The sequence below is a fragment of the Hemiscyllium ocellatum genome, chromosome 45, assembly GCF_020745735.1.
Source record: "Hemiscyllium ocellatum isolate sHemOce1 chromosome 45, sHemOce1.pat.X.cur, whole genome shotgun sequence".
NCBI classification, from domain to species: Eukaryota; Metazoa; Chordata; class Chondrichthyes; order Orectolobiformes; family Hemiscylliidae; genus Hemiscyllium; species Hemiscyllium ocellatum.
Window position 1 is genome coordinate 4,520,897 of NC_083445.1, and position 121,896 is coordinate 4,642,792.

Below are 121,896 nucleotides of genomic sequence, written 5' to 3' on the forward strand. Positions count from 1 at the left end.
CATTTGTCAGTGGCTGGATCTTCAACTCTTTGGTCCCAATGCTGAGCTCTTCCCTTGATGAAGCCTCTCCCTCTTCCTGTAAGATGTGAACTTTGCTGAAAATGTGTTGCTGGAAAAGCGCAGCAGGTCAGGCAGCATCCAAGGAGCAGGAAATTCAACGTTTCGGGCATAAGCCCTTCATCAGGAATGAGGAAAGTGTGTCCAGCAGGCTAAGATAAAAGGTAGGGAGGAGGGACTTGGGGGAGGGGCGATGGAGATGTGATAGGTGGAAGGAGGTCAAGGTGAGGGTGATAGGCTGGAGTGGGGTGGGGGCGGAGAGGTCAGGAAGAAGATTGCAGGTTAGGAGGGCGGTGCTGAGTTCGAGGGATTCGACTGAGACAAGGTGGGGGGAGGGGAAATGAGGAAACTGGAGAAATCTGAGTTCATCCCTTGTGGCTGGAAGGTTCCCAGGCGGAAGATGAGGCGCTCTTCCTCCAACCGTCGTGTTGTTAGTCAAGTTTGCTTTGCTGACATGAGCTGCAAACACTTTCGGATGTTATGCAATGCTAAAGAGGCTACCTAAGTCCAAGTTGTTGTTGTTTCCTCAAACAACTGACCATCCACTGGTTTTCATGTAAGATGTGCCCAAACTATGCAATTAGTTGTTGTCAACAAAGTGAATCTCCATGACTGTACATTTGGATGGAAATGAATTGATGGATTAATATTCCCCATTTTACCAAACTCCTTTTATAAAGATTATTTCACAGGAATGGAGGTGCTCCTGGTGAGGTCAGCATTGATCGCCCACCCCCAATTTCATTGGAACCCATGTCCCTTAAAGGCTGGTTTACTTCACATCACCATATCCTCCTTAATGTGCCCCTAGAGCTCTCTGTACAACAGGAGAAAGGAAAAGAACAAGGACTGCCATTATCTTGCACCTTTCAGGATCCCCAGGTATCTTCCCAAGTACTTTCTAACAACTAAAATGTCTCTGACGTGCAGTCATTATTACAATGTGCTGTCATTACACACACAGCAAGACTTCATAAACAATAACACGAAACCGATCAGATAATTTGTTTTGGTAACCAAGGGATTCATATTGGCCAGTGTTGTATAAAAGGTAATGACTCTGCAAGAGTAATTTTTGAAGTTACATCAGCTCCATCCAACGTAATGACATGACACAGTTGTTGGGTAGAGAGACAGTGAGACTAACCTGAGCTGCTGATGGGGATAGGTGTGACATACCAGGCTCCTAAGAGGCGTACTTATACCTAACGATTTAATGTTGACTGTCCCTTTTGATATAATTCAATAAACTACACCCTGTTATGTAAGACTAGCTCCTTGTTAAAATGCTATCCTGTACCAACGTCACTGTCAGCAATGACCCCATTCATAGAGTCAGAGTCATACAACATGGAAACAGACCCTTCAGCCCAACCAGTCCGTGCCGACCATAATCCCAAACTAAACTAATTCCCACCTGCCTGCACCTGGCCCATATCCCTCCAAACCTTTCCTATTCATCTACTTATCCCAAATATCTTTTAAACTTTCCAACTGCACCCTCGTTCACTACATCCTCTAGAAGTTCACTCCACACACGAACCACTCTCTGTGTAAAATATTTACCCCTCATCTCTTTTTAAAATCTTTCTCCTCTCACCTTAAAAATATGCCCCTTACCTTAAACCCCATCAACCTAAAGGAAAGGCACCTCCATTCACCTTATCTATGCCCCCCATGATTTTATAAACCTCTATAAGGTCTCCCCTAAACCTCCAATGCTCCAGTGAAGAAGTCTCAGCCAATCCAGCCTCTCCTTATAAGTCAAACCCTCCATCCCCGGTAGCTCCAAAGAATCTTATTTACACCTAATGATATAATATTAACTGTACCTTGTTATGTAAGACAAGCTCCTTGTTAAGATGCTCTCAAATGGTATCCTGTACCTGGTATATCTCTTTGGAAGCCTCTCCGGCTTTAATAATATCCTTCTTATAACAGGGCGACCAGATTTGGGCACAGTATTCCAGAGGAGCCCTCACCAAGACCCTGGACAATCTCAACATGACCTTCTAATTCCTACACTCAAAGGAAGTACAGGAGTATGGGAAGTGGCTAAGTGTGGTAAGTGTGCTAACTACCTTCTTAACCACCCTGTCTACAAGTGACATAAACTTTAACGAATTATTCCCCAAACCCTTAGGTCTCTGTTCTGCAACACTACCCAAAGCCCTACTTTTAACTGAGCAAAAACAAGGACTGCAAACGCTGGAAACCAGATTCTGGATTAGAGTGGTGCTGGAAAAGCACAGCAGGTCAGGCAGCATCCGAGGAGCAGGAGAATCGACGTTTCAGGCAAAAGCTGTCATCAGGAAAACAGGCAGAGGCAGAGATCTTTTAACTGTATAAGTTCTGCCTTGGTTTGTTTTACTGAACTGCAAAAATCCAAATTAAACTCCGTCGGCCACTCCTCAGCCCCTTGATCCAACTGATTAAGATCTCTTTATACCTTCTTCCCTGTCCACTATACCATTATCTATATGACTCTATAATTCATCGGACAGTCACAAGGATGTAAAGCAGATGGCGCACTGTAAATAAAATCAGTTGCTACATTTGTTCACCGAGTGGAGGGAGATCCCAATATACTGGCACCACATGCTGTGATCCTGTGATAACTTCATGGGCATCAAGACTCGCATACAGACTGTATAAAATAACACAGCAAGCGTCCCCCAAAACACTAACCTTTCCTTTCTGTTACTGCCTGTTTCTTCATGTTTCCTCCAATGTTAGATTCCTCATCTCTTGTTGATATCATCACTCACCCAGACTGAACCGTAGCTAGAACACATCTGCTTGTACAGAAGTGAAACGGCAGCAGAAGCTGGGGACCTCCCCTCGAGACTAAAGTTATCGGCTCAGAGTGAAAGATATTATTATTTACTCAAGACATTCCAAAGTCATCCCTGTCTTTTTCTCCCCAGGTGACCATAGCTGGTACCTTGTGGTATTTGCCCCTTGAACTGTAAGAGGCACTGGGTAAGGGTTGTTTCAGATGCAGCCATAAAATCAGAGAATTCCTGCAGTGCAGAAAGAGGCCATTCGGCCTGTCAAGTCTGCACCGACCCTCTGAAGAGCATCTCATCCAGGCCCACATTTCCCGTGGCGAGCCCATCTAGCTTGCCAAGCTCCATGGACAAATTGGCATTGCCAATCCTATTAACCTGCACATCTTTGGACCAAATAAACACCGTGGAAGGAGAAAGCTTATCTCTCTGACTAGGCGCGGATGGGAAATATTCATCACCGCGTGACTGTGTACAACTGAGGGGAGAACATGAAACTGCCGCAGCCCAGAGACCGCATTACTGTCACCGGCAACTTCCTCACCATGATGCCGACTGGCTTCAGGAGGTAGTTCAGATAAAGGCCTCAGGGAACAGGCCAGACCAGAGTCCAGCTGTTGAGTACGGGAGTTGGGTTTACATGTTACGGCTGCACAGGACATTGGTTAGGCCACTGTTGGAATATTGCGTGCAATTCTGGTCTCCTTCCTATCAGAAAGATGTTGCGAAACTTGAAAGGGTTCAGAAAAGATTTACAAGGATGTTGCCAGGGTTGGAGGGTTTGAGCTATAGGGAGAGGCTGAACTGGCTGAGGCTGTTTTCCCTGGAGCGTCGGAGGCTGAGGGGTGACCTTACAAAGGTTTATAAAATCATGAGGGGCATGGATAGGATAAATAGACAAAGTCTTTTCCCTGGGGTAGGGATGCCCAGAACTAGAGAGCATAGGTTTAGGGTGAGAGGGGAAAGATATAAAAGAGACCTAAGGGGCAACCTTTTCACGCAGAGGGTGGTACGGGTATGGAATGAGCTGCCAGAGGAAGTGGTGGAGGCTGGTACAATTGCAACATTTAAAAGGGTATATGAATAGGAAGGGTTTGGAGGGATATGGGCCGGGTGCTGGCAGGTGGGACTAGATTGGGTTGGGATATCTGGTCAGCATGGACGGGTTGGACCGAAGGGTCTGTTTCCATGCTGTACATCTCTATGACTCTATGAAAGAACTGCGGATGCAGTAAATCAGAGGCAAAAACAGAAATTGCTGGAAAAGCTCAGCAGCTCTGGCAGCGTCTGTGAAGAGAAATCAGAGTCAATGTTTAGGGTCGAGTGACCCTTCCTCAGAATTGGATGATGTTTGGACCAATCCTTCTTCATCTTTGCTTCGTCTTGGTGATGAGTGCTAGAGGATTCACCACCATAGATTAGCTACAGATCAGCCACTCCTTAGATAGCAAGAAGATTCACTGTATAATAGCAATAAGTACAACCACATTTACTTGGGGTAATAACTGTGACCTTGGGGAGTTGGTATGGATCGATCTTTTATCTTTTATTCATTCACAGAATGAGGGCATCGTTGGCTGGGTCAGCAGTTATCGCCTGTCCCTAGTTGCCCCTTGAAGAGGTGGTGGTGAGCTGCCTTCTTGAATCACTGCAGTCCGTGTGCTGTAGATTGGCCCACACTGTCCTTAGGGAGGGACTTCTGCTCTCCCTGAAACCTCTACTAGAGCCCCATCTCTGCCCACAGACTGAGGGTGACGTCTGTAGAGCGAGTGGAGCCAAGAGCACCCCTTCCCCACTATCACCTCCACACATCTGCACAGTTTAGAATCTGGTCAAAGTGTAGAGGCTGGAGAGATTGGGGGAGAGACACCAGTGGCCTGTCAGACTGAGGAATCCGACCAGATCTTCCTGCTCATTGGTTGCCCTTAGGTTTTTGATGGGTCTTAGGATGTAGGAGGGGGATGCAGGGAGCTCCAGCTGCTGACCAATTGGGGGACTGGCAGCCCTACAGCTCAGCAGCGCCACGGAGGAAGCTGTGGTCGCTGCTGGTACAGCGGTGGGCAGACTCCTGGGATATGGAGGTCCATCCACATGCTGATGGGGCCGCGGGTGGGGGTGTCAACGAGGCTTGGCCAAGTGGAGGTGGGGGTTGTGAACTCTCAGGGTCCATCCCTCCTGCCCCATGTCCAGGCCCCCTCAATCATTCACAGACTCATTCAGATCAAGGGACTCTCTGTCCGAGACGCCACCCCATCCAAACTTCCACTGAGTCAGATAGGAAGAGGATGGTTACGCTGGGACCTTTTCCCCTGGAATACGGGAGATTGAGGGGGTGATCCTATTGAGGATTAGAAAATCATGAGGTGGGTAAGGTGTCTTTTCCCCAGAGTGAGGGGTTTGAAGACTGGAGGACATATGTTAAAGGTGAGGAGAAAGATTTAAAAAGTACATGAGGGGTAACGTTTTACACAGAGAGTGGTTCGTGTGTGGAATGAACTTCCTGAGGAAGTGATGGGTGTGGGGACAGTTTAAAAGACATTCATGAATAAGAAATATTTGGAGTGATATGGGTCAAACGCAGGCGGGTGGGACTAGTTTAGTTTGGGATTATGTTCAGCATGGGCTGTTGGACTGAAGGGTCTGTCTCTGACTCGATGGCTCGATGAGCTGACAGACTGCCAACTCTGTCTGATCACTCAGGCGGCCTGTAGTTGGAATCATTGCAGTCCGTGTGGGATGGACTCACTAGGACACTTGGCAGGGCACTGGATCTCTCAGACCAGAATGTAGGCAGAGAGAAAAGGCAGCTGTGTTCTGCGATGCCACGCCTCCCCCACCCCCATCTTACATCCAGACCCCACACCTCCGGCACAGGAAGATTTTACCCCCAGTCACAAGCTCAACGGTCCCTACATGATTTTGGTCATGACTCTGAATGTTACACACGCCTTGACCTGATGACACCAATCCACATCTCCTTCCAACTACCCCTTGACAATATGAACTTGGTCTCTCACTCAGCCACTTCTTACTTTGGTTTGATTCACTTCCTCCAAATGAACTGTGCTGTGACAGGAACTTGTATTTGTCATGAACCAGACCAAACCCCTTCAAAACATGTCAAGGAAGTAGCCGAGACCCCAACCATTTCTTATTTTGAACAGACGTCCCTGGTGTTGCGTTCCAGATGCAATTCGATTGGTTGAATTACCAGGCTTGAAACAAAGCACATGTTATTCATGTATTATGATTAAAATACAGACAAAATAAAAAAGAATTGTCTTTACTGTAACTCTATCAAAATACTTAATAAAATAATAAACTACACATTAACCGTTCCAATATAATAGCATCCACAGTGGCTCAGTGGTTAGCACTGCTGCCTCACAGCACCAGGGACCAGGTTCAATTCCCACCTCAGGTGACTGTCTGTGGGGAGTTTGCACATTCTCCCCGTGTCTGTGCAGGTTTCCTCTGGGTGCTCCGGTTTCTTTCCACAGTCCAAAGATGTGTAGGTTATGTGAATTGGCCATTCTAAATTGCCCGTAGTGTGGGTGGATTATTCAGGGGTAAATGTAGGAAAATGGTGCTGGGTGGGTTGCTCTTCAGAGGGTCGGTGTGGACTTGTTGGGCTGTAGGGCCTGTTTCCATACTTTAGGGAGTCTAATCTAAACACGCCCTTGGCAAAGAAAGATAGTCTCACCTATAATTCCAGCAACAGGAAGAAAACCCAGCTTTTAGCTATAACAGAGAACGAGAGAGAGAGAGAGGACTAACTCAATTCATTATCTACAAAACTCTGCAGTTTGTAAATGATATGCATTGATTATGACTCAGTGTGAGTTGAATTATCCATATTGGGTGGATTTGGGTAAATTCTCAGTGTGAGTTGTAAAGTTTCACAATGTGGGCAAATGTTCCATGAACAGATTGTGTGAAGAGGGGAAATTCGAATTCCTTTGATCATATAATTGAACAAATCAGCAACCCACTTTATATTTCTCGCTAGTTTTTATGAGCCAAATAATCTATCCCTGCAGACAGTTTTGTCTGAAATATTCTTTTGTAGTCTGTATTGGACTATGGCACTTTACTGTTGACATGACAGAGGCTGAAGATTAAATGTGTTTAAGATTTTTTTTAGGGTGGTAATAAATCATTTTTATGTACTTGGAGAAAGGATCCATTAAAGAATAGACAGAAAATTTGAGATAATACAATCATTGATTGGTGATAAACTGTGGGAGGAGAAGAGTTACTGGATAACCATCATTGAAGGCACTGTTGGTGATTCACAGAGATAAACAAATGCTTTTCTCTCCTAGAGTTGGAATTTATATCAAATCGTTCCTGCTTTCACCAGTGAAACATGGGAATTATCCTGAAACTCTTTGGTTGATATATCAGTTTAGCTTTGATCACTACTCTGGTAAGCGTAAGTTTATTCCACACTCTCAGGCTTTTCCTTGAGCTTGTTATTAATCTTCAGGAAGCAACAAGGAATTCAGCAGGATCATTTCCTTCCAACTGTGAGAGAAGCCAGTAACGTGAGGAGGTGGAATAGATTAGATTGGATTAGTTATAATGAGGAAACAGGCCATTCGGCCCAACAAGTCTATACAAACCCTCTGAGGAGTAACGCACCCAGCCCCACTCCCCTACCCGAATGTTGCACCAAACACTATTTAGCATGGCCAATTGGGGGACAATGGGCAATTTAGCATGGCCAATCCACCCTAATCTGCACATCCTCAGATTGTGGGAGGAAACCGGAGCACCCACAGGGAAGGCTGCGCAAACTCCACATAGACAGTCACCCAAGGTTGGAATCGAACCCAGGTCCCTGTCCCTGTAAGGCAGCAGTACTGACCACTGAGCCACCTGATTCATTACCCACTCTATACAACTCCCAACACCAGTGGCCCTCAGTCACCCAGTGCTGGTGTTACATAAATGAAAGCCGTTGTTGCTGGATTGGATCTTGCTATCCCCACAATCCTAAGGTGACAATCCTACTGATTACCCACAGAGGGTCTACAGTGTGATAACGGATCCTTGAGCACATATTGCCCATGCTGCCCAGTTTTCACAGTTAATCTAGTCGGGTTTGTCTGTGTTTGGTCCACATCCCTCCATTCCAATCCCATCCATGTACCTGTCCGAGTGTCTCTTAAAATGATGAAATTGTACCCACCTCCACCATTCCCTCTGGCAGCCTGTCCCAGACATTCACTGCCCTCTGTGTGAACAAATTGCCCCCCTGGACCCTTTCGTATCTCTCCCCTCTCACCATAAACCTATGCCCTCTGGTTTTAGAACCCCTCTACCATGGGGAAATGCTGTTGACTGCCTACCTTATCTATGCCTCTCCTGACTTTATACACCTCTAACAGGACAGCCCTCAGTCTCCTAAAATCCAAGGAACAAAAGTCCCGGCCTATCCAGCCTCTCCTTCTAACTCAGACCTTTCAGTTCAGTTAGCATCCTGGTAAATCTTGTCTGCGCTCTTTCTAGTTTGAGAACATCCTTTCTATAGACCACAAAGCAGACTCAACCCTGGCTTCTTGCATGACCATTTAGAGTTATAGAGTCATAGAGATATACAGCATGGAAACAGACCCTTCGGTCCAACCCGTCCATGCTGACCAGATATCCCAATCCAATCTAGTCCCACTTGCCAATCTCGTCCCTCCAAACCCTTCCTATTCATATACCCGTCCAAATGCCTCTTAAATGTTGCAATTGTACCAGCCTGTCTAAGTATTGTGTGCCCATCTCACACCCTTCCCAAAGTTTGGCATCTTCAGCGTTTTTGAGCGTTCAATCCACCAGGTGGGCCCAGATCTCCTTCTCCAGCTCCGAGCAAAGGTCACTGCACCCAAAACGTTCAGCTTTGATTTCTCTCCACAAACGCTGCCAGGCTTACTGAGTTTTTTCAGCAAATTCTGTTGTTGTTTCTGATAAGGAATGACTATTTCCCAGAACTGTTCAGCTCATTTTCACGAAGATGCTCAACGGTTTCAGCCAGAATAATAAAGTCAAATGTCATGCCAGATTTAACATGAGGCGTCTTGAATAGACGTAAATATAGATGGTTTGAAATGTAATTAAATTGATTTACTCGGGGTAAGTAAACCACTGAAAAATCTTGGTCACATAATTCTGAGGCCAAAGAATAGAACAAATGATGTAAACTTGACTCATGGCTGTGATTTATTTTAAAATCTAAACAGTAATAATAACAAGGCTGGGAGACTCATTACAGAACACCATCATATGACCAGCATGGTTTTTACTCTCTGTGACCTTGGACATCCTGATTGACAATGAGGCGAGAAAATAGTGTAAAATATTTTAAAACCTTCAACTTTCATCTCAATACCTCCAATCCCTATATCCCATCTTAACTCTGTAACCTCCTCCAACCCCAAATCCCATCTTAACTCCGTCCCCCCTCCAACCCCTACACCCCCTCCCTATCTCTGTAACCCCCTCTAGCCCCTACACCCACTCCCTATCTCTGTAACCTCCTCCATCCCCTACACCCCCTCCCTATCTCTGTAACCTCCTCCATCCCCTACACCCCCTCCCTATCTCTGTAACCTCCTCCATCCCCTACACCCCCTCCCTATCTCTGTAACCTCCTCCATCCCCTACACTTCCTCCCTATCTTTGTAACCCTCTCCAGCCCCTACACTCCCTCCCTATCTCTGTAAACTTCTCCAGCCCCTACTCCCCCTCCCTATCTCTGTAAACTTCTCCAGCCCCTACACCCCCTCCCTATCTCTGTAAACTTCTCCAGCCCCTACACCCCCTCTCTATCTCTGTAACCTCCTCTGAATCCTACATTCCCACCCTATCTCTGTTACCCCCTCAATCCTTACACATCTTCCCTATCTCTGTAACCCCCTCCAACCCCTATACCCTTCCCTATCGCTGTAACCTCATTCCCTACAGGCACTCCTTATTTGTGTAACTGACTCCAGCCCATACACATCCTCCCCATCTCTGTAACCTTGTCCAAAACTATACACACTCCGTATTTCTGTCACCTCATCCAGTTACACACCCTTCTCTATCTCTGCAAACTCCTCCAATCCCTACACCCCCTCCCTATCTCAGTAACCTCCTCCAGCCCCTACACATACTCCCTATCTCTGTAACCTCATCCCCCTACACCCCCTCCCTATCTCAGTAACCTCCTCCAGCTCCTACATACACTCCCTATCTCTGTCACCTCCTCCAGCCCCTACACCCCCTCCCTATCTCTGTAACCTCCTCCAGCCCCTACACACACTCCCTACCTCAGTAACCTCCTCCAACTACTACACACACTCCCTATCTCCTCCCTATATCTGTACCTTTCTCCAGCTCCTATATCCTTCCCTATCTCTGTGAAGTACCTCAAGAGGGTTTCAACACAATCAGGATGATATACAAATGCACGTTATTGTTGCAGCTTTGGTCCACCGTGTTGGCTGTAAGTCCCATGTTACGGCTTCCTTTGGTGCCTGTCTGTCCAGGATCATCATGAGGTGGCTCACAACTTAAGAGATGGGCAATAACTACTTATTTTACTGGTGACACCCACACCCTGAAAGTGATTTACAGCCAATGAAATATCTTTGCCACACTTTCCCTGTTGAGATGTGGGGAATGTGAAACTAATTTCCACACAACAGAAAGCTCACTGTGAAATCTCTGCCCAGATACTCCACAGATAAAACCCTACTTGCTGCTGCTATTGTAATAGCCTCTGGTTTTCCTGGCTGGTAGCTCAGGATACTGCACTGTCAATAGTTTTAAAACACTTCAACTCACAACCTTCTGACCCAGTAGCTCAATGTTAGCACTGCTGCCTCACAGTGTCCGCGACCTGGATTCGATTCTGCCCTCAGGCGACAGTCTGTGTGGAATTTGTACATGCTCCTCATCTGCGTTGTTTCTCTCTGGGTTCTCCAGTTCCCACCCACAATCCAAAGGTGTGCAGGTTAGGGTGGATTGGCCACGTTAAACTGCCCCATTGTGCCCAGGGATGTGCAGGCTGGGTGGGTTAGCCATGGGAAACACAGAGTCACAGGGACAGAGTTAGGGAGTGGGTCTGGTTGGAATGCTCTTCAGAAGGTTGGTGCGAACTCGATGGGCCAAATGGCCTCCTTTCACACTGTAGGGATTCTATGATTCAGTGTAAGTGAGGTGGTGATGTGAACAAAATTGGTGATCAGTCAGGAGTGTAGAAGTTGCGGAGGGAGCTGTATTAGCAAGCTAAAGGTTCACCCATTTATATGCCATGCACTGTTTCACTATTTTAGTTCAGGTTTTAGTCCATTTATCTGACACTTGCTAAAGTACGGGAGGAAAACAAAACAAATGTTTGAAACATTCATTTGAAAATTCCTAAAATGTTATATTTCTGTGTACACGAGTACAGTTCCACACACCATTATATGAATTGGAATTGTTATAGATCTAATCTACACCTCAATTCACTGATGGTAGCCTTGAGGTTTAATGAATATGCAGATGAACTTTGGAGGTATGCTGTGATCTAACTGTGACTCTGCTACATAGAACAGATGCAAAGGGCAGCGGTGTCTGGTGCTAGATCATTATGTTTACCATCAAAAACTTACAATTGGAAGAAAGTTCAGATAAACTCAGCTCGGTGCTCAAGATATTCCTTCCAACGTTTGGAGGGGCCGGTCTTGGACTGGGGTGTACAAAGTTAAAAATCACACAACACCAGGTTATAGTCCAACAGGTTTAATTGGAAGCACTAGCTTTCGGAGCGACGCTCCTTCATCAGCTGGTTGTGACCACCACCAGTTGCTTCCAATTAAACCTGATAGACTATAAGCTGAGGTAAAACCACTCACCCATTGTACTCTATGCTACTCTCTCCCCACCCCCACCCTCCTCTAGCTTATCTCTCCATGCTTCAGGCTCTCTGCCTTTATTCCTGATGAAGGGCTTTTGCCTGAAACGTCGATATCGCTGCTCGTTGGATGCTGCCTGAACTGCTGTGCTCTTCCAGCACCACTGACCCAGAGACAATAAGCTGAGTTTATCTGAACCCACACTAAAGCATTCACTGCCATTTTGTTGTTGTTGGAATAACCAATGGCTGTAAGAACATTCCAACAGGTAAGTTACGCAGCAATTAAACTCTGAATGTCCCTGGGTGCTATATAGGTAATTCTCCAGCTTGATGGACGTGACCACTGACCTTGAAGGGGTGCAATTGGGTTCGTTACTTCGTATCAGAACTGTTCTTCAGAATCCATGAGCAATGCTGTACAACTGACTTTGACCAAAACCCCCTCATAAGTATGACTGCTGCTGTTAAATCTTCACTTACAGACCTCTGCTTGAAGGAGAACAACTACACATTCCTTGTACTAAGGCACCCAATGACCAGAGTCTGTATTTTAGATATATTACAGTAAAAGGGAGCGAGCGTTGGTAATATTTTGGATTTAAAACCATCTTTCTATATATTCCAATGTTAACCTTCGTGCAGGCACTCAAAGCCACAGTCATAACCTTTGACCTCTTTCCCAGCTCTGTTGACAGGTTTGAGCTGTCTGATTTAGTTGCAATGATAAGAATGCAGAGAAACACTTCCAGTAAGCAGTTACAGATTGAAATGCTAAAGGCCTTTACTCATGAGCGAGATAAACCGTGGGCCAGGCTTTGTGCAATGAGGCCACATTCATCATTCTGATGCAGTGCTCATTCCAGACTCTCCGCTGAAGAGGTCTGAGTGCGGCTAACAGCCACAGATTGGCACAAACACAGCACACAGGCTGCTAGGACATTGCTCAGCCCACACTGCAGCATCAGATCTCAGTGGGCTGGGGATGTGAGTGTTGTGATCAGTATTGCCAGCTCTGGAGAGGGTGCAGGGGGCTAAATATTAGGGGTCATACTTCATGAGCCCCCATCCGCTCTGCTACTGGGTTGATGATGTGCTGGTCTGGCCATCAGAGTGTACCTCTCCTTCTTCTCCAGCTCCCTCAAGTTCCTCTTGTCTGTCTGCCTAGGTGTAGTGGGTAAGACGCCTCCTGTTTATCTCTCAGCCTCCCAGCCTACAAGCCTCCTTCCTTATGAAGGGCTTAGGCCCGAGATGTCGATTCTCCTGCCCCTCAGATGCTGCCTGACCTGCTGTGTTTTTCCAGCAACACACTCTCGACTCTGATCACCAGCCTCTGCAGACCTCACTTTCTACTAACTGCCCTTAAAGATGCCCCTGCAGTGCTGAGGGAGGCCTGTACTATCAGTTGGACTAGATATTAAACCAATTCCTGTCTGCCCTTTCATTTGATTATAAAATACACCTCAGTACCAACTCAAAGAAGACTGAATATTGAAAATTAAGTATCTGGCTATTTATTTTATTGTCATCTGTGGGTTCTTGCTGTCTGTATTTTTGTTGTCATGCTCTCTGCATCATGGCCTGGTAACTGGTAACTGCTCTGCTCAGGACTATAAGCAACTATAGAGAGTGATGAACATAGCCCAGTCCATCACACAAGCCAAACTTCCAACCATTGACTCCATCTACACCTCCCCCTGCCTTGGGAAGGCAACTGACATAATCAAAAACACCTCCGACTCAGGTTATAATCTCTTCCAACCTCTTCCATCAGGTAGAAGATACAAAAACTTAAACACACGTACCAACAGATTCAAGAACAGCTTCTTCCCTGCCGTTGTTAGACCTCCGAACAGATCTCTCAGATTTCAAATTTAATGTTAATCTCGCTCTTTGTGAAACTTCTCTGCAGCAGTAACACTGTATCTCTCGCTCTGTCCTATGGCATTTATATCACACACAAAACAAAACTTTTCACTGTACCTAGGTACATATGACAATGATAAATCAAATCAAATCAAATCACAGAACTGTTTCATTGTTTGGAAAGTCCTTCCTGAAATTCTAAGGGTTCTTTCTTGTCCACAGTTAGTTGAATTGTGGGAATTGTGTGTGGTGAACCTTGTGTTTCTCTTTTAGTGAAAGTATGGCTATGGAGGTTAAGCTATCCCAGAATTCATAGGGTTGGTGAAAGCCTACCATCCACTGACATGCAATGCTTTCTCAGCAAGAAATGTTTTAGTTGCTGTTGATAATATTGGAGGACCCCTTTGCCTGTTGAGGGAGAAACAGCAGCATCGATTCACCAGAATGCTGATGGGGAAGGATAGATTGCATAAACCTTGCTTGGATTTCAGAAGATTGAGGGGTGATCTATGTGCGTTTAAGGCATATGTTTAAGGTGAGGGGGGAAAGGTTTAGAAGGGACCTAAGGGGCAATGATTTCATACAGAGGGGTGGTACGTGTATGGAATGAGCTGCTGAGGAAGTGGTGGAGGCCGGTACAATTACAACACTTAAAAGGCATCTGGATGGGTATAAACAGGAAGAGTACAGGCCAAATGCTGGCAAATGGGACTAGATTAATTTAGGATAACTGGGTGGCACGAACCGAAGGGTCTGCTTCCGTGCTGTACAGCTCAATGGCTCTATGACTCTATCCCGGTTGAGTTGTTTCAAATGCAAACTGATAAGAGCAGATTAGGAGAGGTTATTCCCATTGCTGGGAAGTCAAGAACCAAACGCTGCAATGCTAGAATGAGAGAGAGGCCTGTACACCAGAAACACACTTCCACTGAACTGCAGTCTGAAACTCTCTACCACAAAAGGCAGTGAGTGCAGTTATTGGGACTTCGAAGGCTGTGATTGAAGGAGTTTTGCCAAGTGATGAATCAAGGTATGTGTAGCTAAACAAAACAAAGGGAGTTAATATCCGGTTAAAATCTGGAGTTGGGGCTAGTCTTGATAATGGCAGCCTGAAAACTATCACTGAATATCGTTAAAAACCCACCTGGTTCACTAATGTCCTTTAGGGGAGGAAACTGCCATCCTTACCTGGTCTGGCCTATATGTGACTCCAGACCCACAGCAATGTGGTTGATTCTTTAAAAAAGTCAGGACTTACTCGATAGGAAGAGCAGATGAGGGGTTAATTGGTCTCATCCTGCTCCTACTCATGACTGGTCACAATGCGATGCTCAGAAACCTTGATGGAAACTTTGTTCCCAGTGGTTAGTCAGTCAGTGGGGACAGGCTGCCCAGTCTCCTGCTGGAGAGAGTATTGGTGGCAGAGGTCTGGGTGAGGTCAATCACAAACCTGGCTTGCACTCAGAAAGAAGGAGAATTTTCCCATGCGTGGAGGTGTCATCAGGCCTGGGGAGTGGGGGTGGGGGAGAAGGAGGACATTAGCAGGACAGGAATGCTAACATAAGAATCAAAACAGCCTCCCACCTCTTTCAGTTACCAACAAGTCACAGCTGAGGGCACTACATGTGTTGCAAGACCATTCACCCTTTTAAAAATAGAACGGACACCAAGAGGTCAGAACAGTGTAGGTATCTCTTCCAAGTTCAAGTACAGTTCAGGAATAGATGGCAAATTGGATACTGATATTTGAGATTATGTATTTCCGACATGAGTGTAGGGCAAGTTAAGCAACCTCTGTGTTTTCAGCTCAAAGCCCTGAACCTGGGAGGACATGGTGAACCGAGACCCTGCTGGAAATTGAATCAAGGTGTGCAAGGATTTCTCGGAACCAGTAAGTACGGAATGACTGACTCCACAACAGAAAAGATCTGGGGTGGCCATATCGAAGGGATTTGGCAGAGACCAAATGAAGGGGCGCTCCCTTTTGTTGCAAACTGGACAGAGCAGCTTCAAGAGCCAGGTTTAATTGTAGCGTTGGCTGAATGGATCAGGTGAGTACCTGAAGGGGAGCATTTAACAGGGATCTGCAAATAGAACAGGGGATTAAGACTGATTCGAAAGCTTTTTTTTAAAAACATTTGGTATAGACTGGATGGGCTCCTACACACTGTAACGGTCTGTGTTATGATGCTATGTGACAATGTGGTCACTGAGACTGAAGGCCCAGCCAGTGACGTCCATATCCCACAAGTGGATAGAACAAAAACTAGCAGCAACTCAGATAGAGGCAGTAAGTTTCCCAAACTGCTGCAGTCCTTGGGATTCTCCTTATGTTAAGTAGGCTGTATGAAATTAGTATGTAAAGTATCTGCGATGCACTGTTGATGAGGTCACAGGATGACTGTGGATAGGAGGAGGCCATTCAATGCTGTGTGTTCGTACTGACTGTTTCAATGAGCAATATGTCCCAGGTCCCATTCTCCCACCTTTTACCCAGAATCTGTTCCCAATGACGATCAGATTTAGTTTGAAATTAATGACAGGATGCAGCTCATGAGATAGCGGATCGCTCGTGCCATTCCGACTGATGCTGATCACAGGATTCCGAGCCAATCCATACACTGCTGTTTGCAGGTTGCTCATTTAACAGGAATTGACTCTGTGTATGGTTAAAAATAACCCGGGAGACAAACGGCCCACCATAAGTGCCCAGGACTCTCAACCGGTTTGACCCAAGCGAAGAATCTCAGGAATTTGACAGAACGCATTTCAAGATGATTTGAGTACATTACAAAACGACTTACTGAAAATCCCCATTCGAATGCAGCGTTGCATTAAACATTGTCAGTCAAGCCTCGGGACACATCCCCAAAGCATTTAGCCGCAGCTTGAACAGGATTAGTTAACTCTTCACAGCCAGTCGGGAAGGAACACAGACGAGGAGGCCATTCAGCCCCTCAAGCCTGCTGCACCGTTCGATTTGATCACGGGTACGAGTGGTAACCCTACACTCTATGGAATGCAGTCGTTCAAGAAGGCAGCTCAACAAAGGCTTCTCAAGGGCAGCTCGGGGTGGGCAATAGGTATGTAGGGGCACCTGGGGGGTGCAGGTTCACAGGTCACTGAAGGTGGCAGCGCAGGTAGATAAGGGAGTAAACAAGGTCTGAGGCCTGCTTGCCTTCATTGGAAGGGACATTGAGTATAAGGGTAGGCAAGTTATACTGCAGCTTAGTTAGGCCACACTTGGAATACTGCATATGGTTCTGGTCACCACACTACCAGAAGGATGTGGAGGCTTTGGAGCGGATACAGAAAAGGTTTACCAGGATGTTGCCTTTTGTGGGGGATTTTAGCGATGAAGGAAGGTTGGATAGACTGGGTTTGTTTTCACTGGAACGCAGGAGGCTGAGGAGTGACCTGATCGAAGTTTATAAGATTGTGAATGGCATGGACAGAGTGGGACGTATGAGGCTTTTTCCCAGGGTGGAAGGGTCAATTACTAAGGGACGTAGGCTCAAGGTGTGGGGTGATGTTTAAAAGAGACGTGCGAGGCAGGTTTTTCACACAAAGGGTGGTGAGTGCCTGGAACACACTGCCAGAGGAGGTGGGGAAGCAGACACAACAGCAGCATTCATGAGGCACCTGGACGGATACATAAATAGGAAGGGAATGGAGGGATACGGATCCTGTAAGTGAAGACAGTTTTAGTATGGAAGGGCAAAATGTGTCGGCACAGGCTTGGAGGGCCGAAGGGCCTGTTCCCGTGCTGTATTGTTCTTTGTTCATACCAGCAAAGTCCATGAATTTAGAAAAAAGATCTACTTTTGCTTTATAACTCTAATGTTATTCATATAAAAATGTATGATTTCTAATTGTATCAGTGCAGCAATGACCTGATTAATCACAGCCAACTTTTCTGGTTTGAATTTAATCTGTTCACTCAAGACTGATAGCTCAATACCTGCTGCATCCTCTTACTAATCACTGTCCAACCAATCACGACCCTCTTTTCAATATTATTGTTCCCTTACAAAAGTTGTTTTCTTGCAGTTTAATCCTGATGAATACAAGATAAAAATTTATTTTTATTTCAGAGATGTTAGGTTCCATGTGAAAGTCAGAAGTCACATGACACCAGGTTATAGTCCAACAGGTTTATTTGAAATCACAAGCTTTCGGAGCGCTGTTCCTTCATCAGGACACGTTAGAACTGGAGAGTTCTGAGGAAGAGTCACTGGACCTGAAACATTAACTCTGATTTCTCACCACTAGTGAAAACAGTTTCTCCAAATTCACTCTGTCAACGGGGAGCATGGGCAGCACGGTGGCTCAGTGGTTAGCACTGCTACCTCACAGCTCCAGGGTCCTGGGTTTGATTCCAGCGTCAGGTAACTCTCTGTGTGGAATTTACACATTGTCCAAGTCTCTGTGTAGGTTTCCTCTGGGTGCTCCAGTTTCCTCCCACAGTCCAAAGATGTGCAGGTTAGGGTGAATTGACCTTGCTAAGTTGTCCATAGTGTTCAGGGATGTGTAGGTTAGGTGTAGTCAGGGGTAAATGTAGTGAATAGGTTTGGGTAGGTTATCTTTGGAGAGTCAGTGTGGACTTGTTGGGCTGAAGGACCTGTTTCTACACTGTAGGGATCCTAAGAAATCCTTTTGCCTGCATAAAGTACTTCAGTCAGATCACTTCCTAACCTTTTATGAAAGCAATCCAAGGCTATATCTCATGTTGTCCCATTGGTTTGGAGCACTGACATTGTAAACAGCTTGTCTAATGCAAACCATGCAGATCAGGGCCTGGAGCTAATCCCTATTTCCTGTTCTCAGTCCTTGATGTAAATCCAGCCTCTGGTAACCTTGCTTCTGAACTATGGGAGGGTTGAGAGGAATGGTCAGGGAACATCAGGAGCCTTTTACATTGCTATGTTCAGGAATGGCCGTGTATTCCTACATTCAGGAGTATTCCTTAGGTGCTATAAACCGGCCAGCTTTGTAAAGTACATACAAGCCATTGCATTGGTTAGATGCAGTGGGATGAAATGGCCTTTTATTTGTTGCTTTATTCACTCATTGGTCAACAATAATAGGACGAGCCAAACAGGGGACAGCTAGGGCGCTTCTAGAAGCATGGCACTTATTCACAGGCTCCATCGACAAGCACATAGACCCAGGCCCAATAAAACGGCCACTGAAACAAACTACCAGGAACCAGCCAGAATGAAACCAAATCAATTCCTACCAACACAGTGCGGCAGCGCATCAGAGGAGCCTGCACAGCTCTGAGGATGTCACCTAGACAGGGGACAACACGTCTGCAAATCACCTCTCCAGCTCGGCAAACAATCCCATGACAACTACAACTGGACCCAAACTGCAGGTTTTTACCCAAACCTTGATTCTTAGCCTCCCTCAGGAAATACAAGTGAAAATTAGCCCTGGAAATTTGGGCACTAAATGGCCTTACTTCTGGGTATTTGACAGCTACATTGTCAACCACATTCTTCCACCCCAGTCCTCTCCTGCCAATCATCGCTGCTACTATCCCTTACCACTGCCCTTCCCCCATGGCTCCGTCTCCCCTCTCCGATGCCCTCTCTCAGATATCAGTGACTGCTCCCCCCGAAGCACACACCCACCCAATGAATCTCAACCTACTCACATCCCAATCCACCACCCACCTACCCCTCCTCTGACGGTAATTGATATTTGTCACTCTCGTAATAACTAATCCATTGCCCATCGGCGGCACAGTGGCACGGTGGTTAGCACTGCTGCCTCACAGCGCCAGGGACCTGGGTTCAATTCCTGCCTCAGGCGACTGACTGTGTGGAGTTTGCACATTCTCCCTGTGTCTACATGGGTTTCATCTGGGTGCTCCGGTTTCCTCCCACAGTCCAAAGATGTGCGGGTCAGGTGAATTGGCCATGGGAAATTGCCCGTAGTGTTAGGTAAGGGGTAAATGTAGGGGTATGGGTGGGTTGCGCTTCGGCGAGTCGGTGTGGACTTGTTGGGCCGAAGGGCCTGTTTCCACACTGTAAGTAATCTAATCTAATCGACTCCGTCCAAGACTGAGTTTCCATTCTTTAGAGGAACATTAGCAAATACTTGGGTTTTTAACTACCATTTTCTCCATCCCATTGGATGGAGAGTCACCAGATATAATTGACTTTCATGTAATCTTTCCTGGGAAAGCAGGTTTGATGATGCAGCTCCCAATGGTGACCTCACTTGGCCGTTGTATCAGTGAAGGTGATGGCACAAGTTCAAAATGATTTGGTCAGAAACTCTCGCCTTTCGGTGAAGCTATAACCTAATTGTTTTCGATTTGTCCAGCTCCCAGGATAAGGTAGAGTCATCATAGTCCCGCTCCCTCATTGGAGAGAGACAACAATGTTGATCACAGCTCAAGCATGGGGAGGGGTTGAGAACGACAGACCGTCATGGTATCTCATGGTAATTGAACCCTGTTTGATCTGCCCGAAACCTGTTGGTCTTCCTGAGCAAGGAGCTGACCCTGACCGGGTGTTGCAGACTGGCACATCCCAAGGCCCAGGGACTATGTGCTGAGAGATGCACTGAAGCTGCTGCCAAGGTATGGTGGGGAAAGACCACTGTCTGAGGTCCTCCTGCTGAAGGGAAATGGGGATCCATTCACCCTCCCGGTGTCTCGATATAATTGTGTACAAGTAAGAAATGCCTTGGGTTAATTTGCTGGACAGAGTCAAAGGTCAATTTTTTTTTTAAAACAACCCAAATGAACCGCAGATGGCCTAAATCAGAAACTAAAACAGAAACTGCTGGAAAAGCTCAGTAGGTGTGGTAGCATCTGTGGAGAGAAATCAGATTGACGCTTCAGCTCCCCAATTCTGAGGAAGGCTCATTCAACCTGAAACGTTAACCCTGCTTTCTCTCCACAGCTGCTGCCAGACCTGCTGAGCTTTTCCAGCAACTTCTGTTTTTGTTTCCAATGTTTGCTTGTTTGCTTCATATGCTACTGGACAGAACCGAACTTCTTTGGTGATGTTTTATGAGTATATTTTTCTGATGAATAAAGTATATTTTTGAAATAAATAAAGTAATTGAACCCACACTCTTGGTATTACTCTGCATTGCAAAGCAAGTGTGAAGCTAACTGACCCATTCCCATAAATAACAAGCAGTGCTATCATATTCATTCACAAACCCAACATGGAGCTAATGATAAATGTAATAGCAGTAATAAAGTTGTTTGTTAACATTGCAGTGCGATCAAAGAGATCGTGTTGGCTATGATATTGCTCTGGATTCCTAATTCGTACATGTGCCTTTTCCAAAACACATTAATAATTCTGTGAAATTGCCTGTGAATGTGGGATTTACTGAAATTATGACCTCCCTTGGATTCGTACTTCTGTGCAGAAGAAGTAATTCTTGGAATTGGATTTTATTTTGTTCTGAACTGGAGCTTGGACATCTCAACAATGAATAGATTTGTAAACTCCATATAGGTGTACCGAAGTGTTCATGTGGTTTCTCAGCCTCCCGGACAAGTGACATGCTGTTCTGGTGATACACACAATGAGGATTGTAACATGAAGCTTCCCCACATCTGCTGGGTCAAAAAAAAAGCAATTGATGATCCACATTTAGAAATTTCCATTCGGCGTTTTCAATGAGCAGAGGCTGACTCACACATAAGCATGTTAGCAAGGGGGCTCGAAGCCAGAGAGAGGTGATGTGGGAGACCGGGAGAGGGAACTGCCTATGATACTGATCTCCTTGTTTTCTGAAGGTAACTCTTCATTCGGGTACGGGTTCTAAAAACAGGAACCTTCTCCCTGTGCAATACCATCAGAGTATTGCACTAAAGATACCACTCCCTCTTCCTTCTCAGGATTACACTGAAGTAGAGCAAGATACTCTCCTGAGCAATACTTAAACCTCAAACAACACTAATTGGAACAGATTATCTGATCATTGCTATGTTTGTGGGATCTTCCTATGTATTTCCTGCATTACAATTTTGCTGGGTGTCTCTGTACTCAGAGAGTGGTAAGGGTTTGGAATGCCCTGTCAATGTAGTTAACTCCGCCACATTAGGGAGATTTAAACAATCCTTGGATAAGCACATGGATGATGATGGGATGGTGTAGGGGCCGAGCTGAGAATTGTTCACAGGTCGGTGCAACATCGAGGGCCGAAGGGCCTGTTCTGCGCTGTATTGTTCTATGCTATATTCTCCATGTAGAGTTTTGTCCATTAACATTCCTTGAGGAGTGACTTGGCATATCAAAGGTGCTAAATAAACTTTGGGGGTATTGTTGTTGTCAGACGAAACTTTACAATCAGAATGTGTTGTGAGGAAAAACTAACACAGCTCGTGCTGTTAACCTGAGACATAGACATCAGGCTTAAACATTGCAAAAAGGAGGCACTGAGTCAAAGTTTTATGTCTGGTAATTGTCAGGACGAGGAAGCAAGAGGCAGACTTGAAAACAAGGAACACCAATTTCTAAAGGATGAGGAGTTGGTGCTGACTGATGAAGCCATCATTAGTGTACCGGGTACACTGGATCCTTTTTCATGTGTACACGAGGAAATTGTTCCTGTCTTGTATTTTTACAGGAAACTGTCAATCTCAAACGCATTCCCATGGCAACACCTTGACCAATCAGAGACTACCTTCCTGGTTTGAGAACTAAGATTGACAGTTAACAGTTCCCGCTCTATCTCCATTCCAGCGACAGCCCAACCTAGCGACACTCTCTCCTTCTGCTGTCTAAATTGGTGTTCCTCACCTCACACCTGGTTGTTGTGTTCATGATCTTAGAGGGCCAAGACTAAAAGCTACAACCTGTTGTTCCCTTTTAGCAATGCTGATGTTCTCTCAGGCTGTTACCAATAGAAGTAATGGCATAGTTATTTAAACATGGAGCATTGAGGAGATTAAGTGGAAGAATTATTCAAACTAAACCATATAAGTTTGGAGAAATGCATTATCAAGAGTAATTTCTTCAATCAAGGACATTAGTTAGGCCACTTTTAGGATAATGTGACCCATCCCACCCTGGCAATATTTTTCTACAGCCTCTACCAACGGGGAGATGGTACAGAAACCTGAACACACACACACACACACACACACACACACCCGGTTTCAAAACAGTTCCTACCCTACTGTTGTTAGAATACTGAATGGACTCACAAACTCTCAACATTTCCCCTTTCCCTGTGTTTTTGACGCTGTTTACCTATTATTTACTTATCTCTGCTACGTAACTCTGTGATCTGCCTGTATTGCTCGCAAGACATAGCTTTTCACTGGGTCTCAGTAGACATGACAATAAATTCAATTCAATTCAATTCCGGTCTCCCTTCTATCAGAAAGATGTTATAAAACTTGAAAGGGTTTAGAAAAGATGTTGCTATGGTTGCGGGTGTCAGAAACTGAGTTGAAAATGTGTTGCTGGTTAAAGCGCAGCAGGTCAGGCAGCATCCAAGGAACAGGAAATTCGACGTTTCGGGCATAAGCCCTTCATCAGGAATTTGTCAGAAACTGAGGGCTGACTGTATAGAGGTTTATAAAATGATGAGGGGCATAGATGGGGTAAATAGACAAGGTCTTTTCCATGAGGTGGAGGAGTCCAGAACTAGAAGGCACAGGTTTAAGGTGAGAAGGGAAAGATTTAAAAGGGACCTAACGGGCAACTTTTTCACGCAGAGGGTGGTACGTGTATGGACTGAGCTACCAGAGGAAGTGGTGGAGACTGGTACAATTACTTATAAAAGGCATCTGGATGGGTATATTAAAAGGAATAGTTTTGGGGGATATGGGCCAAATGCTGGCAAATAGGACTAGATTAATTTAGGATATCTAGTCAGTGTGGACGAGTTGGACTGAAGGACCTGTTTCTGTGCTGCAGCAGGGCTCGATGACTCTCTGACACAAAGATTGCTTGACATGTGGAGAGAGAAATAATAGTCAATATTTCAAGTCCACTCTGATTCTTAATGGAAACTGGAGCCAGTTCTGAAGAAGAGTCTGTCACCATTGAATCACAGAAGGCTACAATACTGGAAAAGGCCATTCAGCCCATCAGAACAACCACCTCACTATTCCAATCACATTTTCCAGCACTTGGCATCACAAGTGCACATCTAAATGTGATGCCAGTTTCTGCCTGTACCAGTCTTACAGGTGGTGAGTCCCAGGTTCCCACCAACGTCTCTCATATCTCCACTAACCCTCCTGCTCCTTCCCTTCAGTTATTGCCTCAGTCATTAATCCCTCCACCTCAGGGAAAAGATTTTTCCTGTTTAGCGTGTTTATGCTCCTCATAATTTTTTACATCTCAATCATATCCCCCCCCTCAGTCTTCTCTGCTCTGAGGAGAGCAATCCCAGTCTGTCCAATATCTCATTATAAATTAAAAATCTCCAACCCTGACATATATTCTGGAAAATCACCCTTTGCATCCTCTTTAGTGCTTCCACGTCTCTCCTGTGATGTAGAGTTCAGAACTGCACACACTCTTCCAGCTCTAGCCTAACCAATGTTTTACATAGCTCCAGCATTAGGGTGGGATGGTGGCTCAGTGGTTAGCACTGCTGCCTCACAGTGCCGGGGACCTGGGTTCGATTCCACCCTTGGGTGACTGTCTGTGTGAAATTTGCATGTTCTCCCTGTGTCTGTGTGGGTTTCCTCCCACAATCCAAAGATGTGCAGGTTAAGGTGGATTGGCCATGCTAAATTACCCATAGTGTTCAGGGATGTTAGATGCATTAGTCAGGGGTGAATGTAGGGTATGGGTGGGTTACTGTCCAGCGGGTTGGTGTGGACTTGTTGGGCCAAAGGGCCTGTTTCCACACCGTAGGGATTCTATGGATATCCTCCCTGTTCTCAAATTCTGTGCCTCAGCTAATAAAGGCATGAATCCTATCCCCTCTTCAACACTTTATCTATGTATCTATCCTACTGAACTCAAAACACTCACTCTGTTTCTCTCTCCAGAGATGTGACCTGAGCTTCTCCAGCATATTCTATTTGTATTTGCAGTATTTTAATTCCCTATGTGCTCCCCCTTTGGTTCCAGGGTTGGGGGAGGGGGAAGGAGTTTGGAAACAGCAGAGTCTGGAATGCATCACCTGCCTGCTGCATGGACAGTCCTGCCCTGTAGTTTCCCCCCCTTCCAAGTTCAGACAGTCGCCATCTGCAGCCAATCATAGAAGTCGTCCAGGAGACGGAGACAAGGGATTATTGCCTGGAATGTGACGTAGGGAAGAGGCCTTCACTGGAGAATTGAAGGGTGGGGAAGGTTTGCAGGAAAGGGCAACGGCTGCTCGCTTCACTCTTTCAATGAGCGTATTGGCACGATGGGTCAAATGGTCCCCTGGTGAGGTCACTCTTATTCATTGCAAGGTGTGGTGTGATGGAGATGGCGTTACCTGTTACCTCAATGACTATCATGTGACCCAAAGGCCTCAGTCACCCTTCCCTGTCTTTAGTGACATTGGTTCAGGACTAAATACTGGGTTTCGGGCATAAGCCCTTCATCAGGAATGAGGAGAGTGTGCCAGGCAGGCTAAGATAAAAGGGAGGAGGGACTTGGGGGAGGGGCGATGGAGATGTGATAGGTGGAAGCAGGTGAAGGTGAGGGTGATAGGCCGGAATGGGGTGGGGGCGGAGAGGTCAGGAAGAAGATTGCAGGTTAGGAGGGCTGTGCTGAGTTCGAGGGATTCGACTGAGACAAGGTGGGGGGAGGGGAAATGAGGAAACTGGAGAATTCTGAGTTCATCCCTTGTGGTTGGAGGGTTCCCAGGCGGAAGATGAGGCGCTCTTCCTCCAACCGTCGTGTTGTTATGGTCTGGCGATGGAGGAGTCCAAGGACCTGCATGTACTTGGTGGAGTGGGAGGGGGAGTTAAAAGGGTGGTTGGGTTGGTTGGTCCGGGTGTCTGACTGATGCTGCCTGACCTGCTGCGTTTTTCCAGCAACACATTTTCAGCTCTGATCTCCAGCATCTGCAGACCTCACTTTCTCCTCAGGAGTAAATACTGTCAGGAGCCAATGTAGAAAATCTCTTCATTCTCTTCTAGGATTCTCCATGGGCTCTTTAACGTTCATCTCAGGTGGCAGAGGAGCCTCTGGTTTTACTGATACAACACAGACCGCCCCTTGATCGTGTAGAACTCCCTCAGTGCCTCACCATAGACCATCCACTTGGGTCTCAGCTGTGGGACTGGACATCAAACATTTCTCATTTCGTGAATGCAGTAGCCCCTCCAACAGCTTAGTGTTTCACAAGGACTGAAGGAGAATGCAGGCAGAGAGGGTGCTATCAAAAACGTCAGGCTCACAGCTAAATTGCAGGCAGTGTGGATCAAAAGAAATGGCTGGAGATTTCCAACACACAGTCTGGTTCCCGGTTTCTCGCTCGCTCTCGGTTACAAACCTGGTGTGACCATGAAGAGTGTCACTGACTTGGAAACTAAGAGGAGGCACAAAATCTACACAAATCTCATCAGTCAGTCAAATGAAAATGAATCATCTTTACAGTCATGTACATAATAAACAATATTACAGCAGACCAAACACTGAGCATTACATCAAAATGCGCTGAGGGCTGATCAAACTCGTGTTGCTTTATAAGGCGAAGATTAAATTGACCTCTACATGAAAGACTCACTGATTTATCTAATCGCCCTCTGCCAATGGGAAATAATTGTCTTTTTGTCAGTCTCCTGGTTATAGATGCATCAATCTGGTAGACTGCTGGCCTGTTTCATTGCCATTAAGTGGATTTTACAGTGTGAAAACTTTCCAATTATGAAAGAGCAAAGCGATTTTCAAAAATGATTGCGTTCCACAGGGAGGCTGCAGTTATAACTCAATCCCAATGTGTAAACTGGGGGCTGGTTAAAGTGGTGCCACTATTTAAGAAAGGAGGTAAGGAAAAGCTAGGGAACTATAGACCAGTGAGCCTGACCTCGGTGGTGGGCAAGTTGTTGGAGGGAATCCTGAGGGACAGGATGTACATGTATTTGGAAAGGCAAGGACTGATTAAAAATAGTCAACATGGCTTTGTGCGTGGGAAATCATGTCTCACAAACTTGATTGAGCTTTTTGAAGAAGTAACAAAGAGAATTGATGAGGACAGAGCAGTAGATGTGATCTATATGGACTTCAGTAAGGCATTCGACAAGGTTCCCCATGGGAGACTGATTAGCAAGGTTAGATTTCATAGAATAAAGGGAGAACTAGCCATTTGGATACTGAGCTGGCTCAAAGGTAGAAGGCAGAGGGTGGTTGTGGAGGGTTGTTTTTCAGACTGGAGGCCTGTGACCAGTGGAGGGCCACAAGGTCCATTGCTTTTCATCATTTATATAAATGATTTGAATGTGAACATAGGAGATATAATTAGTAAGTTTGCAGATGACACCAAAATTGGAGGTGTAGTGGACAGCAAAGAAGGTTACCTCAGAGTACAACGGGATCTAGATCAGATGGGCCAATGGGCTGAGAAGTGGCAGATGGAGTTTAATTTAGATAAATGTGAGGTGCTGCATTTTGGGAAAGCAAATCTTAGCAGGACTTATACACTTAATGGTAAGGTCCTCGGGAGTGTTGCTGAACAAAGAGACCTTGGAGTGCAGGTTCATAGCTCCTTGAAAGTGGAGTCGCAGGTAGATAGGATAGTGAAGAAGGCGTTTGGTATGCTTTCCTTTATTGGTCAGAGTATTGAGTACAGGAGTTGAGAGGTCATGTTGTGGCTGTACAGGACATCGGTTAGGCCACTGTTGGAATATTGCGTGCAATTCTGGTCTCCTTCCTATCGTAAAGATGTTGTGAAACTTGAAAGGGTTCAGAAAAGATTTACAAGGATATTGCCAGGGTTGGAGGATCTGAGCTATAGGGAGAGGCTGAACAGGCTGGGGCTGTTTTCCCTGGAGCGTTGGAGGCTGAGGGGTGACCTTATAGAGGTTTATAAAGTCGTGAGAGGCATGGATAGGATAAATAGACAAGGTCTGTTCCCTGGGGTGAGGGAGTTGACACGTAGAGTTGATAGGTTTAGGGTGAGAGGGGAAAGATATAAAAGAGGCTTAAGGGGCATCTTTTTCACACAGAGGGTGGTGCGTGTATGGAATGTGCTGCCAGAGGAAGTGGTGGAGGCTGGTACAATTACATTTAAAAGGCATTTGGATGGGTATATGAATAGGAAGGGTTTGGAGGGATATGGGCTGGGTGCTGGCAGGTGGGACTAGATTAATTTAAGTTATCTGGTTGGCATGGATGAGTTGAACTGAAGGGTCTGTCTCCATGCTGCACAGCTCGTTGACTCAATGATGTGTAAATTCTGTCATAACACTGAAGGGGTTCTGATGATGAGTCAGTTAGGACAGAATGATGAGAAAGAGGGGTGTGTGGAACACACTGAACAGATGGTCCGAATGGCCTCTCTCTGCAGTATGCTCCAGGTAATTCTATGTAGCTCCTTGTAAATTAAGAAGAAGAAATCCTCAGACCTATTTGCTTGCGTCTTCCTAACCCTTGTGACTGTGTACTGATATCACGGTCGATTCTGACCCAAGGCATTTCAAGGGAGAGATGGTAATGAGAAAGTAGATCATTGGAAGACCATAAAGGAGGATGGGAGACTGAGCTGGGAGTTAGTTATGGAAGGGCTCTTTCAAAGTGTTGGTATGACAACAAATGTAGAGGGCTGCGACATTATTAGTGAAGGCAACAATGTGTTCATTGTCCTCAGCTCTTGGCTACGTGCGGGGTGTAGGTAATAAAGTGGTTCTGCCAGTGTAAGATGAGACAGGCATGTGACCATTCTGGGGTTTGAGGGCTTGGGTAGATTTCCCTGCGGTTAAAGTACAGAGGGAGTGCTCACTGTCTGGAACTCGCTGCTTCACGAGGGTGGAGCTGCCAAAGGAGGGTGAATGATTTCAAAAGGAAGCAAACTGGGGTGGGTGCCTGGGCTTGGGCAGTGTTGGTGTGTGCGGGGGGGTGGGAGGAATGGGACCTTCTGCATCATGGAGTGGGGGGAGGAGGGAGGAATGACTGGCCTCTGCTGGTGTTATAAATGCCTCTCATCTCAGGCCAGAAGTCACACAACACCGGGTTATAGTCCAACAGGTTTATTTGTAATCAGAAGGAGCGCTGCCCCTTCATCAGGTGAAAGTTTGCGATTTCAAATGAACCTGTTGGACTCTAACCTGGTGTCGTGTGAGCTCTGACCTTGTCCACCCCGGTCCAACAGTGACACCTCCACCTGAGCTGGGAGAGAACTTACAACGGGCAGGGCGATTGAAAAAGCGGACCTCTTACCCACCCCCCAAAACTTGCAGCAATGAAACCAAGGTAATCAGGAGATGGTACTCACTGCTTCACACTCCAAGGACATCGGTATTCCAAAGCTAGATGTAAACACCTTTCACAACCCAACAGTGTCTCCACACCCAGTGTAAGCACTGCCATTCCACACAATACGCTGTCACAAACAGCATGGTGGCTCAGTGGTTAGCACTGCTGCCTCACAACACCAGGGTCCTAGGTTCGATTCCAGCCTCGGGCAACTGTCTGTGTGGAGTTTGCACATTCTCCCCATGTCTCTGTAGGTTTCCTCCAGGTGCTCCAGTTTCCTCCCACAATCCAAAGGTGTGCAGGTTAGGGTGAATAATTGTCCATAGTGCTTCGGGGATACGTAGGTTACGTACGTAATGTAGGGCTCCGACAGCCTGTTCCCATAGGGATTTCTCAGCAACCAGACCGTCTACTTTGGTGAGACTCCCAGGATATAGAGAGACTTCTGGTCTGAGCTGATGGCGTTCTGAAATGGATCCCAGGGGAAAACAAATTGTAGTGGGTCAGGCAGCATCTGTGGGGGGGGGAGAGAGAGAGAGCTCATTTCAGATCCCAGCATCCTCACGGTACTCAGTCACACATCATTCTTGTGTAGTCCCAGAGGTGAGACCGCACCCATATTCACACACAGTCTGTGAGTTAAAGTCCAGACTGTACAAGTCTCGGGAGAACAGTCCCACCCTCTGGATCGCAGTCAATAGCAGGGGCTATTCGACTCCTATGTGCTTCACAACGGTGCCTCACTGCCCTTCCCATCCCCACAGCCAGGGTATATCTCCTCACTGTCACCCCCCTCCCCACAGCCAGGGTATGTCTCTCCTCACTGTCACCCCCATCCTCACAGCCAGGGTATGTCTCTCCTCACTGTCACCCCCATCCCCACAGCCAGGGTATGTCTCTCCTCACTGTCACCCCCATCCCCACAGCCAGGGTATGTCTCTCCTCACTGTCACCCCCATCCCCACAGCCAGGGTATGTCTCTCCTCACTGTCACCCCCATCCCCACAGCCAGGGTATGTCTCTCCTCACTGTCACCCCCATCCCCACAGCCAGGGTATGTCTGTCCTCACTGTCACCCCATCCCCACAGCCAGGGTATGTCTCCTCAGTGTGTTTCCCAGCACATGGTATTGGCACTTCCCCAGCCCAGCGAGAGAGGGTGGGGAAAGGCCTGGGATTGTCCCCTGACCCATTAGCTCTGGCTCCTCCAGATGTTGGGAAGTGGAGCACACTTACACAACCACCAGCTGATTAAAACCAGGGAGTTTTCCCAGTGACCGGGCAGCCCGCAGTTCGAGAAAGGCAGAGACTGAATAGAAGTTTGGGGGAGACAGGAATCTTTGACTTTCCCCATTTGAAAGTGGCTCGACTCACTCGAGCTGGGAATAAAGTCAAAGTGAATGCCTGTTGGTGTGCATGGAAGCAATAATTCAGTCCTGCCTGCAGTCTGAGATCCTATTGGCTGGGAGCAGAGGCAGTATTTAGTTATATAGGAGGACACAGAGAGAGAGAGAGAGAGAGAGAGTGTGAAAGTCAGGACTGTTCCCCTGCAGACACGCTGGTACAAGGAGCCCAGATGAGAGGAAGGCTGACCCTGCGGACTGGTTAGTGAACTGGTAGGTGAAGATTTCCCAGCGGTGATAGACAGTGCGGTGGTCCCACAGAGGCCGGTTTGATGCCTCTGGTGGAAATTTGGAAGGGAGGGGAGTTTGTTTCGTTTGCCAGCCTCCCTCCCTCAGAAGTTTTCGCGTGTTCAGCTTGCAAAGGAAACCACAAACAGAGAGAGAGAGAGAGAGTTCCTCTGTTATTTTCCAGCTTGTGTTTTCAGCCTGCAGTGTGTGTGTGTGTCAGAGTGAGAGAGATACAGTTGTAAATGCGGTCAGCACCCCTCACAACCCTGCAGCCTGGATTCTCTGCAATTGTCCCTCCGGTAGGAACTGGTCCCAATTTCCCCACCTCATCTAGGATCGGGCTGCTAACTAACCCCCTCTCAAGAGCACTGTGAGCATAGAGAGAGAGAGTCCACTTCCCCCCCCCCTCTCTGGGCACACCAGTTAGGTGGTCTCAATCTCCAACCCAGGACAGTGGAGGGGGCGGAGGGGGGGGGTTCTTTCTGAAGATCTGGCTTTGTGGGTTTGGGAAAGAGTTTAGGAACAGATATCTCCGCTGCAGCTGCAGCTGCCAACAGGGCATTGGAACAGGAGGGTTAAAGGTAGGTGGTTTAAATACAGAGAGCTGGAGTAAATAAAGGGGACTCCTGTGTCAGTGACAGAGGGTTCCCAAGGTTTCTGACACAGGGACATGAGGGAGAGTCTCCTGCTCTCTACAGTGGGTCATTGTGACCCTGAAGGTGACCCCCAAAGCGATCCTTTCAATCGGATTAAGACCTTCTGGGGTTTGCCAGGCGATGGGGAAAGAGTGGTGCGGCGTTGGGGAGGGGAGCAGGCAGACTGGTGAAAATAGGAGCTGATATTACTGTGTGTGACTCCTTCCCACTCTCTTTCACTAAAACCAGGTCAGCTCTCTGTTTGTAGTTCAGTGGGTGGTGCACAACCCCCTCTTCACAAGCCCCTCCCCCACAAACCCTCCCGCACCTCCCCACACAGCCCACCCCCCCACAAACCCTCCTGCACCCTCCCCACACAGCCCACCCCCCACAAACCCTCCTGCACCCTCCCCACACAGCCCACCTCTTCCCCCTTCCCACACAGCCCACCTCCCCACCCCCTCCCCACAAACCCTCCCACACCTCCCCACACAGCCCACCCCCCTCCAAACACCTGCAGCTCCAGAGTCCTCTCACTCTAGAGAACTGAACACCTCCTCCAGGCTCAGGGACTTCATTGTATGGAAGGGTCTCTCGACCCGAAACATGAACTGTGCTTTCTCTCTCCACGGGTGCTGCCAGACCTGCTGAGCTTTTCCAGCAATTGCTGTGTTTTTTTTTGTTTGTTTGCGAGAGATTGAGAGCTCGGGCAGTCAGAGACTGCTGTCCCAACCAAAGCCGGTGTCCAGGCAGAGGGAGAAGAATCCTTCAGGGGTGAGCTGAAGGAAAGCAACGCCTCTATTCCTGGTCATGATGTGGAGGAGCCGGTGTTGGGCTGGGGTGGGTAGACATCAGGTTATAGTCCAACAGGCTTATTTGGAAGCACTAGCTTTCAGAGTGCTGCTCCTTAATCAGGTGATTGTTGTATGATTTTTAACTAGTTTCCTGGTATCCTTGCCAAAAATTCTCACTTGAACCGGACTATCAAGTTGTTGAACGTGAAGTTGCAGTTTTACATGTCATGATGTAAGATTCTCCAAGAACAAGCTGACAGACTGAGACACTGTTTGAAATAGTTTGTTTGTGGAATCCTGCTGCATGCCAATTACTTTCCCTACGTCACAACAGGGCCCGACCCTTGAAAAGGTATTTAATTGAGGAGTGTAGCAATTCGGTGCTATATGAATGCAGGTTCCTCCTGCTGATCCATGACCGTTTTGGATCTGACAAACCTGCCCCCCTCCCCCTGCGGTGAACCGTGCTTGCTGACGGCAGAATTCGCTTTCGTCCTAGTGAGCTGCGCTCAAACCTGCGCCCACCGTCAAAACAGCAAATCCCACTGTCAACAGTCACGCTGCAGTTACAGCTGCCTGCCTGCGGGGGGAGGTGGTGGGGCTCTTTCACCGCCAGAGGCGTCAAACCCAGCAATTTGTTAAGTGAGAGAGACCAAGGGAATTTTCCCACACCCCAAAAGGGGTGGGGTGAAAGTACAGAGTGTGCTTTGCTTGTCCAAAGTAACTGATTTGGCTTTGGGTCAGTAATCTGCATCTTTTTGGTGGAGGGGAGGGGGTGGGTGGGTGGGGGGATGGAAGGGTGTAATCCTCCTCCCATTGACAGGCCCCTGGGTGAAATTTTGATTCTACTGAGCACGATAAAACTCCGCTGTCCCTATGTAAACACACTTCCTCCCCTCCTCCTCCTCTCCCCCGACCCCCTCGCTGAGTAACTCTGGCCCTTGGTCAGACAATCTCTCAATGTTCACACTTCCATTTCTCAAAACAAGCCCCAAAGTGGATGCAGCTGGAAGGATTTACAAACTGAGTGAATGTTGAGAGAGGAAGTGATAAGCTCAGCAAACATTCCATTGCTTTTCCAGCAATTTGTTTTTGTTAACACCTTCACTCTTGTTTGAACGCCTGCATGGCCTTCTTGCTTCTCCCACCCCCTGTTCTCTTTATAATCCCCTCTGGCCCTACAGCCCCCTGAAATATCTTCACTTTTCTACCTCTGGCCCCTTTTTTTTAGCATCCCCTCGCTTTAATCTCTCCACTATTACCTCCTGTTCATGGATTTCAAACACTGGTACTCCCTCCCCACACTCCTCCACCTCCCCCGTCTCACCTTTTAAAGACATTCCTCTTCCAACAAGTTTTCAATCACTGTCTCCTTATGTGCTGCGCTCTGTTTCTGTGTTGCTGTGAAGCGCCTCTGGATTGTTCGTGACATTTGAGGTGCTATATAAATGAAGTTCCAGTGCTGTTGTTATCTTACTAACCGTCAAATGGTCCCAAGTATTGGAAGCAGCTACAGATTTGTTTATCTGCGTTGGATCCGTTTTAAGGCTCAACCTTTTAATGAATCAATACAATCAACAAGTGGGTGGCACAGTGGTTAGCACTGCTGCCTCACAGCGCCTGAGACCCGGGTTCAATTCCCGACTCAGGCGACTGACTGTGGGGAGTTTGCACATTCTCCCCGTGTCTGCGTGGGTTTCCTCCGGGTGCTCCGGTTTCCTCCCACAGTCCAAAGATGTGTGGGTCAGGTGAATTGGCCATGCTAAATTGCCCGTAGTGTTCGGTAAGGGGTAAATGTATGGGTGGATTGCGCTTCGATGGGTTGGTGTGGACTTGTTGGGCCGAAGGGCCTGTTTCCACACTGTAAGTCTAATCTAAAAAGGAAGTAAGTTTTAGGAAAATATTCTGAGACAAAGGTCTTCACAGAGGGAAGGGTATGGACAGGAAGGAACTAACGACAATTTTGTAAAGATTGTCAGGAAAACAGAATAGAATGAATGAACAAATGAAAAACTGAGATGGCAAAAAGACCAGCAAATTGCAGAGGAATATCAAGTGAAGCTTACAAAAAAATGGCAAAGTACACAGAGCGGAGTAAATAACCTGAAACGATGAAGTGCAAAGGGAGTGAATGACAAAAAAAAAAGCAAGTTAAACAGAGACAGGGCAGGGAAACTGGTGCACACACACAGACACACACCTGCTGGTAGATACAGACACACATTCAGAGAGATCATACTGATCGACGCAGACAGACAGGGTATGGGAACCCATGCATACACCCACTGACAGACACACTCAGACATGTGCAGGAATGCATACAGGCACGCAGAGAAACAGGCAGACTCACATGTATACATACAGAAACAGACACATGCACACTCCGAAATAGGCATACACACATAGAAACAGACACACTCACAGCTACACACACAGACAGACAAACTCACAGCTATACACACAGAAACAGACACATGCACACTCCGAAATAGGCATGCGCACACACACACAAACAGATGCACACCCGTCAGGATCCTTTTTAATGGAACCATACAATCAGCAGGAAAAGAGAGAGGGGAAAATGAGACTCAGGAAAATCTTTTCGAGAGAGAGACAAACTTCTGAGCTGCCTAATTCAGCCAGTGTGCAACTTGAGTTTCCTTCATGATCCACAATGAGCTGACTGACCATCCCTAGTTGCCCCTCAGAAGGTGGTGGTGAGCTGACTTTGTGAACTTCTGAAGTCCAGGGGGTATAGGGACACCCGTAGGTGCTTAGGGAGGGAATTCCAGGATTTTTGACCCTGCAACAATGAAGGAATGATCACATGAGCATACAAACATAGGAATCAAGAACAGGAGTAGGCCATTCAGTCCTTTGGCCCTGCTATACCGTTCAGTAGGACCATGAAGTATTCTGGCGTAACCTCAAACCTGCCTCACGGCCTATCCCTGATAACCTTTCACCCCCACCCACCCCCTCCAAGCTTAACAAGAATCCATCTATCTCTGCCTTAAACATATTGGAGAATCCCGCTTTCACCAATATTTTCAGGAACGGACTTCCCAACATTCATCACTTTGAGAGAAAACCTTTTGCCTTATCTCTGTTTTAATTGGCCAACCTTCGATTATTAAACAGTGACCCCTAATTCCAGACTCTCCGACAGTAGGAAGCATCCTGCCCATATTCACCTGGTCAGGACCCCTCAGGATCTTATCTGATTCAAGTAAGCCCCCCTGCTTCAAGTGGACACAGGCCTGGCCTGAGCACTCTTTCCTCCCAAGGTACCCGGCAATTCCAGGTTTGAGTCAAGAAACAGCTTTTGGGAACAATGTCAGAAATTGTTGGGAAAGCTCATCAAGTCTGGCAGCGTCCGTGGGAAGAAACCACAGTTAACATTTCGGGTTGAGTGACCCTCCTTCAGAACTGATAGTAGTTGGGGAAATGGCACTTTATGTACAGAAACCCTGTCAGAGACAGAGGGGCAGAACCACTTCAAGGTGGACTTGCCTAGAAGAAATGTTGTAGTGTGTTAAATATGGAATAAAAACCAGCAGAACTGTGGATGCTGTAAATCAGGAACAAAAACAGAAATTGCTGGAAAAGCTCCGCAGGTCTGACAGCATCTGCGGAGAGAAATCCGAGTTAACCTTTCAGGTCCAGTGACCCTTCCTCGGAGTAATCACAGGAGAAAGTGAGGGCTGCAGATGCTGGAGATCAGAGCTGAAAATGTGTTGCTGGAAAAGCGCAGCAGGTCAGGCAGCATCCAAGGAGCAGGAGAATCGACGTTTCGGGCATGAGCCCTTCTTCAGGAATCCCCGAATCAGGCTCATGCCCGAAACGTCGATTCTCCTGCTCCTTGGATGCTGCCTGACCTGCTGCGCTTTTCCAGCAACACATTTTCCTCAGAGTAATGATAGCTGGGAGAAGGTCTTTTATGAATGGCTTCCTATCTAATAATATCCTCCCTCAATGATTTGGCGTAGCTGGGGTTGGACTGAGGTGTACAAAGTTAAAAATCACCAACACCAGGTTATAATCCAACAGGTTTAATTGGAAGCTAATAGGAATAACCTCCTTATTCCTGGATTCCATTCTTTTCCTGATGAATGAATGATAAAATTCCATTAAATTATTATTGGCTGGAACTGCATATGAAACTTTTTGAGATCCCACTGCATCTCAAAGCTCAGCAATCTCCCCTTACAGTATTTAAATAATACACTACATTTTATTCTTTCTGCTGAAGTAGGTAGTTACATTTTTTTCCCGTGCGTGCTCCATCCATTTGGTTTGATTTATTGTGGTCACATGTACCTGAGTACAGTGAAAAGTTCAGTTTTGTGAGTAGTACAGGGCAGATCATAGCAGACAAGGACATACAGACCATGGGGTGCTTGGACAGAGCGAGGGTTGCAGGGTTATAGCTAAGCAGGAGCTGCACTAATCAAGATCAAGAAATTGGCAATATCTTTTTTGTAATGTCCTTGTGTGCTCTTCACAATTTACTTTCTGATCTAGCTCTGTCATTAGTAAATTTGGCAGTCATTCATTCAGTGTGTATTTCCAGACAAAGTTATACCAACTGCAGGGCTGTGCCTTTACTTACTGCAATGGTTTTCAATATGGTATCTTACCAAGTGTCTTTTAGAAATCTGGAAATTGAACATCTATTGTTTCCCCTTTAACCACAGCATGTTACCTTCACGGTGGCTCAGTGGTTAGCACTGCTGCCTCACAGGCTAGGGACCTGGGTTCAATTCCAGCCTCAGGTGACTGTCTGTCTGTGTGGAGTTTGCATATTCTCCCCGTGTCTGTGGGTTTCCTCCCACAGTCCAAAGATGTGCAGGTTAGATGGCTTGGCTATGCTAAATTGCCTGTAGTGTTAGGTACATTCAGAGAGGAGTGGGTGGGTTACTTTTTGAAGGGTTGGTGTGGGCTTGTTCCCCCACTGTCGGGAATCTAATCTAAAACAACTCCAGGAGATTGGTGCAAGTTAGAATGGCCTGCAGGGGAGAGGAGAGAGTTTTTTTAAAAAAAGACATGGGGCAAATTTTCCAGGAGTGGTTTTCCCTTGTTCCTGCTATCCTTGTCCTTCAAGAAAGTAGAGATTGTGGGTTTGGAAAGTGCTGTGAAAGGAGCTTCCTATTTGTTGCTGTGCATCTTGTAGACACAGCCACTGAGTGTTGGTGCTGGAGGGAGTGGATGCTTGGGGATGTGGTGCCAGTCAGGTGACTGCTTTGTCCTGGATGGTGTCAAGCTTCTAGAGTGTTTCATTGTGATCAGTACAGTCACAGGTCACTGGTAACGTAGATCAAGTAAAGGCACCAAGTTGTCCCACTCAGAGATGGCTGGTGCTTGTTCAACCTGAGGATTGAGGTTGTGAGAGGGAGTCTTTTGTGGTAACCTTAGCTAGTGTGGGATTTGAACCTGGAGTTGGTCATCGAGATGTACTGCACGGAAACCGACCCTTTGGTCCAACTTGGCCATGCTGACCCGGCATCCCAATCTGACCTTGTCCCATCTGCCAGCATCTGGCCCATATCCCTCTAAACCGTTCCTATTATCAACATCTCTCTGCACCACACACCAGTCTCCAGCTGATTGATTCCCAAGCAAAGTGGGTAATGTCGCAAAAACGTGTACAAGCAGCAAGGCAATGAGTGATCCGGTAATCTGTTCTTAAATGTTGATTTCAGGATAAAGACTGGGCAGGACATTGGTGAGAGGATTCCCCCTCCCGCCTTTTACAATTAAGTGGGCGGCACGGTGGCACAGTGGGTGGGTGGCACGGTGGCACAGTGGTTAGCACTGCTGCCTCACAGCGCCAGGGACCTGGGTTCAATTCCCACCTCAGGTGACTGACTGTGTGGAGTTTGCACGTTCTCCCCCGTGTCTGCGTGGGTTTCCTCCGGGTGCTCCGGTTTCCTCCCACAGTCCAAAGATGTGCGGGTCAGGTGAATTGGCCATGCTAAATTGCCCGTAGTGTTAGGTAAGGGGTATATGTAGGGGTAGGGGTATGGGTGGGTTGCGCTTCGGCGGGTCGGTGTGGACTTGTTGGGCCGAAGGGCCTGTTTCCACACTGTAAGTAATCCAATCTAATCTAATCTAAACACCATCTGCCTCCTAGATGGTGCCATGGTTTAGTCTACCATTTGAAAGATAGCCCCTTTTGACAGTGCAGCACTCCTTCAGCGTTGCTCCATCCGGAGCGTTAGCCTCTGGTGGCGCAGGCAAGTCATAGAGTCATACAGCACAGAAACAGACCCTTCGGTCCATCCAGTCCGTGCTGACCCTACTCCCAAATTAAACCAGTCCCACCTGCCAGCTCCTGGCCCCTATCCCTCCAAACCTTTCCTTGTTGTGTGACTTGGAAGGGAAGTGGGGGAAGAATAGAAAAGTGCTAGTGGTAGGAGAGTCAGTAGTTAGGTGGGTGGTCTTGGACGGGATTCCCGGAAGCTATGTTGCCTCCCAGGTGCCAGGGTCCGGGATGTCTCTGATCGAGTCGACAAGATGCTGAAGGGGGGAGGGTGAGCAGCCAGAAGTCGTGGCGCACATTGGCACCAATGGCGTAGTCTGCAAAAGGATGAAGTGATTTCAGGGATAAGCAGAGTTGTAATCTCAGGATTGCTACTGGTACCACGAGGCGAGGAACAGAGACAGCTAAACATGTGGCTGCGAGGCTGGTGCAGGAGGGAGGGCTTCAGATACAAAGACCATTGGGGTACCTTCTGGGGAAGGTGGGACCTGTACATGAAGGATTTAAACTGGAGGGGCACCAGTGTCCTGAATGGGAGACTTGCTAGAGCTCTTTGGGAGGGTTTAAATTAGTTTGGCAGGGGGATGGGAATCCAAGCTACCATTCAGAATGGTGAACGGACAGAAATAGAACGCAGAGAGTCTGGCAGGAAGGATACACTGTTGATGGGCAAAGGGATGGTTTAGAGTGTCTGTTTTAATGCAAGGAGTGTCAGGGATAAGAGATGAACTTAGAGCATGGATCAGTACTTGGAAATATGATGCTGTGGCCATAATGGAGACATGGATTTCACCGGGATAGGAACGGTTGCCAGATGTTTCAGGGTTTAGGTCTTTTAAAAACAATGAGGAGAGTGAAAGTGGAGGGGGATGGTACTGTTAATTAGAGTGTATCACAGCTGCAGGAAAGGAGATTGTTGAGGAAGAGTGGCCGTCAGTAACAGGAAAGGAGCAGTCACTGTATTTTTCTATAGACTCCCCAGTAGCAGCAGAGAGATGGAAGGACAGATTGGATAAAAGATCTTGGAGAGGTGCAGATGTAAGAGTTATTGTCATGAGTTCTCCAATATTGATTGGAACCTCTTTAGTGCAGATGGTCTGGATGGAGGCAGTTTTTTTGTCAAGTTTTTTCCAGGAGGGATTCCTGACTCAATATTTCGATAGGCTGACTGGGGGGCTGCCATATTGGATTTGGTGCTAAGCAATGAGCCAGGTCAGGTGTCAGATCTCTCGATGGGAGGGCATTTCGGTGACAGTGACCACAACCACCTCACCTTTACCATCGCCATGGAGAGGGATAGCAGCAGACAGTGTGAGAAGCTATTTAATTGGGGGAGAGGAAATTATACTGCGATTAGACAGGAGCTGTGGAGTATAAACTGGGGACAACTGTTTTACAGGAAAGGCACCATAGAAATGTGGAGGCTGTTTACGGAGCGCTTGTTGTGAATGTTGGATAACTTTGTCCCACTGAGACAGGCAAGGAATGGTAAGGTGAAGGAGCCTTGGATGACAAGCGAAGAGGGGCTTCTCTTCAAGAGGAAGAAGGAAGCTAACTTAAGGTTAATGAGGCAAGGATCTGGCGCACCTTTAGAGGATTACAGGATAGCTAGGAAAGAACTTCAAAAATGGACTGAGGAGAGCTGGGAGGGGCATGAGAAAGCCTTGGTGGGAAGGATTAGGGAAAACCCCAAGGCGTTCTACACCTTTGTGAGGAATAAGAGAATGGTCAGAGAGGATAGGGCCTATCAGGGATGGTGGAGGGAACTATGAAGAGGTAGGTGAGGCCCTAAATGAGGTTTTTTTGCTTCAGCATTCACTAGAGAGAGAGACCTTGTTAATAGTGAAGACACCATGAACCAGGTTAATAGGCCTAAACGGATTGATATTAAGGAAGTGGATGTGCTGAAAATTCTGGGAAGAATCAAGTTAGATGGTCAGACAGATATATCCAAGGTTACTATGGGAAGTGAGGAATGAGATTGCTGTGTCTCTGGCGATGACCTTTGATCCTCTCTCTCTACGGGAGTAGTGCCGGCTGATTCGAGGGAGGCAAATGTTCTGCTGTTCAAGAAAGGGAATAGGGAAATCCCTGGGAATTACAGACCAGTCAGTCTTACTGATCCAAAGATGTGCAGGTTAGGGTGAGTTGGCCGTGCTAAATTGCCCGTAGTGTTCAAGGGTGGGTAGGTGCATTAGTCAGGGGTAAATGTAGGATATTAGGGTAGGGGTCTGGGTGGGTTACCCTTCAGAGGGTTGGTGTGGAGTTGTTGGGCCAAAGGGCCTGTTTCCACACTCGAGGGATTCTGTTTCTATTCTATTACGTCTGTGGTAAGGGAAGGATACTGAGAGATAGGATGTATGACTATTTGGAAAAACATAGTTTGTTTAAAGATAGTCAGCATGGCTTTGTGAGGGGCAGGTCATCCCTCCCAAGCCTTATTAATGAAGGTTGAGCAGTGGATGTGGTGTCAGTGGATTTCAGTAAGGTATGTGATAAGGTTCCCCATGGTAGGCTCGTTCAGAAAGTTAGGATTGGGATACAGGGAAATATGGCCATCTGGGTATTGGCTGGCCGAAAGAAGACAGCGAGTGGTAGATGATGTAAAGCCAGGAGCTCGGTGACCAGTGGTGTCCTGCAGGGATCTGTTACATAGAACATAGAACATAGAACATAGAAGGATACAGCGCAGTACAGGCCCTTCGGCCCTCGATGTTGCGCCGACCGAATCCTACCTAACCTATACTAGCCCAATAACTTCCAAATGCGTATCCAATGCCCGCTTAAATGACCATAAAGAAGGAGAGTTCACCACTGATACGGGCAGGGCATTCCATGAACTCACAACCCGCTGTGTGAAGAATCTACCCCTAACATCTGTCCTATACCTACCACCCCTTAATTTAAAGCTATGTCCCCTAGTAACACCTGACTCCATTAGCGGTAAGAGGTTCTTAGTATCTACCCTATCTAAACCCCTAATCATCTTATACACTTCTATCAGATCTCCCCTAAACCTTCTCTTCTCCAATGAGAACAGCCCCAAGTGCCTCAGCCTTTCCTCATAAGATTTTCCTACCATTCCAGGCAACATCCTGGTAAACCTCCTCTGTACTCGTTCTAAAGCTTCCACATCCTTCCTATAGTATGGCGACCAAAACTGCACACAATACTCCAGATGAGGCCTCACCAGAGTCTTATACAACTGCAACATGACCTCAGGACTCCGGAACTCAATTCCTCTGCCAATAAAGCCCAGTACACCATATGCCTTCCTCACAGCACTATTTACCTGTTCTTGGGCCTCTGCTCTTTGCAGTGTTCGTAACTGACTTGGATGAGGAAGTGGAAGGTGGGTTAGTAAGTTTGCCGATGACACAAAGGTCAGTGGTGTTGTAGACCGTGTCGAGGGCTATTATAGGCTGCATTATGTCATTGACACAATGCAGAGCTGAGCTGAGAAGTGGCAGATGGAGGTCAACCTGGTCAAATTTGAATGTTGAATATGGGGTTAAAGACAGGATTCTTGGAAATGTAAAGGAACAGTGGGATCTTGGGGTCCATGTGCATAGATCCCTCAAAATTGCCACCCAAGTTGATCTGGTTAAGAAAGCATATGGTGTTTTGGCCTCATTAACAGGGGGATTGAGTTTAAGAGCCGTGAGGTTTTGCTGCAGCTCTACAAGTCCCTGGTGAAACCACACTTGGAGTATTGTGTCCAGTTCTGGTCACCTCATTATGGGAAGGATGTAGATGCTTTAGACAGGGTGCAGAGGAGACTTCCCAGGATGCGACCTGGATTCGAGAGCATGTCTTATGAAGAGAGGTTGAGTGAGCTCTGGTTTTTCTCACTGAAGAGAAGTGATTGGTTGGTTGGGGTGTATGGGGTAATGAGAGGCAGAGCTGAAAATGTGTTGCTCGAAAAGCGCAGCAGGTCAGGCAGCATCCAAGGAACAGGAAGAAGGGCTTATGCCCGAAACGTCAAATCTCCTGTGATCTGACGTTTCAGCTCTGATCTCCAGCATCTGCAGACCTCACTTTCTCCTAATGAGAGGCATAGAAAGCCAGAGATTTTCCCTAGGGCAGAAATGGCTGTCATGAGGGGTCATTATTGTGAGGTGATTGGAGAGAGGTAGAGGGGAGATGTCAGAGGTAGGTTCTTTATGCAGAGAGTGGTGAGTGCATGGAATGCACTGCCAGTGGCGGTGGTAGAGTTGGGGACACTTAAGCGACTGCTGGACCAGCACATGGACGTGTAGGTTAGGTTGACCTTAGATTGAGATAAATGCTCGGCATTTCATTGTGGGCCGAAGGGCCTGAACTGTTCTATGTTCTACTCATGTATCCATCCAAATGTCGTTTAAACACTGTAATTATACCCATGTCCATCACTTCCTCTGGGGGGGAGGGTGAAGAGAGGAGTGAGGAATTTGCCTCATGTCTTTTTAAAATTCCTCTCCTCTCACCTGTTTAAAAATATGCCCCTTAGTCTTGAAATCTCCCATCCTAGGGAAAAGACAACTGCCACTAACTCTATCTGTAGATCTCATTATTTTATAAACTTCTACCGGGTCACCCCTCAACCTCCTACACTCCAGCAGAAAATAGTCCCAGCCCCTCCTTTGTAGCTCAAACCTTCCATTCCGAGCAACGTCCTGGTAAATCTCTCCTGAACCCTCTGCAGCTTGATAATATTTTTTTCGATAACGGGGGCGGCCAGAACTGCAGATGGTACTCCAGAGGGGCCTCACTAACGTCCTGTACTGGGAGATTGACGGATGTCACAGCTATTTCCTGAAGTCAGCAACTTTGCAATCTCCTGCTCAGATCAACAGGAAAGGCAACACTGGACTGAGCTCAGTGTTTCCATTTTTAACCTGCTCTGGCACATGAATGTCAACATTTAGACAGATAAAATAACCAGGAGTGGATGCAGAGAGTCAATAAAGGGGATCTCTTTCCAGTAAAAAGGAGGGCATGAGCGTCTTAACTAATGGACAGTGTTTTCGGGAGATTAATAAAAACACCAGAGTGATCAGGACATTTTTTAGTTTGACTAGCGATGAGTTTTTTCTGAAAGTTACTGACCCTTCTGGCAGCACCTATGTACCAAAAAGCAAAACCTTGCTGGTTTATGACCAGTCGGTGTGTGTTGGGTGTAACATTGTCACACCCAGAAGTCTATGGCAGACCAAAAGTCCCTTCGGCCCTTCAGTGCTGCACTGGTCAAAAACAGCCACTTACCTATTCTAACCCCACCTTCCAGCACTTGGTCCAAACCCTTGTATGCCTTAGCGAATGGGTTAGCTCTTTCAAAGGGCTAGGGCAAATACTGTGGGCAGAACGGCCTGCTACTTTGCATGTTTAAACGTTGGAAGCAGTTCAGAGATGGTTTCACTTGGCTGACCCCTGCCACAAAGGGGTTTATCTCATGAGGAAAAGGTGGACAGACAGTGTGTCTTCTCAGTGAGAGTGAGTGGCAGTCTTCTTGGGGTGTGTACCTTCCTGAGGGGAGTTGACAGGCCGGATTCTGAGACGCTGTTTCCCCTTCGTGGAGATAAGACTTGAGGGGAGAGCACGGAGGGTCAGAACAATGCTGTTGCTAATATTTGGAAATTTATGCCAGAACGCAGCGTTCAGGGGACAATGTCCGAGTTCACAGCTGATCCAAAACCTTGCATACTGTGGTGGGGCTCAGCGCAGAACTCCAAAAGTACATGGGTGGACAGGTTTGAGGTGTTATTGGCAGTTGAAGTTAGACAGGAGTTTAGCTGTAAGTCAGTCAGAAGTCTTCAGGAATAGTAAGGAATTTGAAGTTAAGATCATGACTAGGTGAGCTGCTCCAATTCCGATAGAAAGCATCATGCCTGCATTCATCTCGAAGCATTTGAACTTAGTGCCAACTCCTTCTCTTCCCCAAAACCCTGTGTTTTGTTTCAGTTTAAACAACCACCTAATGAGCTCTTGAAGGCCTCAGCTGAACCTGCCTCCACCACTCCCCAACCACTCGCTGTGTGAAAACATTTCTTTTCCTCATTTAACTTTTGGGATTCCTTTTACAAATTACTGTCAAATTATGTACGCCAACACTCAATCCTTTTCCAAGGAAGAACATGTTTTTCCTTCCTCCCCCCCCGCCCTCTACTTTGCCCAAAAGCCTCTGACTTTGAACATTGCTATCACATCTCTCCTCTCCAATTTTCCCTAATACCTGAAGTTTCTCATTCCCAGAATCATTGTCATAAGCCTCTTCTACAATGTGTTCACATCATATCTGAACTATGGCACAGTACATACAATCTTCCAGTAGAGAGCTAGCCAGCGTTCTGTATAAGTTAATTGTAACTCCCTGCTCTAGTTAATTTTAGCAGCTCTTTCGGTCTGCCCTGGAACTTGTAATCACTCACTTTTGTATACACACCCAGGTCCCTCTGCCCCTGCACCCCTCCTTTAGAATGGTTGCCTCCCGAAATCTGTTCATGTTCCTTGCAGTAAAATGCATCACCTCACACTTTCCAACATTGTCGTTCACCTACCACCCACCTGCCCCCTCCAGCAGTGCACCTTTGGAATTTGGCAGTGTTAATAATGATCTTAAGTTTTGTCAGCAGCAAACTTTGGAATTATCCCCAGTGCACTGGACCTTGATTATTAATGGATTTCAGGAATATATAAATCCCATTAGCGACCCCTGGAGAATTCCACTAAAAGCTTTTATCTGGCCCGACCAATACTTATTAACTATTAATCTGTTTCCTCTCCCTCAGGAAATGTGCATCAATATTGTTGCTACTAACCCCTTTATCCCATCAGTTACCATTTCCCTCAGATCTCTGCTGTCTAGCACTGTATTGAATGCCTTTTGGAGGGGATGCAGATCTCATCGATGGAAAATTCTCAAGGGGCCGAATGGCCACCTCCTTTCTCCTAATTACAATCCCTACAGTGTGGGAGCAGGCCATTTGGCCCATCGAGTTCATAATGTTCATCTGAAGAGCATCCAACCCCCTATTAACCCTGCATTTCTAATGGCTAACCCACCTAGCTTGCACATCCCTGGACACTGGACAATTTAGAATGGCCAATCCACCCTAAACTCCACATCTTTGGACTGTGGGATGAAACCCACTCAGACAGAAGGAGAATATGTAAACTCCACATAGTCACCTGAGGCTGGAATCGAACCTGGGCCCTTAGTATTGGGAGGCAGCAGTGCTAACCACTGTGCCACCCCTAATCACTAGCAGATAGTTCACAGACAGATTTAAACCCTCAGTCAATAAAATCTTCGTAGAAGGTACAGTTGAGTTAAACTTGAAACCATTGCTGGTCCTGTGGATATGTTTTAGACACCAACAGTTAACTGACAGTTAACCCACTCTAACTCTGGGATTAAGAGTCTAATGATGACCATGAATCCATTGTCAATTGGGGACAAAGCCCATCTGGTTCGCTAATGTCCTTCAGGAAAGGAAACAGCCGTCCTTACCTACATGTGACTCCAGACCCACAGCAATGTGATGATGGGTCCTGATAAAGGGCTTATGCCCGAAACGTTGAATTTCCTATTCCTTGGATGCTGCCTAACCTGCTGTGCTTTAACCAGCAACACATTTTCAACTGTGATCTCCAGCATCTGCAGACCTCATTTTTTTTTACCCACAGCAATGTGGTTGACTCTCTGGACAATAACTGCTGGGCCCAGCCAGTAACGCCTGATCCAGTGAGTGAATCTGTTTTTTAAAAATCACCGCTGTAGGATCGTGAAACAACATCGCCCACCACTCAGTCTGTCAGGCACGGCCCCACACCTCACCCAGTGACCCTGCGTTCGGCAAAGTAAATGTTCAAGTGGTCGAAATGAGCTGGCTCAGGCTGACCTGATGGATTTGGATTTCCTTCTATTGAGAAGGGGTGTCACTGGTAATGCAAGTACTTAGTCTGGGAGTGTGAGTGCTCCATAAACATGGTGTAGAAACGCTGCCAGGGAGCAGATAGACCCAGGAGCTTGATGTTCTATCCCAGTCCATGCTTAGTGTTTGCTGCCTCCCAGTGGTGATGAGTTGGAATTGACAGTGTGGCTGGGCTGGGAATTTGTCACACACAGGAACTCCAATCTGATATCTCATTCATGTTGATAGTGGGTTTTTTCTCTTCGATGCTTCCCAGCTGTATCCTGTCTTCACCACGTCTCTGCCCGCATCCCCACGGGTCGCTTTCACCCGAACCTCCGACTCTCGACTATTCGGGTCAGGGAGGCATCACAGTCCCCCCCCAGGCAGCACCTTCCAAACCCACCACCACTCCTGTCCAAATGGGCAAGGGCAACAGATACATGGGGATACCACCCCCACCCACACAGAGCGGGAGAACCCGGGACCCACTTCCCCCTGTGAAGTCAACACCAGCCATGTGTTTAAAGGGACGGGTAGAACAAACAAGGAAAATTTAGAGCCCAGGAACAGGCCCTTCGGCCCTCCAAGCCTGAGCCTATCCAAATCCACTGTCTAAGCCAGTCATCCAATTCCTAAGCATCTGTATCCCTCTGCTCCCCACCTACTCATGCATCCGTCCAGATGCATCTTAAATGAATCTACCGGGCCTGCCTCTACCACCTCTGCTGGCAACGCGTTCCTGACGCCCACCATCTTCTGTGTGCCGTGTGTATCCCCCTTAAACTTTTCACCTCTCACCTTGAACGTGTGACCTCTCATTACTGAATCCCTCAACGTGGGGGAAAAGCTTGTCTCTATCCACCCTGTCTATACCCTTCATGATTTTGTAGACCTCAGTCAGGTCCCCCCCCCACCCCCTTTTCCTTTTATTATAATGAAAATGATCCTAACCTACTCACCCTCTCTTCATAGCTATTACCTTCCATACCAGGCAACATCCTCGTCAACCTTCTCTGCACCCTCTCCTTAGCGTCCACCTCCTTTTGGTAATGTGGCGACCAGAACTGTACACAGTATTCTAAATGCAGCCGAACCAATGTCTTGTACAGTTTTAACATGACCTGCCAGCTCTTATACTCAATACCCCGTCTGGTGAAGGCAAGCAGAGCATATGCCTTCCTGACCACTCTATCCACCTGTGCAGCAACCTTCAGGGTACAATGGACCTGCACTCCCAGATCTCTCTGCCCATCAACTTTTCCCAAGGCTCTTCCGTTTACAATATAGTTCACTCCAGAATTAGACTTCCCAAAATTCTTCACCTCATTTGTCTGGATTGAACTCCATCTGCCACTTCTCTGCCCAGCTCTCCAGTCTATCTATATTCTCCTGTATTCTCTGACAGTCCCTTATGCTTTCTGCTACTCCACCAATCTTCATGTCATCTGCAAACTTGCTGATCATACCAACAGTGCCCTCTTCCAGATCATTTATGTATATCACAAACAACAATGGCCCCAACACTGACCCCTGTGGGACACCACTGGTCACCTTTCTCCATTTTGAGAAACTCCCTTCAACTCCTACTCTCTCTCTCCTGTTGCTCAACCAGTTCTTTATCCACCTCGCTAGAACACCCTGCACACCACGTGACTTCACTTTCTCCATTAGTCTACAATGGGGAACCTTATCAAACACCAGACTGAAGTCCATCTACAGCCCTTCCTTCAATGGGTAAATGGGATGTACTTCACCAGCATGGACTGTTTGGGCCAAATGGCCTGGTCATTCTCTTTACACCCAATGCCATCAATTTTCTGGGTTTGTGATGACAGGCATCTGGATTCCACACTGTATGCAGAATGTCCCACAAATTTTACCTCCAATCCCGGAAGGGAGCGACACTCTGGTTACGTTCCAGAGTATATCCATCACAGCTGTGTCTTCCCATCCCTTCAAACAGAGTTTTATAGTTATCTATAGCCACACGAGAGAAACTAATTAAAGGATAATGTTGACACGAATCTCCTGCCCAGAGACCTCTCCCCAGCGGCTACTTGTAAACTGGAAAAGTTGTGTTTGAGTATAATCCCCTTCTGTTAGTGAGTAACAGGAAAACAGTTGGTCAAACACAAATGCATGGCCAGTTTCCAAGACTAATACCTCAGGTGAAAGGATCACTACACACACACTCACTCACACGCACACACACTCCTCACGCGCACACACACACAGTCCTTACACAAACAATCCTCCATCACGCTTGCACACACTCCCCTCAGACTCCTCACAGACAACTGACACAGGCACTCTCCTCACAGACAACTGACACACACACACTCCTCACAGACAACTGACACACACACACACTCCTCACAGACAACTGACACACACACACACTCCTCACAGACACGCACAGTCCTTACACCAACAATCCTCCATCACATACCCTCACACTCCTCACAGACACACACACACACACACACACACACACACACACACACATACACAGAGTCATGACACAAACAATCCTCCATCACGTGTGCACACACTCCCCTCAGACACACACACACACGTGCTCACTCTTACAAATCACCTGCAGATTTCGGATCATGCGCAGTTTATTTTTTCTTTCTGGAAGCTGACTGTATTGAGACCAGTCCGCAGATTGCTGCTTCTCAGGCTAACTCAGTGTAATGGGGACAGTGAGGGAATGGTAGCACAGGGGTTATATAGCTGGCCACGAACCCCAGCAACGTGAAGTAATTGGGTTCAAATCTCACCACAGCAGCTGAAACTTGAAATTGCGTTAAATAAATCTGGAATTGAAACCTTATAATGACCAAACAGAAAGCTACCGTTGACTGTTGTAAAACCCCATCTGGGTCACTAATGTCCTGCTGGGAAGGAAATCTTCCATCCTGGTCTGGCCTACATGTGACTCCAGACCCATAGCAATGTGGGTGACTCCTAACTGCCCCCTGTGGCAATTAGGGGTGGGCAATAAATGTTCTAGCTAGTGATGCCCACATCCTGTGAATGCTTAAGAAAAAAAGGGAGGAAGTTAAATTACTTACAGTGTGGAAACAGGCCCTTCGGCCCAACAAGTCCATGCCGACTCACTGAAAAGCAAACCACCCAGACCCATTTCCCTCCACCTAACTCTACGGGCAATTTAGCATGGCCAATCCGCCTGACCTACACATTTTTGGACTGTGGGAGGAAACCAGAGCACCCGGAGGAAACCCACGCAGACATGGGGAGAACGTGCAAACTCCACACAGTCACCTGAGGTAGGAACTGAACCCAGGTCCCTGGCGCTGTGAGACAGCAGTGCTAACCACTGTCACCGTGCCACCCATTGGGGTTGGGATCAGAGAGGGAGAGTCAGCTCCTCTGACTGTGTAGCACTCCCTCAGGAATGTCGGACTAGATTGAGGTAGGAGAATGAAATCTCTCGATGTGCTACCTGAGGAGGGATTGAGGTGAAATGACGTGGAACTGGCTCAGAGTGAAGCTCTCAACGCCACAGAGCTGATTTCCCATACTCTTGTTAGGCATCACATTTTCATGCATTGCTCTGAAAAACGTTTCAAAGTCTAAGCGATGGCTGATGGTTGGCCCTTCAGCGAACGACTTTCTGGATGTTGTTGTTCGGAGTCTTTGTCTTGTAAAAAATTAACTTAACCCTTAATGGAGTCATACAGCACAGACCCTTCGGCCCACCCAGTCCCTGCCAAATATAATCTCAAACTAAACCAGTCCCACCTGCCTGCTGCAGGCCCATATCTCTCCAAACCGTCCCTATTCATGGACTTATCCCTTTATAACTTTACCCACGTTCGGACTTCCTCTGGAAGTCCATTCCATGCATGGACCACCTTCTGGTTTTAAAAATTGCCCCCATGTCTTTGGTAAATCTCTCTCTCCTCTCTTTAAAAAATATGCCCCCCAGTCTTGTAATTCCCCTAGCCTAGGGAACAGAGACCTGCCATTCACTGTATCTATCCCCCTCATGAGTTTATAAACCTCTATAAGGTCACCCCTCAGCCTCCTACGCTCCTGTGAAAAAAAACTCCCAGCCTCCTCTTAGAACCCAAACCCTCTATACCCAGCAACACCCTGGTAAATCTCCCCTGAACATTCCAGTTTATTTAAATTAATGCTATGTTAATATAATGTTACATATAATTTATGTACTGTAATAAAGAATTTGTGCTGAAAATGTGTTGCTGGAAAAGCGCAGCAGGTCAGGCAGCATCTAAGGAGCAGGAGAGTCGACGTTTCGGGCATAAGCCCTTCTTCAGGAATGAGAAACGTCGACTCTCCTGCTCCTTGGATGCTGCCTGACCTGCTGCGCTTTTCCAGCAACACATTTTCAGCTCTGATCTCCAGCATCTGCAGTCCTCACTTTCTCCTCCAATAAAGAATTTGTGTTTATATTATAATGTATCAATTTTGTTTTCTCTCAGTAGGTGCATCAATGGATTGGTATTGGCTATGGACATGAGGAGATAAATAATGGCTCAATATGGGAACACGACAGTGCTCTATCAAGGCTTTGTTAATGGCGTCAGCAGCTCTACAACTAATAGCAGCCTACCCCATAACAACACCAACCCTGTACTATGTCCATGGAAGCCTACCAACTCGTCCATGGCTGTCGCTATTCCCAGCTTCTCAATGACTCTGGGCGCCTTGTCCAACATCATCGCCCTCGTCATCCTCATCAAATCCTACGCCCGGTTCCGCAGGCGGTCCAAGGCCACCTTCCTGCTCTTCGCCAGCAGCTTGGTGCTGACCGATTTTGTCGGGCATGTCATCCCTGGCGCGCTGGTCCTGCGGCTCTACTCGGAGAACATCGTCAGCGCTGGGCCCATGTGCCAGTTCCTGGGCGGCTCCTTGGTGTTCTTCGGCCTGTGCCCGCTCTTCCTGGGCTGCATCATGGCGATCGAGCGGTGCGTGGGCGTCACCAAGCCCCTGTTCCACTCCGCCGTGGTGACCCCCACCAGGAGTAAGCTGGCCGTGCTCTGCCTTTGGCTGACTGCCGGGTTCGTCGCTTTCCTGCCCTTTCTGAACTTCGGCCGATATGGCATTCAGTGCCCAAGGACCTGGTGTTTCATCCGCCTGCAAGGCCCTGCCCAACACTGGACAGAGGATGCCTTTGCCCTGCTCTTCTGTCTCCTGGGAGTGATGGCCCTGTTAGTCTCACTGGTCTGCAACACTATCAGTGGAGTGACCCTCATCCAGGCCAGGATTAAGAAGCAGAATTGCAACCGTAGAGCAAAATCCCACGACATCGAAATGGTCATCCAATTAATTGGGATCATGATGGTGTCCTGCATCTGCTGGAGCCCTCTTCTGGTGGGTATTGGCATTACAATTCAGCATGGCATGAGTTGGAGGGGGCGGGGGGGGGGGTCAGGGGAGGGCAGGTGGTGGTGGTGAGGATAAGCGACAGAATTCCAGAGCTCAGGGTCTGGGCTGGAGGAGGGGACAGAGATGGGGAGGGGGTGTAGGGGTTGGAGGAGGGGACAGAGATGGGGAGGGGGTGTAGGGGTTGGAGGAGGGGACAGAGGTGGGGAGGGGGTGTAGGGGTTGGAGGAGGGGACAGTGATAGGGAGGGGGTGGAGGGGCTGGAGGGGGTTACAGAGATAGGGAGGGGGTGGAGGGGCTGGAAGGGGTTACAGATTTAGGGAGGGGCTGGAGGGGGTTACAGAGATAGGGAGGGGGTGGAGGGGCTGGAGGAGGGGACCGAAGGGGGAAGTTAAAGCTGAGTTTAATATCGGGAGGTTATGGAACAGAGACCTTTTGACTCAGATGTGTAACACTGTGAAGTTTGTCACAGTCGCCAGTGTGGGTTAAGGTGTTTCACACGCTTGCCTCCATTGCTCACTCTGAGTGTAGGAGTTGGGATGTTACGCTGAGGTTGTACAGGATGTTAGTGAGTTCTCTTCTGCAATACTGTGTCCAGTTCTGGTCACCCTGTCACAGGAAGGTTATTATTAAACTGAGAGAGTGCTGGAAAAATTTACCAGGATGTTGAGATATAAAAACAGACTGGAAACACTGGGACTCTTTTTCCCTGGAGCGTTGGAGACTGAGGGGTGACCTTATTGAGGTTTATAAAATCATGAGGGGCAGAGGTAAGGTGAATGACCTTTTGCCTAGTGTGGGGGGAGTTCAAACTAGGGACATGTTTTCAAGGTGAGGGGAAAGATTTAAAAGGGACACAAGGGGCCAGTTTTGTTTTTAAGAGGGTGGTTCATGTGTGGATCCACGTTCCAGAGAAAGTGGTGAATGTGGATAGTGAAACAACTCAAAGCCATTTGGATAAGTCCATGACTGGGAAAGGTTTGGAGGGAGATGGGCCAGGAGTAGGCAGGTGGGACTAGTTTAATTTGGGATTAGGGTCAGCGTGGACAGGCTGCTGTGAAGAGAAACTGAATTAAGTTTTGTTTATTTTCGTCGTTAGAAGCCCTGAAGTGTTTTGTTTGATGCGGTTGCTTCATTATCGTGACACACATTAGTGGGCAGCACAGTGGCACAGCGGTTAGCACTGCTGCCTCACAGCGCCTGAGACCCGGGTTCAATTCCCGACTCAGGCGACTGACTGTGTGGAGTTTGCACGTTCTCCCCGTGTCTGCGTGGGTTTCCTCCGGGTGCTCCGGTTTCCTCCCACAGTCCAAAGATGTGCGGGTCAGGTGAATTGGCCATGCTAAATTACCCGTAGTGTTAGGTAAGGGGTAAATGTAGGGGTATGGGTGGGTTGCGCTTTGGTGGGTCGGTGTGGACTTGTTGGGCCGAAGGGCCTGTTTCCACACTGTAAGTAATCTAATCGAATCACTCACGGCAATGTACAGGCTGCTGTTTGAAATGGCCGCGGTTTGGGCTTTGAATATCTTCGAGAGGCTGGGAGGAGGATGCCCTTGTGTAGCATAAGCACTGACAAGATGGGCTGAATGGCCGTGCGGCTAATGTATCTTCCCTTCGCTGTTTGGTCCCCAGGTGACCGTCGGCCTGAACAGCATCCGGGCTATCAAGGAGCTGTCCTGGTTGAGCTTCCTCGGCGTGCGGATGGCATCCTGGAATCAGATCCTGGATCCCTGGGTGTACATCCTGCTGCGGAGGGCAGTCCTGAGGAAACTTTACACCATGCTGGTAAGCAAGACAGACTTCAACAAGAGCAAGTTTGACCGCTGGGAGATCAGCTCCTTTCAGAGTTCGGAGCGCAGCGTCATCAACAAATACTGAACGGGGTCACCTGATGAAGATGATGGGAAACCGAAGACGTTGATGATGAGACTCCCCCCACCCCCCCAAGCCACCCTGAGAGGAACATCAGGCTGCTTCAGCTGGCACTGGAGGAAGCTGATATCTTGAGAACAAGACTTTTGCTCTCTCGGGGTCCTCTCGAGTTGCTGTCTGTTAATGTCCCAGCAGAAATTTGTTGGTCATTTTAACCCATTGGGATATGATTCCAATCACCATGCCCTGTGGATTCAGTCTGAAAATGGATCAAACACACCTGGAGTTCCAGAAGATTAGATCCAGCGCTATTCTCAAGAATGTGCACAAACTGACCAAGGGTGTGGTCAAGCCATCTCTTCCAACCAACACTGGAGAATCAACGAGAACATTGCTTTGGGGTCAAGTGAGATTTGAGGAGGGCGGGTGTGACCTGGTAACAACAGGCAGGGTGGGCAAAGGTCATGGGAACGATGACCCCAAAGAGCCCTCAATGCGATGGTCAAGCGAACGTTCGGCTCTACTGGGAGCTCATGGGTGGAGAGTCCAGAATTGCTTTGGTGCCTCTTCACTCGGCTGAGAGTGCTGGTTTGTGGTTGGACAGAAGTCCCTCTCTGTGTGAAAAGTTGACTCCTTGGATTTGTTGGGGCATTGTGGGGAGGGGAAGGCAGTTTGTTGGCAGCTCCAACACCATCCTCCCTCTTTCACTTGGGTGGGGGGGAAGGAATTTCAGGGAATGTCTGACTTGGGCAGAACTGCCCTGCTCTCTTGGAGTAGGGAAAAGGGGATGGGCAACTGTGTGGTGGGGTGTTAGAGCACCCAACAGCAGCAAACTATTACCAAGTGGTTACAATGCCAGGGAGAGTCCTTCCTGTCTGCTTGTGTGCCTGTCATCGGTGTTTGATGTTGCAGTTGTGTGACCAAAGCTTTCCCTTATCCTGCCTGCATGCCTGGAGACTGTCAGATCAACGGCTGGCTGCTGTAGAAATCTCCACCATTAGAAGATCTGGAACCACCCTCTCGTGCTGTGGTGTGAGTCACACTGACTGCCTGCATGACACTGATGCGCTGACCAAGCCAATCTCCTTTTCATTGTTTGGGAGTTTACTGTGGTTGCTTGAAGTCTGTATTTTGTCAGAATGCTGCCTTTTCATTGTTGGTAGTTCCTGAGCTTTGCTGCCCCCTGGAGGGGCATCTCTGGCTTCTCGTTTGGATGGTCATAGAAAAGAGGCATTCCTGTGACATTTTTTTCATTCCAACCTCCCCATCTCTCTGGTAGAGGGCCCAGTCCCTATCTCCCTTCCCCCTAACCTTATCCCAGTCCCCACTTCCTTTCCCCTACTCCCCCCACCTTATCCCAGTCCCAACCTCCCAACTCTGCAACGCCCTCTTGACCTGTCCACCTTCCTTCCCACATATCTGCTCTGACCCTATCATCATCATCACCACCCCCCCACCTCCCTTTGTCTATCCCATTTCCAGCTACCTTCTTCCCCCAGCCTCAACCCACCCTCCCATCTATCCCTCAGCCCCCAGGGCCCAGAATCCTCATTCCTGATGAAGGGCTTATGCCTGAAATGTTGACTCCCCTGCTCCTCGGATGCTGCCCGACCGGCCGTGCTCTTCCAACGCCCACTCTCTGACCCTGTTTCTTTTTGAGTTGTACTAAACGTACCCCGGAGCAAAAGGTCCCCAAACGGGCTGAGTCTGGGCTGGTCTGAAACCATCAATGGGACACTATTCCTGCAAAACCCCATTCAGTAGTAACCTCTTCACGCAGAGCATGGGGAGAAGAGGGGTCTGGGAAGGGGTTAAGCTGTATATACTCCATTCAAAGTCAACATAGTGCCTCAGTAGCAAGAGAGAGAGAGGTGGACAACTGGTGGTGAGCAGAGGAGTCACCCCCCCCCCTCCCCAGGTGGATTTGAGAGAGAGAGTTTCTCTCATGGGGGGGGGGGAGATCTCCACCCAAGGCAGGAATCGAACCTACCCCTGTTGGTATCACGAGCCGGCTGTCCAGCCAACTGAGCTATGGGGAAGCTGGTGCGAGGGTGAAGGAGGAATGTCAAACGCCGAGAGCAGACTGGCTAAACCGCCTCGTTCTGGGCTTTGCGCTGTCGATACAAATGCACAAGCCTCACCCGGGACCCCCTGTGCCTCTGGTAGTGAAAGAGTTCACTCTGCAAGGACCTTTTGACGGTTAACAGTACCATCCCTTCCCGGTAGGTTGCAGTCATCCTGACCTGCAGTCACCTCCCAGAAGGCTCAGCAGCTCCAGGTGGACGCTCGGTGTGTGCTGCTGACGAAGAGTGGTCTTCAGGTGGGACACACCCACACCATCCTATGGCTCTAGTTCCAAAAGGAACAGGTGTCCTGTCCAATATTCCCAGCCAGCATTCATCACATCAGTGCTTGTGGGATCTGGCTCAGGCCATTCAGCCCACACCAACCCTCCGTGTTAACCCTGCATTTTCCCCATGACTAATCCACCTAGCCTACACACCCCTGGGGTAATTTTAGTCCAGCCAATCCACCCGAACCTGCACATCTCTGGACTGTGGGAGGAAGCCCCGTACAGACGTGGGGAGAATGTGCAAACTCCACACAGTCACCCGAGGCTGGAATTGAACCGGGGTCCCTGGCGGTGTGAGCCGTGCACAGAGGGCCATGAAAAGGGGCTACCAAACCCTTCCTTCCCTCCCTTTCCCAAGATGACACTGACTTTGCGAAATGGAGGAACCGGTAGAGGCAGGTATAATCTTTCGGGACGGAGGCTAGGTATAATCCAAAATAATATCACTAAAAGTAAATGCACTGACCACTTTCTAGAACAATCCAGAACTCATAGCCTTGCCTAGCAATCGCACAGTCTGAAGGGGTTCGGTCTTAAGCTACAATAACTGTTGGCAATAGACTCCTTGATTAATTGCACTTTACTTTTTTAGTGGCACTTCAGTGAATGATCGTTTTATTATTTGCTGAGATCTCCGTACTGTTTATTTTTGTGGCAATCTTCAGGAATGCAGAGAATAGCTCAGCTGAGAGAATTTTAAAAGTATGAATATTAAATGATTGTATTTAAGAATTATTGTAACTTTTGAACCATGTATTTTTGTATTGTGGTCTTTACAGTCAGTGTTTTTTGATGTGATTGAATTAAAAATTGATGTTCGTACAGAGTTTGCACTGAATGTCGACGTGACGGTGTGGGACGGGAAAGAGGGGGGGGGGGGTGGTGTAGCGAGCAGAGTGGAGGGGGAGCTTGAGGGAGGAGGGCAGAGCACAGAGTTTGTGGAGTGAGTCAGGTTGGAGGGGTGGGGAAGGGGGGTGTCAGTGGAGGGGGAGTTGAGGAGGAGGGAAGGGAGTAGGAGTCTGAGGAGGGATAGGGTGAGGGGAGATGTAGGTACAGGGTGATAGGTGGGTGGAGGAGGCATGGGAGAGGTCGAGGAGGGAGTGGCTGGAGCTGAGAGGAGGGGGGGGGAAGGAGAGGGGAAGATGAGGGTGGAGGAGGAGATGGGGATGGGAAGGTGTATGAGGGGAGAGAAATGAATTGGATTTGGCCATGATGATGTTGGTTCAGTTTGATTGGAATACTCTCCCTGGTGCAGATCAGGACCTAATGCCTGAATTAGACTTACGACCAGAGGTGTCTCAGCCTCACCCCCCAGGGTCAACCAGATCCTAGCCCACAGGAAGTCTGAGCTTCCCCCGTACTCCCACAGCCATTGACTCTCTCACAGAGGCAGAGAGAGGGGTGAAGGACTGGTGTGTTTCTGGAAGACTTTAATGGAATTAAAGTTCAGCACCTTTTATTGTCCATTTTAAATTCACAGCAGATAAGGTTTTCCTTTTCTCTGACACGTTAGAGCAAGAAGTGACTTCTAGATTTTTATAAGTGTCTGATGATGACAGAATGGGAAGGTCCATCTCAATCTGGTAAAACAGGCACCACACACTGTCAGACATCACAATTCTGACTCTTTCGACCAACAATCTCTACTTGGACAACTTTCATCAGAGAGAGAGAGTACATGGGGGAGAGAGTGACACTGACTGAGAGGAGCAGAAATGGAAAGAGAGGAGAGAGACAGAGAGGGAAAGGAAGGCTGGGAGAGAGGGAGGGACAGATACACAATGCCAAAGAGAAGGGGAGAGTGAGACAGGGACAGAAACAGACAGACAGTCAGACAGAGAGAGAGACACAGACACACACAGACATGAACACAGAGGGACAGAAAGAGATATATTTGTCCAGGTGGATTGGAGTCACGGTGATAAACCCAGGCCTGGAGATGGCGGTTACACGTCCACTTCCACAGTATGATCTCCAGCAGGAAGGCACAGTTCATCATCAACGTATTCCCTTACCCAATCAAATGGCCTCATTGCAACATCTCTTTGAAATATGAAATAAGAACATGTCCAGAGAAAGTTCAAGTTAAACCCTTATTTTTGTTGCGTGGATCCTACACTTGTCCCCATCACAGCTACAGCCTGGACTGTAAGCTCAACTTGCTAAAGAATCTGGGGCACTCTGAGTTGGAGAGTGAGCCACACTCCCAGCTGACATGTCTAACTGACACTGAGGCCTGGGGCCTACTGAGGAGCACATCCCAAGCCCAGTGGGGGCTGTCAAGGTGACACAACGCAAGAGGGTCAATTGTAGGGCAGAGGGAAGTCACAGACATTGATCTTCTCAAGGGGATGAACGGCTGTGAACACAAGGATGAGAATTTTCAATCTGAATGGTTTGGAGTTGGGATTGGAGACAGCAAAATGTAGGTCAGAAAGATTATGCCTGATCTTTACCCAAAAGATCTGCGAGGTTGGTGAGTGAGACCCCTTTTTATCAGACCCCAAACCTATTCCTTGTCTCACACGATATATTTCAGTTTGTAATACACGGCTGGCCACCAAAATGAATTCTAAAATGGTCAGAAATCAAGCTGGATGAGATGTTGGGATTAGACACACAACGTTTCCCTCAATATTGACCATTGAAATTCTTTCGAGAATACCATACTCTGTAAAACAAGGTTTGGAATTGTGTTCGGCGTGGACTCGTTGGATCGAAGGGTCTGTTTCTGTGTATAACTCTCTGACTCATACCTAATAAAGCAGGAAAGGTCTTTTTCTGTCTCCAGGGACCAGGCCTTTGGTTCGGTTTAGTCACACTGTGAAACACTGAGCTACTTGCCCGCATCTGAATGGATGGCAGTCATCGTGTCCAGGGCTGAACTCGCACTCACACACGTACCTTTATATATACACAAACCCACACAAGCATGCACCCAATGCCCACACAGTAACCATGGCAATGGACAGGCGTGTTTACTCCTGGTGTACCTGTAGAGGGTACCGGGTCATGCCTGCCAAAACCGAGCCTTGGGAACGTGGGGTCAGAGTTCAAAAAAAAAAGCGGGAGTGAATGCAGAATCCACAAATAGCGTGCCACTTTCCAGCGAGGGTGAAAGCTAACAGGTCTTCCCTTGGTGGTGTGCAAAAGGCTGCCTTCCCCAAGACCGTGACCCCGTAAGTCTTTGACCTCTGAACCCCGCTGCTCAGTTGTAGAGATCGTCATCCCCCTCTTCGCGATACAAGTTCCCTCCACTCCCTCCGTCACCGCTCCCCTGGCCGCCACTCGGATTGCTGGACGGAAACCTGAAAGAGGAAAGGAAATGGATGGGGAGTTGGGAAAGATTAGGAATATTGATGGAAAAGACAGATGGGTCGCTAGATCTTTTCCTCTTGCCCTCATCAGGACACATGTCAAATTTCAAACCATCGCAGCAGTTTAAACCGCAGGAGAAACAAGGGTGCTAACTGGTTGGCTTAATTCGGACTGCTTTCTCCATGGCAACACCTCAACCAATCGGAACCATAGGTTCCCCAAGCTTCTGGATAAATCAAAGTGCAAGGCTTGGACACGTCCCTTTTGTTTCCAGAGGATGTATCCCTGAATGTGATAGTTCATTACTAATGACTCATGTATAATAGAGATAATAGTGATGTTCATGATATTACAACACGATCTCTCCAGGAGAGCTGCAAACAACAATCCCATCAACTTTTGCAAATCCTCCTTGAAAATGTTATTGCATTGTCCAGCCAGTGCTTCGACAATCTACATGTACATTAAAATGCTGCGGGTTTGGGTTAAAATGATATCTTCAAACCAGACCAGTAAGGGTTCGTTGTCATGGCAATGAGAAATTGAAACAAGGTAGAAAAATACATGTGAACATTCCTGGCTGCCATAGTTGTGGGTATGTTCGCTGAGCTGGGAAGTTAATCTGCAGACATTTCATCGCCTTTTGAGGTGACATCCTCAATACTGTGGAGGCTCCTGTGTGGCACTGCTGTACTGTGTCACCTGGAGTTTATTTGGTCCTGTTCCTGCTGTTTCTGGTTGTTTGTTGTAGTGGCCGGTATATTGGGTCTAGGTCTCTGTGCTTGTTGATAGAGTCCGTGGATGATGGCCATGCTTCTAGAAATTCTCCGGCTGCCCTCTGTCTTTGATCGTTGTGTTGTCCCTGTCCAGTTTGTTGTCCTTGTCATCTGTGTGTGTGGCTACTAGGGACAACTGCTCACGGCGTTCAGTGGCTAGTTGGTGTTTATAGATGTGGATTGCTAGTTCCCTGCCTATATTAGTATCTCATCGAGCTTTTGCATGGAATCTTGTAAATTACCTTAGTCTTGCACATGATGGGTATCGGGTCTTTAGTCCTGGTGTGTTGTTGTCTGAGCGTGGCCTGGCTGTTTTCACTGGAAGGGACTTTGATTGTCTATGGGAACTATTCTTTTACGTAGTGAACACTAGCCACCTGGAGATGTTTTTAATGTGCATCTGGAAAAGTACTGGAATTATCACAATATGGGGATTCATGAAGCACGTACTCTTAGATTCAGAATAGTATTAATGTCAGAGCCCAAAGCAGCAAGTGCTAGAGAAACCCAGCAGGTCTGGCAACAACTGTGGGGAGGGAGAGAGAGAGAGAGACTAAGGTAATGTTTCGGATCCAGTGACCCTTCCTCAGAACTGATCTTACTGTCAAAGACTTTGCTCCACTCATGGGCTTTCCCAATACTGAGCTCGGATTCAGAAGACCAGCGCCATGCAATCGGAGATGGACATCCTAGTGCCACCTGCGCCAAGGTCCTGAATGGATAGGGGCCAGTTCTGCAGAGGAAGGGTCACTGGAACTGAAAAGTTAATTCTGTTTTTCTCTCTCTCGCTCCACAGACCTGCTGCGTTTCTCCAGCGCTTTCTGGTTTTGAATGCAGATGTACAACAGTGACTACGTCAGACAGTGATGATGAGCATTCTGAAACTAGACACAGACTGAATGGGTCCAGGCCAGAGGCAGAAACCAATGGCTCAGTGAACATAGCAGTCTCGGTTACATCACAATGCTGTGTAGTCAAACACCAGCTCGACTCCATCCAAGGAATGGAGCAGACACTCTGAGCAGGTACACTTGGTATGATCCTGAGGGAGTGCCGCACTATCAGAGGGTCAGTGCTGAGGGAGTGCCGCACTGTCAGAGGGTCAGTGCCGAGGGAGTGGGCACTGTCAGAGGGTCAGTGCTGAGGGAGCGCCGCACTGTCGGAGGATCAGTGCCGAGGGAGCGCCGCACTGTCGGAGGGTCAGTGCCGAGGGAGTGCCGCACTGTCGGAGGGTCAGTGCCGAGGGAGTGCCGCACTGTCGGAGGGTCAGTGCCGAGGGAGTGCCGCACTGTCGGAGGGTCAGTGCTGAGGGAGCGCCGCACTGTCGGAGGGTCAGTGCCGAGGGAGTGCCGCACTGTCGGAGGGTCAGTGCTGAGGGAGTGCCGCACTGTCGGAGGGTCAGTGCCGAGGGAGTGCCACACTGTCAGAGGATCAGTGCTGAGGGAGTGGGCACTGTCAGAGGGTCAGTGCTGAGGGAGCGCCGTACTGTCGGAGGGTCAGTGCTGAGGGAGCGCCGTACTGTCGGAAGGTCAGTGCTGAGGGAGTGGGCACTGTCGGAGGGTCAGTGCTGAGGGAGTACCGCACTGTCGGAGGGTCAGTGCTGAGGGAGAGCTGCACTGTCGGAGGGTCAGTGCTGAGGGAGTGCTGTGCTGTTGGACCTACTGCCTTTTGTTGGAGATGTTACACAGAGGCCCTTCCTGCCATAACATGGGTGGGAGTTCTCCCTTGAGTGCTGGCTCGTGTTTACCCCTCCCCTCAATGTCAGTGCGGACTGTGGGAGCTCATTCCCCTGTCTCCTTCATTACAGCAGGGAATGCAACTTCAAAAGGAAAAGCAAACAGCCATTAGCTTTGGAACACGCTGTGTGCACAAAATGGCACTACATCAACGCATCGATTCATACAGTGCAGGAAAGGCCCTTTGACCCATCACGGTGCTGCTATCGAAGACTGACCTGAAGTTCCCGAATCCTCGGCTCTGTTGCAGTGTCTGCGCAAACATCTCATATTTCCTGATGTCGTTGTCACTGACTGAGCGGCGACCGAACCTCATGGCCTCCTCAAAGTGGTCACGGCGAATCTCGGGGACAGGATCGTAGTCATCTTCCTGCTCGGAGAGGGAGCGGGGGAAGGAGGAGATCAACATCAGACCCAAGCGTGGGCACCCAACATGGCGGGAGCGACCATGGGCCCTCATCTCACTGTCACACCACAGACGAGACTTTCATTGGCTGAGTATCGGGCTGCATTAACACCCCACCCCCTTTCAAGGGCAATTAGGGACGGGCAATAAATTCGGGCCCCCCACCTCCATAAATTAATTACATCAAAATTCTCCGAGAAATGGAATTGGGAATGCCACCGTCTCATGTGGAAATATACCATCGTTCCTTCAGTGTCACTGGGTCAGAATCCTGAAATAAGCTGAAAATGTCTTGCTGGAAAAGCGCAGCAGATCAGGCAGCATCCAAGGATCAGGAGAATCGACGTTTCGGGCATAAGCCCTTCATCAGGAAGATTCCTGAAACGTTGAATCTCCTGTTCCTTGGATGCTGCCTGACCTGCTGCGCTTTTCCAGCAACACATTTCCAGCTCTGATCTCCAGCATCTGCAGACCTCACTTACTCACAGAATCCTGACATACCCCCCTCACCCAGGACGGCCCTGTGTGTCCCTGCAACAACGTGGAGAATAGTCACCTCCAGCAGCACGGAAGGTCAGCTGTGGATGGGACAACGAATGCAGCAGCCACCATCTTGTGGCTGACCATAGAAATTTCTCCCTAACACCCCCCCTCTCTCTCCTCTTTTTAAGAGGCTCCTTAAATCCTCTCTCTGGCCAAGCTCCAGGTCACATGTCCCTTCACCTCTTGTTAAGACCTGGTGTTGAATTTAGTTGAAAAACACTCCAGAGATGGAGGCACTACCGAAACACAGGGGCTCTGTACTTAGTGTTCGATTCCACACACGTTGATAACCTCCCCGCAAGATGGAAATGCACAGTTCCGCCAGACAGGAGAAGGCCCGGTATTGGATGGGCCTGTGCTCAACGGACTGTTTCATACGCCCACGGGGGGGGTTGGGGTTGGGGTTTGTACCCGGCCACTCACCATGGCTACGTCCGGGTTGGTTTGGTGCTCCTGTTCCCGTTTAATCTCCGCCTCGATGGCCTCTCTGATGGCAAGCTTGCAGGCCCTCTGGCAGATCTCCGTCAGGTCGGCCCCCGAGAAGCCGTGCGTTATTTTGGCCAGATACGCCAAGTCCACGTTCTGAGAACCGAAACAATAAGCCGGTCTTTTAAACCACACCCTGCCTCCACCACCCCCCACTCCCCAGCCCCACGGGGTGGGGGTAACTGCTGTGTGGCCCTGTCTCAGTCAGGGTGCCTTGAAGAAACGTGCTCATTATCTCATGGCTGTATCCAGGGAAACGGCCTGAGGGTCTGAACCCCTCAGACTCCATCTTACCTCAGACCACGTGGAGCATGACACCCTATGAGAAGCACAAAGTCAGGCACTGGTGAGTCCTGAGAATATAATTACTGCCAACTGTCAGATCTTTCAATACCACGGTATCCACCACCCAGTTTCTCATTCCATGGAGGATAAGACATTTCAGATAAAATAACTCGTAAGCGGCAAAATCCACAGATGTTCACTACCTCCTTCCTTAAGAAGCTGACCTACTGCACATCAATCCTCTGGACTCAATATTGAGTTCAATAATTTGAGGGCTTGAACTCCCCCATGTCCCTAGCCCCTGATCCCACACACCAGGCCTTGTTATCACGTAGTCTGCCATTACACACTACCCACTGTTAGCCATTAACAGACCCCATTAACAACTATTTACCCTCCAACCAAATCTTAATCAACTCCTTTATCTGTGTAACTGTTGTCCCCTCACTTTGGGCTCTGTTTCCACCTATCGTTTAACCCCCATATAAACCGATATTTTCCCAGTTACCATCAGTTGGTAAGGACACCGGATCTGAAACATTAGCTCTGGTTTCACAGGTGCTTCTAGACCTGCTGAGCTTTTCCAGCAATTTTCATTTTTGTTTCTGCTACACATGGAGGTGGCCTCAGACCAGCTGATCCTTCTAATTTCTCAGTTAGTCTCAAATCATACAATCCCTACAGTGTGGAAACGGGCCCTTCGGCCCAACAAGTCCACACTGACCCTCTGAAGAGTAACCCACCCAGACTCATTCCCCTATCCCTATTACTGTATATTTCCCCTGACTAATGTACCTAACCTACACATCCTTGAACACTATGGGCAATTTCCTCATGGCCAATCCACTGAAGGGAATTGTGGGAAGAAACCAGAGCACCCGGAGGAAACCCACGCAGACACGGGGAGAATGTGCAAACTCCATACGGACAGTCACCCGAGGCTGGAATTGAACCCAGGGCCCTGGCACTGTGAGGCAGCAGTGCTAACCGCTAAGCCACCGCGCCACACACGACATACAATGGGGTTCGGAGGTCACACTGCTTCGCGTGGAGGAGGGGCCTGATTTTGGATAATCTCACTGAGGTCTGAGAGCCAGTGACATCACACAGTGACATCAGCAGCGGGGTGATGGGTCCTCTACTTTTTGTCATTTACATAAATGATTTGGATGTGAGCATAAGAGGTACAGTTAGTAAGTTTGCAGATGACACCAAAATTGGAGGTGCAGTGGACAGCGAAGTGGGTTAGCTCAGATTACAACAGGATCTGGACCAGATGGACCAATGGGCTGAGAAGTGGCAGATGGAGTTTAATTCAGATAAATGTGAGGCGCTGCATTTAGGGAAAGCAAATCTTAGCAGGACTTATACACTTAATGGTAAGGTTCTAGGGAGTGTTGCTGAACAAAGAGACCTTCGAGTGCAGGTTCATAGCTCCTTGAAAGTGGAGTCGCAGGTAGATAGGATAGTGAAGAAGGCGTTTGGTATGCTTTCCTTTATTGGTCAGAGTATTGAGTACAGGCGTTGGGAGGTCACGTTGCGGCTGTACAGGACATTGGTTAGGCCACTGTTGGAATATTGCGTGCAATTCTGGTCTCCTTCATATCGGAAAGATGCTGTGAAACTTGAAAGGGTTCAGAAAAGATTTACAAGGATGTTGTCAGGGTTGAAGGATCTGAGCTACAGGGAGAGGCTGAACAGGCTGGGGCTGTTTTCCCTGGAGCGTCGGGGGCTGAGGGGTGACCTTATAGAGGTTTACAAAATTATGAGGGGCATGGATAGGATAAATAGACAAAGTCTTTTCCCTGGGGTCGGGGAGTCCAAAACTAGAGGGCACAGGTTTAGGGTGAGAGGGGAAAGATATATAAGAGACCTACGGGGCAACTTTTTCACACAGAGGGTGGTATGTGTATAGAATGAGCTGCCAGAGGAAGTGATGGAGGCTGGTACAATTGCAACATTTAAGAGGCATTTGGATGGGTATATGAATAGGAAGGGTTTGGAGGGATATGGGCCGGGTGCTGGCAGGTGGGAGTAGATTGCGTTGGGATATCTGGTCAGCATGGACCGAAGGGTCTGTTTCCATGCTGTACATCTCTATGACTCCATGAGTGTCAGTGATAGGACCACCAGGCAATCCAGGAGACACACTGTCAATAGCAGGCGGTGGGAGAGGTGGAAATGTGGAACTTGCTCCCACAGAGCACGGTCATAGTGACTGACAGAGATATGTGGAAGTAAAAACATAATAAAAGCACAAAGGAACGGGGGCTATGCTGATGTCAAGTCTGAGTCGAGAGAGAGTGGTGCTGGAAAAGCACAGCGGGTCAGGCAGCATCCAAGGAGCAGGAGAATTGACGTTTCAGGCATAAGCCCTTCATCAGGAACCATTTCTGATAAAGGACTTTTGCCTGTAATGTCGATTCTCCTGCTCCTCGGACGCTGCCTGATCTGTTGTGCTTTTCCAGCAACACTCTCTCGACTCTGACCTCCAGTATCTGCACTCCTCACTTTCGCCTCGAAGTCAGGTCTGACATGTATCCCCAGGACTGAAGGGGTCTGGGGAAAAAAAAATCCTTTTTACGCTAAATATCAGCGGGTCCAAGCCCCTGCAGTCACACCGGACATGAACTCTGCTTCTCACCTCCCACAGACACTGCCAGACCTGGAGGGGCTGCTCTCCGGCACCCCCTGGGTTCATTTCCAGCGGGGAGGGTGGATGCTCGGGTGGCTAGTTGAATGGAGCTGCCTTGATGCTGAAAATACAACAACAACTTGGACCCTCACCCTGAGGCGGGGAGGAGTGGGGGGTGCTCGAAGGGGAGTGGGGGGGAACATCAGTTGTCAAACACCGAGACGGCAATTTACAAACGCCGTGTGTGACGTGGATAGAAATGCCAACTTTTTAAAAATTCTTCTACTTTGACAAGACCTCGACCCAAAGAAAGGGCAAGAGAGCCCCTGACTGCTCAGAGGTGACACTGCTTCCATGATCAGCAGAATATTTTCTTACCGTCCCCCAACTCTATCTTCCATCCCCCACTCAACCTTACCCAAGCCTCAACCCCCGCACCTCTCTCACCCAATGCCCTCAAAGCCATTGCATCCCCCCGGTCGATCTCTGTTGTGTTTTTCCCTCTACTACCCCATCCCCCTCTTAGCTGACTCCTGAAACCCTCCGGTAATGTATCGCACCCCCACCCCGGCCCGGAACCCCTCAGTCTCCTCACCTTGGCGATGGGCGATTTCCTCAGGTTGGCCTTCAAAATGGCCGCCCTGGATTTCTCGTCAGGCAGGGGGATATAAATCAGTTGGTCCAAGCGGCCTGGTCTCAGAATGGCTGGGTCAATGATGTCGGGCCTGGGAACAAACAGCTCACACAGTCACTGGAACAGCATGGAACTCAACAGAAGGCCTGGCCATTCGCCAGTGAGGGGGTTAGCACACAACAGGAACATACAATGACTCTAAACTTGGGAGGATTGTAAACCTGGAACTCCAGCACGGTGGTTAGCACTGGTCCATCACAGCACCAGGGACCCGGGTTCGATTCCAGCCTCGGGCGACTGACTGTGTGGAGTTTGCACATTCTCCCCGTGTCTGCGTGGGTTTCCTCCGGGTGCTCTGGTTTCCTCCCACAGCAGGTTAAAATCTTCGAGGAGAAAGTGAGGACTGCAGATGCTGGAGATCAGAGCTGAAAATGTGTTGTTGGAAAAGCGCAGCAGGTCAGGCAGCATCCAAGGAACAGGAAATGCAACATTTTCCTGATGAAAGGCTTATGCCCGAAACGTCGAATCTCCTGTTCCTTGGATGCTGCCTGACCTGCTGCGCTTTTCCAGCAACACATTTTTCAGTTTCCTCCCACAGCCCAAAGATGTGCAGGTCAGGGTGGATTGGCCATGGGAAATGTGGGGTTACTGGGGTGGGGTAGGAGGATGTGTCTGGGTGGGATGCTCTTCAGAGGGTCGGTGTGGATGTGTCGGGCCGAATGGTCTGCTTTCACACTGTCGAGATTCTTTGATTTAAATCTAAATGGAGGTGTTTTACTGGGATGGAGAACGTCACCAGGTTATAGCCCAAGAGGTGAAGTCACCCAATGAAGGGGCAGTGCTTCTGATTTCAAATAAAGCAGTTGGACTATAACCTGGCGTTGTGAGATTTTTAACTTTGATGACGTCAGCTGCCTTCCCGAGGCAGTGGGAAGTGTAGATGGAGTCGGTGGATGGAAGGTTGGTTTGTGTGATGGATTGGGCTGTGTTCACCACTCTCCATAGTTTCTTACGTAGAACATTACAGCGCAGTACAGGCCCTCCGGCCCTCGATGTTGCGCCGACCTGTCATATCAATCTGAAGCCCATCCCACCTACACTATTCCATGTACGTCCATATGCCTGTCCAATGACGACTTAAATGCACTTAAACTTGGCGAATCTACTACCGTTGCAGGCAAAGCATTCCACACCCTTACTACTCTCTGAGTAAAGAAACTACCTCTGACATCTATCCTATATCTATCACCCCTCAATTTAAAGCTATGTCCCCTCGTGCTCGCCGTCACCATTCTTGGAAAAAGGCTCTCCCTGTCCACCCTATCTAACCCTCTGATTATCTTGTATGTCTCTATTAAGTCACCTCTCAATCATCTTCTCTCTAACGAGAACAGCCTCAAGTCCCTCAGCCTATCCTCGTAATACCTTCCCTCCATACCAGGCAACATCCTAGTAAATCTCCTCTGGACCCTTTCCAAAGCTTCCACATCCTTCTTATAATACAGCCACACCAGAGTTTGGTACAGTTGCAGCATAACCTCATGGTTCCGGAACTCAATCCCTTATTAATAAAAGCTAAAACACTGTATGCTTTCTTAACAACCCTGTCAATCTGGGTGGCAACTTTGAGGGATCTATGTACACGGACACCGAGATCTCTCTGCTCATCTGCACTCCCAAGAATCCTACCATTAGCCCAGTACTTTGCATTCCGGTTACTCCGACCAAAGTGAATACCTCACACTTGTCCGCATTAAACTCCATTTGCCACCTCTCAGCCCAGCTCTGCAGCTTATCTATGTCTCTCTGTAACCTACAACATCCTTCATCACTATCCACAACTCCACCGACCTTAGTCTTGTCTGCAAATTTACTAACCCACCCTCCTACGCCCTCATCCAGGTCGTTTATAAAAATGACAAACAGCAGTGGACCCAACACTGACCCTTGCGGTACACCACTGGTAACTGGACTCCAGGATGAACATTTCCCATCAACCACCACCCTCTGTCTTCTTTCAGCAAGCCAATTACTGATCCAAACTGCTATATCTCCCACAATCCCATTCCTCCGCATTTTGTACAAAAGCCTACTGTGGGGAACCTTATCGAACACCTTGCTGAAATCCATATACACCACATCAACCGGTTTACTCTCATCTACCTGTTTGATCACCTTCTCAAAGAACTCAGTAAGGTTTGTGAGGCACGACCTACCCTTCACAAAACCGTGCTGACTATCCCTGATCAAATTATTATTTTCTAAATGATTATAAATCCTATCTCTTATAATCTTTTCCAACACTTTACCAACAACTGAAGTAAGGTTCACTGGTCTATAATTACCAGGGTTGTCTCTACTCCCCTTCTTGAACAGGGGAACCACATTTGCTATCCTCCAGCCTTCTGGTACTATTCCTGTAGACAATGACGATTTAAAGATCAATGCCAAAGGCTCGGCAATCTCCTCCCTGGTTTCCCAGAGGATCCTAGGATAAATCCCATCCGGCCCAGGGGACTTATCCATTTTCACACTCTGCAGGATTTCTAATACCTCTTCCTTGTGAACCTCAATCCCACCTAGTCTAGTGGCCTGTATCTCAGTATTCTCCTCGACAACATTGTCATTTTCTAGAGTGAATACTGTCGAAAAATATTCATTTAGTGCTTCCCCTATCTCCTCTGACACCACACACAACTTCCCACTACTATCCTCGATTGGCCCTAATCTTACTCTCGTCATTCTCGTATTCCTTAAATAACTATAGAAAGCCTTAGGGTTTACCCTGATGCTATCCGCCAACAACTTCGCATGTCTCCTCCTGGCCCTGAGCTCTCTCTTTAGGTCTTTCCTGGCGACCTTGTAACCCTCAAGCACCCTAACTGAGCCTTCACATCTCATCCTAACATAAGCCTTCTTCTTCCTCTTGACCAGAGATTCCACTTCCTTCGTAAACCACGTCTCCCGCCCTCTACAGCTTCCTCCCTGCCTGACAGGTACATACTTATCTAGGACACACAGGAGCTTTTCCTTGAATAAGCTCCACATTTCCAATGTGCCCATCCCCTGCAGTTTCCTTCCCCATCCTATGCTTCCTAAATCTTGCCTAATTGCATCATAATTACCTTTCCCCCAGCTGTAACTCTTGCCCAGTGGTATACACCTATCCCTTTCTATCACTAAAGTAAACATAACAGAATTGTGATCGCTATCACCAAAGTGCTCACCTACTTCCAAGTCTAACACCAGACCACGCTCATTATCCAGTACCAAACCTAAAGTAGCTTCGCCCCTTGTCGGCCTGTCTACATACTGTGTCAGGAAGCCCTCCTGCACACACTGGACAAAAACTGACCCATCTATAGTACCCGTACTGTAGTGATCCCAGTCAGTATTTGGAAAGTTGAAGTCTCCCATGACAACTACCCTGTCTCTCTCACTCCTATTGAGAACCATCTTTGCTATCCTTTCCTCTATATCTCTGGGACTATTCAGAGGCCTATAGAAAACTCCCAACAGGGTGACCCCTCCTTTCCTGTTTCTAACCTCAGCCCATACTACCTCAGTTGACGGGTCTCCAAACATCCTTTCCTTTACTATCACAGACAGAGCAGAAGCAAGCTGTGATGCACCTGGACACCACATTACAGCAAAGGTGTGGACACACTGGAGAGAGAGAGAGTGCGAGAGAGAGTGCGAGAGAGAGTGCGAGAGAGAGTGCGAGAGAGAGTGCGAGAGAGAAGAGGCGATTCCAGGGATCAGCAACTTCAGTGATGAGGACAGGTTGAGACTGTTTTCTCTGGAGAGCAGGATCTAAAGGAGATGAGATCGATGTTTTCAAAACCACGCGCAGGGCTGGAGAGAGTCAACAGGAAAGAGCTGTTCCCACTTTCCAAGGAAGACGCACGAGAGGAGCACAGGCTTAAAAAGTGAACGCAAATGAATTTCAGAAAGTGTAACGGAAAAGACCATCTTCACTCCTCAGCAGGGAGTTAGGGGGTGGAATAATCTGCCAGGGTTTGTGTTGGAGACTGATTCAATCCAGGGATTGAGAAGGGACATTGGATAGGACGGAGTAGAGGTATGGGGAAAATGGGAGGAAATTGTTGCTTGGTAATAGAACCAATACAGACATGATGGGTTGAATGGCCACGTGCAGCACAGTACCAATTGTGTAAAGGGCTCACTGGCCTGGCCATTGCAGGCTCACTCTGAGACACACAGGTGGACAGGGCAATGTGTTACCGATTCTCTCCTCGCTGTGTCACACACACTCCCCTCGCCAGGTCACACACACTCCCCTCGCCGGGTCTCACACACACTCCCCTCGCCGGGTCACACACACACTCCCCTCGCCGGGTCACACACACACTCCCCTCGCCGGGTCACACACACACTCCCCTCGCCGGGTCACACACACACTCCCCTCGCCGGGCCACACACACACTCCCCTCGCCGGGCCACACACACACTCCCCTCGCCGGGCCACACACACACTCCCCTCGCCGGGCCACACACGCTCCCCTCGCCCTGTCACACACGCTCCCCTCGCCCTGTCACACACACTCCCCCTCTCCGTGTCACACACACTCCCCCTCTCCGTGTCACACACACTCCCCCTCTCCGTGTCACACACACTCCCCTCACCGTGTCACATACTCCCCTCGCCCTGTCTCACACACTCCCCTCGCCCTGTCTCACACACTCCCCTCGCCCTGTCTCACACACTCCCCTCGCCCTGTCTCACACACTCCCCTCGCCCTGTCTCACACACTCCCCTCGCCCTGTCACACACACTCCCCTCGCCCTGTCACACACACTCCCCTCGCCCTGTCACACACACTCCCCTCGCCCTGTCACACACACTCCCCTCGCTATTTACTTGGGAGTTTCTCTCATACACACACACACACACACACAATCCTGAGCAGGGGTAGGTGGGTGTGTGAGACAGGGATCATCTCCCCCCTCCCCCTCCAATCCCTGTCAGGAACCTGCTCCCTTTCTTTCTGAAAATTGTTCCTTGGCTCGAGGAGACTCTGCCCTGGAAGTTTCTCAGAGGGAGAATAAACCGGGCCGGGCTCCCATCAGTCTGGTTTGGTCCAGAGATGACAAGGATTTTGAGAGGCCTTTTGTTTATCTGTAAACAGATGGGACTCCAGGCGAACGTGGTCATGACTTAGAAGTGACCTGTATAATGGTAGGGGAGTGGTCAGCTCTAGCCGAGCAGTTCAGCCCAGAATTAGTTGGGAGTTCAGCTACGGAATGTGTGAACAGTCTCTCTCTCTCTCTCTCTCCTCCTGCCCTTCTAACTTCAACCTGTAAGCATCTGCTCAATTTTTGTAAACTGTGTTTTAAGAGGGTTTGCTTATTGGGACTGTTGTGTATATTCGGAACAGCGTAGTTAGGTGTGGCTGGATAGGCTGAGTGCTGTCAGGATTCTTTATTCTGTTCTTTATGTTTTGTTGTGTAATTTGATGAATAAAGTTTTAAAGCCCATTAGTCAACCTCGCTAACTTACTGAAACAAATGGCCACGTTATGGTCTGGGATTTGCTGCTGGCCTAAGAATGTTATGAGTGGTCCGGCCTAGTCCATCCCACCACCAGCGGCCTACCTGTTGGTGGCCCCCACGATGAAGACGTTCTTCTTGTCTGACATGCCGTCCATCTCGGTGAGGATCTGGTTGATCACCCTGTCTGATGCTCCCCCACCATCACCGGCACTTCCTCCTCGGGACTTGGCGATGGAGTCCAGCTCATCGAAGAACAGAATACACGGAGCAGCCTGCCGCGCCTTTCAACGGGAAAAGAAAACAGCCAGCAGCCAGTGAGGTGATGACCCTTCACCCCCAACACCCCCTCCCCCTCCCTCCCCACCGGTCTGGGAGTAACAGTGTTTGTGCGCACTGACGTTAGTCTGCCTCTGGGACGGTGTCGCGTTGGTAATGTAACTGGACCATCCGGCTGCTCTCTCGTTAAAGAGGGGTGGGGGTTTAACTTGAGGGTCACTGGGCCTCAGATGAGGGGGAGGGGTTGCAAAGGATAGTCCGTCATGGTAACCTCAGCCAGTGTTGGGGACTGAACCCACACACGGTTGGCATCACACACCAGCCAGCTGAACTGACTGACCCCTGGCACTGTCTGCATTGCTGCTGAAATGTAATCAATTCTCAAAGAGCACCTAGAGTTTTGGTTAACTCAGTGATGTTGGGGGGGTGGGAGTCGCTGGCTGGGCCCAGCATTTATTGCCCGTCCCTAGTTGCCCCCTTGAGAAGGTGGGGGGGTGAGCTGTCTCCTTGAACCGCTGCAGCCCACCTGCTGTAGGTTGACCCCTCCCCAATGCCCTTAGGAAAGGAGTTCCAGGATTCTGCCCCAACCACACTGAAGGAACAGCGTTATATTTCTGAGTTGAGATGGTGAGTGACTCGGAAGGGAAGCTGCAGGGGGTGGTGCCCCCACGTACCCGCTGTCCTTGCCTGATAAATGACGATAAAGTGTGGTGCTGGAAAAGCACATCAGGTCAGGCAGCGTCTGGGGAGCAGGAGAGTCGACATCTCGGGCACAGCCCTTCCATCAGTCCCGGAACCCGAAATGCCAACTTCCTTGGATGCTGCCTGACCTCCTGTGCTTTTCCAGCAACACACTTTATTGACTCTTGATTTTTCCGATGTCTGCAGTCCTCACTCTCTGACGCGATGGCCTCAGCAATGTCCCATAGAACCAAAGAAACATTTTTTTCGCTCTCGTCCCTGTAAGAGCTTGTTCCAAACTCTCTCTTGAGTGGCTCCAAATGCTTTTGTATTTTTTTTAAAACAGTAAAGTGACCCGATTCCCTCAGTCCCAGTGCTGTCTAACGGAAGTCTAGAACAGGGTCACCATAACTCCAGTGCTTTGCAAGTGAGTGAGTAAAGGCCAGTTGTCCATAAGCAGGTTACCTTGTCAAACACATCCCTGACGTTAGCCTCCGACTCACCGAACCACATGGTGAGCAACTCAGGACCTTTGATGGAGACAAAGTTTGCCTGGCACTCGCAGGCTATTGCCTTGGCTAACAGGGTCTTGCCACACCCGGGGGGCCCGTAGAACAGAACGCCGCGCGACGGGGTCATTCCGAACTTCAGGAACTTGTCCGGGTATTCCACTGGGTACTGAGGAGAGACAGGAGGAGGGGGCAAAGTCAGTCCTGTCCTCACAGCCCCCCCACGCAACCCCTTACCGCTGCCACGTGACAATCCCCCGATTTTCAAAAGCCATCCATTCGGCCCATCAGGTGTGTTCTAGCTCTTTCAGGCAGACGCGCGAACCATCCAAATGCTCCCAGCACCACCCTGCCCAAATATCTATCCTCCCATCCAATCACGGACCCGTTGCCCTTCCAGGCTGATCTTAACAGCTTACCATGTGAACTCTAAATGCTCCCTTCCCCCACCACACTTTCACCACAACTCTGCACTGTTTATTGTCGTTTCCTTCACGGCCTGCAACACAATGAGGGTATGCACCTTGACAAGACCTTCCCCATGCCTCCACGTCTCGCCTTTCAAAGGCTACGACAACGGATGAAGGGACCCCACACAACTATCCCCAGGCAGGAGTGTTCCCTCCTAGTCAGGGAACACTTCAGGGGTCTGGGACATTCGATCGACCGTCCTCCAAGGCGGACTTCGGGACAGGCAACAAGACAAAGCGGCCGAGCAGAGGCTGATAGTCAAGTTCGCTCCCCATGGGGATGGCCTTAGGTTCATGTCACATAGCAGGTGACCCCATTGCACTATACATGCTCTCTCACACTCACACACACACAGACACACACACTTACATACTCACACAGACCCTCTCTCACACACACACACTGATGTATACACCCTTTCACAGGCTTATAAACCATCACATTCCTGCACACTCTCTTACGCGCTCGCATTCACACACACACACTCTCTCTCTCTCTCTCATACACACACACAGACTGACAGACAGACACACACAGACAGACACATACACACAGACAGACACACAGAGATACACATACACAAACACACAGACACAGACACACGCGCACACACACAGACACACTCACACACGCATGCACGCACACACAAGACTCTGGGGTGAATTTGCATTTGCAGAATTATATTTGCAGACACATTCTATTGCGCGCTTTTTGAGCAAAATCTCCAGGCAGTCAGTCCGTGTGACATTTTATAAATTCCTACTTTGGAAATAGAACCAGTCTGACTCAAGACTGAGCTACAGACAGACTCTGACCTCACACCTTTAATGCATTGTCTGAGCTGAGATCTCACCTTTTGTTATAAAACCTTAAGTTATCTCAGGAATGTGACTTAAATGAAGTTCTGGGATTTACAAATTAATGAACCGGAACCTGCAACCCATTCGAAAAGATGAAAGACTGAACAGCGATCTTGGCTTGTTCAATATATCACCGCACGACGCTACAATCTTTTGCTATAAATTCTGTGTCTTATCACCCTGTCCCACTAACCACCTGATGAAGGAGCGTCGCTCCGAAAGCTAGTGCTTCCAAATAAACCTGTTGGACTATAAGCTGGTGTTAGATGATTTTTTAACTTGGTCCACTCCAGTCCAACACCAACTCCTCCACGTTACTGTGAGTCGGTAACTCCTGGTTCCTGGTCTTACACACCCTGATCCGAGGCTTTAGCCCGTCAGAATCACTGCTGCTGTTTCCCGTCGGTTTGTTTTCGAGTCACTGACCTGCACCAGCTCCTGTAGCTCCCGTTTCACCTCGTCCAGACCCCCGATGTCCTCCCAGGTCACAGTCGGGACCTCTACCACTGTCTCACGGAGAGCGGAGGGGTTACTCTGGCCCAGTGCCCACTGGAACAGGGGAGGGGGGGATACAGACCACACACACAGGGTTAGACAACATCACAGGGAGAGAAACACAGTTCACTGCAGACCCTCCCTCACCATCTCCCCTTCCCGAATCCAGCCGCCGTCCCGGGAGTGTTCCACACCTTTAAGGAATTCTTCCGGGTTTTGTCGGGAGCGTGTTAGGGAGGGGGATGGGTGGCGCTACACGAATGCAGGGCGGCCCCAGCCTCACCTGGAAGTCGTCCATGGTGACAGCCATGGAGTTAAGGACGTCAGCATCGATGGTGTCATCCTCCAGGTCGATGATGCTCATCTTCTTCCGAATGGCCTGCAGCGCAGCCTCCGAGCACAGCGCAGCCAGGTCAGCGCCAACATGGCCATGGGTATCATGGGCAATCTGCCGCAGGGAGGGAGAGAGAGGGGGGAACACAGGGTCAGGAGGGAGAGAGAGAGAGAGGGGGAACACAGGGTCAGCAGGGGGAGAGAGAGAGAGAGAGAGAGAGAGAGAGAGAGAGAGAGAGAGAGAACCCAGGGTCAGCAGGGGGAGAGAGAGAGAGAGAGAGAGAGAGAGAGAGAGAGAGAGAGAAAGAAAACACAGGGTCAGCAGGGGGAGAGGGAGAGAGAGAGAGAACACAGGGTCAGCACGGGGGGGAGAGAGAGAGAACACAGGGTCAGCAGGGAGAGAGGGAGAGAGAGAGAGAACACAGGGTCAGCAGGGAGAGAGGGAGAGAGAGAGAGAGAACACAGGGTCAGCAGGGGGGGGAGAGAGAGAGAACACAGGGTCAGCAGGGAGAGAGGGAGAGAGAGAGAGAACACAGGGTCAGCAGGGGGGGGAGAGAGAGAGAACACAGGGTCAGCAGGGAGAGAGGGAGAGAGAGAGAGAGAGAGAGAGAGAGAGAGAGAAAACACAGGGTCAGCAGGGGGGGAGAGAGAGAGAACACAGGGTCAGCGGGGGGGGGGGGGAGAGAGAGAGAGAGAGAGAGAGAGAGAGAGAAAACACAGGGTCAGCAGGGGGAGAGAGAGAGAGAGAGAGAGAGCGAGCACAGGTCAAGAGAGAGAGAGAGAGAGAGAGAGAGAGAGAGAGAGAGAGAGAGAGAGAAAACACAGGGTCAGCAGGGGGAGAGAGAGAGAGAGAGAGAGAGCGAGCACAGGTCAAGAGAGAGAGAGAGAGAGAGAGAGAGAGAGAGAGAGAAAACACAGGGTCAGCAGGGGGGGAGAGAGAGAGAGAGAGAGAGCGAGCGAGCGAGCACAGGTCAAGAGAGAGAGAGAGAGATAGAGAGAACACAGGGTCAGCAGGGAGAGGGGGAAGGAGAGAGAGAGAGAGAGAACACAGGGTCAGCAGGGAGAGAGAGCGCGCAAGCGAGCGATCACAGGTCAAGAGAGAGAGAGAACACAGGGTCAGCAGGGAGAGAGGGAAGGAGAGAGAGGGAAGGGGAGAGAGAGAGAGAGAGAGAACAGAGGGTCAGCAGGAACAAACTCCCCCCTCCTCCCATCGGAGAGTGAGAGACAGAGCATGGGGAGTGTGGGGAGAAGGGGGGTCAGTGCCCACCCTGAACAAGTGGATCTGGTGATAATCCAGCACCCTGCCGTTGGTGACCGGGACACCTCTGACACCGTCACAGAAGACCCTGCTGCTTTCCGTTCGCTCCCCCTCATTCCTGAGCATCTGCTAGTTTGCTCTGTGCTGCCAATCCCTCACCCCCTCCCCCTACAGCCGCGAGGGGTGTCCAGCCGCGAGGTGTGGTCTCAGTTCACTCAGAAAACACAGATCCTTGGCTGCAGTCGGAGAGCGGAGAAGGGGAACACCAGAAAGCCGCACTCTAGCACACAACGTGGGCACGGGCCAGCTGTTGATGAACGGCTTTCGCCCCAAACCTAGATTCTCCTGCTCCTCAAATGCTGCCTGACCTGCTGTGCTTTTCCAGCACCACTCTGATCTCGACTCAGGAGCCAGTCAAGGGCTGGTGAATTCATGAATTACCCCACTGTGCGGTGGACTCTGAGTAAAGTTAGGGAGGAGATAGACTGATGATTAATTAGTAATGGGTTTTGGGGTTTATAGGGAGCGGGCAGGTGAGTGGGTCGAGATCAAGATGGGATCAACTAAATGGGAGAGCAGATTCAAGGAGCTGAATGGCCTTCCCTGTTCCTAGTTCCCAAATCAGGTGCCCCTCCCTAACTGCCCCGAATGCCCTGCTCAGCCCTTAAACAGGGTAATAAAGGGTCAACCACATTGCAGGGGGTCTGGAGTCACATGTAGGCCAGACCAGGATTGATGGCATGTTCCTTCCTGAGTAAGGAGCTCGGGGACCCAAATGGGGCTTTCCTGGGTTAGAGACAAACAAACTACAGATGCTGGAATCCAATCTAGACAAATCCTGCCTGTCTCTCCTGATGCTGCCTGCCTTGCTGTGTTCCCTCAGCCTCCTGCCTGTCCCTCCTGACGCTGCCTGCCTTGCTGTGTTCCCCCAGCCTCCTGCCTGTCCCTCCTGATGCTGCCTGCCTTGCTGTGTTCCCCCCAGCCTCCTGCCTGTCCCTCCTGACGCTGCCTGCCTTGCTGTGTTCCCCCAGCCTCCTGCCTGTCCCTCCTGCCTGCCTTGCTGTGCTCCCCCAGCCTCCTGCCTGTCCCTCCTGATGCTGCCTGCCTTGCTGTGTTCCCTCAGCCTCCTGCCTGTCCCTCCTGACGCTGCCTGCCTTGCTGTGTTCCCCCAGCCTCCTGCCTGTCCCTCCTGACGCTGCCTGCCTTGCTGTGTTCCCCCCAGCCTCCTGCCTGTCCCTCCTGACGCTGCCTGCCTTGCTGTGTTCCCCCAGCCTCCTGCCTGTCCCTCCTGACGCTGCCTGCCTTGCTGTGTTCCCCCAGCCTCCTGCCTGTCCCTCCTGACGCTGCCTGCCTTGCTGTGTTCCCCCAGCCTCCTGTGTGTTTACAATCATGGTCACCATTACAGACTGGAATTTCAAATTCAGATTGAAATGATCATAATGAAGTTTCTCTCGCTGTTGGAACCCCTGTCCCAGGAGCATGGATCTGGGTTAAATCCAGATTTACTTACCCAGCGACAGTGGGGCTAACCTCCTCGTTGTTGCTGAGCTGCTTTGATGTGGAATACATCAGCAAAAGAGATCCATTAACAGCTCCAAATAAAACGGGGAATTGACCATGTACTTGGGGAAGAAAAAGGTGGAAGAACTTCCCACAACATCCAGAAAAGAGCAGTGAAAGTTCTCTACCAGACAGCTAGTAAAGGCATTGTGTGCTGAATGGCCTCTATCTCTGATGTGCGATTTGAAGACCAAGGCAGCCAGGAGGAACCAAAAAATATCTGACCAAAATTAAAAAGAATTTGCAGATGAAGTATACCCCAATGTTTGGTGAGTGATCCTTCCCAATTTAAGATCCTTCTTGCTCTACTTAGCACTGATCCATTGATAGAATCATAGAGATGCGCAGCACAGAAACACGCCCTTCACTCCAACTCGTCCATGCCAGATATCCTCACCTACTCTCGTCCCAGTTGCCAGCACCCGGTCCGCATCCCTCCAAACTCTTCCTATTCATATACCCAGCTGAAAATGTGTTGCTGGAAAAGCGCAGCAGGTCAGGCAGCATCAGGAGAATCGACGTTTCGGGCGTGAGCCTGATTCGGGGATTCCTGAAGGGCTCATGCCCAAAACATCAGTTCTCTTGCTCCTTGGATCCTGCCTGACCTGCTGCGCTTTTCCAGCAACACATTTTCAGCTCTGATCTCCAGCATCTGCAGTCCTCACTTTCTCCTATTCATATACCCATCCAAACACCTCTTAAATGAAGCCTCCACCACTTCCTCTGGCAGCTCATTCCATACACGTACCACCCTCTGCGTGAAAAAGTTGCCCCTTAGGTCTCTTTTATATCTTTCCCCTCTCACCCTAAACCTATGCCCCTCTAGTTCTGGACTCCCCCATCTCAGGAAAAAGACCTTAGCTATTCACTCTATCCAAGCCCCTCATAATTTTTAAACCTCTATAAGGTCACCCCTCAGCCTCCGACGCTCCAGGGAAAACAGCCCCAGCCTGTTCAGCCTCTCCCTGTAGCTCAGATTCTCCAACCCTGGCAACATCCTTGTAAATCTTTTCTGAACCCTTTCAAGTTTCATACTATCCTTCCTATAGCAGGGAGAGTAGAACTGAATGTGTGTTACTTGGGTGTCTGTCCAGCCACTCTCCCCACAGTAACGAGAGTGTCTTACCCTCTCGAGATCCACATCATCAGACAGCTTCATGTTTTTCGTGTGGATTTGCAGGATCTCCAGTCTCCCGATGGAATCTGGGATTCCAATATCAATCTCCCGATCAAACCGACCTGCCCAGAAGTACAGAGAGTGTGTGTGAGAGAGAGATAGCGAGAGAGAGAGATAGCGAGATAGAGAGATAGAGAGAGATAGAGAGAGAGAGGGAGGATGTGTCTCAGCCATGTTCACAGGAGCACCCAGTTGAAGGGTCACTAACACGGGTGAGGACACTTTCCTAACCAGATTCCAAAAGACAAAAACACCCTGTACTGACACTTGGGAACACAACACAGGAGGTTATTGGACCAGGAACCCAGTTACAGGAGTTCAAATGCTGCTATATTACTGAAGAATATTTGAATACAGTTAATCAAATTAATCTGGCAAAACAATTTATAAATAGTACTAGTGACTGTGAAACTACGGGATTGTCATAAAAACCCATCTGGTTCATTAATATCCTTTAGGGAAGGAAATCTGCCATCCTCACCTGGTCTGGCCTTCAAAGCATAGACTCAAGGAGATGTCCAGCAGAGAATCAAACCCTTCGGTCCAACCCGTCCATGTCAAACAGATATCCCAACCCAATCTAGTCCCATTTGCCCCATATCCCTCCAAGTCCTTGCTATTCAGGTACTCACCCCATAAAGAAATAAAAAGTTATGTAAAGATACTCAGTTCAAAGCAACTGGGTGTTGCAATGGCACCAGACTCTGGTCAGTAAATGAGAATGGGGAAAGATGGGCTTCGGGTTGTGGATTCAGTTCCATTCCCACTCCTTTCAAAGGAGCTTGAGAGGGTTTAACACAAGGAGATCTTCCAGCCAGCACACCACCACACCACCTCACTGTCTCCCACCCCACCGACTCTCACACATACACACAGACACACACACACCGACAAAGAGAGAGAGACACACACACACGCACACAGACGCACGCACACACACCGACAGAGAGACACACACGCACACGCACATACACAGACACACACACAGACACACACACACACACACAGTTTAACCTTTTTATGAATTTTCTGTTCAGACAAAAATTTCTCATCATCGTTTATATTAACAATTTCTTAGGGTGGAAAAGTCTGATGTACCTTTTCCTAAAGGTACAGCACAGAAACAGATCCTTTGGTTGAACTCATCCATGCCGACCAGATATCCCAACCCAATCTAGTCCCACCTGCCAGCACCCGGCCCATATCCCTCCAAACCCTTCCTATTCATATACCCATCCAAATGCCCCTTAAATGTTGTAATTGTACCAGCCTCCACCACTTCCTCTGGCAGCTCATTCCTTACACGTACCACCCTCTGAGTGAAAAAGGTTGCCCCTTAGGTCTCTTTTAAATCTTTTCCCTCTCACCCTAAACCTGTATCCTCTAGTTTTGGACTCTCCCACCCTGGGGAAAAGACATTGGCTATTCATCCTATCAATTACAACATTTAAAAGGCATCTGTGTGGGTATATGAATAGGAAGGGTTTGGAGGGATATGGGCCGGGTGCTGGCAGGTGGGACTAGGTTAATGTCGGATATCTGGTCGGCATGGACGGGTTGGACCGAAGGGTCTGTTTCCATGCTGTACATCTCTATGATTCTATGTGCTGTGTAGGCCAGACCAGGTAAGGATGGCAGATTTCCTTCCCAAAAAGGATATTAATGAACCAGATGGGTTTTTATGGCAATCTGGTAGTTTCATAGTCAGTAGTACTATTTATAAATTCTTTTGCCAGATTCGTTTGATTAATGGCAACACCTTGGAACCCAGCAGGGATGGCATGGTGGCTCAGTGGTTAGCACTGCTGCCTCACAGCGCCAGGGTCTCAGGTTCAATTCCAGCCTCGGGTGACTCTCTGTGTGGAGTTTGCACGTTCTCCCCGTGTCTGTGTGGGTTTCCTCCAGGTGCTCCGGTTTCCTCCCACAATCCAAAGGATGTGCAGGTTACATGAATTGGTCATGCTAATCTGCCGGTAGTGTTCAGGGATGCGTGGGTTGGGTGGGGTAGCCATGGGAAATGCAGGGTTACCGGGATAAGGTAGATGCTCTTCAGAGCGTCAGTAGGCTGAAGGGATCGGGAATTCTGTGGTCCGTATTACAAGACAGGATGTGTGGGGAGTGGAACATGTGACATTGGCCTACAACCCCCTTACCCAGTCCCCCCCCAAGCAGTGTTGCTTCTGTCAAAGCCTCATCAATGCGTCTTTCAATGAAGACAGTCATTAGATGCCAATGGCACCTGTGTTATGGAACTCCCCGGGTGAAAGGGAAGTGAATCGGATGGATTCTGATCTTTTCTTGCAAATTACTCACCACTCCCTACTGCTTTTCCTCTCCAAATCCCAATGGTCCCAAAACCCAGCATCCCCAAGTCCCAGCAATCCCAAATCCCAACGGGCCCAAATCCCAATGGGGTCCCAAATTCCAGCAGTCCCAAATCCCAATGGGGTCCCAAAACCCAGCATCCCCAAATCCCAGCAGTCCCAAATCCCAATGGAACGAGAAAGGGAAGAAGCAACTACATTGAAACATGGAAGGTGCTGGTGAATGTGGAGAGGGTGAGGGGTCACTGAGTAAGAAGATGGGGTGTCTGTTACAAAGTTAAAAATCACACAACACCAGGTTATAGCCCAATAGGTTATGGTCCAACCTGTCGGACTATAACCTGGTGTTGTGTGATTTTTAACTTTGTCCACCCCAGTCCAACACCGGCATCTCCAAATCATGTCTGTCACAGACATGTTTACCCAGGGGGGTATTCAGCTTCTACAGCTCTCTTCCTCCAAACACAGGGAGAAGGAAGCGTTAGACAAGTTTGAGGAAGAGAGGGTTTTGGAATCTTTTAAAAGTCTAAAGGTCCTTGACAAACAAGAGAGGCGAAAGGTTAATGGGGATCAGACCGTAGTGAACAGTGGGGGAGGTTGGTCTCTTCCTGCTGCCATTGTGTGTGTTCATTTGTATCACACCCTCCCCAAAGACTTGGCCACAGCCCACAGGGGGGCAACGTTTAACTCCCGGGCATAGAGAGTCGATGAGCCTCAGAGAGAGAGGGTGGGGACCGAGCAGCTGATGTGTAACCAGGAACACACAGTGCACGAGAACCAACAGCGCTACCACGCGGCCTGTGGCTCTGTGCCAACCTGTGGGCAAATGGAGGGGACTCAGGGCGGGAACATACCAAATCTGCGAAGGGCAGGGTCAATGCTGTTGGGCCTGTTGGTTGCAGCGATGACGATGACATGAGAACGCTGCTTCAGTCCATCCATCAGGGTCAGCAGCTGGGAGACAATACGGCGCTCGACCTCCCCGTGAGTCTGAGAGAGAGCGGGCAAAGGAGAGAGGAGGGGGGCAAGGGAGTGAGGAACAGAGAGAGTGAGAGAGGGCACACATGGTCAGTACTTTCAAATGACAGTCATTCAGAACAGAATATCACCGTGGATTAGCACCGATCAACATCGTCACCGTCTCACAGCCCCCGTTCCCATACCCACAGTAAACCCATCCCTCCCCACGTGGAAAGGTCCAACTGATCCAAACCCTCCCTCTCCAACAGCTCGCTGAGAGAGAGAGAGAGGGGCAGCATCCAGAATCCCACTCTCCTCTGGGAGAGGGGCAGGGAAAGGGTGGAACGAAGAGGCTGAAGGGAGAGAGGAGGGACAGTGGGGAGAGAGAGTGGGGAGGGAGAGAATGGGGGGGCAGTGGAGAGGGAGAGAGGGGGGAGGGGCAGTGGGGAGGGAGAGGGGGCAGTGGGGAGGGAGAGAGAGTGGGAGGGGCAGTGGGGAGGGAGAGAGGGGCAGTGGGGAGGGAGAGAGAGTGGGAGGGGCAGAGGGGAGGGAGAGAGAGGGGGAGGGGCAGTGGGGAGAGAGAGAGTGGAGGGAGAGAGAGTGGGAAGGGCAGTGGGGAGGGAGAGAGAGTGGGAGGGGCAGTGGGGAGAGAGAGAGTGGAGGGAGAGAGAGTGGGAAGGGCAGTGGGGAGGGAGAGAGAGTGGGAGGGGCAGTGGGGAGGGAGAGAGGGGCAGTGGGGAGGGAGAGAGAGGGGGAGGGGCAGTGGGGAGAGAGAGAGTGGGAGGGGCAGTGGGGAGGGAGGGGCAGTGATGAGGGAGTGAGAGGGGGAGGGGCAGTGGGGAGGGAGAGAGAGTGGGAGGGGCAGTGGGGAGAGAGAGAGTGGAGGGAGAGAGAGTGGGAAGGGCAGTGGGGAGGGAGAGAGAGTGGGAGGGGCAGTGGGGAGGGAGAGAGGGGCAGTGGGGAGGGAGAGAGAGGGGGAGGGGCAGTGGGGAGAGAGAGAGTGGGAGGGGCAGTGGGGAGGGAGGGGCAGTGATGAGGGAGTGAGAGGGGGAGGGGCAGTGGGGAGGGAGGGGGAGGGGCAGTGGGGAGGGAGGGGGAGGGGATCAGGTTATGACAGAGGGTCAGGAAGTAGCAGCCAGGAACCAGAGGGTACTCATCTGTAAAAACGGGTTGTACATTGTTCACAATTTCATTTCTCTTCTCAATCATCCAAAGCCAGTAATGGGGACACTACCCACAGGGCAGTTTGACCAACACCACTCAGAGGTTCCTCTATCTGGTCTCCATCTTGGTGACTGTAATCCTAGATTCCCGACAGTGTGGAAACAGGCCGTTTGGCCCAACAAGTCCATACTGACCCTCCGAGAGTATTCCACCCAAACCATTCCCCTACCCTATTATTTGACAATTACCCGTAACCTACACATCCCTGAACACTACGGGCAATTTCCCATGGCCAATCCACCCTAACCTTTGGACTGTGGGAGGAAACCGGAGCACCCGGAGGAAACCCACACAGACACAGGGAGAATGTGCAAACTCCACACAGACAGTGACCAGAGGGTGGGATCGAACCTGGGTCCCTGGCGCTGTGAGGCAGCAGTGCTAACCACTGAGCCACTGTGCTGCCCTGTAATGGTTTACCTTCTCTCTCTTTGGAGCGATTGCATCCAGCTCATCGATGAAGATTATCGCTGGGGCATTCTTCTCAGCTTCCTCAAAGGCCTTCCTCAGATTACTCTCCGACTCGCCGGCTAGTTTGCTCATGATTTCAGGCCCTGTGGCACACAGAACGAAGACAACAACTACATTGGTCTCAAAGCATCCAACTCAACCCCTTCGCTGTGGTTTCAGGATTGGGCCGGTTGTCAGACATTCCCCAGGTCCCTCAAGGAAACGCTGTTCACAGAGACCAACTGAGGGCTGCTCAACACGTATAGTCAGTACAGCACAAGAATACACCCGGGGGTGAAGGGTTTGTCACATGGGGAACAGTTGAGGACTCTGGGTCTGTGCTTGATGGAGTTTAGAAAGTTGATGGAGGAATCTCATTGAAATGTACAGAATTCTGAGTGGCCTGTAGATCCTTATAAAGTACCTCCAACCCAAGACCACTTCCATTGCGATTGGACAGCAGATACATGGGAACACCACTCCCTGCAGGTTCCCCTCCAAGCCACTCCCCATCCTGACTTGGAAATACATCACTGTTCCTTCACTGTTACTGGAATTCCCTCCCTTGGGGTCAACCCACAGCAGGTAGACTGCAGCGGTTCAAGAAGGCAGCTCACCCCCCCATACCACCTTCTCAAGGGGCAACTAGGGACAGGCAATAAATGCTGGGCCCAGCCACCAACACCCATGTCTCATGAGTGAACATTAAAAAACATCGGCTCTCTGCTTCCCGTTAACCAGCTGGATAGTTCACCCGCTACAACACGACCTTCCCGGTTTCTATAATGACCATTGACGGGGAACGTCATCAAATGCTTTCTGGAAACCTAAGTTGCGAACATCCACCAGTTCCCCTTAATTCACAGCATACGTCACCATCTCAAAATCAAAAACCCAATGGACCGGTCAAACAGGATTTCCCTTTCACAAAACCATGTCGACTCTGCCTGATTTTGTCAAAGTTAAAAATCACACAACACTATGTTGCAGGCTGACAGGTTTATTTGGAATTACTAGCTTTCAGAGCACTGCTCCTTCACTGGGTAGCTACCTGACAAAGGAGCGGCGCTCCGAAAGCTAGTGCTTCCCAATAAACCTGTTGGACTGTAGCCTAGTGTTGTGAGATTTCTAACTTTGCCCACCCTGGTCTGACACCAGCACCTCTGCATCCTGATTCTTTCAATTCGTTGATGGGATGAGGGCATCATTGGCTGGGCCCAGCATTTATTACCCATCCCTAATTGCCCAGAGGGCAGTTAAGAGTCAACCACATTAGTTGTGGGTCTGGAGTCACCTGTAGGCCAGACCAGGTAAGGATGACAGTTTCCTTCCCTTAAGGACATTAGTGACCCAGATTGGCTTTTCGACAATTGACATTGGATCCATGATCATCATTATCCAAATGCCTGGCTGTAAACATCTTTACTAAGAGCTGCTAACATTTTCCCTCAGACAAATGTAAAGCTAACAGGCCTGGAACTTCTCGCTCTCTGTCTCTCTCTCTCTCTTTTCAAATAAAAGGAATTACATTTGCCATTTTCCAAATCTGATTGAACTGAGCTCAAATCCAGGCCGTTTCTGAAAATTAAAACCACTGCATGAATGGTCTCATTGACCATTTTGAAGCTTTGGGATTGGGCACTTCTCAATCACATTGCCAACAAATTACTCAGGACCACTTCCCCAGTGGTTGGGATTTTTCCAGGTTCCTCCCTCCCTTCCTCCTGATGTATTCCTGCTTGTGAACCCTCTGTAGTTAAAACCAATGCAAAATGTCTGTTCAATCCATCTGCCATTTCAATTTTTGCCATTATTAATTCTTGAGACTTACTTTCAATTGGACCAACACACACATTGCTGAAAATGTGTTGCTGGAAAAGCGCAGCAGGTCAGGCAGCATCCAAGGAGCAGGAGAGTCGACGTTTTGGGGGCATGAGCCCTTCTTCAGGAATGAGGAATGACTCCAGCATCTGCAGTCCTCACTTTCTCCTCCAACACACACATTGTTCACTTGTCTTAGTCAGAGTCATACAGCACGGAAACAGACCCTTCCGTCCACGCTGACCATAATCCCAAACTAAACCGGTCCCATCTGCCTGCTCCTGGCCCATATCCCTCCAAACCTTTCTCAGTCATGTCCTTATCCAAATGTCTTCCAAACACTGTAACTGTCCCCACATCCACCACTTCCTCAGGAAGGTCATTCCACACACAAACAACCCTCTGTATAAAAATGTTGCCCCTCATGTCTTTTTAAAGTCTTTCTCTTCTAACTTTTGAAATTGCAACATTTAAGAGGCATCTGGATGGATATATGAATAGGAAGGGTTTGGAGGAATATGGGCCGGGTGCTGGCAGGTGCGACTAGATTGGGTTGGGATATCTGCTCGGCATGGATGGGTTGGGCCGAAGGGTCTGTTTCCATGCTGTACATCTCTATGACTCTAGAATTGAAATCCCCCACCCTAGGGAAAGACACCTGCCATTCACCTTATCCATACCCCTCGTTATTTTAGAAACCTCTATAAGGTCACCCCACAACCTCTTACGCTCCAGTGAAAAAGGTCCCAGCCCTTCCTTATAACTCAAAAACCTCCATTCCCAGCAACATCCTGGTAAATCTCTTCGGCCTCTCCAGCTTAATAATATCCTTCCTGTAACAGGGTGAGCAGAACTGGACACAGTATTCCAGAAGAGGCCTCCCCAATGTCCTGGACCACCTCAACATGACATCCCAACTTCTAGACTCAAAAGACCCAGCGGTGAAGGTAAGTGTGCTAAACGCCTTCTAAACCACGTATGGACAGAAACTCCACCTGTTTTTATACTTCTGCCTAGCTTTCTCTCATGTTCTGCCTGTTGCCTCTGGATTTAATTCCTTGACTGTTCCTTGCTTTTTAAAGAAATATTCTGCCCAATTTTCTGACCTGTCACCTGTTTTTGAACAGTCCCTAGTTTTCTCTCTGACATTTGAGCTAACCAGGGATGACGCACTATCCCCTACAGTCTCTCGTTGTTGAAATGGGTCCATTCTGTAGATTCTGAAATATCCCCGAGGTCAGAGGTGGACAACCCCGGAGAAAGTCAACGTTTAATCTCCTCAAAACCAAAATCAGGTCAAACTAAATGGATGGAGTAAGGATAAGGATAAGGAGAAAGGTTTAAACTCGCGGAGTTTCGGTGGGCTAAATGGAAATTTCAATTTTGTGGTGACACAGGAGCCCAGAACGATGGAAGTCAACCATCGATGGGATTTGTAAAGATTCCATGATAGAGAAACTGCAATGGGCTGAATGGCCACTGTATCATGTGATCTCCCACCAGAAACACAGCGTCACGCGGTTCGGTCTCACCGTTGATGAGGAAGAAGAATGCTCCAGTTTCATTGGCCACAGCCCGGGCCACCAGCGTTTTCCCAGTCCCCGGAGGCCCGTACAGCAAGATCCCACGAGGAGGCTGCATTAAATCAAAACAGGTCGCCTGGTCAAACTTCGCCGAGACTCCCCTGCACCCCCTCCGAATTCCATCGCCGCGGTGACAGACTGTCTCCCCCCACTCCCACCGGGGACACATTACCGCTGCACCCCTCCCCGAAAGCGCCATAGCAACAGGAAATGCCCCCGGGAGCGGGCGTACATCTCGGGACCTTGATGGTGATTGTAACCGCTGGAGAATGGGAGACCCCTTGCTCTCATCAGGACTAAACACAAGAATGCCAAATCTCAAAAGGAGCATGACAATTTACACCGCAGGGGGACGAGAGTGCTGATTGGTTGGCAGGTTGGACTGGTTGAGCTGAGGATCTCCTCGCACGGTAACCAGTTTCTCTCAGAGTGACCGAGAGGAACCACAGTCTTGAATGTTTCCCATCCTGTGTCAGTGCCACCCCCTGTCCGCAGACACCAGGGTGACCTGCTGTAGGACGTCTGGATGAGAGAGAACGTTTCTCCAGGTTCCTCCACTCAGGCCTACAGGAAACCTCAGCCCTTTTTCCTCCCAGAGGATCATGGAGTCAGGCTGGATGGGAACCGTCATTCCATCGTCCATCAAGAGTGACACACAATGCACCTTCACCATTTTGATCATGAATCCAGCTCTCCCTCGCTGTATCCCAAATTTCCTTCCAATTATAGAATCCCTGCCGTATGGAAAGAGGTGATTCGGCCCCACAAGTCTACACCTAAGAGCATCTCACTCAGACTCACCCCTCCACCCTATCTCTCTGCGTTTCCCAAGGCTAATCTGCCCAATTGTGATTCCCAGGTGCCTGGGGTTACAGAGAGACCACAGGTTGGTCTGTTAGAATGCGTGTTTCGTGAACACGGATTCGCTGTAACGTGATTGATGAATTGGTGGCAGTGTTTCTAAAAGGTGAACATTTTGTCTTGGTTCGAACATTACTTCAAATGATGCTGCTATTATCGATGTTAGAACAAGGACAGAGCACCCTGTTACAGCACACCGGCTGCAGGACAACGCTGCGTGTTAGAAGGTGACGGGACTGGAAATGGGAGCTGGCTCGAAGCTGGACAATCCGAGCGCTGTCTCTCTGTGGGGGGGGGGGGGGAGGTGTCTGAGGAACCCCGGGGGAACACGCACACACACACACGTGCACCCACACACTCGCATAGACACACACACACACACACACACGTGCACCCGCACACTCGCATAGACACACACACACACGTGCACCCACACACTCGCATACACACACACACACACACACACACGTGCACCCACACACTCGCATACACACACGTGCACCCACACACTCGCATACACACACACGTATACACACACACGTGCACCCACACACTCGCATACACACACACGTGCACCCACACACTCGCATACACACACACTCGCATACACACACGTGCACCCACACACTTGCATACACACACACACACACGTGCACCCACACACTCACATACACACACACGTGCACCCACACACTCGCATACACACACACACACACACGTGCACCCACACACTCGCATACACACACACACACGTGCACCCACACACTCGCATACACACACACACACGTGCACCCACACACTCGCATACACACACACACACACGTGCACCCACACACTCGCATACACACACACACACACGTGCACCCACACACTCGCATACACACACACACACACGTGCACCCACACACTCGCATACACACACACACACACGTGCACCCACACACTCGCATACACACACACACGTGCACCCACACACTCGCATACACACACACGTGCACCCACACACTCGCATACACACACACACACACTCGCATGTGCACCCACACACTCGCATACACACACACACACACACACGTGCACCCACACACTCGCATACACACACACGTGCACCCACACACTCGCATACACACACACACACACACACACACACGTGCACCCACACACTCGCATACACACACACACATGCACCCACACACTCGCATACACACACACACACACACGTGCACCCACACACTCGCATACACACACACGTGCACCCACACACTCGCATACACACACACACTCGCATACACACACACACACACACGTGCACCCACACACTCGCACACACACGTGCACCCACACACTCGCATACACACACACACACGTGCACCCACACACTCACACACACGTGCACCCACACACTCGCATACACACACACACACGTGCACCCACACACTCGCATACACACACACACACGTGCACCCACACACTCGCATACACACACACACTCACATACTCACACACACACTCACTCACTCGCATACTCACATACACACACGTGCACCCACACACTCGCATACACACACACACACGTGCACCCACACACTCGCATACACACACACACACACGTGCACCCACACACTCGCATACACACACACACTCACATACTCACACACACACTCACTCACTCGCATACTCACATACACACACGTGCATGCACATACTCGAGCACACACATATAAACCCACACACACACACACTCGCGTGCGCGCGCACACCCACCCACACAATCGCGCGCGTGCGCACACCCACATTTGCGCGCACTGGGCTCACCCACCTTCACTCCGATGGCTTTGAAAAGGGCTGGGTGACGTAGCGGGAGCTCCACCATCTCCTTGATCTGTGCCAACTGCTTGCGGCACCCCCCGATGTCATCGTACCCGACATCATTCAGATTCTCCTCCTCGTCCTGCCGGGGGCGGGGTAACAAGCAGGGTCACCGTCTCAACTGCATTTGTATAGCACCGGACACGACCTGACCTCAGCCCGGCCACCCAAAGCACTTCATGGGCGAAGGGCTCCGTTCGATTCCTCTGGGCATCGACTGTAATGGCAAAACTGGATGCCCTGCTCTGTGCCACGGTGGTCACCAGGTTGGTAGCAACGTGGCTGAAGGGGTTAATATGGGTCTTCTTTGACCTTTGACACCCGCCTGAAGGAGCCCCAATGTAACGTCACACCTAAAAATGCCAACAGTGGTACCACTCCCTAAGTGCCACACCAGCCACACAGACGTGTTTGACTCCCTGGGGCACAGCTCAGAAAGTTGGGGAATACTGGTGCCCTGAGCCATGGGATCTGGGATCACAGGATACTAACAGGAAACAGTCACGGAGGAACGTACCTCTGATGTTCATCCTGGTGACAGTCATAGAATCCCTCCAGTGTGGAAACAGGCCATTCAGCCCATTGAGTCCAAACCGACCCTTCCAAGGAGCATCCCTGCCCTAACCTTGCATTCCCCGTGGCTTACCCCCTAGCCTGCACACTATGGACAATTTCCCATGGCCAATCCAACCTGACCTGCACATCTTTGGACTGTGGGAGGAAACCGGAGCACCTGGAGGGAACCCACGCAGACACGGGGAGAACGTGCAAACTCCACACAGTCAGTCACCTGAGGCTGGAATTGAACCTGGGTCCCTGGCGCTGTGAGGCAGCAGTGCTAACCACTGTGCCACCGTGCCACAGTATAGTGAGCACTCAGCACAGACACACATCAGCAAGCCAAATGCTAATCAAGGAATTTCTGCTCTAACGGAAATACTTCAGAGTTCTTGTCTTTTCTTACTGACCCTGTAGAATAATACAAATGTCAGTGCTTGGAACTTCCCTCGATACAAACATGAATTTCAGAATCACTTATTATATAATGAACATAAGAAAAAGGAGCAGGGATGGACTATCTGTCGAGTGGTAAAAAATGAGGTCTGCAGATGCTGGAGATCACAGTTGAAAATGTGTTGTTGGTTAAAGCACAGCAGGTTAGGCAGCATCCAAGGAACAGGAAATTCGACGTTTCAGGCATAAGCCCTTCATGATGAAGGGCTTATGCCCGAAACGTCGAATTTCCTGTTCCTTGGATGTTGCCTAACCTGCTGTGCTTTAACCAGCAACACATTTTCAACTATCTGTCGAGTGGGGCCAGAACTGAACACAGCACTTTACTCTCAAACAGGGACTAAGCTGAGGTTAGTACCAGCATCACGAAATGTACTCCCCCTTATGCCAGTGTTTCAGAGTAACGCCATCTGTAATTCCACATCCAACAATTAAAGCCACTGGAAGAGATCAGAGATACTTGTTCCATCACCTATCTCCCAGATTGTTTGAAAGGAATACTTAATGAGAGCTGGTCCGTTTCATGAAGCACGTACTCTTGGAGCTAAAGGTTTGGGGGAAGAGTAGGAACTGGGAACTGGGTTGGATGGTTGGCCCTGATCCTGTTGAAAGGCGGAGCAGGCTTGAAGGGCCGAATGGCCTCCTCCTGCTCCTGTTTTCGACAGTTCTCTCATTCCTGTAAGGCTGTCTCAGGCTGGGTGGGCTAGCAACGGGAAATGCAGGGGTTTCAGCGATAGGGTTGGCCCAGGGGACGTGCCTGGGTTTGAGTGGGACGCTCTTTGAAGGGTCGGTACAGATTCGATGGGATGAATGTCCTCTTCCCTCGCTGTTGGGATTCTATTCTGTGGAGCTGCAGACACGGGTCAGGATGGGCCTCCAATTCAGCGTGGATTCCTGTATAATCAGATATGGGTCCCCCCCATCCCAAGCTCCCCTCTCCAGCACCCCCCCCCCCACTAGCGCCTCCACACCACAGCCCCCTCCCCAGGGCCTGCCCCACCCCCAGCCCCCTCCCTCTGGGGCTGAGGGACAAAACACATACAGCCAGTAAAGGGAGCAGCTCACCTCTCGTTTGATTGGCTCTCCCTCGCAGTGAAGGATGGTATCGGGGGCCACAATGCAGTGGGGAGTTGGGTCAGTCTCCACAACTTTAAATTCAACAGCCCGCATACCGCCTCGGATCAGGAAGATATCTCCTGTAACACACATACACACCGCCATTACATCACTGTCCCACACAGACCAGGGACAGACAGGGCTACACTCCCTGTGTAACACACACACACACACACACACACACACACACACACACAGACCAGGGACAGACAGGGCTACACTCCCTGTGTAACACACACACACACACACACACACACACACACACACACACACACACACACACACACACACACACACAGACCAGGGACAGACAGGGCTACACTCCCTGTGTAACACACACACACAGCCCCACACCGCCATTACAGCACTGTCCCACACAGACCAGGGACAGACAGGGCTACACTCCCTGTGTAACACACACACACAGCCCCACACCGCCATTACAGCACTGTCCCACACAGACCAGGGACAGACAGGGCTACACTCCCTGTGTAACACACACACACAGCCCCACACCGCCATTACAGCACTGTCCCACACAGACCAGGGACAGACAGGGCTACACTCCCTGTGTAACACACACACACAGCCCCACACCGCCATTACAGCACTGTCCCACACAGACCAGGGACAGACAGGGCTACACTCCCTGTGTAACACACACACACAGCCCCACACCGCCATTACAGCACTGTCCCACACAGACCAGGGACAGACAGGGCTACACTCCCTGTGTAACACACACACACAGCCCCACACCGCCATTACAGCACTGTCCCACACAGACCAGGGACAGACAGGGCTACACTCCCTGTGTAACACACACACACAGCCCCACACCGCCATTACAGCACTGTCCCACACAGACCAGGGACAGACAGGGCTACACTCCCTGTGTAACACACACACACAGCCCCACACCGCCATTACAGCACTGTCCCACACAGACCAGGGACAGACAGGGCTACACTCCCTGTGTAACACACACACACAGCCCCACACCGCCATTACAGCACTGTCCCACACAGACCAGGGACAGACAGGGCTACACTCCCTGTGTAACACACACACACAGCCCCACACCGCCATTACAGCACTGTCCCACACAGACCAGGGACAGACAGGGCTACACTCCCTGTGTAACACACACACACAGCCCCACACCGCCATTACAGCACTGTCCCACACAGACCAGGGACAGACAGGGCTACACTCCCTGTGTAACACACACACACAGCCCCACACCGCCATTACAGCACTGTCCCACACAGACCAGGGACAGACAGGGCTACACTCCCTGTGTAACACACACACACAGCCCCACACCGCCATTACAGCACTGTCCCACACAGACCAGGGACAGACAGGGCTACACTCCCTGTGTAACACACACACACAGCCCCACACCGCCATTACAGCACTGTCCCACACAGACCAGGGACAGACAGGGCTACACTCCCTGTGTAACACACACACACAGCCCCACACCGCCATTACAGCACTGTCCCACACAGACCAGGGACAGACAGGGCTACACTCCCTGTGTAACACACACACACAGCCCCACACCGCCATTACAGCACTGTCCCACACAGACCAGGGACAGACAGGGCTACACTCCCTGTGTAACACACACACACAGCCCCACACCGCCATTACAGCACTGTCCCACACAGACCAGGGACAGACAGGGCTACACTCCCTGTGTAACACACACACACAGCCCCACACCGCCATTACAGCACTGTCCCACACAGACCAGGGACAGACAGGGCTACACTCCCTGTGTAACACACACACACAGCCCCACACCGCCATTACAGCACTGTCCCACACAGACCAGGGACAGACAGGGCTACACTCCCTGTGTAACACACACACACAGCCCCACACCGCCATTACAGCACTGTCCCACACAGACCAGGGACAGACAGGGCTACACTCCCTGTGTAACACACACACACAGCCCCACACCGCCATTACAGCACTGTCCCATACAGACCAGGGACAGACAGGGCTACACTCCCTGTGTAACACACACACACAGCCCCACACCGCCATTACATCACTGTCCCACACAGACCAGAGACAGACAAGGCTACACTCCCTGTGTAACACACACACACAGCCCCACACCGCCATTACAGCACTGTCCCATACAGACCAGGGACAGACAGGGCTACACTCCCTGTGTAACACACACACAGCCCCACACCGCCATTACAGCACTGTCCCACACAGACCAGGGACAGACAGGGCTACACTCCCTGTGTAACACACACACACAGCCCCACACCGCCATTACAGCACTGTCCCACACAGACCAGGGACAGACAGGGCTACACTCCCTGTGTAACACACACACACAGCCCCACACCGCCATTACAGCACTGTCCCACACAGACCAGGGACAGACAGGGCTACACTCCCTGTGTAACACACACACACAGCCCCACACCGCCATTACATCACTGTCCCACACAGACCAGGGACAGACAGGGCTACACTCCCTGTGTAACACACACACACAGCCCCACACCGCCATTACAGCACTGTCCCACACAGACCAGGGACAGACAGGGCTACACTCCCTGTGTAACACACACACACAGCCCCACACCGCCATTACAGCACTGTCCCACACAGACCAGGGACAGACAGGGCTACACTCCCTGTGTAACACACACACACAGCCCCACACCGCCATTACATCACTGTCCCACACAGACCAGAGACAGACAGGGCTACACACCCTGTGTAACACACACACACAGCCCCACACCGCCATTACAGCACTGTCCCACACAGACCAGAGACAGACAGGGCTACACTCCCTGTGTAACACACACACACAGCCCCACACCGCCATTACAGCACTGTCCCATACAGACCAGAGACAGACAGGGCTACACTCCCTGTGTAACACACACACACAGCCCCACACCGCCATTACAGCACTGTCCCATACAGACCAGAGACAGACAGGGCTACACTCCCTGTGTAACACACACACACAGCCCCACACCGCCATTACAGCACTGTCCCACACAGACCAGGGACAGACAGGGCTACACTCCCTGTGTAACACACACACAGACCCACACCGCCATTACATCACTGTCCCACACAGACCAGGGACAGACAGGGCTACACTCCCTGTGTAACACACACACACAGACCCACACCGCCATTACATCACTGTCCCACACAGACCAGAGACAGACAGGGCTACACTCCCTGTGTAACACACACACACAGCCCCACACCGCCATTACAGCACTGTCCCACACAGACCAGGGACAGACAGGGCTACACTCCCTGTGTAACACACACACAGCCCCACACCGCCATTACATCGCTGTCCCACACAGACCAGGGACAGACAGGGCTACACTCCCTGTGTAACACACACACACAGCCCCACACCGCCATTACAGCACTGTCCCACACAGACCAGGGACAGACAGGGCTACACTCCCTGTGTAACACACACATATGAGGCTGTGGAGACAGAGAGAAGCAGGCACAGCGAGAGAGACAGACATAGTGAGAAAGACTGTGAAAAGACAGAGAGCAAGTCAGATAGAAAGAAAGAGCAAGAAAGACAGAAGGAAAGAAAAATAACAGAAAGGAAGAGAGAACGTAATAAAGCAAGAGAGTGAAATTAGAATGTAATCACATCTGTAGAACATTCTAAGAACATGTGGTTTCAGTGGTTCTAATGAGTAGTCACTGATGTGAAACATCAACGTGGTCTCAGTCCTTGTGGGCGCCAGCTGACCCAGCTGGGAATTCCCAGCAGCATCTCGGTGTTGTTTGGTTTCCTGGGTGATGTCGGTTAATGCAGTGCTGGGGAATATGGCCATTTGGTCTTACTGGGAAATTCTAGCCCTTCCCGAGATGTGGGTTCTCTCCTACCTTTGTGCACAGGTCTATAAGCTTCCAGGAAATAGGGTTTCAGGTAAACTTCAAACAGGTTCCCAGTCAGCCCTTCGATGGTGTCGTCAATGGGTAACACGTGAATTCGCTTTCCGTATTTCACATCAGGACAGGCTTGTATACTGCAGAACAAGAATAGACAATGAACAGACGATAGCACCAAGAGCCCATCCACACAGGGGCACCACTGGCTCATGTGAATCTTCCACATCCATCCCACTCCCAATTTGGGACCCTCAGTACCTGCCCCTTCCATCCCTCACAACCCCATGCTCTCAAATTCTCCCTCAACGCCTACTCTCACACACACACACAGACTGACGCATTCATAGACATACAGACACACACACACACCCACACATAGATGCATGCACACACGCATAAACAGAGACACATTCACAGACACATACAGAGACACACAGACACGCACGTGCATACACACAGAGAGACACATTCATTCACAGAGACAGATACACACGCGCATACGCACAGAGAGGCACATTCACAGACACATGCGCGCGTACACACAGTGACACATTCAGACAGACACACACGGATACACACGCGCATACACACAGAGACACATTCACACACAGACACATTCACAGACACACAGACACATACACACACACAGACACATGGCAAATACACACAGACACACACACACACACACACACACGGACAGACACACACACACGGACAGACACACACACACACACACACACACAGACAAGTTTCAGGGACACAAGAGTGCAGTGGCAAGCAAGAAGTTGGTTTGAAGTGTGTCTACTTCAGTGCCAGGAACATCCGGAATAAGGCGGGTGAACTGGCAGCTTGGGTTGGTACATGGGACTTCGATGTTGTGGCCATTTCGGAGACATGGATAGAGCAGGGACAGGAATGGTTGTTGCAGGTTCCAGGATTTAGATGTTTCAGTAAGAACAGAGAAGATGGTAAAAGGGGTTGGGGGGGGGCATTGTTGGTCAAGGACAGTATTACAGTTGTCGAAAGGATGTTTGGGGACTTGTCAACTGAGGTAGTATGGGCTGAGGTTAGAAACAGGAAAGGAGGAGTCACCCTGTTGGGAGTTTTCTATTGGCCTCTGAATAGTCCCAGAGATATAGAGGAAAGGATAGCAAAGATGATTCTCGTTAGGAGTGAAAGAGGCAGGGTAGTTGTCATGGGGACTTCAACTATCCAAATATTGACTGGGATCACTACAGTACGAGTACTATAGATGGGTCATTTTTTGTCCAGTGTGTGCAGGAGGGCTTCCTGACACAGTATGTAGACAGGCCGACAAGGGGCGAAGCTACTTTAGGTTTGGTACTGGATAATGAGCCTGGTCTGGTGTTAGACTTGGAAGTAGGTGAGCACTTTGGTGATAGCGATCACAATTCTGTTATGTTTACTTTAGTGATAGAAAGGGATAGGTGTATACCACTGGGCAAGAGTTACAGCTGGGGGAAAGGCAATTACGATGCGATTAGGCAAGATTTAGGAAGCATAGGATGGGGAAGGAAACTGCAGGGGATGGGCACATTGGAAATGTGGAGCTTATTCAAGGAAAAGCTCCTGTGTGTCCTAGATAAGTATGTACCTGTCAGGCAGGGAGGAAGATGTAAAGGGTGGGAGACGTGGTTTACGAAGGAAGTGGAATCTCTGGTCAAGAGGAAGAAGAAGGCTTATGTTAGGATGAGATGTGAAGGCTCAGTTAGGGCACTTGACAGTTACAAGGTAGCCAGGAAAGACCTAAAGAGAGAGCTCAGAAGAGCCAGGAGGAGACATGAGAAGTTGTTGGCGGGTAGGATCAGGGTAAACCCTAAGGCTTTCTATCGGTATTTAAGGAATAAAAGAATGACGAGAGTAAGATTAGGGCAAATCAAGGATAGTAGTGGGAAGTTGTGTGTGGTGTCAGAGGAGAGAGGGGAAGCACTAAATGAATATTTTTCGACAGTATTCACTCTAGAAAACGACAGTGTTGTCGAGGAGAATACTGAGATACAGGCTACTAGACTCGGTGGGATTGAGGTTCATAAGGAAGAGGTATTAGAAATCCTGCAGAGTGTGAAAATAGATAAGTCCCCAGACCGGATGGGATTTATCCTAGGATCCTCTGGGAAGCCAAGGAGGAGATTGCTGAGCCTTTGGCATTGATCTTTAAATCGTCATTGTCTACAGGAATAGTGCCAGAAGGCTGGAGGATAGCAAATGCGGTTCCCCTGTTCAAGAAGGGGAGTAGAGACAACCCTGGTAATTATAGACCAGTGAGCCTTACTTCAGTTGTTGGTAAAGTGTTGGAAAAGGTTAAGAGAGATAGGATTTATAATCATTTAGAAAATAATAATTTGATCAGGGACAGTCAGCACGGTTTTGTGAAGGGTAGGTCGTGCCTCACAAATCTTATTGAGCTTTTTGACAAAGTGATCAAATAGGTAGATGAGAGTAAACCGGTTGATGTGGTGTATATGGATTTCAGCAAGGCATTCGATAAAACTTCCTCACAGTAGGCTTTTGTACAAAATGCGGAGGAATGGGATTGTGGGAGATATAGCAGTTTGGATCAGTAATTGGCTTACTGAAAGAAGACAGAGGATGGTGGTTGATGGGAAATGTTCATCATGGAATCCAGTTACCAGTGGTGTACCGCAAGGGTCAGTGTTGGGTCCACTGCTGTTTGTCATTTTTATAAACGACCTGGATGAGGGCGTAGGAGGGTGGGTTAGTAAATTTGCAGACAAGACTAAGGTTGGTGGAGTTGTGGATAGTGATGAAGGATGTTGTAGGTTGCAGAGAGACACAGATAAGCTGCAGAGCTGGGCTGAGAGGTGGCAAATGGAGTTTAATGCGGACAAGTGTGAGGTGATTCACTTTGGTCGGAGTAACCGGAATGCAAAGTACTGGGCTAATGGTAAGACTCTTGGTAGTGTAGATGAGCAGAGAGATCATGGGGATGGTGAGCACGAGGGGGCATAGCTTTAAATTGAGGGGTGATAGATATAGGACTGATGTCAGAGGTAGGTTTCTTTACTCAGAGAGTAGGAAGGGTATGGAATGCGTTGTCTGCAACGGTGGTAGATTCGGCAACTTTAAGTACATTTAAGTCGCCATTGGACAGGCAAATGGACGTACGTGGAATAGTGTAGGTGGGGTGGGCTTCAGATTAGTATGACAGGGCGGTGCAACATCGAGGGCCGAAGGGCCTGTACTGCGCTGTAATGTTCTATGTACAATCACATTCACACAAATGTAGGTGCATACACACACACAAAACACAAACAGCACAGTGGCTCTGTGATTAACACTGCAGCCTCACAGTGCCAGGGACCGGGGTTCGATTCTAGCCTCAGGCAACTGTCTGTGTGGAGTTTGCACATTCTCCCCGTGTCTGCGTGGGTTTCCTCTGGGTGCTCCGGTTTCCTCCCACAGTCCAAAGATGCTCAGGTTAGGGTGGATAGGCCAGGCTAAATTACCCCATAGTGTTCGGAGATGTGCAGGAGAGGCGCATTAGTCAGGGGTAAATGGAGCATGGTCGGGGAATAGATCTGGGTGGGTTACTCTTCGGAGGGTCAGTGTGGACTTGTTGGGCCGAAGGGCTGTTTCCACACTGTGGGGATTCAATGATTCACACAGAGGCAAGCACACATACGGACCACACACAGAGACAAACACACGCAAATAGATGCATACACTCTCAGACAAACACACGCATACACTCTCAGACAAACACACGCATACACTCTCAGACAAACACACGCATGCACGCTCACACACATACGCCACTTCATCTCCCTGGAGCCCTCTCCAATGCCCATTAACCCCTCAGTCCACGATGTTACGGTCTCACGCGCTCCAATCTCGTTACGTAAAGGTGTGACATGGACACAGCACCTGACAACGTCACCCAAACGAACCCGCAGGTTATTCCGGGTCACTCTGCTGATGCGGATTCGCTCCTCAGCGCAGGTCTCATCCGACAGAACAATGCAGACTGTCTCACGCCGTTTCTTCCCCTTCAGCAACACAGTGTCCCCTCGGAAAAGCTGCAGCTCATCCATCTTAACCTGCAACAAAAGCTCAACTCTGTACAAAAGGACAGGCCAGGAACTGCAGAAAAACGCAGGAGCGTTGCTCACACTGAACCAGGGACCCATCAGCAAACACCATCGACAGAACTCAGCACTGACCCTCTGACAGTGCGGCACTCCCTCAGCACTGACCCTTCGACAGTGCAGCACTCCCTCAGCACTGACCCTTCGACAGTGCGGCACTCCCTCAGCACTGACCCTTCGACAGTGCGGCACTCCCTCAGCACTGACCCTCCGACAGTGCGGCACTCCCTCAGCACTGACCCTCCGACAGTGCGGCACTCCCTCAGCACTGACCCTCCGACAGTGCGGCACTCCCTCAGCACTGACCCTCCGACAGTGCGGCACTCCCTCAGCACTGACCCTCCAACAGTGCGGCACTCCCTCAGCACTGACCCTTCGACAGTGCGGCACTCCCTCAGCACTGACCCTCCGACAGTGCGGCACTCCCTCAGCACTGACCCTCCGACAGTGCGGCACTCCCTCAGCACTGATCCAGCATGGTATTTATCTGGGATAGGTTAAGGGTGCTTCCCCAGGTCGGAGCGGGGCTGTTTAGGTGGGACAGGCTGGGGAGTGTTTACCTGGGACAGAGAAACAATGCTGCTATCATCATTAATGGCCTCGTCCACAATGAGTCTGTTTGGCCGATGTTTCTGCTGAAGTATAGCAGTCGATACATCCTCCGGTTTCGAGCTGCAGAGATTGGGTTGGGAGGGAGGGTGGTGGTGGAGGAGATGGAGAGAGACAGAGAGGTTATCAGGGGGAGAGAGAGAGAGAGAGAGTGAGAGTGAGAGAGAGAGAGAGAGAGAGAGAGTGAGAGAGAGAAGCTGCGTGTAACATGTCTTAACTTGTTACTCTGGTACCCGGTGTTCCAGTCTGGCCCATAATATCCACAGTGACCCTCCGGAGATCATTTCCCCCCCACCCCCCATGATCCTCACCCCTTCCCTGTCCCTTTAACCCTGCATTCCCCATGGCTCACTCAGCCAGCCTGCACATCCCTGAACACTATCTGCAATTTCGCCTGCCCACTCCAACCTAACCTGCACCTGTTTGGGCTGTGGGAGGAAACTCACGCAGACACGAGGAGAAGGTACTAACTCTCCACAGACAGCCACCCGAGGGTGGAATCGAACCCTGATGCTGTGAGGCAGCAGTGCTGAACACTGAGCCACCCTGCTCCCATGAAATGTGGAAATGACCTCAGGACATGGTTGAATTCTCTGCCTGTGTTTCCTGACGAAGGTCTTTTGCCGGAAACATCGATTTTCCTGCTCCTCGGATGTTGCCTGAACTGCTGCGCTTTTCCAGCACCACACTCTGATCTGGACTCCCATGAAATGACACACTGGAGGAACAGATGCTGGCAGTCTGAACTGAAACATCAGATTCCGGAGCTCCCAGAGGGTCAGGCAGCCCTGGGCTCTGGTGCAGAGTCATCTGGATTGGAAATGTTAGCTAGCTCTCCCTCTCTCTCTCTCTCCATGGATGCTGTCTAACTCCCTGTGACCTCCAACATTTGGAATTTTCAGTGCAGATGATACATCGGAGCTTAGTCATTGGTGTCATGTCGGAAATTCAGCTGTCCATTTCCACCAGCTCCCAAACCTGCCCACTATTGGCTGAGGAGGCAACACTGACCAAGAGATGACTTTGTCCCCTTAGTTTTGTCTGAGACACACGACCATATGAAAAGCAGCTGCTCACACAGTGCCACGCATTCCCAGCACCTCACAGGAAGCAATTGGAGACATCTGAGAGAGATTGACAAGGTGGACGGGAGTCACCTTCTCCAACTGAAGTGGAGATACAGGAGAAGTTACTGACACATTGTCCTGCAGCTAAACTAAGAAAAAACTTAAATGATAGAGTCAGAGGATTACAGCGTGGAAACAGGCTCTTCGGTCCAACTCGTCCATGCTGTCCCATTTGCCTGTAATTGGTCCATATCCCTCTGTTCCCATCCCATTCAAGTCCCTGTCGAAATGTTTTTTAAAAGACAAAATGCTACCTGTTCCCACTACTCCCTCTGGCAGCCTGTTCCAGACACTCCCCGCCCACTGTGTGAAATAATTGCTCCTCTGGACCCTTTTTTATCTCACTGCTCTCTCCTTAAACCTCTAGTTTTGAACTCCCCCACACCCCCTCGGGAAAAAGACCTCAACAATTCATTTGATCTCTGCCCCTCATGATCTTACAGATTTGTGTAAAGTCCTATCCTACATAACCTCTGCTGATACCTCAACCCTTCCAGTCCAGGTCGCATCCTGGCCAATCTTTCCTGCATTCTTTCCAGCTTAATAATTCCTTCCAATTCTCCCCTTTTGAAAAAAAAGGGTGCTGAGTCGTGCCAGTGTGCAGTTACACAGAACCCCAGTGCTCCCCATTCACCTTGGCACCTTCAAACTGCAAGGGCAGTCAGCCAGAGGTACCAGGACATTGAATGATTCGGAGGGAAGACTGAATGTGCTGAGGCTCTGTTCAAGAAGGCCGCTGTCTGACCTCAGGCGGATTTGAGCTCACGGAAGGACAGACATTTGCAGGTGGAGAGAGCTCAGGGCTGTGTGGCTGATGAGATAGTTTGGGTCCAGACTGTCCACGATGGGCTGAATGGCCTTCTGCACTTGTGGTCCAGAACATACAGAATTCCTTATTAATTCATCCATAGATTAAGGGCATCACTGGCTAGGCCAGTATTTATTGCTCATCCCTAATTGGCCAGAGGGCAATTAAGAGTCAACAAAGAGACCTTGGAGTGCAGGTTCATAGCTCCTTGAAAGTGGAGTCACAGGTGGATAGGATAGTGAAGGCATTTGGTATGCTTTCCTTTATTGGTCAGAGTATTGAGTACAGGAGTTGGGAGGTCATGTTGCAGCTGTACAGGACATTGGTTAGGCCACTGTTGGAATATTGTGTGCAATTCTGGTCTCCTTCCTATCGGAAAGATGTTGTGAAACCTGAAAGGGTTCAGAAAAGATTTACCAGGATGTTGTCAGGGTTGGAGGATCTGAGCTACAGGGAGAGGCTGAACAGGCTGGGGCTGTTTTCCCCGGAGCATCGGGGGCTGAGGGGTGACCTTATAGAGGTTTACAAAATTATGAGGGGCATGGATAGGATAAATAGACAAAGTCTTTTCCCTGGGGTGGGGGAGTCCAGAACTAGAGGCCATAGGTTTAGGGTGAGAGGAAAAAGATATAAATGTGACCTAAGGGGCAACCTTTTCACGCAGAGGGTGGTACGTGTATGGAATGAGCTGCCAGAGGAAGTGGTGGAGGCTGGTACAATTACAATATTTTAAGAGGCATCTGGATGGGTATATGAATAGGAAGGGTTTGGAGGGATATGGGCCGGGTGCTGGCAGGTGGGACTAGATTGGGTTGGGATATCTGGCCGGCATGGACGGGTTGGACCGAAGGGTCTGTTTCCGTGCTGTACATCTCTATGACATTGTTGTGGGTCTGGAGTGACATGTAGGCCAGACCAGGTAAGGACAGTAATAAGGGACATTAGCAAACCAGATGCCTTCTTCTGACAATGGATTCATGATTACCATTAGAGGCTTAATTCCAGGTTTTTATTAAATTCAATTCCAGCATCTGTCCTGGGGGGATTTGAACCTTGGTCCCTAGAACATTAATACTAAGGGCCACTGCCTCCCCAGAGAATGTAGCAGAGGCTAATGGATGCTTCAACCAAGGGCTGATGGAGAGAGAACGTTCCCTACGGGGAGGGGGTTAGAAAGTGGGAGTAGTGGGTCTCCCCGTTAAGATGACAGTGAGGAGAATTGTCTCTGAGGGTTGTGAGCCTGTGAAACCCTCCTCCCAGAGAGTCGAGGAGGCAGGCAGGACGTCACAATATTTTTTAAGACAGTCGAATAAATTCTGTAGTGTCTGGAGAGGAGATAAGGATGTGTTAACAGGGCCACAACCCTCAGCGAATGACAGAGCAGGCTCAGCGCATTTCTAATTCGCTCGTTACCAGGGCAGGTTCGTCACTGGGGACTGGGGCATTGGAGTACGAGGGAGAGTCTAGGACTCTTTTCCCCTGGAGTGTATGAGGTTGAGGGTTGACCTTACAGAGGTTTATAAAATCATGAGGGGCATGGATAGGGTGAACTGTCAAAGACTTTTCACTAGGATGGAGGGGGGAGGGGGGGATTCAAACTAGAGGGCTTAATTTTACGACAAAAGTGAAGACTGTAGATGCTGGAGATCCGAGTTGAGAGTGTGGTGCTGGAAAAGCGCAGCGGGACAGTTGCTGCCTGACCTGCTGCGCTTTTCCAGCATCACCCTCTTGGCTTAATATTAAAGTGAGAGGGAAAGGATTTAAAAGGGGTACTTTTTCACATAGAGGGTAGTTGATATGTGGAATAAACTGCCAGAGGAAGTGGTAGATGCAGGTCCGGTTACAACATTAAGGCGGCGTTTGGACAGGGACATGAATAGGAAAGGTTTAGCCGGGTGGGACTAGTTGAGTTTGGGACAGTTGGACTGAGGTGTGACCCTATAAGGACCTGAGAGAGAGAGAAGGGAATGGAAGATGTTTTGAGAGAGAGAGAGAGAAAAGGGGTGGTCTGGGAAGAGACTTGGTTGGAGAATAAATGCCAGTCAGATGGACCGAGTGGCCAGATTTTGTGCTGTGAATTCTGCGGTCATTCTGAAGTTGTGCAACAGTAAATAAATAGCTCATTGCCTCTCAGCCAAAGAGGACAGGGGCCAGGTCAAAGTAACAGGCCTAAACAAGCAAGAGCCCCTCCTCAGGGCAGACAGACAGGAGCTGCCAGATTATCTCTCTGAAAAAGACAGGGAGCACTGTACCTCTGAATCTTGCTGGGTTCGGCTTCGTTTTTGCGACACGAGAACAATTATTAACAAAAAATAAAAATGTTGGGAAACGATTCTGATTTCCCACTCCCCCCTGAGGACAGAGAGACATAAACAGCAACTCAAATTTCGACATGTGACTCATGGCACATATCAGAGTACACACACCAGCAGAAAGAACTTCATACAGCAAGCTACTGATTAGAAGATTCCTTTTGGGTTATAGTATTTTTTATATATATTTGACTTCGAGCGCAGAAGCCACTCTGACAGGGTGGCTTGCCAGTTGTTTAAGCCCCCACCACCAGCTGGTTCATTTCAAATAAGACCCCTGTCCAATTAATTCCAACACCAACAAATTTGCAAAGTCACTTTGCCCGTTGATAATTTTGACCCCCAGAGGGCTGGCCATAAATAGGCAGCCCTATATCCACCAGCCTGGCCTGGGGTGGGGGGAGTTTAACCGTGCAAACCCCCACCGCCAGAAATAAACCATCAAACTCCCAACACGTACTCGCCTCCTGATTTTGGCATCGTGCGGTGGCTCAGCGGACACAAGACACCTCTTTTACCGAAGTGGGGAGGGGGGGTCCTCTGTCTTGATTGCAGCTCCCCTCCTCCTAACACGGGCTCGTCTCTCGCTCAGCTGTCAGCCCAAGGTTGGACTGTCCGGTGCTTAGTCACCAGCAGCAGCTCTCTACTGCCTTAGATCATTTCCCAGCTGACGGCACCAGGCTTCTAAGCCACCCCCTCTCCTCTCCCCTCCCCTCCCTCTCTCTCTCTCTCCCACTGCAAACACTCGACTTGTAAGCCACCCCCTCTCCCCACCCTCTCTCCCCCACTGCAAGCACTCGACTTCTAAGCCACCCCCTCTCCTCTCCCCTCCCCTCCCTCTCTCTCTCCCACTGCAAGCACTCGACTTCTAAGCCACCCCCTCTCCTCTCCCCTCCCCTCCCCTCCCTTCCCTCTCTCTCTCTCCCTCCCACTGCAAGCACTAGACTTCTAAGCCACCCCCTCTCCCCTCCCTCTCTCTCTCCCACTGCAAGCACTCGACTTCTAAGCCACCCCCTCTCCCCTCCTTCTCTCTCTCTCTCTCTCTCCCCTCCCTCTCTCTCTCCCACTGCAAGCACTAGACTTCTAAGCCACCCCCTCTCCCCTCCCTCCCACTGCAAACAAAATCCCCCCCTCTAACACACACACAAAGTTAAGAGTAAGGGAACTACGGTTGGTGCAGTGACCCAGCTCTGATTGTAAGGATTATTTTTCCTCTCTCTCTCTCTCTAAAATATTGCCTTTCGTCTTTGCAGTACAGATCCACTTTCTCAGTGTGCCTTTCACGGTTGTGTGGTTTGAACAGCTTATAGTGTATGTGGGCCAACTCAACGACTGACAAAAGTAACTCCTGTTTATAAGGACATGCCTTGGAATTTGGAAAGGAAGGCAACTTCCAGACGGAGCGGGGAATCGGGGCTCCATTTGTGTTTGGTTTTTATTAAAGGGTTATTCCAATCAATATGAAATTCTGCTCACAGGATTTCCTCCCTGCTGCACAAATCAACCCCCCCCAACACAATAGCACACAGTTGGATGGATAATTTTCCTTGGCTCAGTGAGATTTTTAAAACCACGTGTGAAATTTGAGGCTGGGGCTCAGTTTCTTTGTGCTCCCCAGCCTTTTGTTTCTTGAAATATCAGTCAGAAAACCCGGGACTGGCCCCTCGTCCCATCTTTCTGATGTTTTACATTTAACGTGAGAAGGATGATTTCCCCTGGGGGTGGGAGGGCGCGCCCACAAGGGCACACTGGGTGAGAGAGTAGAGGTCACCCTGCTTAAGACAAGACACTGACACAGGGTTGTCTGCCTTTGGAACTCCCTCCCTCGGAATACAATGAAGGAGGGTCACTGAATATTTCCAACATTGCAATTGGAGACGTTCTGGTTGGGACATGGGAGTCAAAGGTCACCAATAGATCAACCTACTCTTATTGATGGGTGTAGCAAGCTGGAGGGGCTGAATGGCCTGCTCTGCTAAAACAGGGTAGGATACTCTACAGATGGGTGGGGGAAGAAGATGCATATTTTTTGTTGTGCTTTAATACACTCTTCAGCTGCTAGAGAGGACAGTGTTGCACCGAAAGTACGGACTGATTAGATGATACCCTGGGGTTTGAGGGGTACACTTTAAGGAAGCAAAGATACGACATCCCAGAATCACGTACAAGTAAGATTTATTGTTTTGCACAGCACATTATTGGTAATCGTTTCCCAAGCTGCTTCCTTCCAGCTGATGTAACCGACGCCCCACCTCGAAGGGAACTTGTGTCTTATATAATAACCAGCTAACAAGCTCATTCCTTCCCGCCGATCCCATTGCTGGTGCTATCTACTTCCAGGTCAAAACATCAACACAGCACCCTCGTCAACCATTCCTCTGAATTCAGCACCAGTTATAAACTGGGTGCCCGTCTGGTGAGCTAACTCAGAGCCTGGAACCCAGAGGGAAGATCAGATGTGGGGAAAATCACCACCAAATAAATACGCAGCTCAGACCAGACATGTACAGACCCTTCAAAAGGATCCGTGTTCTCTTACAAATATCCTGCGGGCAAATCATTTTGTAGGTGAGGTTTGGAAATGAACACAAGGATTCCTACTGGGGTTCGGTCCGTTACGGAACAACTTATCGGTCTGTCATAGTGGTTCAGCTGACTCAAGCACACACTGACCCTCATCAAAACCGTGGAGTGTTCAGACAGGGACTGCAGCGATATGACCCCCCACCCTGCCCCACCCCCCAGTTGTGCTGGTATGGCCAAAACCCTGCGACTGACACACTATGGACAAGGCCCTTCAGCTGACGGGAGTCACGCCGAACTTTTACGTCAGGAATGTAAAAAGAAAATCACCGACAGAAAGGAAATAACTTAAAACCTATGTTAGGGGGAAACACGCCACTGAAAGTTAACAGAAATTTTCAATGTTTATTTACAGTAAATACATTTCCCCCAAGGTCTTCATTCAGTAATTAGCAGAATCAGGGTCATATTTACTCATCAATATCCCCAAGGTATGCCATCTAAAGACTCCAATGGTTTCACTGAGCTCTGGTTCCTGTTTCTGGGGGGGAGAGAATGGTTTCTGGAATGTTCTGAAAGGGTCTCTGGGGAACGTGGAAGGAGAATTACAAGTTAACAAAGTGACATTTTCAACCCTGAAAGGACTTTTTGGTTTTTTTTTTAAAAAACAGCTTGGAATCTGGGATCATTAAACCTAAAGTATAGGCCTGAGCAGCTCAGGTGCCTTCACACCTTCTCAGGTGATAAATCCTCAACAGTTCGAGCAGCACCTGTGGAGGGGGAGATGGGAATTAATATTTCAGATCAGGGACCTCTTGTCAAAGCAGTTTTGTAATCACCCAGGGAGCAGATAAGATGGAAGGTCCTCATAGGAAACCCTTCTGGTCTCCCTCCACAGATACAGCCCAAACAGCTCAGCATTCCCAGCACTTTGCTGGTTTTTTTAAGTTCCAAGTTATCTACATCCACAGTATTTTGCTGGTGTCTACAGCGATGGCCGGTCCACCTTAATCGTCAGCTTGCTTGCAGCAGCTTCATCAATGAGCCAGTGCACTTCACCTTTCACTGGTCTGACACGAGCGGCAGGGAGTGGGTTCTCACAGTGACCTTCCAGAATATCCTAGGGAGACAATAAGAGAAAATTACTGAGGAACCAAGTCCCAGATCGCTCCAAACAGGAATATCGAAGCATTCTGCCCTCTCAATGTTGACTGAAACCTGCTAAACATAATTTAAACATTAGCATTGAGCAGTAATCGCTACTGTAGTGCAACACTGAGGGCGTAAGGTCTTATAAAGCAATCCAGGTTAGAATGCAAACCAGCGGAGAGTTCATTTGGTTTTGTAAATCTCTGGTTAGAGGAGGTCTGGGTACCACACCTCAGGCAGGACACACTGGCTGTGAACTGGGAGTTGTGCAAATGCACCAACGTTACTGATGCTGAAGTCAGATGAAGAAAACGCACAGTACATGTTAGTGTAGTCTTGGACACAGATCATGGAGCTAACTGAATTGTACTGGGGCGGGGGGGGGGGGGGGGGGGGGGGGGGGGGGAGCAGACAGAAACAGAGGCAGGGAGAGAGAGAAACTATTTATTTTGGTAAGAGTGTCCCGAACAACGAGTCAAACCTCAAAATGAGAGTTCGGGGTGATGTGAGGAATCTCTCCCACAGCGAATGTGGAAATCTGGAACTCTCTTCGACAACAAAACCTATTGAGTGTGTCAACTCAGAGACTGGATCTTGTTTTCATGATTGAGGGATAGAGAGTTAGGATACGGATGTGTGAACTGACCGATGGAAATTTGGGGCTGACTGAGCTCTGAATGTTGCTCGAAGCAGCTTCTTACCTTTAACACAGCAGCCTTACTGTCACCGGTTACCACAAACAGAGCACAACGTGCTGCGTTCAGCAACGGCAGGGTCATGGTTATACGTTTTGGTGGTGGTTTCGGTGAGTCACTGATTGGAGCAATGATCCTGATTTGTTCCTGTCCCAGAGAAAAGGAGACACTGCATCAATGGAGGCATTATAACGCTGGGGTCAGAATCAGCAGATCTCTATCAGCACCATTTGTAAACATTTCAAAAAAGCTTATCACGTTAATCCTTATCCATCCCCTAATGAACTTAATCTCCTTTGTACACTGAACAAAGGACTGCTTCTCGGAATGGCATCTTTCACCAGTTCAGGACATTCCAAAACATCTTACAGCCAACTAAATACTTTTTGTTTGGGGGACGGGGGGGATTGTTTTAACGTAGAGATGGTGAGCACTCAGAGTCAGATATATAGCATGGAAACAAACCCTTCGGTCCAACCCGTCCAGATATCCCAATCCAATCTAATCCCACCTGCCAGCACCCGGCCCATATCCCTCCAAACCCTTCCTATTCATATACCCACCCAAATGCCTCTTAAATATTGTAATTGTACCAGCCTCCACCACTTCCTCTGGCAGCTCATTCCATACAAGTACCACCCTCTGGGTGAAAATGTTGCCCCTTAGGTCTCTTTTATATCTTTCCCCTCTCCCCCTAAACCTCCAATGATCTCGGTGTTGGGGAAAGTCACCCTCTCTCCACTTTGACAATGATCACTCAGGATTGGTCTCCTTCCGATCGGAAGGATAGTGTGAAACTTGAGAGGGTTCAGGAAAGATCTACAAGGATGTTGTCAGGGTTGGAGCATCTGAGCTACGGGGAGAGGCTGAACAGGCTGGGGCTGTTTTCCCTGGATCGTCGGAGGCTGAGGGGTGACCTTAGAGGTTTATAAAATTATGAGACGCATGGACAGGATAAATAGACAAGGTCTTTTCCCTGGGGTGGGGGAGTCCAGAACTAGAGGGCATAGGTTTAGGGTGAGAGGGGAAAGATATAAAAGGGACCCAAGGGACAATGTTTTCACCCAGAGGATGGTACGTGTATGGAATGAGCTGCCAGAGGATGTGGTGGAGCTGAAAATGTGTTGCTGGTTAAAGCACAGCAGGTTAGGCAGCATCCAAGGAATAGGAAATTCGACGTTTCGGGCATAAGCCCTTCATCAGGAATGGAGGCTGGTACAATTGCAACATTTAAAAGGCATCTGGATGGGTATATGAATAGGAAGGGTTTGGAGGGATATGGGCCAAGTGCTGGCAAATGGGACTAGATTAATTGAGGATACCTGGTCAGTATGGACGAGTTGGACTGAAGGGTCTGTTTCCGTGCTGTGAGAGTCTATGATCTTAAACAGTGGGAACTAGGTCACCTGTTTATTTTCCCTAAGGGAGTAAAGCCCAAACTACTTATCAACCAACTGACCCAGCTCAACCATAACTTCTTCAAAACCATGAAGTGTTTCGTCTGCCATCTTACACACTTGCACTTCCCATTTCTGTCTGCATTCCTGTTCAATACAGTCACGTTCATGTTACCTGCAGAAGGGGGTGATCTGGGAAGAGAGAGCAAGTGTGTCCATCAGGCCCAATCCCCAGGATTACCAGGTCAAACACTGGCATGTTATCACCCGGAAACAGCTAGAACAGAACAAAGGAAGAGAGGCAGGATTAGGATAAAGCACGCAACACAACAACATGGAATACAAGACCCTGACCAGAGTGATAAGAAACCATCCTGGTAAAAGTAAAAATGTATGCAGTGTTTAGGACTGGATTCTCAAATTCCTCACTATCTGCCCAATTCTGTCACTGGATCAGATTCAGCAAGTGTAAACTTCCAACAGGTAGGGACTGCAGATGCTGGAGATCAGCGTGGCGCTGGAAAAGCACAGCAGGTCAGGCAGCACCCGGGGAGAGCAGGAAAAACAATGTTTCGGTCTTCCTACCCATCCCCTAACTGGAGATGATGGGGATCAGCTGCATTGTGGACTGCTCCAGTCAGTGCGGTGTTGGGACACCTACATTTTAGTAGCTCTGTTTTGGAGGTTGGGGGGTAGGTGGAATTTCCAGGATTTTCACCCAGTACAGGAAAGAAACAGCAATGTAGTTTCAAGTCAGAATGGTACCTGCAGAGGTGCAAGCTATTGTCTCGAGCATAAAACTAAAAATGTGAAATTAAAATCTGCTATTGAATTTGCCTCCACCGCCCCTTCAGTCATTGCATCCCATGTCATAATAACTCACTGCGTGAAATAAGATTCTGATCACTTGCTATGTGTTTTTATGCCAATTATTTTAAACCTGTATCCTCCAGTCAGTGGAAACAATGTAAACTTGATCAAAAACCTCTCGAAAGTGAGCATAGCCTGCTTCTAGAACAATCTGAGCTCCTCCACCTCACGAGTTACTGTAACTGTTATTGCTTCCACTCTAGAGTTGGCAATACAGTGAAACAGGCAAAAACACACACACATACACAGAGACAGCAACCCTTCCTTCCTTGACACTGCCTTAGCCTCCCAAGCTGAGTGGTTGGCCTGGTGTCCCGGTGAGTTTCTGATCAACGCTCTCACACCATATCACCAGGACATGACCGTACTTTCAACGCTGTTCAGTACCTCTCTCAATCTTTCAGCGTACTTGTCTGCCGCTTCCTCCACAGACAACGTGGGGTTAATCGCAACCACGTAGTTATTAGGAATGGAGATTTTGGAGAGCAGTTGTTTCTGAAACAGAGAATGCTGACGGTTACGCGTGACTGAAATATAATTATTGCAGTTAGGTATGACTAGAATATAGCAAAGCAAAGATCATTCTGCTCACAAACAATTAATTGAGATGACCACTTAAGTAACACTTAGAGACCCTGTCTGTTAAAACCTTGGCACATAGAAAATATTGTAACCTATTGTCAAACATGGACAAACTTGAAACTAACTGCATTTACATAGCCACTTGCACTAAAACACCCAAAGATGCTTCACAACAGCATCAAAAAACAAAATCTGACACTGATCTGCACAGAGACACATTAAGCCAAGTGACCAAAAGCTTAGCCAAGTAGCGTAGTTCTGACAATAGACAGATATTTGGGGAGAAAGTCCCTAAGCTTGGGACCCAGGCAATTACAATCGAAGATGACAAATAGGAGTGAGCAGAGAGGGTCAACAGGATTGGTTACAGGGGGTACAGAGACTGTGAAGTGGGCCTAGAGGATAGCCAAAGGTAGGCCGTTCAGTATTCTCAAACATTCAGCTACCAGTTTCCCTTTCCAGATGGAGCTGCTGTGAAACTGCTGCATCATCTCTGCAACCTCATGTTTAAGTCATGATGTGAGATTGTGAAATGAATGGCATGAACTCTAACCTGCAGCGATTACTAACCCAGCCTACAACTGTTGGGAATGTGGGGACAGGACAGAGGTGAGCTGGGTTGCTCTGGGATTACGTCGATAGCCTTCTCAGGGTGGTAGATGAGTTTGGAACAAAGGAATGATTCTTTTGAGCTTAAAGAGATGACTCGATCCTGGATAAAAATCAGGGCGAGCGAGCTGCAGGGAAGCCATTTGCTCATCGAAACAAACTTACAATCGGTGACTATCGGAACTTGCCAAGAACAGCAAATAGAGTGACTCTATGAGTGTGCATAGTCCAGATCAGGAGATGGAAAGCTTTGAAATTAGCATCCTTCAGGAGCTGATTGCTGAATTTACCCACTTGACCAAATAAAGCAAGAGAAAAGTCACTGGCTAGACCCTTCCAAGATGCAGCCACAGGTGGGACTAGCTTGGGTTGGGATATCTGGTCAGCATGGACGGGTTGGACTGAAGGGTCTGTTTCCGTGCTGTACATCTCTATGACTTATGACCGGATTCACGCATGAGCTATATTGCTTGGTGCTATAACAGGAAAAGGAAAATTCCTCAATCAACAATAATGAAACTGGTTATTTGGTCATCGTGCCACTGCCATTTATGGGACCTTGCTCTGTACAAACTGACAGCTGTGTTCCCGATATTAATTTAGGAATTACATCTCAAAATTATTTCACTTGCTGTAAAGAACTCTGGGACATTCCAAGATCGCAAAACGTATGCTATAAATCAAAGTCACTGGTTCAAAACGTGACCACAACAAATGCCTCCGTTATAAATGTTTGATCAAGAAAACTCAAAATGTGAAGAACCAAGGTCTATAACGCAGGACCAAACCACAGCAGGAGACAGGAGGAAAGGAAGTGAAGGGAATTCTCATGAGGGGGAATTTAAGAACACATAGTTCAGATGAATCTCTCTAGCTGCCTCACTAGCTACCTGACAAAGGGGCAGTGCTCCAAAAGCTGTACTTTCAACTAAACCAGTTGGACTGTCATCTGGTGTCATGTGATTTTTAACCTTATCTTCACAAAGGCGAGGATGAGTGATTAGAACAAGCAGGATTGGGGTAATAAGATACATAAGGGAGCATTGAGCAAAGCAGACTTGATAAGAAAAATTAAGAGCAGGTCAAGATGCCCGAGAATCACTCATGGCCAAGTGAGGTACGTGCAGAAAGTCACCAAATAGGGCAACTATCAACCTGTAAACTCTTCTAACACACCTACGCTGGGTAGTAACAGCAGCAGAGTCTCTTGTTTAGACCAGGCCTGGTGCAGATTAGCAACATTCACATGACAGGGTATAAAGCCTCTCGGTTCAGCTTCCGATCTGCTCCAAAGAAGAATCCAGAGGACCACAGGGCTGCATTCTCATTAAAGAGACACAACTGTGGGGCAGCACGGTGGCTCAGTGGTTAGCCCTGCTGCCTCACAGCACCAGCAATCTGGGTTCAATTCCAGCCCTCGAGTGACTGTCTGTGTGGATTTTGCACATTCTCCCTGTGTCTGTGTGGGTTTCCTCCCACAGTTCAAAGATGTGCAGGTTAGGGTGGATTGGCCATGCTGAATTGCCCATAGCGTCCAGGGATGTATAGGTTAGGTGCATTAGTCAGGGGAAGCGTAGAGTAATGGGGAATGGGTCTGGGGTTGGCTACTCTTTAGAGGGTCAGTGTGGACTTGTTGGGCCGAAGGGCTTGTTTCCACATTGTAGGGATTCTATACAAAAAACAAACTGTTGGTGGTTTAACCAGAGGGCCATCACACCTCAAGCAAGGACCGAGGAGGAGCAAGATGGACCTTCACTACAATCTCAGCAAGTACAGAAACTGGATCCACATCATCGCCATCACTCTGCATCGCAAAGTAGTTGTCCAGTCAGGAAAAACAAATTGCAGAAAACAGACACAGACTTTGTCTGCTTCGGTATCTCCAGTACGAGATGTCTTCTAAAGTTAATCGAAACCTGTAGGTATCTTGGAATTAATTTTCACAAAGGTCTTAACGGTGTCATTAAAACTCCCACTTCTCTCAAATCAACCCCGCCCCGCCCCCCCCCCCCCAGGTTTTCCACAACAGCCCCACTGCCAATCAGTCCACTGTTACCCCAAATTCTTACCCAACCCATGTCTTTCCTACAATACTAACACTACTAACGCAAATCTTACTTAGCTACATTGCTTAACCCTCAGTCAACATCACAACAACAAAATTATCGGATGATCACACTGCTGCATGCGGTAGCTTGCAGTGCTGTATTTTCCACATTACCACAAGAACTACATTTTACAGTGGTTTTAAAATGCGTTGGGATATCCTGGGGTAGTGAAAAGCATTATAAACACCGGAGCCTTTCTTTTCAGTAACATAATTAATGTCAAAATGGATTGTTTGCCAATGATTCCACAATGCTCAGCACTATTCATGACTCCTCAGACACTGAAGTAACTCATGTCCAAATGCTGCAAGAATTGGACAATATCCAGGTATGGGCTGACTTGTGGTAAAAATCTATCTGTGTCATAAATAGTCAGGCACAGGCTATAACCACCAAGAGGGAATCTAACCATCGCCTCTTGGCATTCCATGTGGTATTACCTTCACTGAATCTCCCACTTTCAACAGCCTGGGGTTTGCCATTGACCAGAAACCAGCTTTCTACAACAGCAGGCAGAGGCTAGGAATCCTGCAACAGGTAACTGATGAACTAACTCATCAAAGCTTATCTGAAAATCCACAAGGCAGTAAGTGACAGAACTCTACACCAGCCTGGCTCCCCAACTAACATTCACTCCCTTCATCACCACCACACAGCAGCAGCAGCATGTACTATCTATATGAAGCAATACAGAAACTCAAGTCAGGTTTCCTACGCAGCACCTTCCAAACCTGCAATCTCTATCAGTCCTGACACTATTACACCATCAATACTCAAGTCATCCTGAAATTACCACACTTTACTCCTTCACAATGCAACATTTACTCACAAACACCCTGTATCCTGTGCTGTGGCCCCACAGGTGCCCCCTGACCCCACAGTTGCCCCTTGACCCATTTGCTCTGACCCCACAGTTGCCCGTGACCCCAGATGCCCTCAGACCCCAGTTAGCCCTGACCCCACAGTTATCCACTGATCCATTTCCCCTGACCTCAGTTACACCCAACCCATTTTCCCTGACTCCAATTGCCCCCTGACCAATTCCCAACTCCACAGCTGCCCCCTGACCTCACAAGTGCCCCTGACCCCATTTACACCCTAACCCTTCAGTTTAACCCTGACCCCACAGTTGACCCAATCCCCCGACCCCACTTTTACATCCTGACCCTAGTTACCCCCTGACCCACATTTATACTGACCTTAGTTACCCCCTGACCCCACAGATGCCCCTTGACCCCACAGTTGCCCCCTGACCCCACAGTTGTCCCATTTCCCCTGACCCCACAGTTGCCCCCGACCCCCATAGTTAATCCTGACACACTTGCCCTGACCCCATTTACACCCTAACCCTTCAGTTTAACCCTGACCCCACAGTTGCCCCTGACCCTAGTTACCCTTTGACCCCACAGTTGACCCATTCCCCCTTGACCCCACAGTTGCCCCCTCACCCTAGTTACCCCAGGACCCCACAGTTGCTCCCTGACCCCACAGTTGCCCCCTCACCCTAGTTACCCCTTGACCCCACAGTTGCTCCCTGACCCCACAGTTGCCCCCTCACCCTAGTTACCCCTTGACCCCACAGTTGCTCCCTGACCCCACAGTTGCCCCTCACCCTAGTTACCCCCTGACCCCACAGTTGCCCCCTGACCCCACAGTTGCCCCCTCACCCTAGTTACCCCTTGACCCCACAGTTGCTCCCTGACCCCACAGTTGCTCCCTGACCCCACAGTTGCCCCCTCACCCTAGTTACCCCCTGACCCCACAGTTGCCCCCTCACCCTAGTTACCCCCTGACCCCACAGTTGCCCCCTGACCCCACAGTTGCCCCCTCACCCTAGTTACCCCAGGACCCCACAGTTGCCCCCTCACCCGGTACAGGCCGCAGGTACTGTCCGGGCTCTCGAACGGGACCAGCCTCTCGTCACAGAAGCCGAGGACCCAGCGGCTCCACTCGGCCCCGGGATGCTCGGGTTCCCGGGCGCCGGCCTCGGGCAGCTCGGCCGCCAGCAGCGACACCAGGCTGCCCCCGGACACCGCCACGGCGAAGCGGCCGCGCTCACCCACCGCCCGGGCGGCCTCGGCCAACACGAAGCGGCTGAGCGCCGGGCCCAGCTCCCGGGCCGAGGGGAACACAGTCACCCGAGCGGCGGCCATGCCGACTGAGGCGGCTCAGACTACAGCCCCGCCCAGGCACCACTGAACACGCCGCCGATTCGCCAGAGACGCGCCCTGGGCCATCGGCGATTGGTCCGTCTCACCGTCACTCACTGAAGAGACCTTTCTGATTGGTCTATATCACAGTCGCTCAGTAGAATGTCCGTCACGATTGATCCAATGAGTTTTGTATCCGCCTCCATGATGGTCCCGCCCTCCGCAAATACTCTTTCACGATTGGTGCGTCTCTCAGTCATTCATTCAATTTCCATCAATAATTGGTCCATCCCTCCAGGGTTGGGAAACTCAGGGTCCGCCTTCATTATGGTTCCGCCTACCGCCCACACTCCTGGCAGAATGGTCTAGCCCGCAGTCAATCAATACGTTTCCATTTCCAATTGGTCCATCATGCTGTACTTCTCCATTGCTATCGGCTGAGCCTGCTGTCAATTAGCATCACCTCATCCTGATTGATGAAGTTCCCCCCCCCTCAGTCACAACCCCCCCAATCCTGAATGGCTGGCCCGGCGGTCAATCATCGGTACACCAACCAGTCCGGGTGACCACGCCCGTCTCTATGCCAACCTTCCATTGCGATTGGCTTGTAGCCCCGTCAGTCAAATCGCCCTTCAATTTGAATGGACGATTCCAAAGCCAGTCTTCCGCCCATTGTAAGGCGGCTCCAGCTTTCTCAATCTCCAAACGTTAACGGTCCCACCCATAGCCCTAATCCGATTGGTGGATGGACATCACACGCCCTAGTAACCGCCGCCTCCCTTGTCTTTGATTGGTGGATTAAAAACTGCAATGTCACCGCCTTCATAACGAGCTGGGATGCGGCCTTTCAGCCCATCCAATCTGTGCTAGTCATCTCAAACCATTCTGGCAATAGTTTCTTTGCCATCCCAGGTTCTCAACAACACATTCTATTCCCAGTCCCTACATATTGTGACACTGAGAACCTGAAGATATTGGTCTTGGCCTCATCAGGACAAAACACAAGAGTGCCAAATTTAGACAATCATAATTAACTGTAATAACACAAGAGGAAATGGTGCGGATGGGTTAGCAGGTCAACGCTGATTGTTATCGCTCTGTTAACAACCAACAAGGCTCCCTAGTCTAACTGGGACTTCATAATGGCCCTCAAATGACAAGAGTCATAGAGATGCACAGCACGGAAACAGACCCTTCAGTCCAACATGTCCATGCTGACCAGGTATCCTAAATTAATCCGGTCCCATTTGCCAACAATTAGCCCATATCCCTCAAAACCCTTCCTATTAATATACCCAACCAGATGCCTTTTAAAGTGTTGTGACTTGCTCAGCCTCCACCACTTCCTCTGGCAGCTCATTCCACACACGCACCACCCTCTGCGTGGAAAGGTTGCCTCTCAGGCCCCTTTTAAATATAAAGTTGGAGAACAAGAATCTATTAGTTAAGCCACTTTTAGAATACTGCATTCAATTCTGGCCTCCCTGCTGAAGGAAGGATGTTGTGAAACTTGAAAGGGTTCAGAAAAGATGTATAAGGATGTTCGGGTAAAAAATGAGGCCTGCAGATGCTGGAGATCACAGTTGAAAATGTGTTGCTGGTTAAAGCACTGCAGGTCAGGCAGCATCCAAGGAACAGGAAGTTCGACGTTTCGGGCACAAGCCCTTCAGGAATTCCTGATGAAGGGCTTATGTCCGAAACGTCGAATTTCCTATTCCTTGGATGCTGCCTGACCTGCTGTGCTTTAACCAGCAACACATTTTCAACTGTATAAGGATGTTGCCAGGGTTGAGGGGTTTGAGCTACAGGGAGAGGGTAGAATAGGCTGGGGCTGTTTTCCATGGAATGTCAGGGGCTGAGATTAAGGGCTCACCTTAAACCTATGTCCTCTAGTTCAGGACTACCCTATCCCAGAGAAAAGACCTTGGCTATTCACCTTATCCATGCCCCTTGTGATTTTATAAACCTCTATAATGTCATCCCTCAGCCCCTGACATTCCAATATTTTAACAATCAATCGAAGTTCAATTATTTTTATTTGTGAAAGACACTTCCAAACTAGGCCTGGATTATTTTCCTCAGAGCAGAGAAGTCTGAGGGGGAATTGATAGAGTTTTAAAAAGTTATGAGGGGCACAGATAGCCTTGATAAGGAGAAACATTTTACTTTAGTGAAGGGATTGAGGTCTGGGGTGCAGTTTTAAATGTGAAGCCCTGGAGGTTTAAGAGGGGAGGTGATAAGAAACATTCTCACCCCCAGAGGGTGGTGGGTATCTGGAACTCACTGCCTACAAGGTGGAAGAGACGGGAACCTTCAAGTCACTTAGGAAGTATATCGATGAACACCTGAAACACCACAGTATCTCACTGGGACCTTTCCCTTGTGGGCGGCACGGTGGCACAGTGGTTAGCACTGCTGCCTCACAGCGCCTGTAGACCCGGGTTCAATTCCCGACTCAGGCAACTGACTGTGTGGAGTTTGCACGTTCTCCCCGTGTCTGCGTGGGTTTCCTCCGGGTGCTCTGGTTTCCTCCCACAGTCACAAAGATGTGCGGGTCAGGTGAATTGACCATGCTAAATTGCCCGTAGTGTTAGGTAAGGGGTAAATGTAGGGGTATGGGTGGGTTGCGCTTCGGCGGGTCGGTGTGGACTTGTTGGGCCGAAGGGCCTGTTTCCACACTGTAAGTCTAATCTATCAAAGCTATGAGCCAAATGCTAGGAAATAGCATTAGAATAGATCAATGTTGATGACCCATGCTGCCAATGATGGGCCAAAGGGCCTTTTACTGTGCAGTTAAAATTCCATGACTCCGCTTATTTTTGGCAGAGTGATTTCTAATTCTATTTTGAAAGCAATGACACTAAGTTGTCGTCTCTGTGCTCTTCATAAAGAGCCTTGAGCTTCACAGGAGGCTCCCAAGAACTGAGGATGTCACCGAGACAGGGGACGAAACGTCTGCAACACAAATTCCCAGCTCGGCGAACAGAACCACAACAACGAGCACCCGAGCTACAAATCTTCTGCCAAACTTTGAACACCTACGGGCGAGAGACGCTAAGACAAGCCAGGAAATGAGAACCCTGTGCCAACCGCCTAAGTGCCACATACGAAAATCACAGAAGCGCTTCACAGGAGGCTCCCAAGCACTGAGGATGTCACAGAGACAGGGGACGAAACGTCTGCAACACAAACTCCCAGCTCGGCGAACAGAACCACAACAGCCTTGAGTTCTTTTAATTTCTGCTGCACTTTTCTGTTGTATATTTTCTACCCCTTCTTGTCACACCTCGATTATAATATGCCTCTTCACCATAGCAGCCTCACCAGAATGAACTGCAGCATGGTGGCTCAATGGTGAACACTGCTGCCTTACAGCGCAAAGGACCTGGGTTCAATTCCACTCTTGGGTGACTGTTTGTGTGGAGTTTGTACAATCTCCTCGTGTTTGCCTGGGTTTCCTCCCAAGGTGCAGGTTAGATGGTTAGGCCATGCTAAATTGCTCGTAGCGGCTGGGGGGTGTGCAGGCTACGCGAATTAGTGGTGCAGGGTGATGAAAGTAAGATGGGATGCCCTATGAAAGTGCTGCACAGGAGGGTGACCAGACAAAAGGTGACATGTTGATCTGTTATAAGGATCATCATAAAGGAGATGTAATGGGGAAATCCTCTTGTTGAGTGGCCTCTCCAGGCTCCTAACTGATGGGTTTCTATAAATTCTAGAGCACAGGGCCTAAGGTGCTAGAGACACAGTTACCGAATAGTAATTCAAAGAAAATGGAGGACTGGAAGAGACGAAAAGCAGATGAATGCTGGCAGGGTACAGAAAGACCAACCCAATGACCTTGAGGGGATTTGGAACAAGAATGACAATTTTAACATCCGGATTTGGTGACCAATTTTTGCTTTTCAATTGCTTTGCTGTACAAAAGATTGTGCTGAATCAGAGTGTTTGGCAAGGTTCAGCAGAGATATGATTAGGCA

General features: G+C 49.2%; 3 protein-coding genes across 6 annotated transcripts; 1 reads left to right on the top strand and 2 right to left on the bottom strand.

Moving 5' to 3' along the window:
* The first annotated feature begins 30,462 nt into the window (after positions 1-30,462).
* LOC132836027 (prostaglandin E2 receptor EP1 subtype-like) lies at positions 30,463-56,571 on the top strand. Of its 3 annotated transcripts, none has more exons than XM_060855227.1 (3): positions 30,463-30,549; positions 50,623-51,514; positions 53,159-56,571. In XM_060855227.1, exons 2-3 carry the CDS (start codon positions 50,672-50,674, stop codon positions 53,402-53,404), a joined length of 1,089 nt encoding a protein of 362 aa, XP_060711210.1. In that variant the 5' UTR covers positions 30,463-30,549; positions 50,623-50,671; the 3' UTR covers positions 53,405-56,571. The 3 variants fall into 3 exon arrangements, with proteins under 3 accessions (XP_060711210.1, XP_060711211.1, XP_060711212.1); XM_060855228.1 differs by having other exon boundaries at positions 50,626-51,514; XM_060855229.1 differs by lacking the exon at positions 30,463-30,549 and adding an exon at positions 32,039-32,114 and having other exon boundaries at positions 50,626-51,514.
* Positions 56,572-57,190: 619 nt separating this feature from the next.
* Positions 57,191-106,541, bottom strand: LOC132836026 (transitional endoplasmic reticulum ATPase-like). Of its 2 annotated transcripts, none has more exons than XM_060855225.1 (18): positions 106,352-106,541; positions 101,538-101,649; positions 100,757-100,929; positions 96,845-96,987; positions 92,876-93,006; positions 90,747-90,878; positions 88,016-88,118; positions 84,633-84,766; positions 82,883-83,018; positions 79,654-79,766; positions 75,660-75,824; positions 75,308-75,430; positions 73,507-73,719; positions 72,187-72,365; positions 66,532-66,661; positions 62,954-63,112; positions 61,800-61,951; positions 57,191-59,059 (listed from the first exon to the last, which is right to left on the bottom strand). In XM_060855225.1, exons 3-18 carry the CDS (start codon positions 100,921-100,923, stop codon positions 58,960-58,962), a joined length of 2,280 nt encoding a protein of 759 aa, XP_060711208.1. In that variant the 5' UTR covers positions 100,924-100,929; positions 101,538-101,649; positions 106,352-106,541; the 3' UTR covers positions 57,191-58,959. The 2 variants fall into 2 exon arrangements, with proteins under 2 accessions (XP_060711208.1, XP_060711207.1); XM_060855224.1 differs by having other exon boundaries at positions 106,294-106,541.
* A 1,450-nt stretch (positions 106,542-107,991) lies between these two features.
* Positions 107,992-117,941, bottom strand: pgls (6-phosphogluconolactonase). The gene is made up of 5 exons (XM_060854907.1): positions 117,635-117,941; positions 112,855-112,962; positions 111,773-111,874; positions 110,207-110,347; positions 107,992-109,476 (listed from the first exon to the last, which is right to left on the bottom strand). The coding sequence occupies exons 1-5, from the start codon at positions 117,917-117,919 to the stop codon at positions 109,342-109,344; spliced, it is 771 nt and encodes a 256-aa protein (XP_060710890.1). The 5' UTR covers positions 117,920-117,941; the 3' UTR covers positions 107,992-109,341.
* Between the last annotated feature and the right edge of the window lie 3,955 nt (positions 117,942-121,896).

What these genes read in the sequence shown, in the direction of transcription:
- LOC132836027 (XM_060855227.1), top strand. Translation starts at nt 50,672, where the DNA reads ATGGCTCAATATGGGAACACGACAGTGCTCTATCAAGGCTTTGTTAAT. An exon ending in TCTGCTGGAGCCCTCTTCTG is followed by an intron (nt 51,515 to 53,158) that starts GTGGGTATTGGC and finishes TTTGGTCCCCAG; the next exon opens with GTGACCGTCGGCCTGAACAG.
- LOC132836026 (XM_060855224.1), bottom strand. Translation starts at nt 106,313, where the DNA reads ATGCCAAAATCAGGAGGCGA. An exon ending in TCGCTCCAAAGAGAGAGAAG is followed by an intron (nt 83,019 to 84,632) that starts GTAAACCATTAC and finishes GCTCTCTCTCAG; the next exon opens with ACTCACGGGGAGGTCGAGCG. An exon ending in CCAACCCGGACGTAGCCATG is followed by an intron (nt 61,952 to 62,953) that starts GTGAGTGGCCGG and finishes CTCTCCGAGCAG; the next exon opens with GAAGATGACTACGATCCTGT.
- pgls (XM_060854907.1), bottom strand. Translation starts at nt 117,919, where the DNA reads ATGGCCGCCGCTCGGGTGACTGTGTTCCCCTCGGCCCGGGAGCTGGGC. An exon ending in GTACCTGCGGCCTGTACCGG is followed by an intron (nt 112,963 to 117,634) that starts GTGAGGGGGCAA and finishes TCTCTGTTTCAG; the next exon opens with AAACAACTGCTCTCCAAAAT. An exon ending in GTAAGGCTGCTGTGTTAAAG is followed by an intron (nt 109,477 to 110,206) that starts GTAAGAAGCTGC and finishes TTGTCTCCCTAG; the next exon opens with GATATTCTGGAAGGTCACTG.